Here is a 132,248-nt window from a genome sequence, read left to right as displayed (position 1 = left end):
CTTGATTGAATTAACCACCTAATTAAATCAATAAATTATTAGCCACCCCACTCCACAGTCCCTCCATCCGGCGATTCCATATAACTAGTATCTATCTTCCACAAAATTTCATTTCAAAATCATTACAATATATCACATTTAATTAGCGTTTTGGGCACACCAGATATTTAGACTCATGAAGCCAAAGAAAAAGATGTACAGCAATTTGGATTGGAGAACCTAGCACAACGGGTGGCCCTAGTATAAGACAAATCGAAAAGAAAGAAAGGATAAAGAAGTAGTGTTCATGGTGGATGATGAGTTCGAACTCGGTCACCACATCTTCTATGATTGTGTATGTGTTCAATTAAGTATGTATTGGCTGCTAGACCAAATATAAAATAAAAAATAGTTTATTGTAATAACTAATAATATAAAAACTAATGAATCATGAAAATCTCTTTAGCAATCTCAAAATTTTGTATCATGCAATTAGAGATAATTTAGAATTTTTTTGCAACAAACATTGAGATAATCTTTCAGCCTCTTCAATAAAAAAAAAACTTTCAAGTTTATCTGCTGATTCAACCTTAACATTCAGAGACCGTTTGTTATAGCTTTTTTTAGGAAAAAATCACTTTTTTTAAGAAAATAATCACTTTTAAGCTTATTGCATCCGTTTGTTATAAATTTTTAAAAAAATCAGAATCTAAAAAAAATCTAAAAACAGCTTCAAATGAGAAGCTGTTGAGGGCAGCTTCTCAAAAAATAGATTTTTTTTAGAGGAGAGAGAAAATATGGATTTAGAGGTTGAACTAATTTTGTAACAAAAAAAACCGCTTTTATATAGTTGTATCCAAACAAACTAAATAATTTAAAAAAAGTGATTTTTATTACGGTAAACAAACGCAAAATAGATTCTGACTTTTCATAAAATCTCTAAAAAATAATCTCTAAATTATTTTATGTCAAAATCACTTTTATTTTAATCCGTAACAAACGGACCCTCAATAAAAAAAATCTTTTAAGTTCATCTTCTTCTGATTGAACCTTAACATTTTCAAAATAAGATAAATTAATGATATTTTTTTTTTTTGGTACAATAAATTAATGATATATTAATATCAGTTAATGTGATGAGCTGGTACTTGGTCTGTCATGTTACCAACGGTTCTATGAGTTAGGCTATAATGAGAAGGCATTCTTCCTCTCAATGGACAGAAACACAATTATCATATTAATATACAATATACAATATGTTGTTATTCATTGATTTTTCTCTTTGGCTTGGGAACATCAATACATGTATTTACAGTCTCAACTGTATATGTTGGAATACCACTTGGAAGTAGGGGAGTTGGAGCTTGGTTTATTTGAATGGTTGTCATCAAGATGAAAAGTATTTCATGAATAGTATTTTAAAAAAGTATTTCATCAAGTTGGAGCTTGGTTTATATGTGCTAGTGTATTCACTGCAATGAAAAGTATTTTAAAAAAGATATATATTTAAATTAAAATAGATTTTAAGACTAATCCAATTTTTTTATTTTATAGTTTTTCATGAATAATAAATTCTTGTTTCCCTAAAAAAAAAGAATAATAAATGAAACATTTGTTATTACATATTAAAATAAAAACAAATATGTATAAAAAGTATAATCAAAATATCGATGCCAAGAATGTGAGCACCATGAAAAAAGGGTGTTTAGGGGGTGTTCGGATTCTATAATCCGAAAAAATCAAATAGCGCACTCTATTTTTTGAGATTTTCGGATTATAAAATTCGAATTGGTGAAAAACTCATTTTTTTCACCCTATAACAAAGGAAAACACCAGTTCGGATTTTAAAATTTGAATATCTCAAAGACATTTTTGGAAAAGAAAAGGCGCGTGAGAAATGGATAGAGTGGGAAAAGTAATAGTCTTTATTTGCTCCTCGTCTTATTTTTAATCAAACAAATTTTCAAGGATCTGGTTTTTTAGCAATTTTGGGACTAATGGAAATATTGGGCCTAATACAAAAGTCCATCAAACAAAAAAAAACATGAAAATTGCTTTTCTCACATCAAGTTTTGCTTAAAAAGAAACGGAAAATACCATTTTATTCCCACTTGTAGTGAACTACCGTATGGTAGCGAGTTATAGTTAACTACCGCTGAACCAACTGTAGTTGGCTAAGCTGCACTTAAGTGCAGTTCCTGTCAGAGCATCAATTGCGATTTTGCGTGTTTCGGTCGGAAAATAAAAATAATCGAGGCCTATTTAGAATGCCACAGAACTTTGCAGATCCTCTACATGTATTTTTATAGAGGTGTCTGCAAAGTTCTGTAGAATTCTGACTAACTCTCGATTTATTTTGATTTTTCGATCGAAACGCGCAAAATCGCAATTTTTTCCAAAGTGTGCGTCCGGAAAAGTGACCTAGAGGTTGAATTTTTTTCACGATTATTTGCACACATGTTTAGGACATAAAAACAACATCTAGCACAAAACATTGACCTAGAAATCAAATTTTGAGTTGTTTTTTTAGACACCTCTATAAAAATACATATAGAGAGGATCTGCAAAGTTACGTAGTCTTCTGACTAAGTCTTGATTTATTTTGATTTTTCGACCGAAAAGCACAAAATCATAATTTTTTCCATGTGTGCATCTAGAAAAGTGACATAGAGGTTGAATTTTTTCATTATTTTTCGCACGCATGTTTAGGACATAAAAACAACATCTCCAACAAAAAATTATAATTATTCAGCAAAGGACGGATTAAATATGACTTTTTAATGCGCCAAAAACTCAAGAAACCAAAACTTTAAAACATCGACCTAGAAATCGAATTTTGAGCTGTTTTTTTAGACACCTCTATGAAAATACACATAGAGAGGATCTGCAAATTTACGTAACATTCCGACTAAGCCTTAATTTATTTTGAATTTTCGACCGAAACACACAAGATTGCAATTGATGCTTTGGCTGGAACTGCAGCACGAGTAAAAATGATATTTTCCATGTTGTTTTAAAGGAAAACTTGATGTGAGAAAAATAATTTTCAAAAATCAATATTAAATGACAAAAACAAAAGAACATAAAAAGTAGAAAAACAATAAAGTACAAAGACAACAACATTTGTCTTTGGTTACACAATGGCAGTGATGATCTGTGGCCATTTCCAACATTCATCACTTTCCATCTTATCTTCTTCTTCTTCTTCTTCAAGGTTTCATCTTTCCACTTCTCGTTCTTCTGTTTCTTGCTCTATAATGGATACCCAGAAGAAGCAAGGTCGTAGCAAATTTTTGGAATTTCCATATGTTTCAGCACCCCACAAGAATCTCATGCTTGATCTTGTTTCAACAGTAGAAGATCGCTTTGAATCTCATCTTCTTCCTTGTTCACTTCCACCTGATGTTCAATACTATAAGAGCAAGAATGGTACTTCTCAAGTTTCATTGCATATTAGACCAAGCAACACTGATTCCCCTGTAATTTTCCTCCTACTTTTTTCTCTCAAAATTCCATATTTTCATGTTAGAGTATATATTTGGTTGAGAACTAGGTACTTAATTTATTGTTATGTTATTTTATTAGGTTAAGTACACTAAATATTTATCATAGATTATGTTAATGTTTTTAATAAATATTTATCCAAACTCACTTTAGACACTCTATCAACCATGTTTCTCCTCTAAGGTGATTAGTTAGTAAGATTAGAAAAATTAAGAGTTGTGATTTCGACCACTTAATTTGGTTATTTGCATAATACATTAGTTTGTTGTTAATAGTTGATATTAGTAACTTTACTCTCTAAAATTAGTTGCTTACTTTGGAGAATGAAGGACCACTTTAATCAAATTGGCAATGTAGATTTTTATTTTCATTTGAATAATTTTCATTTAATATTGTAGCCTAAGCCTTGATTCACTGGTTGGTAGATGTAATAGTTCCTTAATTGTGATTGTTTGGGTATTTTTTTGCATGTTGTTGAGATTATTTTAATTACTTATTAAGGAAATCATTAACTTATCTATCTAACTATCTACAAATAGGCACTGCAGATAGTTATTTTCTTCATAAATGATTTGTTATTTCAGTGAACTCCCTTATGTTGAAGAAACATAATGTTCATGAGGCCTGTTTGGATTAGCTTATTTGAGCTTGCATACTGGCATAAGCACTTATGAGACTGTTTGATAGAACTTCTGAAAACAACTTATGACTTGTATATAGCTTGTTTTCAGCTTATTTTTCCATTAGTTCTCTAGGATAGCTTTATGAAAACAGCTCATAGCTTATATAAAAATATTTTGATTCCATTGATTGTTTTGTTATATGATAAGTGCTTATGTTATAAGCGTTTAACCAAGTTGTTTATCCAACACATGGTCTAGTTATGGTTTTATTCTGAATTTGTTGTTCACTGTTCATTTTGTTGTTGTTGTATGTCTCAGATAGATTTTGTAATGGGAAGCTGGGTGCATGCTGAGCTACCAACAGGAGGATCATTAGATATAACATCTCTTTCAGCCTATCTTAACAGTTCAAATGATGCACCAAATTTCGTGTTCGAGCTGATCCGAAGCAGTCCAACAATGCTAATTCTTGTTCTTGATTTGCCACCTCGAAAAGACCTTGTTCTTTGGCCAGATTACCTTAAAACTTTCTACGAGGACACTAAACTCGATACACATAGGCAGGCTTTGGAAAAAATTCCAGAGGTTCAACCTTATGTCACTTCTTCGCTTTTCATCCGCAGTGTTGCATCTCCAACCGCTATATTTGTTCGCATTCAGACAGAAAATGATGAAGGAGAGCGAATAGACGAGATCATCAAGAACAATATTGACCCGATTTCAAAGCAAGTGTTGGGGATATGGTTGGATCATTGCGCCTGTTCCGAGAGAGAAGTAGGAGAGGAAGATAAAGCTTATCTGATAAAAAGAGATGGTGTCATTAGAAACAAGACTATTGAGGTTGATCTTGGTTCAAGCTTTCCAAGGTTGTTTGGTCCAGAAGCTGCAAAACAGATATTGGAAGCCATCAAGGAGTATTTTACTGTTTGAGATACAAGTTTATTTGGAATTGTAAATGATAGTTTGTACTTTGAAAGTGTTGTGTGCTTCTGTGACTTCTAAAGAGTTTGTAGTATGAATTAGATATCTGTGTAAGTATTTTACTAGCATTACTAAAGCTTATTAATTGAGTGAGTGATATTTTATTTAATTTCATATGTTTGTTCTGCGATAATTGTTTTGTACGTTTGTTGGTGGTGTTAGAATGGTTAAAATCTTTTTGATTTCCACTTCAAGCATGTATCCCTTACTGAAATGTTATAACAAGAAAGGCATCGTATATTAAAATTTGCGTCAGACCTCGCTTACTTTTGAAGATTATTGGACTGGCTCCGGCCAATCATCATTAAGTTTCTTAACAAGTACATCTATATCACGGTCACCATCATCCAAGCCAAAGGAAACACTATATCACGGTCGCCGTCGTCCAAGACAAAGGAATAAGTTGACTAAGAATTGGAAGAGTAGAAAATATTATCACCACCATAAGTAACCTCAACATCATCACTACATAGACCCAGCTCCTCCACCAAATGAATACCATACATCACCCCGTAGACCATAATCTCTTCATCATTAAATAACATCCAAAAACTGTGAGCCAACTTTTTTTTCCTTCAAAACATTAGTGTTTTGATCCCTTAACTATTTATTTGATTTCACATTGCTCCTTTAACTAGTTTTTGTTTCGTCTGAGTCCCTTAAATATATTTCCGTCAATCAATTTAGTTCATTCCATTATTTTCTCCAAATGTCTATGGTGCACCAAATTTGTAGATGGTCTACCAAAAACCTCATTAAATTTTTTGATGTAAACCATTTGATCTTTTTGTTAAAAATGAAATCATTGGATCTTGCATGTTACTATATCTTATACTGCATCATCACCAACATTTATTTTCCTCTTTTCTTCATCCCCATCTTCATAGACCTTTCATCATATTTATAAAATTAACCCAACAAATTTAAAAATCCAGAAGAATAAAAAAAACTCAAATTCATTCATTCTAATGTTCTTTATTCTTGTTTTCTTTGTCATTCTATAGAAAGAAAAAAAAATAAAAAAATAGGTGTACCATCTATTTTTTTACGAGTGGTTTATCAACCCGATGGATTGTATGGTTAGATAGGTGATTTGTAGGAGTTCCTAATTTTCTTGTTGTGGGTTGTGCTATTTTGCAATTTGTGGGTATAATACCACTTGTACTCTTGTCCATTATCATTATTCAATAAATTTTGCCATTTAAAAAGATTTTTTCTGTCAAATCTCATTAGATTGAATTTGTTTATGTTACTCTTAAATTTGGAGCATATCCACTCCTCATTTTTCAGTTTAATCAAATCCCAAACACAAAACACACTTGGGTAGAAAGAAAAGTATTCCGTGCGTAAATTCTAACTCATGTTGATAATGTCAAAATTGTTAGATTAGACATTTTTACTCAAGGTTGAATCAAAGGCACAAAGATATATGTAAGTTTCAACAATGTTACCAATTCGTATACAAACCAGTGGAAAAAAAGTCATCTCTTAAACTATGATTTTACATGTTTCGTCAAAATCTTTTTGATTCTAATTTCAGCTTAATTTAGAAATTGGTTTCTAAATCAGCCACGAGCCGATATTTTTGCCTAAATCTCACCTTCCATATTTTTTTTTTCTTACATGAGTTTAATGGTGGTGGGTTGACAATTCAAAATGATTTTGCACACACAACCAATAAAAACATTCTGAATTGTCATATAAATTAAAAATATTAATTAATGTGGCAATTCGAAATATTTTAATTGGTTGTATGTAACATTCTGAATTGCCATGTAAATTAAAAATATTAATTGATGTGGCAATTCTAAATATTTTGATTGGTTGTATGTGCAAAATTGTTTTGGACCGTCAACCGACCACCATTAAACTCTTTTTTATATATCTCTCCCTCCATATATTGCTATTATATTATTTTAACTAAAGGAGGTGTATTGGATTAAGATTTTAAGCGATTTTAAAAGACTTTCTTATTATGAAAAAGTCGTGGTATTCAATCAAGACTCTTTGTAACTTAAAAAAAATCTTGTGGTATTCAATCAAGACTCTTTGTCATTTATAAAAGTTTTAGGTATTCAATCAAGATTCTTCATCACTTAAAAAATATTGTGGTATTCAAAATCATTCAAACTTCAAATGATTGTTTAATAAATTGGATTTTGATGGATTTTGTGGGATTTTTTAGTGTAATTTTAGCATGAAAAAGTCTTTCATGAAAACATGAGATTTTTTAGGATCGTAAAAACAACTAAATCCCTGCGTAAAAAACAAAAACACTAAATCCCTTAAAAAAAATCAATTTCTTACGTTCTATTTTTTTTTTAATCTTTGAGCATAGAACTAGCTCAGAAGATGAGCTTAATTTTATCATTGGGCCTGCAGTACTTGCTTGTATATATTGTTGACACAGATGACCAGATGATGATTAACCTGCAAAATAATAAAATGTGAAGTAAAACCTGATGTGTGACTATGTCATTGGACTAAGGTATTATCTGCAAAATTGCGCAACTCCCCCAGAATACAACAATTTTCTCTCAACGGTAAACGTACCAAGGCTATCAATACACGAGAAATACAAAAACAGTAACTCAGGCACTTAGTATTATTTTTGTATAAAATGGAGGAATAAAATGAAGAAGAAAATAACTTCTCAAGTTTATATAAAATAAATCTCTCAAAAAAAAAAGTTTATATAAAATAAAAATGAGTTCATTTATGAAAGAATGTTTTCTCATAACTCTCTGGATGCAAAAACGTGACTCCTCTCTTATAGGCTCCACCTATCACTTATTTTCTTCACAATATAATTAGTTAAATAAATAATTTCTCATAACTCTCTGGATGCAAAAACGTGACTCCTCTCTTATAGGCTCCACCTATCACTTATTTTCTTCACAATATAATTAGTTAAATAAATAATAACACTAACACTAGCAATTGAGAAGTTTAAGGAAACTTACCCATTCCCTCAAAAAAAAAAAAAGGTACCCATGATGAGCAAAAGAATAAGGAAAACTGAATTACTCAATGTAGATACCAAGTCAAACTTAGCACACTTAAAACACATTTAACATAGTTAAGTCTAATAAATATCACCTATCAAATATGTAGAGTAATTCAAAGAAGGTTCCACAAATCATGGTAGAGTGACAATCAAAATAAAATACTACAAATAACTTTTGAAATATTTAAAATATAGTACAACGTACATATTTTCATTACATGCTATGTCTGAAAACCAATTAACAAATTTCAAAAGTTATTACATGCTATGCTATAACCTAAACCTTGCTTAAACAGCGTTTACGATTCTAAGCATGGAGAACACCAAAACTTTGCTGTTTCTGAGTCTCTTGTTGGCCATGGTTGTTTTGATGTCGACTAATGGGGAAGCAAGAGACTTGGCTGAGACTTCCTCAAACTTTACAAGAGGTTAGTTAATTTGCGCCTTGCTTTCAATTATCATGTATTACAATTATTTAATGATCTATTTCTTCGAATTAAACATATATACATCTTACTGTAATAAAGTTTAAATTGATAGTTCATAGGTAGGAGATTTTGGCCGTGTTTACAAAGAAAAAAAAATAGCGAACAAGGAATAAGTTATTAGGGTTTAAAGATTTAGGGTTGATTTAAACATATGCTGTTTACCTCATGGAAGTAGAGGAGATTTCCGCTCTGTTTACTAATATGTCAAAATTAGTAGATAGTGAATAGATTAACTAATAATAGATTAGTTTCTAGTTTCCTCTTAACAAATTTATGGACTACAATAAAATTTGAAAATGAGACCGGACTTTTAAACATTGTGATGACAAAGTTGAGTCTTTCTCATCAAAAGACCTTCGAAAGAACTCGACTTGTTGCAAAGAACCGAGTTGCATTCACATGATTGATTAACTTTTTTATTTTTATTTATAATTGATTAAACTTTTTATGGAGTTAATTAGAAGCATAATGAATGGATGAAATTTATACTATGAAGCCTTCGTTAAATGGAACAAAAATTAAATTTAGGGCCTAAAAGAAATGGGAATTTTTTTTTTTTTATGGTTGATCAATAAATCCGTCTAATTGCTTAACCGATCAAGTCGTAACTTTCGTTAGCCTTTTTTATGTGTAAACTTCGCTCAAGCCATAACTATCAATAGTTTTTTTTTTTAATATATAAATTTGAGCAATTTTGAGGGACCTATTGAACAACAAACTTTTTTCTCGTCGAAAAGTAATCGAAACCCTAAAAGAAGCCACTTTGTTAATGGCCCATGCCGTTTTTTTGTGTGCATAAATCGAGTTTTCTCCGTGTGCAACTGCAGATATTAATCTCTTGAGCTTTATATGACCCAAATGGACGATAACTCTCTTCAAGAGTTTTAACGTTGATACATGACCAACACTGAATTTAAACCCAGGACATTGGTACATGTGTCATCTCATCTTTGATTTCTTGATTAAATTTTGAAATTAAAGTTACTTTGTTTATTCTCTTGATGTAGGGAGGGCACTAGCATATCTTCCTAGAAGAACACTGATTATTGACAAGTGTGACAAGTCTAGTATTCAAATAAATCAAGCTCCAACAACACCACTTCCAAATGGCATTCCCCAATACATAGTTGAGATCGTTAATACATGCCTTAGTGGTTGCAACATCTCTAACATTCATGTTGACTGTGGCAAGTTTAGTTCTGCACGTCTTATAAATCCTACAATATTCAAGCGTCTTATAAATCCTACAATATTCAAGCGTCTCAACTATAGTAATTGTTTGGTTAATAGTGGCAAACCATTTCCTAATGGGAAGGTTATTTCCTTTTCATATGCCAATACTTACCCTTATCCACTATCAGTTTCTTCTGTTGTATGTCATTGATCCTCTCCACATTTTAATTTTTTTTTTGGTACAACTCCACATTTTAATTTAATACTTTGAATTTAGACTAATGGCGTGATTGGATTCACCAATAGTTTCTACTTTTATTTAACTTTTGGAATCAACTTGTTAATTTTTTCTTCGCTTAATACTTGTCGGAAGAGTTATTCACTTGTAAAATATTTTGAGAGAATTTTGTTGGCCCTACTTAACTTGTGAGATTAACCTTTACAGATATACATATATGCATTAATTTATCATTCTCTAAAAAATCACCTATTTAAATTTTTTGAAAGATTTCTTCATTTTCCCTCATATTTTCCACCCCTCAAAGCCTTTCCTTTAATCACTTGAGTTTCATCGCATAGTTACGCTTTGATACATGTTTGATAATTTTTAATCATATCTGATAAAATCACACCATAATATCACGTTTTTTTCTTTCATGTTCTTACCATACATCGACATATTATTTGATAGTGTCTATTTGTAACGTAAGATATATTCTTTTTTATTACATAACGTAAGATATTTTGATTGGAAGGATTCATGTATATCCAAATTTTAAAACCGTGGTGGTCACAATTTTTAAGTTACCATTTTTTTATCTTCATTATGAACAATCACAAACAATTGATGTTGCAGATTCTTTTTTAACAGGAATTGAAGTCGCAGATTACAATTTGAAAGTTGTATTTGTATGTATTAATTCCATACACGATTATTTATTTTATTCCATACATGGAAGTAAGGAAACAAAAACAAATTAAGATATCCTTCATAAAAAATAGATAGTTAAAATATGAAAATCAAAAGGCTTATATTTTATTAATCAACAATATTTGATATTTATTATTTTAATAATGAAAAACAGTTACATTATACTCAATGATCCCATCACCAGTTGTAGCATTAAGAAAATGAGCCCTAATCTGAGCAAAACCAGTGGCCATCCTAAACTTACCTCTTCCTCCGACCACCGTGAGTTCCCTCGTTGGTTCCCTCACCGGATTCCTCGAAAGAACACTAAAGGAGCTTCCATTTAATTCACCAGAGGTGAAAGCATAATCAACATACATAGTAAGTGTCACATCTTCACTTTGGCTTGATGCCACATAAAGACCTTGTGCATTTCCAACCACATTTGATGTTTCTTCAGGACCTTCCCTAAGAGGATTGTCAATTGCAAAAACAGTACCAAACAATGAAGGTTTCTTAGGACTTGTTTGGTTAGAACGTGCCACAACAATTGCACTTGGGTTATTGCCTGTGTGAATGTCAAAGTAGTAGAAATGAAGGTGTGTTACCTTATTTGGTAGTTCATGTGGAACAATATTCTCAGAATGAAAGTATTCACAATGGATCAATTTGATACTAAAGCAGACAAATAGGATCAAAAATGGGGTGAATTTGTTTTTCATACTTCTTCTTCTTTTTGATAATATTTGGTTTGATGCTTTTTTATTTGTGTGGTGATAGTGCAAGTGTATATGAGAATATATACTAGTATTAGCAATTTTTTAATAAAAAAACATTAATATGACTATTAATAAGCAGAAGTGTAAATTAATACTCCATATATATAACTATAAAAGGAAATCTTACTTTTTAGCATGATACATTAGAATTTGTTTGGTATTCAAACTACTGAAATGTATTTTTGGTCTCTTCTTAAAAAAATATCCTAATTACAACAAAGACAATAAATGTTCAGTCAAATCTTTTTCAAAAAAAAAAATTCAGTCAAATCGAATCTAGATTTTTTTCGAATGATTTGTCTTTCGGTGGAGCTCGTTATTGAAAGATGAAGTTAATTGACTTAGAGACGTCTTAGTCAATATTTGTGAATATAGAGGATCCGGATACAAAACCCTAGGAAGAAAATTAAGGAAAATGGGACTATGCCACTGAAAACGACAAATGATGGGAACCCAACCTTTGTGATTGGAGATCCCATGAAGAAGGTTCATATGGGAAAAACAAGTCACTTGTTAGTTATGTTAGCACTGAAATTACTTTGTCCCTTTCCTATAGTGTTATGATTATGAGAAGTGCTAATTAAGTTTAAATTTGAGGGATAAGCTTTAAATGCTTTTAATGATTACCATAAGCCCTTATGGGTGGTGTATGGTTGTAGCATGCACTAGATGGAATCACCTATATGAGTGTCAAGTGGGGCCGCTTGCATGGGACCGTGGCGGGTCTCTAGAGCACTCATGAAAACCAGACACGCGCACGGCCTAAATGCGCAACACAGCGATAACACGAGAATTGTGGGGGTGTGATGTGAGTGGTAGACCTCTAACATACATCAAGTGTCTTTGGTTCATATAGCTTGCTACACCAATTTCACTGTGTGTTAAGTATGTCATTCTAGCACTGGTTCATATAGCTTGCTACACCAGTTTGATGCATCACACTCAAAGGTGACTCAGGCATTATATTTTCTTAATTTAAAACTTTTGAAATATATGGGGGATTGTTGTATTTTTTGGATATTTCAAAAGTACTTGTGTTATTGAAATAATAAAGTATCTTTTCTTTGGCCTTTTTAATTGGAAAATTTAATTTAATTTTGGTAAAATGTTTTATTTTAATGCCTTAATGAAAAGTTGCTAAATGAAATTTGACTTGGTATACAGGTTGCTAACTCATTTTTCATATGCCCATGATTCTAGTTTTTACTTATATACTTATTTGAACGTGTTCCTTTTTATGAGCATCTTTATTCCTTATAATTCTGCCACATTAATATTAGTATTAATATAAAATATACATTGCATAATTTTGGGAAACGGTTATGCGACAAGCTTATATTATAGCAGTTTTAGTTTTGAGATATTTACCTTGAAAACCTTCTACAAAGCTAGTAACAACTCATATTCGCAAGAAAATCTTACTTTCTTTCAATGTTTACGAAGTGCCTGAGTTACCTAGTGTCTGTTTAATTCTCGTGTCCTGATAGCCTCGGTATGATTATCGCCGAGAAGAACCTGTTGTATTCTGGGGGAGTTGCGCAATCTCGCGGATAATTCCTTAGTCCAGTGACATAGTCACGCCTCAGGTTTTACTTCACATATTATTGTTTTGCAGGTTAATCATTTTCCGGTCATCCGCAACAACAAACTCAACCACTGTTGATTAATAAATAATAGTATTGGAATGAAATCTATGACGAGTCCGTTGATAAAAATAAAATAAAAACATATTGCCCGAAATGCCAAAAAATTTGTCCTTGTAAGCTGTAACCCATATTCTTAGATGTCATTTTTAAACAATTGTTTTTATTCATTTTTAGTTGCCATTTTTACAGTTTAATGCTATATTTTATCAATTCTACCCTTATCTCTCATTAATTATATTAGAAATTTTCTATTAACTGATGGATGAAGATTAAAAAAATTTGAAAAGTATCGGTGCCCTTATCGCTCATAAAATAGCAAGCCATATTAATTAAATCTTAGGTGTTACTATGTTTCCTCTATTTTAAATTAAGTGGTCCTTTAACCAAATAAAAAATATTTGAGAAACCAAAACTATATTTAAGAAACCAAAAAGAAAACTTAGATTTTTTGTTTCTGTGCTGGAAGATCTTATTGAAGATGACATTCTGTGATACGTGATGTGGATGGACATCTTCAAGAGGTTCATGTCTTGGGTGTGTGTAACATTTGGTTACCCAATCGTGCAAGGTTCCTTCCTCTTTATTATTTTAGGATAAGTTTCTTCCTTATGTGAGTAATAATTTAGAATCAAATGTATCCATTTGTTGATGGTTATGACTAATGACCAGTTAAGATGCTGGAGTCTTTTACCACTTAGAAACAACCATATGTTGGTATCAAAGTGGTTGTTTGATTATGTTGCTACATTTTCTGTTTTGAAATAATATACTGTAAGAATGTTCAAGCTATATTTTTTAAGTAAATTAAAACACTATTTGTCAATATTAATTGAAAAACATCTTTAAAGATTAAAAAAATTGTTTGAAACTTTTACTGACATGTTTTAAAGGGATGTATGATGACAACAATGGTAAAAAAGGACTTAGACAACGATTATGAAGGATGGCATGTGGGAATATGATGGTGAAAGTTTTCTGGGTGACAATATGGGAGAGGATTATTTCGACGATCATCTGTTGAAACCATCCACTAGGCTTACGCTGTAAGAGGAGAAGTTGCAAACTTGCAGTTACCAGTCCACGATGCACACAGTGCCAGCGTTGCAGGAGCTGAACTGCTGGTGTCATTGCAAGGGAGACGACCACTGCAGTCGCCCTTAGTGCAGGTGAAGCGGTTGCCGACGGCACATGGGCAGCCTTGTGAGAGTGCGGAGTTTGAAGCTGCCGCTGGAGCACATAGGAATGGTGGTGGGTGGCAATATGACACTAGAGATTCTTTTAGAAACACTGCAAGGGACTCTTTGAATATGCTGTGTGTGCACCTCAAATCTTGGATTAATTAGCAAGTTTGAGGAACACCAAAGCTTTACAATAAATTGAAAAAGGTTACAAATCACATTCTGCCTGAACAAACTTATAAATACTTCATATCCTGAGGCTAAGGTTTCTTATATGTACAGATTAAGCTAATAGGCAGATTATAAATGCCATAGCCAATAATAATATTCCACAATTAGTAAAGCACACAAATTCACATTAACGATTGAGCTCCCATTCGTTCCCTGCAAGTCCAATAATGATTGGTCAAAATAACAGCAGAAGCATCAAAAAACATGAAGCTGATAAAAATGTAAATATGTTAAGCTTAAGAAAACTGACCTAAATAATAATAACACAGACAAAGTTGATTCCTCCTATGTCAATTGTTTGTAGCAGTTATATGCGATAGTGACCGATACAGCAGCACAGACAACAGCAAGAGCAGCATAAGTATCTTCTTGCTCCCAGCCATCAAGCCATGCTGTCATAGATTGAAACCTGCATGAAGCTCCTTTCCCGCTGTTGATTCGAGAAACCGCCGCCTTGCTGATCTTATTATTATCAGCTGAAAGCTTTGCCTCGGTCTCGATGACATCGGAGCTAATTCTCATATCCACTGACGCCTGACTCTGACAAAAGGAAGAGTTTCCATTTTCTTGGCAGCAGCTCACTCCATTTGGTTGGCAGCAGCTCGTGAAATTGTCTAGAGATCCATTCAGTACAGGGTTTTCTTCTAGATCCCCTATGCAACTCAGCAGAAGCCTTTGTTCTTGCTTTTGTATTTGTTCATCTTCTGATAATCCCATCTGACCCCTGATGGAAATATTCAAAGAAGTAAACAATGAATACAAGTTAGAGTATGATCCAGGGACATATGATCGACAATATCTTAAATCATCACCCAAATACATATTAAGCAATATATTGGTTATCAGTGTCTTCCGATGCCGCGAGTTGTATCTTAATTCGATATGAAACTCTAGTGTATATCTATTTTGAATATGAATCTTATCTTAAATCTGATTCATAATGATTAATCCCAATCACAATCCCAATTCATTATGATATATCTCAATTCACTCTGATGAATCCTGATACACTCTAATGAATCACTACCTAAACTTGGTGTAGCCAACCACATTTTTTGACAACTTTGTATTGACACCTACTTTTCTTTTGACATTTGATTCATAACTTGAATTATTTTTGGCTTAGTAGATGATATGTCAGCTTATAATTGTGCTTATGTTACTAGTCTTTACTTAAAAGTATTGTAATTTTATTGGTGACATGTCTTATGATTCATAATAAGATTCAACTCACAATTCAGAAAATAGGAATCCCGAATTACAATTTGAGTCTTGATTTGATGACCATGAGTGATACCATGGTAGTTGAGTAGTAGCAGCTTAAATTAATCCCTTGAAGAGGATAACATGTAATAGAAAAAATAAATAGCCAACAACTATAAAGCACGGACAGGGACACCGAACACGACATGTCGACACCAATAATAATTTAAGAAAATGACATAAATCAATGTAATCCTATGTGTCGGTGTCAGACACCGACGCGTGTCCAACACCGGGACACCCTACTCCGAAGATTGTCTGTGCTTCATTGCCAACAAAAAAACTTGCGGGTAAGTAATGCATATGGAGCAAACTAGTCATATCATACCATCAGCTAAAGACAAAGGGTACGGCCATGACAGTTGTTGCCTGAACACAATTTCAATTTGAAAATATGGAAACCAAAGTTGACTTATGGATATTTTATTCCAATTCAGATTAAAAAAAAACATATATCAAACAAGTAGCAGTAAAAAGGGCAAATAGGTCTATAAGCCAAGAGACCCTTTTTGAAATGCAAATATTTTCTAAAACTTAAGGATTGTCCCTTATTAAATGAATTATGAACCCTCGAGGATTGAGAGAATCTTGACTGTCTTAAACTTAAAATTAATTTCTGAGAAAACATCAAACCTTGCTAGTTAACTCTTCTCAAGTATTAACCTTTCATTTTCTTCAGAACTTCTACTTTTTTGACTTGAAAATGACAATAAGCCGTATTAATATAACTAAAACTAGCTTGTGATCCCACAAATAAGCAAAATGCCAGCAGCAGAGAGCGGCCAGGTGTGTCATTTAGAGGATGAAAAGCCTGATAACATAAAGAATTATGAAAAATAATCACCTCCATAATGAGTCTATAATCTCCCCTTTCATGATATGTTGTTGAAGCAATAAAGGTACATCCTCCGGAGCAACATATCCATACCTGGTTATATCAGTTGAATAGAATATAGGTCAGACAAATAATCAATATGGTAAACAACGGTATTTCAACATTTAAACTAATAAACAGAAAGTTATTGAGAAATAAGAATTTTGATAACCGAGCAGGTTTTATCCTTACCAGTGTCCAGTGACTTCTCCATTCATGCTTGATCCAAATATAATGACATTTCCTGCATACTTATGTCCCCCAATGTGCGAGCACGGGCTAACAAATACTTTACCTTGTAGACCATGATACTCTATTTCTTCCCTGAATCTATTAACCAAAACAGGTCCACAAACCCCACATCTGCGATCACGTGATCCATGTGAACACACAAAAACATACGAACCTTTCAAACTTTCAGGTGTTCCAGGTAGCCACTCTCCATTCTTCACAAGAACTTCTTCAACAAAAGTTTCGACATCAAAATGTGTCAATCTCCTGCCATATTAACATTTTGCAGTCAACAAAAGAAAAACCTTCACAAATGAATCAAATATTGCAAAACAAAGCTCACACTAACCTGTATCTGATCATGTCAGGAAATATTAACACATCCCCATTAGATGTTTCAGTCCCATCATGACCCTCACATATCGTTAACCGGGTCTAGCAAAGAAACAAACAAGTCACAAATTTCATAACCAAAATCAATTGCCACATTTTCGCAATACAATCAATTAGCACTAAACAGATGATACAGCTAACTTAAAAAGTTATAACCTCGCTATCAAAAAAACCTTGACACCAACAATTTAAGTGGATCATTCATGATTCATCACCCCACAATATTTAACCCAAAAGCTTAAATTTTTACAAGTTCATAACTGACAAATCACCATAACCACATAACCTTGTAAAAAATCAATTAGCACATTTTCACAACACATTCAATTAGGCACTTTACAGATCATATAGTACTTAACTTTAAAGTTTTTTTAATTTTTTTAGAGAAACTTTAAAGTTCAAACCTCACAAATTTCAAGTGGATTATTCATTCATAAATCATAATTCATTACCCTACAAAACAAACAACCCAAAAGCTTAATTTTTTACAAGTTTATAACCAATAAATAATCTAAAAATCACAAAATCAATTAGCTCATTTTCACAACACATTCAATTAAGCACTAAACAGATCATACAATTAACTTAAAAAGTCAAAACTTCAATAATTCCAAGTGTATCATTCATTCATAATTCATGACCCTGCAAAACAAACAACCAAAAAGCTTGAATTTTTACAACTTAAGAACCAATCAATCACGATAAACTCACAAAATCAATTAACACATTTTCACAACTCTTTCAATTAAGCACTTAACAAACCATATAGTTCTTAACTCAAAAGTTAAAACCTCATTAATTTCAAGTGGATTATTCATTCATAATTCATCACCAAAAAAAAATATAAACCAAAAGCTTAGTTTTTTTACAAGTTTATAACCAATCAATCACCATAAACTCACAAAGAAAATCACAAAATCAATTAGCACATTTTCACAACACATCCAACTAGCATTAATTTCACATCATACAGTTAACTTGTTAAAACCTCACTAATATCATTCATTTATAATTCATCACCCCACAAAGCAAACAACCCAAAAGCTTAATTTTTTTTTTTTTGAACAATCCAAAAGCTTAAATTTTTACAACTTAAAAACCAATCAATCACCATAAACATCCAAAAAATCACAAAACAATTAGCACATTTCACAATACATTCAATTAAACACTAAACAGATCATGCAATTACCTTCATTCATTCATCACCCCAGAAAACCAACAACCCAAAAGCTTAAATTTTTACAACTTAAAAACCAATCAACCACCAAAAAATCACAAAATCAACACAGATTAACAACAAATCAAAAGCACAAATAAATGTTTCAAAAATCAAAGAACTTTTACTACCTCCTTCTTCATATGATTCTTCCTAGCTTTAACAGCAGCATAAAGCAACCTAGGCAAGCGATCAAACTCAGCAGCTTCAATCCTAGGAGGCCAAAACCTGGGATTCTTATAACAAAGAAACACGTGTCGTTCGTACAACTCAACAGTACCAACAAGAGAACTTTGTCGAAAATCAGGTCTTGAGAATCCAAACTCAACATCAGCAACATCACCAGATGAAAGAACACCATCGTTCTGGAAACTTCCAGAAGCGCTTCTTGGGTCGGTGAGGTAACTATCGAGTGTGTCAGAGACGGTGATTGGTGAGGAATGAGAGGAAGATGATGGGATTGTGAATGTTAAGGGTTCTTCTCTTTCTCTGTTGTTGTTACCCATCATTGTTTGTTTGAGAGAGTGAAAATGGAGAACAAGAATGAAAGTGAGTGTGTTCAGTGTGTGTGTGTGTTTTTTTTTCTGTTACTGTTTCGAGGGGTTTGATGATGTTGTTGGAAGAAGAGAGACTGTGTTCCTGTGTTATAGAGACTATGATATGACTGCTTTGTGGTATTGTGAGAGTTGTAAGAACTCATCAATGATTTGATAAGTCTAAAGTTAATTTGGAGTTCGATGGAAAAAAATCTTCGGATAATTTTTAATTTTGATAATTTTAGTGTATTTACTTAAAATAAATTATTTTGATAAGAAAATGAATAGTTTGGATATAGATAGAGACAAAACCATCAAATTTAAAGTTACTCAAGTTGAACCCTCTATCATGAGCTATATTCCACCCATGATTGAACTTAGGTTCTCTAGAATAATCTACTTTTTGTGGAACTAGATCGCCGACCCGTGCGCCGCACGGGTCTTATGCGCTTTAATATGTTGATACTCGCTAAAATGTAATATTTTGGAATGGAACTTAAATAATTAAACTACGTAAAGAACAATTATCAAAGTCACAAAATGTATCGTTTGGTCAAATATCATATCACCAACCAAGAATGTTACAACAAAATACATAATAGGAGGTATTACACATTTCGAAATACTTCTTCATACACGACGTTAGACGGGGGTACACGGGAAACTTTAGTGACCGGAGGGTGTATTAATTAAATCAAATACATAATAAATACAAAATAAATCTCAAATCCCAGTAAACGCAATTACAATGAATATATTTCTTCATTAAGGAATTTTATATAATAATCACATATGAGAAAATCAAATACATAATAATCAAATACTTATGACCTGGAAAAGAATTTTATATGGCTTTAAGTCTTTGGAAAACGTTTGGGACAATATTTATTTATTCCGTAGATTAACATGATACAAACACATTCCAACTACCAAAAAAATATTCAAACATGCCCACTGTACCATTAATCACATATGGGAATGTGAACAGCCGCAATCATTTATTTTCCTAGTGTTTACCACTAAACAGAAGATAAAAATTATTGCTTAAGTTTTTTTTTTTTTAAGAATTAAGAAAAAAAAGAAGAGTGACTCTACAGGTTAATTATTGCTTAAGTTTTTTTTTTTTTAAGTGCATTATGCCTATAAACTAAAGTTTAAATTAGGACGTCTTTTCAGCAACAACACAATGTCATTGGTTTTACACATACAAAGATATAAACAACTTCTAATATTAAGGTTTAATAACTTTGCTGAAAATTGTATCAGTTTTTGTTTGTCCACAATCATTACCAAACGTATCCATGAATAATAATATTTAGAAACTTATCCATGTTCTATATGCACTTGTTTCTTTATACATTCCACTAAACAATTATGTGAACAAACCATTAAACAATTAACTTAGATAAGTAGCATTGATCTGCTCACATGTTGGGGTATTGCTCTCAAGATATTGTTAATTAGCATTCTGTGGGTAAACAAAAGTTCAAGCATACAAAAGGCATTGATCATGATTAGTTTAATTATACACGTATCAATGTATTACCCACAATTAAACATTACATGTAATACGATGATTACTTCTTTTATCTTGAAAAAACGCAAAGGAAAATATAATAAGCCGGTATTGCTTTACTCTTGAGTCTCAAATGTCATTAGAGGTATAACACATAGGTAATATAATAGCACAAACCAATTCATTTCTGGATTTTATTGATGAAAAAGATTTTTATCAATGGCCAAATTATATATGCTGGGATTACGTAATATGCAGGCAAGATTATATAAAACAACAAAGAAAACAGCGAGGCTGGATTAAAGCAAAACAAACACTTCATTTCATTGAATTTTAGCGATAACTGATAGATGCCATAACTCATAAACGATTGACAGAAAATGGGTTGTTAAAAACGAAACAATTTTAAAACATCAAAGGACCTGAGACATCAACAGAAGGAAACAACAATCAGAGGTGGGGGAATATGTTGTTATAAAACGAAAAAAGATGGGAGATTGAAAATGTTAAGATCAAGCAATGAAACGACAGCAACATCTCAATGTTACGTCCAGCCGTGGGAGATTGAAAATAGCGTTGAGATTAAGAGGCAGAAAGGAAGTTGAATATAGGATGCATTCTACATATTCCATGCATATCTATATATAGAGGCGTCTGGAAGAGATAAGTGTGAAGAGTTTAAAGTTGCCTATTTTCCATGTGGCCATTAAATGGATTGTATTGACTGCATTTAGGATACCAAGCATACAGAATTTTAGCGATATCTGTTGAATTTTGCATGGAGTATGCCAACGGTTGATAGTATTAGCCAAAGGAATACATTGAAAATGATAAAACATTCAGACCATAATTAATCAATTTCGAAATTCAAATTGTGAATAGAATAAGAGGGAAAAAGATTAGGGTTGCCTAATTAACATTTAATGCATGAGTATTAGAGGGAAAAATTAGGTTAAGTGATTAGCTAGACCTAATAAGCTTTAAGAGTAAGTGATTTATTAACCATTTGAATTCAATTGTTTGGTTAGTCTTATATTCAATCTAAATCAATTAATAGCATGTTTGTTGAAGCGGTAGATTCATCAGCGGTGGAAAACCACGTTGGAGGAGAAGCTTGCTTTTGCAGATTCTTTTAATCACGGTGAAAAATGCATCGGGACGCGCAAACGATGCTCCAGCCGTGAATCCAAACATAAGCTAAGTGTATATTTGGTTTGGCTAAAATTGATTTTAAAGATGTGTAATTGATTTTTGACATGTTATGATTATTTTTTGATATAATTGATTTTCCTCAAGAATGAACTAAATTTGAAGCTCTTGATTGTATAAGACCAAAAACCGTTCGATAGCATAAGAATTTGTCCTCTATTGTTCTACGTTGTATTGTGATGTTCTATCCTGTATTGTTTTGCTAAGTGCTTACTTTTTAGCAGATCAAACACGCATATAGTGTTTGAAATTTTTTAGACTTTTTAATATAAGTTTGTTAAAAGAAAAAACATAGGTGCTCGTATAGTAATGTATGCTTCGGGTATAAGAATGTACTATCTAAATTCTAAAAGCCTTATGTTCGATTGTTTGAGTTGAGATACTAACCATTCATATGTACTAGAATTGCTTTTGGCACTGTAGAGAATTGATTTTGGACTAGAATTGCTTCTCAGAAGCCAAACCAAACAGGCCCTAAGCTCCCTTCTCGATTGAGCCGGATATCAAGTTTAAAAGATTTGTTAAAAAAAAATATCAAACCGATTGATTGATCAAATCAACAAATTCTTTATCAATTGTATTTTTTTTAATCCTTTTCTTTTTTCTTCAGTCTACCAAAATCACTTTCTTCCAAAAATAAAATGCAACATTCCCGGTATTGGGTCGGTTATGGGTCAAATGACACGTGTCATTCAGATATTACCTAATTGCGCCGACCAAAGGAGCCTTTTTCATAATTTTCCTACTGCTATGTTTTATCGTGATTAATTTAAGAAATAAATTTGTATTATTTGACTTTTTTTAACAATATTATTTTACTGTTTGTCCACAAAAAATAATATTATTTGACTGAAATTGTTTTAAATGTTGGATTGAGTTTCTTTTTTATTCTTTCAAACACTACTTTTAATTTATTGTTTTAGTGGAACTTGTAAATATCAGGAAGCGGATTCAGTGACTTTGGCACTTGGTAACTTTGTGACTTTGACCAATAAAATTTTGACACATGACAAAATCTTTTAAAACCAGCTTTTACAAAAAACGACTTAGAAGGTTAAGAATATATAAAATAAATCCAAAAGGAAAAATGATTTTACTACCATTTATTTTAGATCCAAATTATCAAGATATTATTCAGGTGAAAGCACAAATTAAATGGTGCGAAGAAACAGCTCGATATTATCTAAAAGAAGATTTTGATTATTTTCTCTTTAAAGAAAATATAGAATTAGCTGATTCGTTAAGAAAAAATCTTCAAAAACTAGCCAAATAAATCATGGATGGTCTTATTAATCCATTTGGAAAAATAATACCTCAACCATTTATATTAGAACCTAATTATAATAATATAATTAGAATGAGAAACCAAATTAATTGGTTAAGAGAAACGGCATATTGGTTCCTAATATTTGAAGATAATTACACTACATACTGGGAGTATGAAAATTTTGCAAATCTTTTAAGCCTTAAAATACAAAAGTTTATACATGGCTAGTAAAGGTGTAAGTGAAAATATACAAGATATTTTTGAAAATCTAACAGTACTTCAGAAACAGTTAGATAAAATAGTAGAAGTTCTACTAGAAAAAGAGTTTGAAGAAAAACTCAATGAAAAATTATCTAACTTAGAAGAAAACCAAAAATTGTTAGATGAGAAACTTTGTGTTAAAATAGATGATTTGATCGATCTATTAAAACTCTTACCCATAAGAGATAAATGTCTAACCCTAGAAGAATTACAAACTTTTGTCAAAAAAGAAGGGGGAGATATGGTAGAAATTTCAGAAAATATTGAAAAATCAGGAAAAGAAATTAACTTTTTCGCGCCGTTACCCTAATATGGACGAAACAGAAGAAGAGATAGCTAACCAGCTAAATGAATTACAAACATTAATGGCTTCCCTAGACATTAATAGAAAAAACCAAATAACCGAAGAATCTGATGATGAAAACAAGTTTGTTTACGACTTTGGATCAGAAAGTTCTTTCAGTATGGAAGAAGAACCACAAGTAGGGCTTGTGAAAACCAATGAGCAACCAGAGTCATCAGAAATGGGACGTAAAAGAGGACGTCAAGAGGATAGTGAAAGATTTATTGATCAACAAATCATTCAAAATAAAATGGATGAAAGAAAATTCAAACAAATACCATCTAAATATATACCTACAATAAATCGTCACAAAGAAGATAATGTTTTAAACATTGATTGTAGTGAAGATACTAAAAAGGAACTAAGAAGTTGGTACCATGATCACATGGTAACAATCCAATTAGACCCTACACTTGGGAAACTAAGTCCAAAGAGTATTTTCAACTACTTAAAAACTAAAACCATAGGTAATGCTTGGAGTTTTATGTCTGAACAATCAGACTCAGAACTTCCATCAACAACCGAAGAAGTAATAAATCATGTTTATTCAATTCTAAAAAAAGAATTCGTAGGCTTTGATGCACCAGAAGCAGAAGCAGACCTAATGAATACAAACATCCATAGGATCTTTAATCTAAGAATTTGTGATATGTGTTATGTTGAACCATTTATATGTGAATTTAGCAAATACTATTATGCAATATCTCCACAAAAGAGATTACAATATAATCTTTTAGGATTATTCTACAATAAACTTCCATCATCTGTTGGAACAATAATGGAAAAAATAATCCAAGAACACTTAGAGGTAGTCGTAGGACTAGACGATACTCTAGGAACAAGAATAACTGCTTTAAGAAAATGGATATCCGAAAAATGCATGGAAAAAACTGCTAAAAGAGAAGCAAAAATAAATGTTTGCTGTGATAGAATTCAAAACAAAGTAGGAAACTATGGTTGTAGTAAACCTAGAAGAAAGAAAAAGAAAAAAGTTTTTAGAAAAATTGATCGTTCTGAATATAGAAGGAAAAAGAAATTTCCAAAAAAATTCAATAAACAAAAATATTTTAGGAGAAATAAAAAATATCCTAAAAAGAATTCATGTCCTAAAGGAAAGAAAACATGCACATGTTGGTTGTGTAATGAAGAAGGACATTATGCAAATGAATGTCCTAAAAAGAAAGATTCTAAAAAAGAAACCTTGAAATTAATTTGGGAAGTAGGTTTTGAACCAATAGAATCAGATATAGATTCTGACGAAAGTAGTATTTTTGAATATACTACCGAAGAAGAAATTGAAGAATGAGTAGAAAAATTTTAAAAAATGGAAATCCTAATGCAACATTTATCCAGGTAACACTGAATAAAAAGAAAATTATGGGTTACATTGATACGGGTGCTACTTTATATTTTGGTAGAAAATCCATAATTAAGGAAGGATGGATTAGACTACAAAAACCAAAAGAAATTATCTTTGCTGATAAGAAAAAACACCAAATATGGTTTGTTCTAAAACATGTTTTTATTAAAATTGAACATAGATACTTCTATGTAAAATCAATTTATGAACATGACTCTGGAATAGATTTGATAATAGGAAATAACTTTTTAAAGTTATATAATCCTTTTATTCAAAAAACTGACACTATAACATTAAATTGGTTTGATGTCAATAATCCAAAAGAAAGTGAATTTGTTACAACAAACATTATAACAAAAAATGAAATTTTAAAGGCAATTTCAGAAAATCTTAACATACTTAGATGTATGTGGGATAAAAGAAAGTTTTACTTAACAACTGAACAAAATCTAGAACATCATCTAGATCAAGTTTGTTCTGAAAATCCATTAGATACTATAATAAATAAAATACAAGATTTAATTGTTATAAAACTTAAGGATCCTAAAAAGGAAGTTAAAGCACTATACAAAATCCCTTATTCATGAGAAGATAAGGAAGAATTTAAAAAAGAAATAACAGAACTATTAGAGAAAGGATTAATAAGTCCTTCAATTAGTCCACATTCAGCGCCAGCTTTTTATGTCAGAAAACATAATGAGATAAAAAGAGGAAAAGCTCGAATGGTGATTAATTATAAAAAACTTAATGAGGCAACTATAAGTGACTCATATAAGTTACCAAGAAAAGATTACGTTTTTGAAAAAATAAGAGGATGTAATTGGTTTTCATCTTTAGATGCAAAATCTGGATATTGGCAGTTAAGGTTATCAGAAGAAACTAAACCTTTAACAGCTTTCAGTTGCCCAGAAGGACATTTTGAATGGAATGTTTTACCATTTGGTTTAAAACAAGCACCGTCAATATATCAAAGATTTATGGACAATACTCTTAAAGGTCTTGATCATATTTGTTTTGTATATATCGATGACATATTAATATTTACTAAAGGAAGTAAAGAACAACATATCAAAGATGTTACTACTGTTTTAAACAGAATAAAAGATAGAGGAATTGTTCTATCTAGAAAAAAGTCAATACTTTTGAAACAAGAAATCGAATTCCTTGGTCTTATCATAAGAGAAGGAGGAAAACTCGATTTATCACCGCATGTTCAAGAAAAAATTTTACTTTTTCCCGATCAATTAGCGGATAGAAAACAAATCCAAAGATTTTTGGGATGTTTAAATTATATTGCTAATGAAGGATTTCTCCAAGATTTAGCAAATGATAGAAAAGTTTTACAGAAGAAGATATCTGAAAAAGTGTCATGGTCATGGACACAAAAAGATACTGAGGCTGTAAAATCTTTAAAAGAAAAATTAAAAGTTTTACCACAACTATACAACCCAACAGAAAATGATTTTTTGGTTGTAAATGTTGATGCAAATCAGTTTACATGGGCCGGAGTCATGAGAGCTCTACCTAATGGTAAACAAAAATTGGGATTAAACCTCAATGGATATGTTGAGGATGAAACCCCACAACAATCCTATACCATTGTGGGCGCAACCCCACAGTTAAAATCAGATATCCCTAATGGGCGATCAGATAAAACATCAGTTTCAACTGATTCAAAACTTGATTATTCAAGCAATAACATCCGAATTAAGGATAAAGATCTTGTCTTATGCAAGTATGTTTCAGGTTCTTTTAAAGATGCTGAAACAAGATATCATATCAATGAGAAAGAAACTCTTTCTTGTTTAAATGTTTTAGAAAAATGGAGAATGGATTTAATTCCATCAAGATTTTTATTACGAACAGATTCAACTTATGCTAGCGGATTTTGGCGCTACAATTTAAAAGTTGATCATAAACAAGGAAGACTTGTTAGATGGCAAATGCGTATCCAACAATTCTATCCTTACATTCAACTAATAAAATCAGAAAACAATTGTTTTGCAGATACTCTGACAAGAGAATGGAGCAAGCTCTAAAGGTTCTCTACAATAGCTTAAAGCAAAAAGATGAACAGATTGAAATTCATAGCCAAAAGCTAAAACAACTCTCTTCAGAGAGGGGGGAGATGGTTAAAATGATCGAAAGTCTAACCAAGATCATAAATGTTGAAGCTCCAACAGCAACAACAACAATAACAGAAGAACCAACAAAAAAGACTTTGAATGAACAACAAAGTTTTTCATCAACATCTTCAGCAGGCTCTATGCCAGAAGAAGATACAAAAAAGTCATGGGCTGACAAGGTCGAACAAGAAGATGAGGAGTCAAAAAATGGTTCAGACCAGCCAAGCGATGTTGTCGACCTACAACCAGCAAAGAAGGTGTATGTCATCTTTGATGGTCCAATGAAAGGCATCTACAACAACTGGGCAATTGCAAGCCTCCACATTAATGGCAAAAATGTCAGACACAAAGCTTATCCAACAATGGAAGAAGCAAAAGAAGCTTACAAGGCCTCCTACAAGGAAATGGCTATAGCAAAAGATATTGGCCAACCATCAAAAATGGAATCTAAAAAGAAGATTTCAGTAGGATCAATTATAAACCTCCAAAAAGAAAAAAATAAGATAATGACCATTGATGATTTCATGGGAAAGTGGAGATGGCTAGCCAACTTCAAGGAAGAACTAGCAATTGAATGTTTTTATCCAGTTAATACCAAACATGGGGTAAAAGCCAATACAGTTCCAGGAATATCCAAGGAATTACTTAAAGAATTCTATGACTATGGAATGCTCAAGACTGTATATCTTGAGGAAAAAGAAGGTTATAGATTTCAAGAACTTGCTGATCTTCCAAAAGAGATCGGTGATACAGCAAAAAGATTTAATGACTTCCTTGCCAAAGGAAGAGAAATATTTCTCCAATTCGAACAAACATATCCATGGTTCGAAGAAGAAAATAATCAGATGGCTGTAAGACCAAGAACAGCTATAAAGATAGGTATTTCAAACAAAACCTATCTAGAACCAAATGCAACAAGTGTTGGATGGACACTAATCTCATTTGTTCAACAAATGAAACGTTTTTACGATTATCTAATCAAATATGGGTCATCCATCACCAATTATAAAGTCTTATATGTCTCAGATTATTGTTTCATGGTCTGTGACTCAAAGAAAAAGGTCTCTACGGAGCACCTCAAACAAACACTTCAATTCGAAGAATTATTCTCAGGATTCGAAAATGGTCTCCATAGAATTCCAGACGAAGTACAACAGGAATGTTGTCAATACTTCTCAACCTACAAAGGGCATATCTGTAAATGGTGTGCAAAAGACAAAGTGTCGGCAGAAGAAACCAAAATACCGACAACTTCAGCAGCAAGAGATAAAGCTACAGAAAAAGCCTAGATACGTGTCATGTAGAAGTCATGATGTAATAGTGGAACCTTATCATCTGAGTCAGATGGGGACCACTTAGAGATAAGAATCTTATCACTTTAGGTGATAATGCGTTTTCTTTTTCTTTGCGTGTTTCAATTGTTTTTCTTTTTTGCTGTCATGGATAAGGACAGGTGAACCACTTGTAAGTCCTTTCCTTCTATAAATAAGAGCCTCGATGCTCACTTGTAAATTACAACAAAAATCAATGAAGTAAGTACCTTTAGTTTGAGAAACATATTGTGGGAAGGGACTTCGTAGGATTTGAAGTTGTCATAACCAAATCGAAAGATTTTAGTTTCAATATCAATAATCGAAAGATTATTTCAAATTCCAAAGGATCGAAAGATCAGAACCATCAAAAATCCAAGACAAAGTCAGGTATGATTTTAAATATTTTATAATTTTACATTTCATAATGGAATATAGTATGATAAGAGAAAATTCATCTGGTTTTGTAGCAGATGTATTGATAGATCATATAGAAAAGGTAGATTTTACCTTAAAACCTGAAGAAAATTTCAAACAAAAAAGTATTTTTTCCTTGATAAAAGAAAAATTATCCAGAGAAAACATACTAAAATATGGAATGATGGTAGGAGAGGTTGCTATACCAATGGAATCAACAAACGGATCTGTTGTAATATCCTTAATTGATAGTGAACAAATTAATAGTAGATTAAAACATCTATCGTTAGAAAAAAGACAGAAGATAGGATATATTCATATATCAACTATCCAAATAATCATAAAAAGTACTTTTATGAAAGGAATAGATGCAGAACTAGAACTTCTTATTGAAGACGCTAGGATGAATGAAAAACATTCACTAATAACCCAAGGTGAGGGAAATTTAAAGTGTGGAAAAATAAAATTTGACATAAATCTACAGATAGGTTTAAGTCTAAATGATATAGATCTAGACAGATCCTTAGTAATTCATTATAAACTTAAAGACCAAACCCTTATGAGACCAGGAAACCATCCTTTTAGCATAAGTTATAAAATGAATTATGCATTAAGTAATTGTCATTATAGTATAGAATTCAGTGGAAAAGAAAAAATACAAATAGATGAACTATTTGCCCCACTAATAAAATTAGAATCACCAATTCTAAAACCATTAAAGAGGTCAAAATCTATTATGACTATAGAAAGAACACCTCTTCTAGAACAAGAAGAAAGCACAAGTGAACCAAAGTTTCTACCCGCAAGAAATTCATTAGATAGTTATGAAAAAAGAAAGCTTAATAAAGCTTTATCAGAAATAAAAACTGAACTTTCAGGTATTAATAAAAAATTATAATGCCAGGAATAACAATAAAAAATGAACTAAAATTATTCAGAATAAAACTAGACAACCTAGTTAACAAAATAGAAGAAAATTTCTTTAGAATAGAAATGAAAAACACAATTTGGGGAATCCATGATCTAATGATCTTACAAATCTCATACATAGATGAAATGATAAAAGAATTAGAAGAAACAGAAAATATTTCTGTTACACAAAAAGAAAGAGCCACAACCCTGTTATGGCCATCCCAAAAATTAACTGAATTTGAACAATCTTTAGAAAAAATTATATAATGCCTGGTTTAGGCCTTATAACAGAAATAAAACTCTTTAAAGAAAGATTAGAGAACATAGTCTCTGATATAGAATTCTATCATAGAAGAATTGTCTTAAGACAAATTCTTTTCCATTCCAAAGAATTAGTACAATACCATATAGAATATATCGAAGACTTTCTAAGAGAAATAGAAGATTTAGAAAATCTTACAAATACACAAAGAGAAAGAGCTAAAACACTCTTAAAACCATTTCAAGGTTTAATTAAAATCGAACAAATGTTAAATCAAGTTCGAGAAAATTCCGCTGGCGACCCTGCGCACAACCTGGTATCAGAGCCAGTAATACAATCGTAAGGGATAAAAATAAAACTGAAAATAAAGATAAAAATATTATTTTTCAGGAAAAGACAAAAAAACTTTTAAAATCGCTTTTTCAAATAACCGGTTTAAAAAGATAAAAGCAAAATGAAACAATCTAGTGCGTTAAAAAATCTTCAACGGACAAGATTTGTTGAAAGTCACATGACTTTTCCCGCCCAAAAGTCATGGAATCCTGGTCCTAAATATCATTTATTTTCTTATTAAATAATGCAAGACAACTAGATCCTAATATATGTTACATGCTAGCCAACTTCTTTAAAAAAAATACTAGCCAACTAAAATTCCTTGGATTCCATTTGTTCAATCACCCAAACCTTTGAGTGTTACTTTTCCCACCCTATGTCTTTCCTAGCGCGCCCTATTTTTTTCCCAAAATACCCTTCGTCCGGATTATCTATTTCGAACCAGTTTCGGAATACATATTCCGGATTTATTCATGTAGTTTGACACCATTCACCCTGATGGTTGATGATACCAGTTATAAAAATAGTGGTCCAGATTATATAATCTGAAACGTTAGAGATATTCCGGATTATATAATCCGAAACATGTAAATCACCCCGTTGAAAGTCAACAAAAGGGGGGGGGGGGTGAACGACAGTTCCGGATTATATAATCCGGAAAGCGTTAAATATGTCCGGGGTTTATAATCCGGAGTGCATCAGTTCAGAGGCAGAAGCCATCTGTTTTGGCTGAGCCTCTGTTTTAGAGCAAATTCAGTCAATGTTTTTGGCCTTTGACCATACGCAAACCAGAAAATCAAATTATAACATCAAAATTAACAACATAATATAATTTTTAAACTTTAATAAAATATCAAAATTATCCAAATGGTACATAACATAATTATCCAAAATATTCAAACAATAAAATTACATAAAATTATCAGTCCCTAATAACTACACCTCTGCTACCACCGCTGCCACCACCTCTGCCACCACCTCTGCCACCACCCCTGCCACCCTCAGTAGCTTTCTGACGTCGGTAAACTTTGGCATCATGCACCTCTCTCAAGGCATCCTCCAAATGCTACCATTCCTCACTCCCTTTCGGCACCAGACCGCTTCTCATCACAGCATAGATGTGGTCTCTGATGCGGCTCATCCTACCGCTAAGCTGTAAGTACGCAAGGTCTCCATCATCTTGAGCAGCTCGGGCATCAAAGACCTCATGCTCTGGTGGCTGTGGCACCGGTACCGGCATGTATGTAAGAATCATGCGTGGATGAGACATCTGGTAAAACCAGTCGATGTATCCATCTGCTACCTCCACACCATGAACTGCAACCTGTCCCAACTCCTGAGGTGTCAGCGCATAATCAAGTGCACGCTGAAAGCGGTTTGTGATCTCCGCCAAGTTAACATCAATAGGTGCACTCTGAACAGGATGTCTCGGTATGGTCTGAACCCACCCAAACTGGCGAAGCACCCTCTCCGGCAGGTATCTCACCATGCGCTCTCCGCATCTCAACCATCCAGAGTAAAGGCTGACCCGCTCAAATGGACGTGTCTGACGGTGCTCTCCATATGGGGCCATGACAACCCTCGTCGAATCCAGCGCATCTAGATAGCTCCTGTACTGGTCCATTGTGCCTAAACCATGCAGTGGCACAAAAAGCATCGCGCGTGGATATAAATTCTCCACATATCCCTCCCAGACATCCTTGCTGCCCATACCTATGAAGTGATGAAACACCCAAGCCTGCACCAAAGACAACCACATATAAATATACAACCCATATACACTTAAATTAAAAAAATAAAACATAGTTCTTAATTTATACCTGCATCAAACTCAGGTATCCTGCCACCTGACTGGTGTTCCAACGTGCAGCATTGTTGAGCTCCTTATACAACTGAGTTAGTGCCGCAGCTCCCCACGAAAAACCAACACAAATATCAAGGTCTCTGAAGTACTTCAAGTAGACAACATGGACATTCCACTGGCTTTTGTCACTGAAGATCGTGATGCCCACCAAGTACAGCAAATATATGCGGACAACCTGGTCCCGCAACCTCTCCACCTCCTCAGTCACACCATACTCCTCCACCAAATCCCTCTGCTCATTCAACCGCTCCTTGAATATCCTCTCCAAGTAGTTAAATCTGCAATGTGCACCTTTGGTCTTCTCGATCTCTTTGAGTGCATCACCCATATCAGACCCCAAGTACTCCACCATCCATTCCACTGCCTCGTCCCGTGTTATGGACCCGTGGCATAGGAGCATGCCGTCAATGGGGATATGCAGCAAAGCGGCCACATCATCAAGTGTGACCGTCATCTCCCCAAACGGAAGGTGGAAGCTGGAAGTCTCCTCGTGCCACCTCTCCACGAAAGCACATATCAGCCCATGATCAATAATCGTGTAGCTCGTATCCTGGAGCCAACCAAGGCCTGTGCGACACAATCTGCTCTCCCACCACCGTGCAGCCATGATAGGTCTGGTATCATCATCATGCATCGCCTCTATCTTCTTTCCGTTGTTGATGCATTTTAATTTTCCACGCCACTGCATATATTTAAAATTAATAAAGTGAGTTTAAACAGTACATAAACAAGTAGTTCCAAATATATATCATATATAAAGTGAGTTTAACAGTGCATACCACGCCATCAGCCGCCTTCCTGGCCACGTGCACATGATACCTCCACAGCAGGTCAGTCTGGTGTGGGCCACCGGGATAGTCCTGTAGTGGCTCAGGGTCCACCACCTTCTCCTTCTTCTTTCGCCTTTGCTGTGGCTCGGCATCTTCCATCTCCTGGTCCATACCCTGTAGCTCCTCCTCAAGCTCATGCTCCTTCATATGCTGCAATTCCACATCAGCATCAGCCTGCTCCTACTTCTGCTCCATATACTGTTGATGCTCGACATCAGGCTCGACATCAGCATGGCGTCCTCTACCACCCCGACGCCTCGGACGAAGACCACCTTCCTCCTGCATCCGTCGAGAACGCTCTCTCCTATGGGAAGCATGCCCTGCCTCTCTTACACGTCGGGTATCTGATGTTGAACCTTCTGTAACATTCAAATTAGGGTAATCAACAATAACAATCAAACAGCACAAAACAGAAACAAAACAACGTTCTGGGTTACTCCGGATTTGGTAATCCGGAGGAGCAACAACATAGTCCGGAAAACGAAATCCGGCTTTCATTCGAACGAAATTCAAAAAAAAATACGAACTAATTGAACTTGCTTGTGTAGAGAAATCGAACTTACCTTCCATGATGCTTGACAAGGGTTGAAATGTGGTGCTTTTGAGCAAAAAAACTCCAAATTTGGTCAAGATTTTTGGTGTCCGGATTTTGGGGTAATGTAGAGAGAGAGAGAAGTGAAACTGTAAAACTGTAAAAATGGGGGGTGAAGTTCCTTTTATACCTCGCAACTGTCCGGATTATATAATCCGGAGGTTTTACCTATATTTCGGATTACATAATCCGGAGGGTATGTTTGTAATTTGCGTAGGGCGCGCGAGGAGGCCATAGGGTGGGAAAAGTAATACTCCAAACCTTTTTGGGGAGAATATATCATCAAAAGCTGTATGAATGCTCCTAGAGCGCTCTTAAGACCCGAAATAGTAAGTTTTTATAAAATATTGTGTATTTAATATATTGAAAATTAAAATGTTTGACTTAATTAAGAATGTTTAAAGAGTGATTTAAAGACATTTGTCAGTAAGACCATGTTTTTTTTACCATCTCATAAATTAAATTAAATTGTATAAATAGTTTCAAAAAATATTTTACATTTTTTTATTACTCAAAGTAATATTTTACATAAAATTCACTAACTGATTATGTCAACCAAATCAACTAATTAAAAAACCAATTTTGACGCCAAAAAAATTATTATCAAAAGTATATATCAAAAGCATAGCTCAGTTGGCAATGACATGCATTGTTATATACAAGGGTCGGGGTTGGAACTCCGAACACCCCACTTATTCACCTTAAAAAATGTGAATTCTAACCATTAGACTACCGACAAAAAGAAATATATTATATTTTTTTCACTTTGAATTCTAATGCCACAGTTGAAAAATGTCCAATGCTACATCCAACAAAATATTCCAAATCTAACATTAAACCCCATTCCCCAAATATTCTAATAAAAAATGAGCCTTAAAATATTTTAGTCCCATTTTTTAAATTTCAGAAATCATCATCCTCAACATTGTAAAAAAAAAAAAAAAAGACTAAAATCATTGAGAGATCAAAATCATAAATTATTGAGAATCAAAATCATTAAATTAAAATCATTTACGTAACTCAAACTATCTTTATACTAAATTAAAATTAGAGTAAATTACACTCCACTCCCCTCAAAGATGATTGAATTCAGAGCTGTCCCTAGGAAGGTGTAAACAGCTCTATAGAGCATTGTAACTATAGAGCATTGTAATTTTTTTATAGGAGTAGCATTGTAAAATTAACAATACAGAACGCGTGATCTAGTGGTAAAAAACTTGTATTTGTTATGCTTGGTGGTGGCTGCAATTCAACTCCCAGGGATGACTGTTTTCATTTTTTTTAATTGTATTTTTTCCATTATGATAAGGTCTCTTTTAGGACTAATATTAATGGATTTGATGTCATCAATACTTTTTCTTCTCCTTCTAATTACATATTTACAAATAAAATACAAAATTAAATTTTCTTTTCTTATTTTTTTTAGCACTTGTAATTTTTGGCATATACTTGTTGTATAAAATCGCAAAGTTCTAACAACAAATATTATAATTATTCTCTGAAAAAATAAAATAACATATTATAGTTTGTTTCTTATAAAAATATTGTATTTTTTTAGGCGCCTATATTTACCAATAGAGCAGGGCATCCAATTTCACTGGAACGACCCTGATTGAATTACACTCTCTCATCTCATATGTAAAAATATACACCCCCCCTCCCCTCTTATTCAAAACATATTAGAAATTATTTCACTCTCCTTCTTTAAGAGAAGCTTGAATTAAATTCCCCTCCTCTCTTATGTTAAAATCTACACTTCCCTCCCTCAATATTTTTTTTTATTTCTAATAATATAGCCCAAAAATAATAATCTAACACACTTTGGGAAAAAAATAGTATTGTGGGTCTATTTTAATATAATCAAAATTTGAATACATATTTTTTCGCTGTTTTTTATTCACAATTTCATTAAGATATAGTTTTAAACCCTATTATAAAATATGAAACAACCCAAAATAAAATTAAAATATGTAAAAAAATTACTAAATTACTAAAGACAATAAAATATGGTAATTTAAAAAATAATTTTATACTCTAAATTATAAAATTAATAGAAAAAATGAATTTATTTTTCTCAAATGGTGGTTCAAAATTAGTATATATCATAAAAATATTTATTTATGTTAAAATAAATCAAAGTGTAGTGCATATTTAATTATTAAGGGAGGAGGTTGTAATTCAAGCATCTTAAAGGGGAAGGGAGGGGAGTGTAACATAAGAGGGGAGCGGAGTGTAATTCAAGCTTCTCTTAGGGAAGGAGAGCGTAATTTACTCTTAAAACTATCATAAACCTGAATCTTGTTTAATAGAAAATTATTTTTACATTAAATTATCAGATTATTTTTTTGACAAAATCTTTACATTAAATTATCAAATTATCTTTCTCTTGATTTTTTTAAGGCTTAATTACACTTTTGGCCCCCTAAGTATCCAAAAGTTGCGATTCAGGCCCCCTAAAAAAAATAACTCTTTTCAGGCCCCTTAAGTTCACTTTTGGTTGCAATTTTGGCCCCCTAGCCCAATTTTGACCCAGTCAACGCTGACGTGGACGCATATTTGAATTTTTTAATATTTTTTTTTAATTTTGTAATTAAAAAATAAATAAAAATTCTGGAAAAATGAAAAATTAATAAAAAAATTGATTTTTTTTTTAAAAATTCTAAAAAATTGAAAAATTAATAAAAAATTGGAAAAAAAATATTAAAAAATTCTGAAAAATTGAAAACAATTCTGGAAAATTGAAAAATTAATAAAGAAATTGAAAAAAAATATTAAAAAATTCTGGAAAATTGAAAAATTAATAAAAATGAAAAATAATTGAAAAAATACGGAAAAATTTAAAAATTTAGGAAAAATTAATAAAAATAAAAAATGATTAAAAAATTGAAAATTCATTAGTATTAAAAAAATTTAAAAATTGAAAAAAATTTAAAAAATTTGAAAATTTCGAAAATATCTGGAAAATTTGAAAACGGAATTCTGGAAAATTGAAAAAATTGAAAATACGGAAAATATTTTAAAATTTTCGAAATTTTCATTCGTATTTTTTCTGGGAATTTTTGTGTATTTATAAACCGGAATACACATAATTTTTTGTAAACCGGAATACACATAATGAAAATTTCCCGAAAAAAATACTAATGAAAATTTTTCCGGAAAAATACTAATGAATATTTAGAAGTTTCGAAAAATACACTGAAAAAACCTAAGCTCGACATATATACTAATGAAAATTTCGAAATTTCGAGAAATACTAATGAAAATTTCAAAAATTTCATTTTTTTAAAAATGATTAATCTTTTTAATTTTTTCGAAAATTTCGAATTTTTTTTAAATATTTTCCAGAATTTTTATTTTTCATTAAAATTTCGAAAATTTCATTTTTCCAGAATTTTAATTTTTTTTAGAAAATTTCGAAATTTTATTTTGTCATAATTTTTTCCAGATTTTTTTCAGAATTTTTTAGATTATTTTATTTTTTTAATCATTTTTTATTAATTTTTCAATTATCCAGAATTTTTTATTTTTTTAAATTTTTTTTATTTATTTTTCAATTTTCCAGAATTTTATAATATTTTTTTTCAATTTTTTAATTAATTTTCAGATTTTTTTTTCAATTTTTTTTGTAATTAAAAAAAGCATTTTTATTTCTGTAATAAAAAAACATTTTTTTAATTACAAAAATATTTTTTTTTATTTTTTATTAATTAAAAAAATAAAATAAAAAAATTTACACACGTGGCGCTGACGTGTCTGTTGACTGGGTCAAAATTGGGCTAGGGGGCCAAAATTGCAACCAAAAGTGAACTTAAGGGGCCTGAAAAGAGTTATTTTTTTTAGGGGGCCTGAATCGCAACTTTTGGATACTTAGGGGGCCAAAAGTGTAATTAAGCCTTTTTTTAATGTGAAATATATTTTTAATTTGATAATTTATATCCTATCAGAAATTTAGGAGTAAAGCATCAAGAAATCAGAAGAATGATAGATTAGATAGAATAAGATAAAAAGGGTACAATTTTCCAAATGCTTTGTGTTGTAAAAAGTTTATCAAACTACAAAACATGAAACCTCAAAATTCAGCAACAATAATCTACTGCAACATTCAATATGAATTTGTGACCAAACTACTGAATACTGATATTTCAAAATTCATTTCCCTCATACTATATGATGAAGACAAATCTGATAGCATAGGCCTCAACTCTCACATAAATCAACATGCTACTCTCACATTCAAGAGCTGCACAAAATTAGAACAAATTTCACAAAGGAGTCTCACCTGGAAGGTAAGAAGGAAGTCCTCTCTCAACCTGCAGGCTTTTTTTCCTAGGAAAAAGGCTACTAATACTAGGCATTAGAATTTTCTTCCCTTTATCCAACTTCCTCGCCTCCATGTTTTGTGGAAGTGAAAGTGAATGCTGCTTTTGAAACTTGTAAATCCGAGGAGATAAACGTGATGAAGACGATGATGATGGCGGCATTGGTGTTTCAGCCAATACTCGAGCCACAGTTTCTGCTGCTTTCTTATGATCTCTTTCGCGCCACCTTCTAAGTTCACTCTCCACGGCATTCTTTGCTTTTTCAGCCATCTCGGCCTTTTTCAAGGCCTCGTGTGTTGCTTTCTTTATATCCTCAATTTCCATCAGAGTTGCCTCTAACTTTATGAGAGCCTCATTTTCACTGAGCTTTGCAGCTTCAACATGTGCTGTCGCAGCAGCCACTTTTGCACTCGCTAGTTTATCACATTCCTCAGCTCTGCGGTTTAAGGACTCAAATTCCTCCCTCGAGATAGTAATTCTAGCACCGGATTCAGTCGTTGAAGCATGAGCAGTACTATTCCTTTCAGATAAGTCTCTGATCTGATCAAGAATACGCACCTCTGCTGCTTTTGCCGCTTCTGCTTCTTCTAATGCTAGTTTAAGCTTCATTTCTGCATCTTTTAATGCATGTTTGGTGACTTCAGCTTCCACCTTCAATTCGATTGCATTGATCTTCATATCTTCTGCTTCTCGCTCTGCATTTTCAGTTTCATCGGACAACTGGTTCAATGTCAAGATCATTTGCTCAGATGCACCTCTAACTTTTAATTCTTCTGCCAAGTAAACATCAAGCTCTGACTCACATCTCTGAAGCTCGGCACGCATATTCTTAACAATAGATTCAGTTTCGCATTCTGCATCCTTCAATTCTGAGTGCTCTTTTTTTACATACTCCAAATCCATCCGAAGTGCTTCCACCAAGCTTCTAAGAGAGCTTTCTTCTTCTGATACTTTCTGCAGCGATTCCTTAGCACCATCAAGCTCCAAAGTGACACTTTTCACTTGTTCAAAGTCCGACATCTTTTTATTTTCCATTTCCTTCTGAATAGCCGATATTTCACTCATTGTCTCGGTAAGCTTCACTTCAAGATTTTCAATGAGTTCCGGATTAAAATATTTCTTTAAAGCAAGCAATTTCTTTTCTGATTCTTCGAGGGTAGCTTTATATGATTGCCTCATAACATTTTTCTCAACTAATATCTCTTGTTTCTGTTGATCAGCTTCGACAGATGCAACCTTCATTTTCTGAATTGTATCTTGTACAAATAAAATTTCTTTTGAAAGCTCACACGCTCGTTCTGCATTTGTGTTCATTGCATCTTTAGCTTCTGCCGCTTGGTTGAAAGCTGAAACTCTTGCTTCCAAAGATTCCTTACACTCCTGACGAATTTTCCTCAGTTCTTGCTTTGCAACGTCAAGTTCTGCAATAATAGATTTATACCTCTGAACAGCAGCTTTGAACTCTTCTTTCGAAGCACCATTGATTACATTAAGATTGCCATGCTGTTCTTCTTTAAGCTGTTTCGCAGCTTGGCTCTTTGAAGCTTCTGTTGCATGAATTGTGAATTCTCTTGATTCATTGATAACTTTAAGCTTTTGTTTCAGATCAATAACAGTTGTTTTGGACTTTTCGAGCTCCATTAGAACTTGCGCCTTGGTAGTTTCGGCATTTTTCAGCTGCTCCTTTAGTTTGTTCAGCTCTTCCTGTGCTAAGTGAAGTTGTGCCTCCTTTGCCCAAACGCGCTAATAAAATAATAATAAAGCTTGTAAGTCATAAGATGCAGTATTAAACACGCAAAGTAAACTTACATTACAGTCAATGCTGTTAAATAGCAGTTATTTATAGCGACATAATACACTATCTAGTATAAAATGTTGCCAAATAACGGCGATATAGAGGAATTTGAATGAGGAACCGCTCTTTTCCACGATTGACAACACTCACTACCGCTAACATTGGAAAGGAGGAACATGAAAATAACAACCAGATAACTTAGTTAAGTGATGACCACAACTTATCTAATTAGAACACCCTCAACAAATTTCTCCAAAAATTAATTATCCAATTTGAAAATTTGTGATAGTTTTACATAGCACTATATGTTTTGAAAACATGTGGAAGCCCCTAAAAAACAACTTAAATTTCAATCTAAACAATAGAAACAGTGTTACCTAGTGAGGTAAATGAGGGGAAATAATTGATACAACTTATAAATGTGAACAAGTACTTTTCATTAGCTACCGATCAAAATACAGACACCGGATATTGTTGATCGAATTGTCGAAATTCAATGAACTAATTCGTATATAGAAGATTTTGAACTAATAGCAATATATGTATGCCGTTAAATTTTCTTCAAATTTCACGAAACTCCATTAATTACATCTAGACCAATTCTAAGAAAGAATATTACACTAAGGTCACTACACTACTCCACTATCATATGATCATAATTATTGACATACACATACAAATAAATACAAAACCAGAATTACCTCAACAGAATAAGGTTTTGATTTTGCCTTCTTAATGGTAAGATTCCCAGCAGACAAAGAAGCTTCACCAAATAGAGAAACAGCATCTTTAACAGATTGAATAGGTGAATTAGTATCAATCTCTCCAACCACTGGTTTTGTTGATTTACGAGACTCAGTAACACTTTGCTTGATTCTAGCTACCATTATGCCTTTTTTTCAAAATCAAATAAATTGCCTTTGAACTTTGAAAACCTGGTAAATTACAATTTACAAGATGTTACATTATCATCATCAAACACATTAAAATTTCAAAATCAAAACTATCCCACATTTCAAAATCTAAAAAAAAAAAAGGCTTAATTAATGATTTGGTCCCTTAAGTTATTTGTTGGTTACATTTTGGTCCCATAAGTTATTAACGTTACAATTTGGTCCCTTAAGTTATTTGTTGGTTACATCTTGGTCCCATAAGTTATTAACGTTACAATTTGGTCCCTTAACTTATTTTTGGTTTCGTTTTGGTACCTTAACTCTTCCTCCGTCAACCACTCTGGTCCTTTATGTTATTAGAGTTAAGGTACAAAAAACGAAACCAAAAAATAAGTTAAGGGACCAAAACGAAACCAAAAATTAAGTTAAGGGACCAAATTGTAACGTTAATAACTTATGGGACCAAAATGTAACCAACAAATAACTTAAGGGACCAAATTGTAACGTTAATAACTTATGGGACCAAAATGTAACCAACAAATAACTTAAGGGACCAAAATAGTAATTAAGCCAAAAAAAAATTAACAAAGAAATATCATCATCATCAAATAAAACACAGTGTAATATCAAATTCAAAACTTTCACATATTTCATATATCTCATTTAAAATTCCATATCAAGAAAAAAACAATCATAATGAAGCTTACTTATACATTATTAACGATGAACAAAACCATAATCATAAACCCTAAAAGGATAATAACAAAACCTAGGTTTAAAAATCTAAACAATATTGTATCACTATCATTAGTGGCTTTGAAATATGAAAACCATTGGTAATTACCGTGATCCTCGAAAATTCAAATATTTCAAAACCTAAAAGTCTTGTCACAACAAAATACAAGAAAGTTTCAACTTTTGAATGAATTGGCAATAAAAATAATGAAAAAAAATACCAAAAAAATAAAGGACCTTTAAGGGCTTGGAAGTGGTAAAGATGAATGATGAAGATTTTTCAGGAGATTAGAGAATCAATGGCATTAAATTGTGGAATAAAATCACGGCGAAGAATCACGATATTACTTGAAGAGAAGGAAAGAGAAGATGAAAATCTGAAAAGATTGTTTGGAAGACAAATATTGCATCAGCAAGTAAAGTGACTCAGTTTCGGAGTGTAAACTAAAAAGGCTGTAATCATGCACGACAGTCAACCCTCTTCTATGATTTTACTCTCAATATTTATATCAATTTAATGTGTATCCATTTATTTATATTTGCCAAATTTGTATTCATTATTTTTTTTTTTGAAGGGTGGTGATTTGTATCCATTTATAAAAAATATTATGTGTACAAGTATATAATTTTCTAGTAACTATGTTATTGGTGCGGATCGTGGATGCAAATTTGTATATGTAATTAGGGATTTTCTATAGACTTTGAACTTGTTGGCGCGAAATTTTTTCCGTGGATATATAAATTTAGCCCTAAAAAAATTATATAATTTTCTAGTAACTATGTTATTGGTGCGGATCGCGGATACAAATTTGTATATGTAAGTAGGGGATTCTCTATAATCTTTGGACTTGTAGGCAGGAAATTATAGATGAGATAGCTGTGGATGATGGTTTTGGAATTGGAATGAGGATCGTGCCCTTATGCACCACCTACAATATGTATAAATTTATATTATAAGTGAAGTTTGTTTTTTATGTTAACTCCCGGGTTCTCGGATAGGGATTGTCTACCTTTAAAAATGGAAAGACACCTACATTTCTCTCTATCTCTCTCATCTTTCATTTTCTCTTTCATCGGTTCTCTCCATATTTCTCCAAACTATTTCAAATTCTCTCTTTCTTTTTTTTCCGCCTAAAGTCACCTAAAGGTAGAAAAGCAAAGGTAGATAATTCAAATCCTAGGTTCTCAGGGAAAGAGGTTCTGATAATCTGGAGTTCGATCATGAGATAAGTAAAGTCTGACTAAAAATTGTCTTGTCCAATAATAAAACTCAAGTTCTTCTAAACAATTCATCCTTTGGTGGAGTTCAACCGAACCCAATTGCTTGGTTTATAAGTGATGGTCGTTGTTGTCACAAAATTTACAATAAATTACATTATTATATTTCCTTTATTTTTTTTTGAAAGAATTATTATATTTCCTTTATTGGTGGTGTATATATAAAATAGAAGCAAATTTAATTGGTGGACTGGTGTATACAAACAAATTTAATTAAAAAATAAATAAATAAGAACTTATAAGAAAAAGAAATAAATAAGATTATATATATATATATATATATATATATATATATATATATATATATATATATCTATTCTATATATAAAAGTTGTCTCAAGCCAATTTTGAAGCCCTAATTTTTCATAAACCCTAGCAAATAAAATACCTGTTTTAACCCTGACCTAAACCTTAATTACGAAACAGCTATGGTAACAAAAGATGAGAAAAAAAAGCCACAAACAACACAATAGAAACCAAAAGAAACAACTTTTGCGTTCCATATTCTTCTCACATATCTATTCTATATATAAAAGTTGTCCCAAGCCAATTTTGAAGCCCTAATTTTTCCTAAACCCTAGCAAATAAAATACCTGTTTTAACCCTGACCTAAACCTTAATTACTAAACAGCTATGGTAACAAAATTCTATATATAAAAGTTGTCCCAAGCCAATTTTGAAGCCCTAATGGTAACAAAATTCTATATATAAAAGTTGTCCCAAGCCAATTTTGAAGCCCTAATTTTTCCTAAACCCTAGCAAATAAAATACCTGTTTTAACCCTGACCTAAACCTTAATTACGAAACAGCTATGGTAACAAAAGATGAGAAATAAAAGCCACAAACAACACAATAGAAACCAAAAGAAACAACTTTTGCGTTCCATATTCTTCTCACATATCCCAGCAATTTGAAAGCTTTCAGTCGTTCTACTTCTGACCCTCACCGTTCTCCACCTTTTACTTCTGACCCTCACCGTTCTCCACCTCCCACCCTCACTATCTTCACTTCCGGTCATTCTTCCATTGCCACTGTCCTCTCCTGCCGCCAGAACCACCGCGGATCTCCTCCGTATCACCACCATCACCAGTCTTCAACATTTGGCACTCCAACTTTCACCGTCGTATTTCTCCTCTCATCGCTCACTGTCGTCGACTCGACCGCCACCGTCTGTGGCATCATATCATTACAACAAACTCATAACAACAATCGCTACTTGCCGTAAGTGCTCTCTCTCCACGACCTTGCTGTTTAATCGTCTTTTTCTTTATTCAATTTCATTTGAGAGAGGTTGCATGATCGGATGGTGAGATGATGACACTCAGAAATGGAGTTTGCCGTAAAACCCATATCAATAGATCTCTTGATATGAAGGTTTATTTCAGTGGTAGCTTGCGATGTTTCATACACTTTCATTTTCAATTTTATTATACAATTCAAGGTAATCTTACGTATAAACAATTTATGGGGTTTGGTTTGTTTGTCAATTTTAGGATTTTCATATTGGGGTTTTCCTAAATCTAAGCAATTTTTCTTCTTTCCAGCGACATTGTAACTTTTCTATTCCTGTATTTGTCCCCCCTCATATAATTGATTTGATTTATATTTTCTGTTTTTTTTGTAGCCTATTTTGGGTTTTTATGCAAATGATGCAAGGTCTTTTGATGGTATCAATGATTATCCTTCAACAAGTCAAGGTATGTCCTTCGAACATCTTCGTAGATTGTTTCTTCTTCTCTTTTCCTTCTACAATGCATTTGTCATTTTTATGCTTATAAAATTATTTGGTCTCCGTTATTTGCATTTGTGATTTAGATTTTCCTATGTGGCCATTCATTTTGTATTCAACCATTCTACATAGAAATTTGGATTATCTTTTAACATGTTCTGTACATAGTTTATTGATCAGTGGACTAAGCTTGGAATGAATTCATGTTTTTTTTTTCTATTGGAATGAAGTTATTGGTTTGAATTCATAGTTTGTACATAGTTATAGTTTAAAGATCAGTCTGTGACACTCAAATTTTTTATTTTGTTGGTTTCTTATTCTTTTCTCTTTTCCATAGACAAGCATTCCATATTTTTCATTTCTTAAAGATATTGTCAAACAGGATTATTGTGTACGCTGTTTTCATTTTTATAGTTTATGTTGTATTTTTCTGGAGGTTATGTCTCTGTCTATATGTATGATGCATATCTTCAAGCAAAGTTTGTTTATCTTTGCGTGTATTACACATCATATTTCTCTTGGATTATGACTTCTTTTTATATTTTTTTTATTCTATAACCCTTCTTAACATGTCCTTAAAATTGTCTTCGCGTGTTTTAGATGTATTGGTTTAATTTTAAGTTTCAGATGATTTTTTTTCCATTCTAAACTAGGCTTATAACATATGAACTTTAGTTGCTCTAATAAGCATTTTTTTTCCGCCGAGGTTGTAGTTATGGTCTCTGACGAGATTAGGGTCACAACAAATATAATTGGATTTGGGATAGAAATTGACTTCACCGATTCTGTTTCTGTCTTTGACTTCATGAACGATTTGTTTCAACGAGACATGCGTTGTTCACTATCAAATCCCATTGAATGCCACTATTTGTTGTATTTTTCCTTTTCTTTTATTTGTTTTCACCGACATGTTGCAGGCTCATGCCAGCGCGATGTGGTTGAAGTTGCTACCATCATGCACTTATGTTGTTAAAGACACTGAAGAGAATGCAGCAATCAAGATAGGCTTGATTTTTCTTCACATACAACATTCAAGCAAGGAGGACGGGAAAGGTAATAGTTGTCATTTACCTTCTCTTTTTATTTTATTCTAATTCTATTTATATTGTTTTGGCATTTACCTTCTCTTTTGTTTTGAAACTGTAAGTCATGTTTCACTAATATATGAGTGGTAACAATTCTTATTTCCCCCCAAAAAAATCATTTTGGAGTTTCACCAATTTCGTTTTGTAGTTTTCTGCAGTTAGTCCAGTTTATCATTTGTTAAACTCATTAGTGAAGGTGGTAACTATATTAGAACCCATGCTTTATACTTTATGCTGCATATAATTTTCAATTTCTGAAGTTAGTTTGTAGAACACGCACATTAATTTACACAGAAAATTACAAGGTTCATATCAATCAATCAATACTCTAAAGCTAGGCCGGTGTACCAACTTACAGCGGTGCAACCTATAATTTGCATTTATAACGGTTGCATGAAGAAGCTAAGTAGGAATATGTGATTGTCACGCATAATACTATACATCGTTAATCAAATTGAAAAGACTATGAAAGTGCCATCTTAACATCGTTGCTGGTGGCAAGTACAGTTCGGTTAATCTTAGAAACCGTACCTTTAATTAGTCCAACAAATTTGGATGAAGTTAATATTCTTAGAAATCAAATTTTTTTCATGCCAAAATAAGTTACTCTTAGTTGTGTGAGTTGTTGAAAAGAAAAAAAAAAAAAAGGAAAAGTGAGAGATAGAAAAAAAATATGTATTGTTATCACATATAAGACAAATATATTTTGTGTTCAAATAACGCAATTGTTTTGTAAGTTGAGTTAGGCTAACTTGAATTTTAAGATAATATTGAAGTCTATCCATAATTCGTTAAACCCACTTTTCTTCTATTACCAGTTGGAGGATTTGGTTTTGATGAGTTTTCATAGAGATTGCATAGAAGCGTGTTTACACTGTGCACGTAGGACATGTAATTGGATAACAACACCGTAAGTTATAATCCCTTTGTTACGAGTTACCTTATGAGTTACTTCTTTTCTAATATAAATATCAACTCCACTGTTATATGCAGCCAAGAGGAAGATTGCCAACTCAATTTGTAAGCGAGTTCGGTTACCAAATTGGTAGAAGGGTTGTGTTGCATGATCCGAATGGGAATCGGATTGAGGTTTCAGTTAAAAAAGAGTACGAAGATATCTTTTTTAAATACGGACCACCTTGGCAGCACCCCATGATTGATGGATCTACCAAACATGTTTTATTCAAAGAGCTGATTTTTGTCTCTCATTTTTTATTGGCACGAACATTGCTAAGTACTGGTGGAATTATGCTGTGGACTTTTATATGTTGTTTACTTTTTATTTTTTTGGTTCAAGTAATCTGAAGATCAAGTAGTGATGGAACTGTGTGGCTGTTTGTTGTATGGGTCTGTGGTTTGGTTGTGTGCGTTTTCTACCTGGATCTGTGGTCTGACTGTGCCCATATTGCTGCTGCTGTCTTCTGTTTTTTGCTGGTGTAGGCTGTGCAGTTTTTTCAGTCTGGTTACAGGTTCTGTTATTGGCGTGACAACATTCTAGGGACTTTTACTTTGGTTCACATTCAGGTAGTGGAGGTCATAGTTAGGAGTGATTGGCCTTGGCATTTTGCTGTTAGAGGTCTTTCGTGCCAAAGGGGTAAAGGGGTAGAGGTTCCTTTTGTATACGGAGTTTTTTGGTGTTCCGCATATATACGGCACCTTTGTATTTATCTTTGTGGTCCAAGGTTTTGGTGTTTCTTTCACCTCCTTTTCGCTTAATAAATTTTGCCGATTCAAAAAAAAAAAGTAGTGATGGAACTATATGAAGTGTAATCTTCTGTTTTGTTTAACTCTTTTGGTTTGAGCAATTTGAAGATCTCAGTTTTGAAGATTAAGTTTTGGTTTTATGTATTTTTGAAGAATGTTGGTTCCAAATGAATTTGTGAATCATGCAATGTACTTTGGCTTATTATTATCAATGCAATTTTTATCAATGCAATTTTTGTTCCATTACTAATTTGTTTCTGTATGAAAAAAGTTTCTTATAAAAAAAGTTTCTTATTATTATCATTGGTCTTAATTCACCACCTATAGCAAAAAATGTAGTTGCTTAACAAAGCAGGTGTATTTTATTTGTCATTGGAAGTTGTAACCATGTGGTAGCCTATGGACAAAAAAAGATTTTGCAATCAACCTAAGCAGACCCATCCTATAGCTTATTTAAGTAAATACTATTTTTATGTCGACAGACGTTGAATTTTCTTTTCTTCAAAAGACTAAGCCATTAAATTTATATGTTATGTTACCTTAACAGGGTCGATGTCATGGAAATTGTTTAATATGTTACATTAAAAACGTTTGTGGCAATTTATTTTATGAATTGAATTATACTATTTTTTTCGATTCAAGTAAAGTATTTCCTTTCATATTTGCGCTATATTTGTTCTTTTGTATGACCCGTGCGTTAGCACGGGTCGATGGTCTAGTATATATATATGATGGATTACGTCCTCAGCAAACCCCAAACAAAATCCAACTGAAGAGAAACCCTGTTATCTTTTAAGAAATAGGGTTTGTTTACAAAAAAAAAAAAAAAAGGTTAAAAAACAGGGGTTGTTTTCTTTAAACCTACGTTGCCTTTGATTCAATACAAACTCGTCCTTATTGGAGATGGGGATATCACTGTCGACTGAATCATCAAATGTTCAGGTTGGCAATTATATATCCAGTGAGGTTAGCAATTATGTCTCCGATGATATTACTTTCTCTATTCTCTCCAAACTTCCTCTTAAATCTTTGAAAAGATTTGAATGCGCGTGCAAATCTTGGTCCCTCCTTTCTGATAACCCTTATTTCATGACTATGCACCGCAACTATCTCTTGACGAAGGATTGTTCTTATTATGATAATATGTCTCTCCTCCTACTCTTAACAAACAAAGGCAACTACGACGGACTTGAACATGTTTTGTACTCTATTTCCAGTAAGAGGTTTGGAAATCGAGTTAAATTAGATTGGCCAGATCCGTCATTACCATATCAATATTATGAATCAGGTTTTAATGTTTTTCTCCCCGTTAGTTTTAATGGCACTCTTTGTCTTGAATATGGCAATATGGAAGTTGTATTGTGGAACCCAACTACCAAGAAATTCAAGATGATTCCTCCTTCTAGGGATATTGATCCTAATTGGTATGTTTGGGCTAATAATCATCAAGTTGGTTATGACCATGTTAAAGATGACTATAAAATGCTTCGGTGGACTCATCGTTCTCCGAAAATTGACGAGGATGTGCCACCGCCGCATGTTTCTTTCTGGGAGATTTATAGCCTAAGCAGTAACTCTTGGAGAAAAATTGATGTTGATGGTAAGCATGGTGCTTATAATATATATGCTGATGAATACGTGTACATGGATGGAGTGTCTCATTGGTGGTGGTGGGATATAAAGGAGACAAATACATGGTGGTGGAATCATAGAACATATACATACAATATATGTTTGTCGTCATTTGACTTCAGTAGTGAATCTTTCATTACAACACCCATACCCTCTTACGTAAATGATTGCGCAAAGGATGATTTGGTCAAGAGACATTTGATGGTATTAAATGGATCTATTGCTTTTATGTTAAATCATACCAAGACATCTACATTTCACATTTCAATTTTGGGTGAACTCGGTGTAAAGGAATCATGGACTAAGCTCTTCATTGTTGGGCCTTTACATTGCCTCGAGTATCCGATTGGAGCAGGAAAGAAAGGCAATATATTGATTAGGAAAAAAGATAATGAACTAGCTTGGTTTGATTTAAGTACCGGAATGATTGATGAGATTGGTGTTACAGCAGAAATTGATTGCAAGATAGTATTCCACAGAGAAAGTTATCATCCAATTGGAGGAATATATAGTAATTTTTCTTCTCTTATTTACCCACGAGCTACATGATTATGGAAGTTTTAATTTTACCCTGTACCCTAAGTGGCTTATCAAATGCCTATATCATACTTATTTTCAATTGATTGATCTTTTGCTTTTACTCATCTTTGTTTAAATTTCATTACATTATACTTGAAATATCTACGCCATTATGCTTAATTTTGTGCTTTAGTTTTTTCTTTTATGTTTCAAATTTAGCTAATAAAATCAAAACATACTAGAACAAAAGGTAGAATTTGATATGTACAAAAAACTATGTGCAAGTATTAAAGTCAAATAACAATAGTCTATAAGTGGATCTTTTCTGTTTAGATGATGATTAATGGCAATGAGCACTATCTCAATTGAGATGTTTTGGTAAACAAGAGTTGGTTTATTTAATTTTCTGGAGTGACCAAATGACTTGTATTAGAAGAGTCTTGAAGCTCACGGTTTGTGGATTAAGATCATTTTTGGTTATGCTAAGTCACTAATTTAATTTTTGGTATATTTGCATTCAGTTGCATCATGCCTTGAGGGTTACATTCCTTTCTCTGTTGGCACTAGTGAATTTAAAATGTTGTATATATATATACATACACTGTGATTGGAAAAGGAAGGTTAAGAAGAGAATATTTAAAAAAGTTTATGAAGGTTAAGAAGAGAATATTGAAAAAAGTTGTATTCATTTTTTTTATTCTTAGAATTCCCTTTTTCTATTTGCTACCTTTAGCTTCTTCTTTATTGAGTTGACATCCTTACGATAAACATGTCAATGTTTGAATAGGAAGTTCTTTTTTTTTTTTTTTTGGAGAATAGGAAGTTCTATCGATCACCTAAGTGCATGTTTGGTATCACGGTGGGTTTTAATCACAGTGAGCCACAGTGTATTTGTCAAAATAACGGTGAGCCACGTGACTTTGGCAAACTTGCCTTGACACACTAAGCAAAATAAAAATCCGGTCTTTCCTTGTCTAGGGTTGAATTTTATACATTGAGTTTGGCCACTAATTTTTACTTTCAAATGTTTACTACTGATTTCTATATCAAGATGTTGGGTACTAAGGGTCAAAGTTGTAGAATCTGTTTGTGCCGTAACATTTCTAATTTTTCTCTATTATCCTATCATTACTTTGAGTTTGCTAAGCTTCATAATACTTCTTCTGGAAAATTGAAAAGTAACAATTTTGTTAGCTCATAATGGTGTAGTTGTCTTCACTCCAATCTGTTTTCACACAACCACATTGAGTGGCCCAATTATCAGCATTCCATACAGAACTGCATACACACATTGGTCTCATCCACTAGGAACCTACACATTTTTTAGTCTGTCACTAAATGATTTAAGTCATTGTGCCTACCTCAAAATTACTTGTCCTAGATGAAGTCTAATAATAATAATAATAATAATAACCTTATCAGGTCTCTTAAACCTTGGAACAACATGATATACAATCACCATGTGTGTGTGCTCGTGTGCGTGTGGATACAGTCGACTTTTAAGTCGGTACACTATGTTAAAGGAGGTGGAGCAGTCAAGAACATACAAATATTTATCCGGTTTAATTTGTAGATGGTTCGTGACAACATGTTCGAATGTGAGACTAGACTGTCAAATGATTTGATTCGTGAACTACCAGATGCAAATTGTTTTTTCCAGCCTAATCAGTTAGCATACAGTGTTTACAATATCAGTTTAGTTCGTTGGCAGAACGCTATCAGCAGGAGATGAGATGATCCATTCTCATGTATCTAACCGGGATCTAGAATACATTTGAAAACATTTTTTGTAAAATGAAGAGCATAGTTATGGAAATTGACCTCTCTTGTTTTTTTGGGTTATTTATGACATATTTGTATGATTATCATAAACTTTGTTATTGTTTTCTAGACTATATATCGTCAAAAATATGTTAAACAATATGTTACTACTAACTATTTTAACCATTGAGAGTTAGATCCGGTAAAAGGGATTGGTCTCCTACAACATGATGAACCAATGTTTAAATATTGATTAAGAGAGGTACACATGTTTAATGTCTAACTGTCTGACATTGTCTCAAATATGATTACCTCAAATAGAGAGAAACTATATAAAAAATGTATACTATATATTTCAAGTTTAAAACTAGCAACTTTAATTTATTTAAAATATAGTGAATAATATTATTTATTCTATTAAAATTGTCTAATACAAAAATTCATTAATTATATTTGTAAATAAAATAACAAAATACAGCAAAGAAAATTATTTACAATTACATAAAATAATATATACAAAATGAAAAGTTTATATACAAAATTCATTTTCCCTATTATATTTATATTTTCTTCATGAGTTCATATCAGAAAATATTTTTTTCATGCATTTTGCATTTAGAAATTAATTAATTTTTTCTTAATTCATGATCCTTTTTATTTTGGCCCACCACAAGTATAATTTCTGGCTCCGGCCATGCACACATGGCTTTGAACCTTGAACCCTTGCGATTAATTCATTGGTTTGAACCTCCGTCCTTAACTCCTTTAACCCTTGCAATTAGTTGCCTAAAATCGCAATCCACTCGAACAACCAAACATTGGCTCGTAAAAGGAATAATGTTGAAGTTCTATTAGCTAAACACAAACAATATATATGGCAACTGAATTTAGTATGCTAATTGCTAAGATCATTCAGTCAATAGCTTCACAAGGGATACAAACCAATGAATGAGTGAGTTTGAAGTGCTAATATTTAGCTGCAAAAAAAAAGTGATATATTTCTTTGTTTAATAATGTAACCATGATTAAATAAAACAGTTATTGTTACATTTCAAAACTGAGGGCTCAAAGCTAAACATGAATTTACAAGATAATATCATTACATGGCCTCCATACCCTGACAAGTTTGTCATAGAAAGAGCAAGTAGCAACTACTGGTTTACTGCTCCCTCCCATGTGATTTACTTCTCCTTTCTGCCAGTCTGCTCCATATGCAAGGGAATCGTGCTTCTTGTACGTTTCCAACACTTCAGCTTTGTCGCCTTTAATAGCAACAATTGCAAAACCATTATGCATGCAAGCAGCCAAAACAAGGCCTTGGATGAAGGGATGATGCTTCACCCTCCAAACTCCTCCACCTAAGCTAATTGAAGTCTCATTAACAGGTTTTGAGATTGATCTTAAATCCCACACCCTCAAGTATTCATCATAGCTTCCAGTTAATAAGGTATTTGGGTCATGAGGACTCTTTTCAATGCAAGTAACACCCATTTTGTGGACCTTAGAGTTCTTAAATACAAGATTGGAAGGACTGTCCCGCAAATCCCAACAACAAAACTTGCAATCGTCGGAGCCAGTATATACCAAATTTGGCTGATGGATATCAAATGAGGTTGTCCAAAGTTCAAAATCATGTGCCTTCCACTCTTCTTGTATTTCCAGATTGGATTCATGAAGAGAAACAATAGAAACACTGCCATCAGAAAGCCCTACTGTGATGGATGTGGATGAAGGATTCCAATCCAGATACAAGCACATAGAGTTACTGACTTTCTCACTTGTAATCTCTTTTAGATTAGCCCCTGCCATCAAATTCATAACAATTTAGTTTTAATAAAATGTAACTCAGCAAAGGAATGCAATATTTTTCCATGGCAAGGCACATCCGCACATGTCACTGCTTTTATCTACAAAGAAACATTAATACGTGGAAGGTAATGCTTAAAGATTAACTGTAATGTAGAAGGTTGTATTTTGTAATGGATATTTAAATAAACAACCAATCCTCCTGAGAAAAGTGCCCAAGTGCATATCCAGCTAGCTATAAGATATATATCCTTTGCATGTAGAGAAACCAAATCTTTGATACAATTAAAAATAATAGGCACCAACAAATTAGAAGGTAGTTATAAATTTCATAGGGGGAAAAAAACTCAATTATATAAGAGATGGTAAAGGTTAAAAAAAAAAGAAAAACTAGTTATATCCCTAGAAGAGCTATACTATATTTAATAAAAGAAATTTGTCTATGTCTGCAAGAATGCATACATGGCAGTTTTCCAAAATAAAAAACAAACTAGAAATGGTTCAGTATGTGTTTTGCGGGAATCACAGGTGAGTAGCCAATCAAACTCCTCTGTTATTCATTCTTGCCATCACTGTTCGTAATGTTCAGCATTTTCCTTCCAAGAAATCGGGGAAAAAAAAAAAGAACAAACATGATATAAAGATGTCATAACTCATATATCAGTGTCATGATGGGTTTCTAGGACTGTGTTAAAAATATGTAAAAGTGAGGTTTGGCATTTCCTACTCTCACAACGGAGCAGTTAACTACTATTGAATTTACGTCTTTTGGAGCTCTGTGGTGCTTTCCACTGCAAATTTATCAAGGGTAAGCAGTGTTGTCAATTACAGATCGCAGAAAATAGCGGTTTGTTCAAATTCCGCTTTATTATAATGCTATAGTGCCACAATAGCTGCTAATCAACAACACTTTGTACTAAATTGCGTATTGCAGAATAATATCGATTTGTTTAAATTCCGCTATGCTATAGCGCCGTTATTTGACAAAACCGAGGGTAAGTACCGTATAATTTATTTCTAGACTTCTACTATCACGCTTGTAGTTGTACTCACCAATGAAAATAGTGTTTTAGAAATGAAAGAATCAAGGGATAAAAATCCATACCTTGTATTCCATCAGAGCAACCATCCAGCATCTTAATTCTCAAGTATCCATCAGCATCTGCTTGACCTAAAAAAGGACTTATGTTCCCTGCAGGTGGATTCCACTTTATATCGAAAATCCCACTAGTCTCCTCACTATAAACTGTGTCAAGCTTGCCTGTGTCCGCTTCAATATTAAAGAGTGAAATGCTTCCAGATCTACTGGGTTGGTCACCTTCTTGTAGTGTGTAAGTGGATACAGCTAAAACATTGTGGTGCCCATTATGTGGACAAAACTCCACAGCATCTGCATTACCTTCTAAATAGCAATGTGCTACATCCATGCTGACTAAATAGTTGCCTGTTATGAATCCACAAGCAGGAATTAAGAACAACATGCAAGATAGAACAAACAGGAATGAGTTTCTTAATGGTGAACAAAACTTGAACATAAAAAACTAAAAAGAGACCACGGCTTTCATTGTTCACACATTAAAACTTTCAAACCCCTCCCGATTCTAGGTAGAATCTTGATTTTCACAACATTGCTTAGACCTAAATAATTGACACTTGGGCCTGCATATTTTGCACTTAGCCCCTTTGTTGGCACTTACGCATAAATAACTATGAACATGAATTTAAATGATGCCTTCTTGCCTCTAATAACTTGGCTAAGATACTACATCACATGGTTCATACATGGTATTCTCACGAATCTAAAATACTAACATCATAGTTAGGTTCTTATCTCATTCACAATTATCCAGAAACCATACATTCCAAAAAAACACCAAAATTTTTTAGTAAACCAAAGGTACACTACAAACGCAACTGCAGAGACTAATCCACTCGAGGTATCTGAGATCCAATTAAGGGGTTGATAACTGCAGAGACTAATCCACTCGAGGTATCTGAGATCCAATTAAGGGGTTGATCTATCACAAATTTAACACACAAACAGTTTATATACTAATGGCCCGTGATCAAAACATGAGAATAGCAAAAATATGTAGATGCACAGTTTTTTCTAAAATGAAATCCACACAGAACATTTTACAAACATCTTATATGCACAAAAAAGAGTGGAGAATGCGAGAATGCTCACCTTGAAGAAAGTAGGAAAAAGTGAATGTGGGAATGATTCAGTGTTGAGAGAGGAAATGATGGTGGGTAAGAGCTGTGAAGGAGAAGTGTAAGTGATGGATAGAGAAAGCTGAAGGTGCCGTAGTTAAAGAGAGGAGCGAAGGTGAAAGATTTTTGAAGGGTTTAATTATGTTTTAGTCACGCAAACACATCACTTGTGTTTTTAACTCCTGAAGTCTTGAATTGAAAAGTCTTGAATTGTAAATGTTATTTGAGCCAGAGACTTACTTATTTTGGATTGATATGTCATCCTCTCACCTTAAATTTATGTAATAAAGAAAAATTATGTCGAAACACTCATGCAAAACTTATATTGTCAATGTACATGCTTTGTTCTTTTTACATTGTTAACGTAAAAAGAACAAACCATGTACATGCTAAGTAATAATTACCAGCTTTTATCGTATTTTAATTATTTTATTTCAAAAAAACATTTGTTACAAGAAAAACTTTTATTTATTCTTATAAAAATAAATGTATAACGCATTCATTTTGCTTTTTCTTCCATTTTCTCTATAACCAATTTACTTTTATTTATTCTCACCAAATTAAATCCAAAATGCATTCATATTTATTTTACTTCTAAAAACCAAATCAAACCTACTCATTAAACCCTATCAATTCTATCCCTCCAAAGTCAATTTTAGTTAGGAGTATCAGTTAACAATTTAAGAGTATAAGTTAAATTTTATAATCATTTTTAACTAGATGAATAATAAAATGGACAACAAAAACTGTAAACCATCGTATTTTTATACGGTTGGGGTATAAGTAGGGGTGTGCAAAAAATGTGGTTAACTGAATTGTATCCATAAACTGAACCAAACTGGACCACAAAAAACTGCACCATTTAAATGGTTTATGAACTGAACCATAAATTCAAAAACAATTCAGTTCAAGTTTAAAACCGGTTCGGAACCAGTTTAATATATTTGAACCATATTTTTTTAGTACACTTTCTTTTCTTCAAATTTTTATATTAATTTTTAATTAAATAATTTAATATATAAAAATAATTTAAAGTTTTATTTGGACCTTTTTTTTTCAAAAACTGCTTATTCGAAACAACTTATTTATGCAAAACAGCTTATTAGGATCTCTTTTTATAAAAAAACCGCTTATTCGAAACAACTTATTTATGAAAAACAACTTATTAGGATCTCTTTCTCAAAAATAGCTTATTCAAAACAACTTATTTATGCAAAACAACTTATTAGGATTTCATTTTCCAAAATAACTTTTTAGAAACAACTTATTTATGCAAAACAACTTATTAGGATCTCTTTTTTCAAAACAACTTATTGAAAACACCTTATTTATGCAAAACAACTTATTAGGATCACTTTTTTCAAAATAACTTATTCAAAACAACTTATTTACACAAAACAACCTATTACGATCTCTTTTTTCAAAATAACTTATTCAAAACAACTTATTTACGAAAAACAGCTTATTATGATCACTTTTTTCAAAATAACTTATTCAAAACAACTTATTTACGCAAAACAGCTTAATAGGATCATATTTTTCAAAATAACTTATTCAAAACAGCTTATTTATGCAAAACAGCTTATTACGATCTCCTTTTTAAAACTAACTTATTCAAAACAGCTTATTTACACAAAATAACTTATTACGATCTCTTTTTTCAAAATAACTTATTCAAAACAACTTATTTACGTAAAACAGCTTATTATGATCACTTTTTTCAAAATAACTTATTCAAAACAACTTATTTACGCAAAACAGCTTATTAGGATCTCTTTTTTCAAAACAAATTTTTCAAAACAGCTTATTTATGTAAAACAGCTTATTAGTATCTCTTTTTTCAAAACAACTTATTCAAAACAACTTATTTATGCAAAACAGCTTATTAGGATCTCTTTTTTCAAAACAAATTATTCAAAACAGCTTATTTATGAAAAACAGCTTATTTATGCAAAACGACTTATTAGGATCTCTTTTTTCAAAACAACTTATTCAAAACAGCTTATTAGTATCTCTTTTTTCAAAATAACTTATTTTGAAAAAAGGGATCCTAATAAGCTGTTTTGCATAAATAAGCTGTTTTGAATAATTTGTTTTGAAAAAAGAGAACCCAATAAGCTGTTTTGCATAAATAAGTTGTTTTGAAAAATTTGTTTTGAAAAAGGAGATCCTAATAAGCTGTTTTACGTAAATAAGCCTTTTTGAATAAGTTATTTTGAAAAAAGAGATACTAATAAGCTGTTTTGCATAAATAAGCTGTTTTGAATAAGTTGTTTTGAAAAAAGAGATCCTAATAAGTCGTTTTGCATAAATAAGCTGTTTTGAAAAAAGAGATCCTAATAAGTCGTTTTGCATAAATAAGCTGTTTTGAAAAAAGAGATCCTAATAAGCAGTTTTACGTAAATAAGCCTTTTTGAATAAGTTATTTTGAAAAAATGGATAATAATAAGCTGCTTTGCATAAGTAAGTTGTTTTGAATAAGTTATTTTGAAAAAAGAGATACTAATAAGCTGTTTTGCATAAATAAGCTGTTTTGAATAAGTTATTTTGAAAAAAGAGATACTAATAAGCTGTTTTGCATAAATAAGCTGTTTTGAATAAGTTGTTTTGAAAAAAGAGATCCTAATAAGTCGTTTTGCATAAATAAGCTGTTTTGAAAAAAGAGATCCTAATAAGTCGTTTTTCATAAATAAGCTGTTTTGAAAAAAGAGATCCTAATAAGTCGTTTTGCATAAATAAGCTGTTTTGAAAAAAGAGATCCTAATAAGCTGTTTTGCATAAATAAGCTGTTTTGAATAAGTTGTTTTGAAAAAAGAGATCCTAATAAGTCGTTTTGCATAAATAAGCTGTTTTGAAAAAAGAGATCCTAATAAGTCGTTTTGCATAAATAAGCTGTTTTGAATAAGTTATTTTGAAAAAAGAGATACTAATAAGCTGTTTTGCATAAATAAGCTGTTTTGAATAATTTGTTTTGAAAAAAGAGATCCCAATAAGCTGTTTTGGATAAATAAGCTGTTTTGAAAAAAGAGATCCTAATAAGTCGTTTTGCATAAATAAGCTGTTTTGAATAAGTTATTTTGAAAAAAGGGATCCTAATAAGCTGTTTTGCATAAATAAGCTGTTTTGTATAATTTGTTTTGAAAAAAGAGATCCCAATAAGCTGATTTGCATAAATAAGTTGTTTTGAATAAGTTGTTTTGAAAAAAGAGATCCTAATAAGCAGTTTTGCATAAATAAGTTGTTTTGGATAAGTTGTTTTGAAAAAAGAGATACTAATAAGCTGTTTTACATAAATAAGCTGTTTTGAATAAGTTATATTGAAAAATATGATCCTAGTAAGCTGTTTTGCGTAAATAAGTTGTTTTGAATAAGTTATTTTGAAAAAAGAGATACTAATAAGCTGTTTTGCATAAATAAGCTGTTTTGAATAAGTTGTTTTGAAAAAAGAGATCCTAATAAGTCGTTTTGCATAAATAAGCTGTTTCTAAAAAGTTATTTTGGAAAATGAGATCCTAATAAGTTTGTTTTGCATAAATAAGTTGTTTTGAAAAAAGAGATCCTAATAAGTTGTTTTGCATAAATAAGTTGTTTTGAATAAGTTATTTTGAAAAAGGAATCCTTATAAGCTGTTTTACGTAAATAAGTTGTTTTGAAAAAGGTGATCCTAATAAACAATGACTAAAATCCGGTTTGAAAACCAGTTCAAGAATAATCTGGTTCAAAAACTGGTTTAAAACTGTAAACCGGTTCGAAACTGGTTTGAAATAAATAAACCGGTTCAAAACTGTAAACCGGTTCTGAACCGGTTTTAAACCGAACTGGAACTGGTTTGAAAAATAAACCAGTTTTTTTTAAAGTGGTTTGAAAAACTGAATTGTATCCATTAATGTGGTTCAGTTCCAATGCAGTTTAGAACCATGAACACCCCTAGGTATAAGTTATATTTTATAATCAGTTTTAACTGGTTAATTTGCGATGCATGCCAGCAAACAATTTCTTCCTGGAGAGCTACGGTCTAAGACCATCCACAATGGTAGGGTCTTAACTATTTAAGACCCGATACCTAATAGGTACCTCCATTGTGGAGAAATTTTTTGGGGGTCTTCTTGGACCCTGTGTCTCACTTAAAACCTCAATGTTTAAGTGGGTCCCACATTACTTTTGCTTAAAATAATCAATGTCATTGTACTACTGCTTTTCAATTGCAATTTACCTTGGTTTTTTAATGTTATTGGTGGGTCCTATTTAGACATTTTGTTAGAGGATCTCTATTGTAGTAGTTGAATACCTATTTGGTATTATTATTAAAAAAAATAATAAAAAAATGATGTGTCAATGTGGGACCCATTTAAGACTTCAAAGTTGAGGGTCTCCATTGTGGATGCTCTAAGGGACGATTGTCCATACATTGCTCTAAGGAGTAAGAACTAATTATATCTCAAGTTAAGTTAGAATCAATTCTACTTCAAAATATTCAAACACATCAATCAATTATACACCTCTAAAATCAATTTTACATCATCAAAAGTTGAACCAAACATAGATTGAGTTGAGTATATATATATATATACTCCCTCCGTTTCAAAATACATGTCCAATTTTTGCAATGTGCACTATTCACTTGACTTACTTTGACCATATTTTTTAACTAATGTATAAATACAAATATTAGCAAATAAGATGTTGTTTGATTTGTCTCGACAAATATTTTCAAAATATTAAATTTTTATAATTTTTATTTTAGACAATTAAAGATATTAACGGTCAAAATTGTGCATTGACATATATGAAGTGGTTGACTTAGACATGTATTTTAAAACGGAGGGAGTATATGACATTGACCATCGTTCTGTTCGTCGTGTTTGCTTATTCACAACATTCCATTGTTCCATAGTTCCATGAGGTTATCTTGTGTTCAATCTAATAATCATTTTTGTGTTTGCTTATTCACAACATTCCATTGTTCCATAGTTCCATGAGGTTATCTTGTGTTCAATCTAATAATCATTTTTAGCCGTACGTTCTCTAATACAGTACAATCTAATATGTTATTTGGGGTAACATTTGGGTGACATTGTGATGGTGACATTGGTGACATTGTCCAACCACAATGTCACAAGTAGCTTTTCTTCTTTCTTTTTCATAAGATGTTTTTGTTTTATGTACACTTGTGACATTGTAATTGGCTAATGTCACCAATGTCACCAACCACAATGTCACCTAAGTATTTTCCGTTATTTGGTCCACACTCTATCATATGGTGAACTTTCATTTATGATTTATGTGGCTTTCATTACCTGTTTGGTGGGATCCATTCCACATGATTTTTTTCCTCATAAGAGAGCGGTAAAGAAAAAATGTTGTTGCTGACCGTTCTCGTTCTTTGATCTTTCGTACGTGTTGTACTTGGCAGATTCTCTTGCCACGAATAGCTACAGCTTGTACTATTCAATAAGACTCGTATAGGAATATGAATTGTGGGTCAACACTCAACAATAAGGGGTTGGTGGCACCTGTCAAAAATGATACTCATCCCAAGAACCACCTTTAAAATCTTTGATTTCGTTGACACTGACTGACCCAAGCAAATGCAATTACGACTGGTACAAACAGATTTGGCCATCACAAATAAAGTGGTTTCAGCCTATTCAAAAACTTATTGAGATACATTCAAAGGTGAAAATTCGACAAAATTTGTCACCAATATCTAGAAGCAAATACTTGTGTTCATGCTTTATTGCAGAAGATAGGAGGTTACTGAGAACGTTCAGAAAAGCTATGACCATTGACCAAGTGGTCATCGAATTTGGAGGCTCTACAATCATGTTATAACCATATTAGCAACAATGGCATTGCTAAACCTTTTTTTGTCTACTTGGGGGAATTATGAGGATTCTGATAGGATTTGAGACTTACCAACTCAATCCAATGATTAAGCAGATTATGCTGTTCATTTGGTGGTAATGGCCAATTTCACAGTCTATTTGGCATTTTTCATCCATAATGATTAAGGTTGCATACCATCCTCAATAATGATCATTGTTGAGTTTGCATAAAAGAATAGACGATCATTGTTGGGTCGTCATTAATAATATCGAATAGTAATAAAATGGAAGTGAATTAAGGCACACATCAAATAAATAAATCAGCTCATAAAATAAGATATGTATTGTTGTAATAGATGACATACAATGGACCAAGCCTGTAGAGCAAGAAAGGACAAAAAAAGGAGCAACCTTTGCCAATAACAATAAACATTCATATATAGATACATGCAAAAAATAGTCTGTAATCTTTACTCTCCTCCACTGTTACTCACTTTTATACATGACAAAAACTGAATCCAAGTAGAACTCAGTATGCTCAACAGTTTATATCCTTGAGAAAACATTGGCAGCAAGTTACACATAAGCACGGCTTCCATTTAATCATATACATAGGACCACATTGTTATGATTCCGCTGGAGGATTATGTAGGCAGCAAAACCAACTTTTCTGAAAATCAAATAAGTTTTTCATGAGGAAAGGTATATACACAAGTCTGGAAAGAAAGATAACAAAATTCATTCGCTGCAAGTTCAACAAAAGAACCTACAGCTAGATCAACTAACTATACACAAAATACAAATGGATCATTAACCGCCAATAAAGATACAAAGTTGTAGTTATTGAATGAAAGACTGTATATGCATAATTGCATACATGTGTCATTAACTTCAAATGCAAAAGACTATGCGAATCCTGAAAAGATTAATAAGAGTATCAAGTATTCAAATGTGATTGCCATTAATGCCATACAGAAAAGAGGGGGTGGGAGTCAACTAAATCATTGTTTCTAATTTCAAAGGGTCCTAGATCCAGTGGCATTTTTAACAAAGGCCTACAATGACATCATATATATTCAGGTCACTCTATCCTCAAACTTTCGTCCAACTGTTTCACAATTCTTTTGAAAAATACATAATGAAACCAAAAAAGGTTACACCAAAACATACATGCACACATGCAGAAATATGTATTATATCACAATTAACATGTATTCAAAAACATGTATTCAAAAGACAGATATGTTCAATAAAGAGAAGAGGTCTTACACCATGAGTTTTGGCATGTTCTAATGGAGGCCTGGTTTGAGGGTTTGCCTTTGCAGGTGACTCAGGTTTGCCACCTGTCTTTTTCTCATCCCTAGCTTTGTTAAAAATCACTGTGTAACCTTCAGCTGAAGCTGGATCGTTGACATCCCATTCGCCAAACTTTGGTAGTGGCCTACCCTTGTCCTGTGGGATAATCAGATTAATCAATAAAAACTCATTACTATTACTATGAGCTTAATATTACAAACTTTGACATCATCAATTATAATAGCAAACAAAAATTACTTAATTTGTGGACTTCCCGACCAAATCCACAATCATGTATAGCAGCTAGAAACATTACACCAACTACAACTAAAAACTATTTTCTAAAACTGTTCGCAACAACATGTAACTGATATTACAATTTTATGATCAACCACTAGTCCTAACATTTATTCATGGACACTTAAGGTAAAACACTGAATTGACAGCAACAACTCAAAATAAAAAATATCCTATCCTAGAAACACTAAACCAATACTGGCAATACATCTAACTTATTTATTAAGCATCCACAAACAAAAGACCAAACCAGAAAACAACACCAAAGCTTAGGATTGAAGTACAAACATTTCCCCAAAAGAAAAAAGAAGCTTTGCAACCAATTATTGCATAATGAACCTCCACATACAAAGCATAAACTATTACATCTCCAGTCTTCCCAAAAGTGCACTGTGAGGTCATAACTCATAATAAAAATTTGAACACCCTATATACACAATCCAAAGTACAAAACAAACAGTGTTTTCCTAATAAAGAGCACTAGTAAAAATCTAAAAGCAATAACAGCGCCTTAAATGAGTAAATCTCCAATTCACCCCCTAAATTTGTAAGGGTCTGACAATTACTCCCCTGAAATTTGCGAAAAGCAAAAAAAAAAAAAAAACTATATTGAAGGATGTCAGACAACTTGGTCCTTCTACTAACTTGTAAGGACTAGTTTGACGGTAAGATATATAAATCAAGGACTAATTTGCTATCAAGTGATATATAATTCAGGGACTAATATGCTAGTAAGTAATATAATTCAAGGACTAATTTGACAGTAAATTTGATACATGTTATCCGAATGATCAAGGATTGAAGGATAAGTTGATGGACATAATTCAAAATTGGAGGAGTCCTTTTTGCCTATTCACAAAGAGGTATAAATGCCCAACCCCTACAATTTTATGAGGCAAATTGGCGATTCAATCGGCTTAACATTATCGAAAAATCATGGATAAGTATAATCAATGCAGCCGCAATTATTACAATAATAAACGTAGATATTGAGATGATAATTGTGGTTGCAGATAACAATTTAAAACCATTACACAAACAATCAACTAAACAAATTGCAATTGAAACAATAAAACCCAACAACACCATCAAAATTGAAAGAAAAAAACAAAAAAACAAAAAAAAAAAACTCGATCAAAGGCGTTTTGAACCTAAAATTCAAGCAACAGAATATGTATATAACAAAATTGAAAAAAAGAAGCTAAAATCATTGAAAAACGCAATTAAAAAAACTAACATGGAAAAGAAAAATGAAATAACGGTGAATTAGGGATTGTAGAGACATACCATCGAGATGAATATTGGATGGAATGATGAGGATGATGATTTTCCAGGAAAAGAAAATGGGTGGGAAAGGAAGAGAAAAATTATATATTTAGATGGAAAAATGTGCTGGTGTTATAAAAAAAGAAAAGAAAAAGGTTGAGGAATTATTTTTACTGAAAAGTTATAACGGCGTTAATATATACGTTACGTGCTAAAGGGGAACCCGGAGAATGCGTTAAGAATGAGATGTTAGAAAGAAACAGTAACGGTGTTGAATTGAATGAGAAGGAAAAGGAATAATCAAAGACTCGAAGGGTTTAACGCACGCTACACCGTGTTTATTGCTGTGTGTGTGCCCACCTTCTTTGTAATATGCGCATCTATCTATCACATTACAACATCCAACTCAACTCTTTTTTTCCTTTTCTTTATTCAAACCTACTATGCTTTAAGCCGTCGATAATTCAAAGTTCAATCGAAAGATAACTAAAGCTTGAACAATAATCATTGACTAGACCATTAAACTAATCTTTGTCTTTCTAGGTTACTTTTGAATTAGTATTTGACTCTATTAATATTTCAAACTATTTTATATCTTTGTTAAAAGTTTTTCAAATGGATCCCTAGTCATGTGACAAATACATAAAAGTTGAGAACTATTTGTGAAACTTTTGATAAAGACATGAATTAGTTTGAAATATTAATAGAGTCATTGACTAATTTGAAAGTGGCTTACAAAGACAGTAACTAATTTGATGATTTACTCAATAATTATATCATTCAAGAATCATACTTAGATTTTCCTCAACAATTCGTCTTTAGTCGAACTCTTTAACCACTTGAGTTTGGTATTCTAAACTTTTTTTCTAGTAAATTCTAGACATTGTGCAACAATGAATTGAATAAACGGTCCATATTTCAATTTAGTAGTTACACTATCCTCTCATCAATTTAGTCTCTCTATATTATTTAAATCAACTAAAAGGTCTATAAATTATTTTCTCATCTAACTATTTAGTCGTTAACAAAATTGGTTTTTTTTAATGATTGTTTAACGACTAAAGTGACGTATTTTTCGGAGTTTAAAAACTAAATTGATGAGAAAATTATAGTTTATAGATCAAATTAATTGTTAATTTGATAGCAAAATATTCACACTTTTCACAACTGGTATTTAAAGATTAGCTCGAGATACTGTTAGACATTAAATATTATTTTTTTTTGGATGTGAAGGATTAGACACTAAAATTGTTTCTCAATTTCATTATTCCAACATTAGTTGACTACGATGTCGAAAACCGCTTCATTTTACTAGACTAAACTCTCAATTGTTATGAGGATCAAACTCTTTTAAATAAACAACTCGATTTATACTTTAGAACTTGACTTAGTAACTTGAATGACTAGAGTCTCAATTACACCTTATTCGGTCGTAATTTCATCGTGTCACTTTATTAATAAAAAGAATTCTTGCACATTTTTTTTTAATCAGATTTTCGGGTATAACGAAATAAATTTAGAGATTAACTGAATATAGTGATAGTTTAGAGAGAGAGAGAAAAATTAGTCAATTTGTTCTTTAATTGAATAGAGTAAATGTCATATTTACAAAAATTTATTTTGTCATCCAAAAAGATTTAGCGGCAGTTTGTTTGCTCGTTTGTCGTGTGTACTTTTTGTTAAAATATATCATGTAATTTTGACATTGGTTATAATGAATGTTTTTACTGTGATGAACCGTACTTACCCGTTAAACCCCCAAAGGTACCATATCCAAACAGTTACAAAGGTTCAGACATGGCGAAAGTGTTGTACATGGGAGTACCTTTCTTCACACAACCCCACAAAACCACCATAACTTCTTCATCAGCATCTTCAAAACCATTCAAGCTTCCCCACAGAACTCACATCACCAATATATCTATTCTCTCATCCACCAACAATGGTAACAAACTAAACTAACTATATTTCAATTACAATGCTACTGTTTTTTATTTTTAATCATTCACGTTCACCAAAAAATTCAAACTTTCAGGTTCTGCCAATCGTTCTGTTAAACCCCAGAAGCTTAATTCAGATATTTCTCCTCACAGAGCTGGTATATCTATCCATTTATCTTCTGCTTCCACATCAATAAGACCCTGTTTGGATAAACAACTTATAGCATAAGCCTTTATCATGATAAGCGTTTATGTCTAACTTATTTCTATAGTAGTAAAAGATAAAATAAAGCTAAAATGTTTTTGTATAAACTATAAGCTGTTTTCATAAACTATATCTTGGAGAACTTATGAAAATAAGCTAAAAGCAGCTTATGAATAATGTCATGTTTTCATAAGATAAGCTTTTATTCTTTAAGTTATTTATATATCAAAAGATAAAATAAAGTTAATATGTTTACGTATAATATAAGCCTATAATCTGTTTTTCGTAAACTATATCTTGGAGAACTTATGAAAATAAGCTAAACGTGATTTATGAACAATGTCATGCTGTTTTCATAAGTTCTCCCAAACAGTATCACAAACTGATGTTAGTAGATAAGCTCAAACAAGTCAAACCAAAGCCTTTTTTTTTTTTTTTTTTTTTTGTGCTTGTGCTTAAGGGGTTTTCTCATTTTTTTTCTTCTATTCAATTGTTGATTGTTTTTGTAGTGTCCGCTGTGAGATTGATGAGGATTGAACTTGGTGGTGCTTTTGCGGACCTTCTCAATGAGAAAGGGAAAGGTTCTGGTGAAAATGAGATGGGTTATGTTCAAAGAACACTTGGATTTCGCACTCGAGAATTAAATAATCAAGACCTTAGATTGGTTATCCATTTCAACCCATTTTCAGTTTTACATGATACAGATTTCTGTTTTATATCAAATAACTTTAAAATTTTATGTTTTGGTCTATGGAGTTTCACAGTCAAAATAAAACTGAGAATCCGTTGTCCACTATGAAACACCAACACAGACACAAACACATGACACGGACACAACACATGACACGACACTAACACTAACACACCCATTTTGAAATTGCCACTTGTATTAGTGTCGGACACCAAACACTCCTTCAATCTGAAGTGTCGGTGCTATATAGGTTGTCCTTAATGATTGAGTGAGTCACCTATCTTTGTCCCAAATTGGGCAAAACCATGTTAAATTTACTGTTCTACTGAAACTTTGATGATTCCCCCGTTTCCCTTATTTTTTTCCTATTTGTCTATGCCTTGTGAAAGTTCAGATTGTTATCATTCTTAACTAGGGTGAAATTTTGAAGTGCTTTTACTTTTGAAACTACCTTTCATGTCATTTAGCATTCATGAGTAAATTTATTGATTATTTTATTGTTTCATACTGCAAATTAAATAGGTTACAGAGATTGTTGGAGGCACAATTCGTTGGAGGAGATACCTTGATCATTTAATCAGTTCATTGTGTCATGATAAAGATATATCCAGTATGGAACCTCTTCTCTTACAGGTAATTCTAGGTTTTATATTTCTTCTGAGCATGTTTGCATGAACTATCAACCAAATAATTACTATGTACATAGTACAAACTGATTGAGAAGCTAGAGATTTTGTGGCGAACTTGGTGAAATAGACATACCTTGTGTAATTATGAGTTCATTGTTCTGACTTCTGAGGCCTTAGACTTGATATTTGATTACTAATCTTAGTACTTTGTTTGTGTCAGATTCTACGAATTGGCTTCTATGAGATCGTCAAATTAGATATGCCACCTTATGCTGTTGTAGATGAGGTATTTCATTGACACAAATATGCTTTTGTTGTTTCCTTGCTGAATAGATTGGGTTGAACTTTCTTTGCCCAGATGATATTGCTTGCAATGGATTCTCATTTGTTGAATTTTCATTTCTTTTTTAATGCTCTCTAATGTCGACTATCATAAGGGATTATTTTCTATGATAATCTGTTGATTATCGGTTTGAATTCAACATATATTTTATGAAGAATTATTTTTTAAAAAGTAAAATCTGATGTCATTTTATGGTGATTGTAAGTTTGATTGGTTAATTTTGTGATTTTGGTTGTGTGTCTATGTGTGTGAAAGTGTGTTTGTGTAAGGTGGTAGAAATTACTCATTTTTTTTTGTAAATATTGGGTGATTGTTGAGTACATTGAAAGGTTTGAATATTACTATGATTTGGCAATAAATATTTTTCAAACTCCAATATTGTCTTCATTGTTTTGGCCATCTCCTATGTGAAATGCAGAATGTGCAGCTTGCCAAAGCAGCTCTCAGGCCGGGTGCTGGCAACATGGTCAATGGAGTCCTCCGAAAGCTAGTTGTGCTCAAGGTTTACTTTTCGCATATTACATACCCCTTAACTGCATGAGCGTGATATTGCAAAGAATTTCTCAAGTCCGTTGATGTCTTGCTTCCAGGAAAATAAAACTCTTCCTTTGCCCAAAGTGGAGGGTGATGATCGTTCTCAAGCACGTGCACTGGCAACTCTCTACTCACATCCAGTTGTGAGTGTGTATCTATTGCTACTATTTCTGCACCACTGTTAACTTTTAATATAAGATAGTTCAGATTCAGAACTAAAAATCAATGGCTAATAAGGAAAAACATTTAATGTACAAAATTCTGCACCCCAGTAGTTTATATAATACTTATGGTTTTTGGATATTCACCTTATGATGGATAACTTCGTGTCAAAAAAAAAGAAAATCTTAATTAAACCAAGAACGTAGTTAGTAACTGAAACTTTGCTATTCACCAGACTTGTTAGCATCAAATTAAGGAAGGCTAAATTTGGGAACACTTTGTCATCACTTCTTTTGTAGTGGATCGTAAGGAGGTGGACAAAGTATCTTGGCCAGGAAGAAGCCATTAAACTGATGATATGGAACAACAGTGAACCGAGTTATAGCTTAAGGCTAGTAAATGCTTCTTCCATTTTCTTGTGCCTCCCCCCAAAGTAGCATTTTAACACGAACAACAAAGAACTTAAGCTATGTTTTTTTCGTCTAATTGCAGAGCAAATCGGGCAAAGGGTTTTTCAAGAGATGACCTTGTGACAGAGCTTAATGCATTGAAGGTCCCACTTCCATGACTACATTATCTTCTGCTTAATAATTTGTTTTTTAATCTATTTATTGATTATTTTAACAGTGTTTAAAAATTCCTGCTTCTTGCAATTTCTTTCGAATGAATTCGTCTTTTTCTATACGGCTCTGAGCAGAAGTTTATGTAACGTGTGCAAATAACAGTTATATTTTACCTCTTGTTCCTTGTATTATCGGTCACTCACTGCTAGGTTTAATTCCCTTTTATTAAACATCAGGTCCCACACAAGCTTTCATTGCATTTGGATGACTTTGTTCGCATCAAGACTGGGTTGCAGGTAGGATATTGAGGCGATGAGTTGATGATATTTTATCTTTTTGTTGAAAAAAAGGCTATTTTATCTAGACTTTGCAAATTAGGACAATGAATTTCTATGGAGTTACTGATAAGAAGTAAAATCTGCGAGGACTGAATTGTGTAGCATAATAGGCTAGCTAGTGTGAAATTGTGTTTTAGCTTGTTATTGACCTGCTGTCTGGATATTTATTTTATTTGATTTTTTTCCTCTGGGAAGTGTCGAAGTCATGTTTATCTTGCTATTATTTCAGTTATAAGAATAGGCACGACTTTCTCTTTTGAATCATTAACTTTTGTAGTTTCACATTTCAGATTATCATTCATGCCGGCCTATTCAAAGAGGGTTTATGTTCAGTTCAGGATGAGAGTGCAGGTGAATCATCTTTTCTCATAGAAGGAATAACTGTAAGACTGAATCTTAGGGTTCGTTTACTTTGTTAAAACATTTTCTATTTTCATTTCCTAAAATTTGTGTTGTTTTTACTTGTTAACAAGAAGATAAGAGGCTCTTGAAGTGAACAATTGTTTTGCATTTCCGGAAACAATGAAAATGTCAAAAGAACTATTTTCATTATTAACTAAAATGCATCATCCCTAACTAGCATTTTATCTTCTATCCATCACAATAACTCACTTTAAAAATATATTTCTCCTTGTTAACAAATAAAACTAACAGTTTAGAAAATGAAAATGAAAAATGTTTGCACAAAGTAAGCAGGTCCTAAGTTTCTTTATCTTGTTTCTCCTGTTTTACCTGGAACATTAGCCAATGCTTTGCCAAGATGATCTGCGAGAACTAATGTGTTATGTTTTAATTTCATGTTCATGTATTAGTAGGAGTTTAGTTTCTTCACCATATTCTCTTGTGCATGATACAATATACGAGTCACCAACTAGAATCACTTAGGTAATTGGCCTGGCAACCCTTACAAAGAAGTCATATGGTCAAAGGCCTTGCATATTGTGTATGCTATGTTTTTCTCCTAATATATTAATTAAATAAAAACATTTTAACCTGTGCCTTTATTTCCCTTAAAACATAAGAGATTCTTATGTGAAGAGGATTTTCTCTTGTAAAATGCATCACACATTCTCCATTCCAGGTCTGATAGTTTCTATTGTGGATCCTCAACCTGGTGAGACTATTGTTGATTGTTGTGCTGCTCCGGGTGGAAAGACCCTCTACATGGCCGCTCATTTAAGTGGACAAGGTATTAATTGGTCGAATATATTTATTAAAATCATGTTGGGCCTTCTTTTGAATTGTCTTGTCAGACAATATTTTTTGCTCTGCAACCGTCTAACTCGCTGATATGTTGAATACTAGCTTCTTGTTTTATTACTTCATTAATGCATAGACAAATTGAATATTAAGAATAAAAGCTTTCGTTTTCAGGTATGGTATATGCAGTTGATGTGAATAGTGGTAGGTTGAGAATTCTTAAAGAGACAGCAAAGTTACACCAAGTAGATGGTGTCGTTACCACTGTCCATGCCGATCTTCGTACATTAACTGTATGTTATATCATTCCCTATTCTATGTAGTATTAAACTCTGCAATTATTTATTTCTTATAAGTTTCTTTATCCTTTTTTTAATTTGTTTGTTTCCCAGGACGGTGAACCACTCAAGAGTAACAAAGTTTTGTTGGACGCACCATGCTCAGGACTTGGTGTTCTTTCAAAGGTAGTTGTGTTAAATATTTTGTTTGCTCGCTGTCATCGTTTATACGTAAACATATTTATGTATCTTTTTCCTTGTTTTTTAATCTGTTCTTATTCCCTGTCTTTTGAAGAGAGCGGACTTACGTTGGAACAGGAAGTTGGAGGATATGGAACAATTGAAGAAATTACAGGATGAGCTTCTGGATGCAGCATCCACGTAAAGCCATAAACTCTCTAATTCTCTTCGATTTTTCCTCTCTGTTTGTGTGCATTGATTGTTTGTTATGAGGCGTATTAGCTACAATGAAGATTTTTTTTTTTTTTACGTTATCTCATCCACGTAAAACGTGTAATTTCTTATTTATTTTTTTGGGATATGAAAATGTTAGTAAGTTAGTGGTTATGTTAGTTTCTAGGGCTGAACCCTGGACTTTCTTCTTAAAACTCCATTGTTGCCCTTAAACTCGCCAACTGAACTACTCACGTGGGACACATGTAGTTTTTTATATGAACTACTACCATGGATGTTCTTAATTTTTTTTTAAAAAAAATTCACAAGTCCAGGAGATGAATGTAATTATTACTTAAAATTTGGTTTAGAAAATCAGTTCCTCCTACTATGCTTTGCTCAGAGTCAGTTTCGCTATGAATATCAGTTTTCAGCTTTTCATGATTTGCCAAGTGTGGATACATTAAAAGAAGTCAATATGAGCTTTACATGATGTTTGCTAATTATGAAACTGATCATGGCTTTTTGTATGCTTGGATGACAACTAGTTTCCAAAATAATTAAGTTTTTATAAAAAGTAGCTGAAACGGGGTATGTTGTTTCTCCCTCATGGAGTTTTTTTTCCTGTGCATTTGTAGATTGGTAAAACCCGGAGGAGTATTAGTTTACAGTACATGCTCCATAGATCCTGAAGAGAATGATGATAGGGTAGCTGCATTTCTAGAAAGACATCCGGTAAGTATTGTTTTACTACAGGAAAATTTTGAATAGCATTAGAAGTTACATGTAAGTTTAAATTTAAATATGGAAAATCAATTGCTCTGTGTCTACCATTTTCTGTGCTGTTCAATACTCCACTATCCAGTCTCATTTTTCAAGTGCTAATTTATCCTTTTCCGAGTTTCAGGATTTTCACGTTGATCCTGTAGACAGATATGTTCCACCTGATTTTGTGACGCCAAAAGGTTTCTATTCATCCAACCCGGTAAAACATTCACTGGACGGCTCCTTTGCAGCCCGTTTGGTACGCACATTGTAAAATGAATTTCAGTGAAACCCTTTGTCACTCTATCTCAAATTGGATAGCATTCGATGAAATTCAAAAGAGGCTGCGAGCAAGTTGCTTCTGCCATGATTTCTGTCTCTACACATCTTAATGCTTTGAAATCAAGCATTTGCCTTCAGTGGGATACCTCACTTCCAAGAGAAGGTTTATAGATATGATGAGATTGCAAACAAGTCCTCTTTCATCAGGCGCTTCCAGAGGATGATGAGTTAGTGATCCTCTAAGTAAATTCATATACTCTTGTGTTTATGGGCAAAATTACCATTCTGCGGCTTCAACAAATTCCTTGAAGTGTAATTTTCAGCAGCTGTTAACAAGGTCATCTGTTTATTGTTATGTGGCTAATTACAAATTTACAGCTTATGACCATTTATATTATTGGATGTCAATGATAGATATGTATAAGGGACATATTACTGGAGTAGTAGAGCTTGTTAATGACAATTAATATGAAGACACTAGGACCTTGTATTTGAGAGTTTAAAGCTAATTGTGGAAATTCAAGCTCAGTCTGTTATCATTGTCAATACAAGAAACTGCTTAGCATAAGTTTATTCTTAATGTAAGTTAAAAATGACTAAGGATTGTAACTAAATGAGTAATGCACCAACTTTTGTGCTGTTCATGTCCACAACATGTCCAAAAAGAATCAATTTGGAACATCAAAACTGCAAGGCAGGTCCATAGCTGTTGTTGTTTTTCTAGTTTTTTTGGCTCCAACTTGGCCCTATTTACAAAATGAACAATTTCGATATCGATATTCTTTTATAGATTCTACATAAAATGTCCATATGGTCAAACCACTAGGGCACAACAACATGGACAAATTCGATAAATTAATATGTAGTAAATTTAGAAAGATGTTTCTATAAATTTATCTAACCCCGTCAATAATATTATTTTCCCATAAGGACACGTTGAATATTAAATTAATATGTAGTAAATTTAGAAAGACGTTTCTATAAATTTATCTAACCCCGTCAATAATATTATTTTCCCATAAGGACACGTTGAATGTGTATTTAGGAGCAGTACAAAACGAACTTTATATGTTTTTTTTTGTGGTGGCTGGGGTTTGAACCCCGGACCTTGCATATTTTATGCATTGTCCATACCAACTGAGCTAAGCTCACGAGGACAAACGAACTTTATATGTAAATGACTGTTGTTGAATTTTAGTTATTTTTATTTAATTAGTCAATAGAATAAATATCTCTAAAAAATTATCAAATTTTGCTTTAATATACATTAATATACTGAATACTGTTTCATATATGATACTGTTTTAATATGTCTTGGTTCTGCTTTGCTGTTTTGGATTGGCAGCTTTGTTCCTGGCTTCTGTGGATGTCTTGTCTGGCTTAATATAGTATTGTGAAAAGGTTTTATTTTTGTGGCTGCTATCTTTGTGGTGTGTCTGTCTGGCTTTGGCTTCCGTGTGTTGTTTTGCTGTTACTTTGGATGTTTTAGCTTAGCTGGTAATACTGAATATACAATTTAATGTTAGACCTATTTAATATGTGCATCCAGTTAACGGTTATAAAAGAATCACTTGATTGAAATTTTGTTCTTCAACCTTGGTGATCTAAGTTTTATACTTTGACACACAGAAAAGTGCATTCATTTTCCTTCAAAATAAAAAACACAAAACTGTTCTGACTAAAATTGAGAATGACGACAGTGAGCAAAGGAGATGACAACGACGCCTTTCATATGTAACCTTCACGCACCACCGTTGCCAGCTCTTCCATTCGAGCTCATAGAAGAGATACTTTGTAGGTTACCTGTGAAGATCCTCCTTCAACTTCGATGCAAGTCCTGGAATTCCCTAGTTTCTAATCCCAATTTTGCCAAAAAGTACGTACCTTCGTCTGTCAACCACTAGTTGAATTCACACCTTAAGCTTCTCCAATCTCTCACGCAAAATGGTTCTCACTTCTCATCAACTCCACTTGGTTTTCACCAATGTAACCACTAATGCCGCACGATTTGAGTCTCCTCAAAATAACTATGATGATGAACAGTACCCTTGAAATAATTTACATTACATTGTTGGCTCTTGCAACGACATCCTTTGTCTTGCTGACAAATATATAAATTTTATTCTACTGTGAAACCCTTCCACTAGAAAATTCAAGAAATTGCCCCCTTATCAAAGGCCACAAACTTCCACTATGGTTCTGATGATGTATGGCTTTGGCTATGATCATGTTACTAATAATTACAAGGTGGTTGTTGTTTTACAATACTATGCAAGTCGGTTTGAAATGGTTGAAAAAACTGAAGTGAAGATTCATACTTTAGGTACCAATTTTTGGAAAAGCATTCAAGAATTTCCTTTTGGTGGCGTTCTTGTCCAGCGGTCAGGGGTATATGTGAGTGGCACGATAAATTGGTTAGCTTGCAAAGATCGGACTAGGCAAAATAGTCCATGTTTTATTTTTGAAGGAATAGTCCAAGTTTTATTGTTTCTCTTAATTTAGGGAATGAGTCTCATCAAGAGGTTTTGGAGCCTGATTATGGAGAGGTAGATTCTAGTAACTTTTTGACCTTTGGGTGTGTTAGGGGATTGCTTGTGCATGATTTCCAATCATGATGTTTGGGTTATGAAGGAATATGATTTCCTACTAGTAAATACAAGGCCGTTTATATTTTTGAGGATAACCAAATGTTGCTAAATTCTAATGGGGATTGGAAATCAAAATTGGTTCATAACAATTCAAGGAATGGTGCTTTTAAGTTTATTATACTAAATATATTAAGCAATAATCTAAATGATTTATGTCCTTAATTGGTAACCTAATTGTATCAATATCCCAGAAATATATGTTGAGAGTTTGATATGTCCTTAGTCTTTAACACTGAGATATAGATGTGGTGGTATGTCACATTGAAGATTCAATTGTAACATATATCATGTTACTTTCTGTTATGTTATTTCTTTTGTACTTGTTTTGATTAACTAATGATCGAAAAGTCTACCACTTGAGAAATTGTTGTCTTTTTCATTTATATTATTATTATTATTATTTTTTTGGGTACAATCATTTATATTATTTCTTTGTTGTGAATTTTTGTTATCTCGTCCTGCATTACATTTTATATAGTTATAGGATACCAAGAATTACATAGTCATAGGAGTGTCAAAACCCTATCGTTCTTGGGACCCGATAATTGGTATCCCACCGCAAACCAAATAGTAAATAAATTGTATTTATAATCTTAGAAAATCAAACCATCTAACCTAATTCAAGGATTTATTTTGTTAAATGTCGTTATTGAAAAAGGTAAACATGATTTTTTTCGATTTGTTACAATTTGAAAGTCACAAATATTTGTACTTATAATTTTAATCAAAATCAAAATTTCATATAAAATACGTTAATCATTTACATGATTTTATACGTTAATCATTTACATGATTTTTTCCTGTCTTTTTCACTTTCAATTATACCAATTTAAATTTTATTTGTTATATTGTTGGTGTCATTGAAAAAGATAAATTTAGTTTGTTATAATATGAAAGTGAAAAATATTTATTCAATACTTTTAATCAAAATCAAAATTTCATAAATACCAATATTAACAATTTATATGCGTGGTCTCCGTGAGCTTAGCTCAGTTGGTAGGGACAATGCATATTTTATGCAGTGACAAGATTCGAACCCCGGACACTCTACTTCTCCACATTTAATTGTATGAGCTCTAACTACTAGGCTACTTGACAAAAAAATACAATTTATGAGTTAGCGTGATAAAAAGATTATGTTCAAAAAGATAAATATGTACCAAATAAAGACTTTGAAACAAAACAGATCACCTTAATTGTCTATTTTCTTTTTATTTTAATCAAAGATAAAAATTTAATAACTCTATTCTGTTAAAAAATATAAAGATTACTCCTTGAAAGAAAATATAAAGATTACCCCATCTATGAAACAAAACAGATCAAAATAACTAATTAATTTCAAATTTGAAAAACTACAATAACTCACCTAACTAGACTATGGATGAGACTCGCCCAATTTTTGTAGGTAAACAGTTTTTTGTAACAAATTATTAAAAAAACAAACAAACAAAGAAACTGTAACAAAAAACAAACAAACAAAGAAACTGAAATATTATATAACAGTGGACTCAACTCAAACCTTCACTTGTTTCATTGTAGTTTTGTTTTTGCACATGCTCTTTCTCTTTGGTACGTAAACCATCCCTATATTCCTTTTTGCATGCACTTCACATCAATTTTGCTCTCAAATTCCCTTTCCCTTTGCATGATTTAATTGCTTTTTGTTTTTTCTTTATGATGTTAATTTACTTTTTTTTCACAAATCTTGATCAAACAATGGCATGAGTTTCAAGGCCAAAGAGTTACTATACCACAACATTATTAAATTCTGCATGCCCTACATATTAGATTTTAAACCACTTCTGTCTATTTGTAACCATCCATAACTTTCATAAAAAATTTGATTTCTGATCGCTTTTAGAGTTTATGAATTTTTTTGTAAATTTGTTTCGAAGTTCGTTTGGATTTAGTCTGTTTAACTCTTTACCTTGAAGGTAGCTTTTGTTTTAAGGAACATACGTAAATACACATTAAGAAAAGGTTTTGGTTGATTCAATATTCTCAAAAATAGGATTAGGATTTGATAAAACCATGAAAATAGAAAAGTATATAATGCAAAAACGTAAGAATTTTTTTTATGTGTGCTCTAAGAATATACATTATTATTTTAAACTTTTGATCCAAATATGGATGTGCATCTGTATTAAGTTTTTTTTTTGAAAGATCATTTATATTAATATTTTTTTTTTGAGGGAGTCATCTATATTAAGTTATGGAGTGAAGTTTTAGGAATACATACTAAATTAGCCAAGTTGTTTATTTTGTAAAAGAAAAAAAAACTTAGATGTTTCTTATTGTAATAAAATAAAAATACGTGACAGCATACTTCTAAACTTTTTTAAGTTTTTTTTATGTATTTTAGGTTTTCTAAACTCTTAACTTTCTTTGTCATTTGAAAGAACACAATGGCTGGAGGTTACATAGCAAATGGCTCTGGAAAAGAATATCCGGGAAAACTCACCTTTAGGGTGTTTATCACTTGCATGACTGCAGCATTTGGAGGCTTAATCTTTGGTTATGATCTTGGCATTTCAGGTGCAATATTCTCATTTTTCAATTAAGTGTTTGATAAAATATGCTTAAAAATTGTTCATATGACAGTAATTTTCTGATTATTGACATGATAAACAATTAATGTATAGGTGGAGTTACGGCAATGGATCCATTCTTGCAGAAGTTCTTTCCAGATGTTTACGCTAAGCAGCTAAACATTAAGCCTACAGATAATCAATACTGCAAATTCGACAGTCAGACACTAACGTTGTTTACATCCTCTTTGTATTTGGCCGCTCTTGTGGCTTCTCTTGAAGCATCCACCGTAACTAGAATCTTTGGAAGACGTCTTACCATGCTCTCTGGTGGTGTTCTTTTTCTTGCCGGAGCTGCTATGAATGGATTCGCTGAAAAAGTGTGGATGCTTTATGTTGGTCGCATGTTGCTTGGTTTTGGAATAGGATGTGCTAACCAGGTAAAAAAACATGTGGTTAATTCTTAATGAATAAACTCTTAGATTAATGTACATCAACCATGAGTGTGTTTTTATTCCAGTTGGATTAAAAAAAAACATGAAGAAAAATGGAAGCATATCATAATTCTTTCTGGTTGGGTGATTTTAATAGTTTTAATGGGTACTGATTGAAATAAAATATCTCACGATATTAAGTTGTGTGCATAAATTGTTAATTACTTATATTGTTATTTATATTTTATAGCTCAACTGATTTATTATTTAAGTAGTTCACTAATGTTGCATGTTTTTTATAACAGTCTGTGCCAATCTATGTGTCTGAGGTTGCTCCCTACAAGTATAGAGGAGCTCTTAACATGATGTTCCAATTGGCAATAACTATAGGCATTTTTGTGGCCAACATCGTCAATTATTTTTTTGCCAACATGAAGAATGGGGAAGGATGGCGTTACAGTTTGGGTTTTGCTGGAGTTCCCGCGATAATGATCATTATCGGTGCAATCTTTCTTCCCGACTCGCCAAGTTCATTGATTGAAAGAGGTCAAGATGACAAAGCTAAAGAGGAGTTGATTAAGATTCGAGGAACTTCGGATGTTGATGATGAGTTTAACGATTTACTTGCAGCAAGTCAAGCCTCTAAAGCCATCAAATACCCTTGGGCCTGTTTGTTGACGAGGCAGTATAGGCCTCAACTTACCATGGCCATAGCTATTCCATTCTTCCAGCAGTTCACTGGCATGAATGTCATCACATTTTATGCTCCTGTTTTGTTTAAAACTATAGGTTTTGGTGCTAATGCTTCCCTCATGTCTGCCATGATAACCGGTGGTTTTAATGCATTAGCAACGTTTGTTTCAATTGCCACCGTTGATAAGTTTGGGAGACGTACTCTGTTCTTAGAAGGAGGAGCTCAAATGTTTATCTCCCAGGTACATTGATCAAATAACTCCCTTTATTTAATTTTTGAAATATTTAATCAACATTAAATTAGATTTGACTATTTTGATATTTCCACTCTTGAGAAACATACTACTTTTTTGTTTATCATATTGAGAAGCACACACTAGCTTTGAACACTTTTTGCCAAATAGTCGAGAGTGACGACAATCACACACCTATAAGTGGAGAATCGTGGATTAGAATCTGCGCCCCAACACATCATATGTTTATGCAATTATGAACTGAATCGTACTTGGATGACACACTTATAAATTTATGCATAAATGATTCATCTATCAAAGTCAACATACTTTTAAAAAAAAATATTGGTTGTCAACTTTGAACTTTTATAAGGAAAATATCATATGAACTTTGAAATTCATAACACATAATGTACAATAATCATTTGCACTAGAGTTAGTGGTTAGGAAAAATAACACCTACCACAATAATATGTTGCTCATCTTTCTTTGCTAATACGTATTTGTTTTGACACAGATTATTGTAGCAGCGGCCATTGCATCTAAATTTGGAGTTGATGGAAATCCAGGTGAGCTTCCGAAGTGGTATGCATTGCTTGTTGTGATAGGCATATGTGTGTATGTGATGGGATTCGCATGGTCTTGGGGTCCTCTTGGATGGTTGGTGCCAAGTGAAATTTTTCCACTTGAGGTGCGATCAGCGGCCCAAAGTGTCAATGTTTCGGTTAACATGATTTTCACATTTGCCATTGCTCAAGTTTTCACTGCCATGTTGTGCCACATGAAGTTTGGACTCTTCATCTTCTTTGCATTTTTTGTGGTGGTGATGAGCTTGTTTATTTACAAGTTTTTGCCGGAGACCAAAGGTGTTCCTATTGAAGAAATGTCTGTGGTGTGGCAAAATCATTCTTATTGGAGGAAGTTTGTGAAACCAGCGGATAATAGTGGCGGTGGACAGGCCTAGTTTTAGCTTCACTATTAGTTTTTTTAAGTCATTTTTAATAGAATTCCAAATTATACTTTCTTTAGCAGCTCTATTTAATTAGAGCACCTTTTGATATTTTTCGTAGTTTCTCATATGGACTTATTGAAAGTAAAAATATTTATTAAAATTAATAATCGGATTGTTATGTCGTTTCTGTTTTCTCTTCTTGTATTTTCTAATTTTTAATTTGTATAATGCAACCTCTGAATTTAATTTATTTTATACTCCATCCGTAATGTTTTAGTATCGTTTATGAAGCGGTAAGTTAGTAAGTATACACTGAATTGTAACTTATTTTATAAGATTGTTTGAATTAAGATAACTCTATTTAATTTGTCCAACGAGGCAGTTTACTGGTGAGCATGGTATTTTGATTTCAAAGTACTCATTTTTGAATTTATCAGGCTTGCTTGCTTTTCTATGTTTGATACAAACCTATTAAATTTCAATGACATTTAAAGAGACAATACATGCCACTAAGGCAATGATGTTATTATGATTCAAATTCGCAATGGAAAATTGTATTCAAGGCCAAATCTCATAATCAATCGCTTCACAATGTTATTTAAAGATTTGATATCATTCACGCTAACTTTTCGACAATGCAAACCTTCTATGGCTGCTACTTTTCAATTGACTTTTGGTATGCTCATCAAACCAGTTTCTACATTCAAGTTTCTGCTGCTGTGTTCCAAAGTTCAGTGTCTACTTCTCATATTTAATCTGCTGGTCTAACTACCAAACGGCTAAAGTAATGAATGTTACTTAAAAAATTTGGGCAGAAATACTTGTAGATCCAGCAGATGAGTTAAGATGATACGTTATACTACTTCGATGCATTTATATAACGAACCTAGCAGATAAGTTAAGATCATCGTACCTACGAATACAAGAATCTTGTTTTATATTTCTCAGATCAATTTAATTCAACCTACTTTATCGTACTGCTGTCAATTTCAGATCGTAGAAAATAGTGCCTTGTTCAAATTCTGCTAAGCAACAATGCTATAGCGCCACTATTTCGCAATATTTTGTACTAAAGAGCATATATAAAGGGATTTTTTGTAAATCTATTATAGGTTTTCGTTCATATTCTGTGAATGTTAACAGAAATATGAGTTCTCTATTAAGATTAGATCACATACTATTTTGTCTACCCTAAGCTAGTTAGCATTTCCGTTGACTGTGCCATAACTTCTTTGACCTAAGCTGCTCTTTGGTCTAAACGCTCCTCCTATAAACTAAGGTCAAGACTCTGATAATATTTTTGCTTACTTTGCAATTGGTCCAGTGACCACCACATACTCAAATAAACGGACACGGGAGGAAATAGTGTGGTGACCAAAAATCAAACACAAGATGCTACATAAAATGTCATCACATTCAAACCATTAGATTTGAACAAATTCGATAAATTAATAAATTTTTGAAAGACCATTCTATAAATTTATATACTCCCATCAACATTGTTTTTCCATCAATATTTGTGTGCATTAATTATCGTGAGGCGTATTAGCTAATTTTTTTTTTCTTTTTGTATGATTTCCAGGTTATTTTTAATAAGGATAGGTGTGGACTGTTCTTTCCTAAACTTCTTGTGTAGTAAATAGTTTTTGAGAAATGATATTTAGACAACAATTTTTGGAACAAAAACATTTGAGAGAATAATAATACAATGTCATATGATAGAGAAAATTGTCAAAATAGTTGTACAAATATCATTTCTGATAGTTTTTGAATGCTTCTTGGCTTTATCGATACAAAGTTTTTTTCTCTTTCGTACAATGATATATATCATACAAATTTTTAGAAACAAATATATGGGAACCTACACTAATAGTATAGACCAAAATAATTTAACTAGCTTGTATCAAGAAATCGAAAATATCGTAAGCACTAATATAGACCTCCTTTAATTTTAATTTTTGATCCCTTATTTTTCGAATGCTCTTGTTGAATTAATCAAATTATTGTTACATGAAATTCTCTAAGTCCAACCTTAGAGTAAGTCCAACCATAGATTTAGCTAAAGCTGGCGCTAGGTGGATCTTTCATCCCTAAAATAGAGCCACCTTTCATAGATTCAGTTCATGTAGAATTGCTATAAATACGTAACTCAACAATTCTTCATAATCACAGTGATTCACATAACTTTTTTGCGTTTCGTAAAGCTTTGAGTCATGGCCAAAAATTATAACATAAATATGCTCTTCTTAGTTGTGTTTCTTCTTGTACAAAGCAAGGTAAATCGACATACTTTTGAAGAGATGCATATTTTTTACCTTGGTCCATAATTTTATTTTTGGATTTTTTTTGTAACTGCCGTTTTTGTGGTAACGCCTAGTTTTTTTAAAACCTTGAACTTGATGTTGCACACCTTTGAACAAATTATTTACATGATTTTCTATCATTGTACAAAATGAATCCATTAATTCTTTATATCCTTTTTAATGTTACATGAATGATTTTATTTCAGGCTCATATAATTGGAGCTACCAATGAAGCTCTAACTCCAGCTCCAGCTCCAGCTCCGGCACCGGCACCATCTCCAGCTCCAACTCCGGCTCCAGCTTCACAAATACCTTCAGATTCAACTCCAAAAACTCCGGTAACTCCGACAACTCCAGAAACACCAGAAACTCCAGCAACTCCCACAACTCCACCAGCTCCGGTGACCCCAACGCCTCCTGCAACTCCACCAGCTCCAGTGACTCCCGACCCAACGGTAAGGCTTATCACATTTTGTATTTTTTGTTTTAATTGGACTATTTTGCTTGAAGATAATTTTTTACGACATTTTTTCTCATGTTAATTTCATTTTTGTTTAATTGAGTTTCAGGATGGCACCACTGAAGGAAGTCTTAAACCAGAAGGTATATTGATTTAATGAAGGATATAGCTTCACTCATAAATTTTACAAAAGATATAACATTAAGAATAATTACATTGTTGATATAAAACTTATAAAAACAATTTTTTCTTTACTTTTTATTTATTGTTAAAATTTGATGTTATAACATTCATTCACCAAAATGATGTACTAACTAATATTGCATGGTTGAAATTGTAGAATGTGCTCCTCGATGTGAAGATAGATGCTCAAAAACACATCACAAAAAACCATGTTTGTTCTATTGCAAGTATTGTTGTGCCAAATGCTTGTGTGTACCTCCAGGAACTTATGGAAACAAGGAAGTTTGTCCGTGCTATAACGATTGGAAGACCAAAGAAGGAGGACCAAAATGTCCTTGAATTATGTTTTTTCATTTCTCATCATGTACTATACCACAACATTCATTGTGTCATTTAATTATGTTTCTTTTTTCTTTTTTGTTCTTCCTCAAGAAATAAAAGAAAATTATTTATACATGTTTGAGACAATTTTTCTTCTTCTTTCTAAATAGTTCAAAAAGGCAAAAGAAAGACTGCACTCCATGAGTTCACTAGAGTTGACATAAACTCAAAACTTAATAGTCTCTATTAATTCAAAGAGGAATCATAGTACTTTAGTCTTTGACATCACATCAAATATGTTTTTATCTTCAAGATGATCCATATGGTGAAGATCTATAATTTGATACAAATTATACACGTACCACAGTCACAAGTCTTGTGTTCAAAAAAGTTGAGAACTCAATAAAAAACAAAAAATCATCATTTGGGTATTAAACTATAGCAGCAATATGGGGTGTCGGACAAAATTGTTGCATCATATATATGAAGTATGAACCATATGCAAACAAGCAAGCAAACCGAAAGTGACAAAAAATAATACTATTGTAACAACATAGTGAACATTTTATATTTATTTCAGAGGATTTTTTTTCCTCGTAAATGAGGTAAGAACAAGAATATATATTAAAATGACCAAATGAGATAAGGACTAATTGTAAAAATTGAGTTAAGTAAGGACTTTGTAGAAAACTCAAGGAGTTTGCTTAATGGTTATGACTTAGGTTTGGGTGTTTGTTTTGGTCAAAACTTTGAGCCTTTTTTTTTTGAACCATCGAGTCAAACAATGTATATATCATTTACATTCTTGGACCCAAGACTATTTGGATTATTAACCTTTAATTATAGATGGAAAACATTGATTTTTATAGTGATTTATCCAAGAGGGAAACTAAAATATGCACTCTTGAAAGAAAAGAAAAAAAAAATACCATGTAACATGAGCGACACGGGAAAAATACACTAGTAGTAAAAATAATCTACAAGACACAAAATAGACGTAAAACAAAGAAGGGATAGACAAGCACTCAAGTTAACAATATTAATAATGAAGATAAATTTTTTATTTTTGGGCATACTAATCCTACATGACCATATGCCAATTACATAAATGACTTTTTTTTAAGGATTTACATAAATGACCTTTTATATGTCATATCATGGCATAGTTCATATATTCATAATAATGCCTCGGAGACAATTTTAATGTATGAATCTATTTTCTATAGTTATTGTTATTTCTTTAAGGTTTAACTTCAACCCCTTTTTGATAACAATGACTCCATTTTCCTTGCTGCATGTTCAAAAGGCTTCTCATCTTGATGCACATGGGTGTGATACAATATGATATTAGGATTTACATCAAAGTCGGTAGTAAAAGAATGATCCTTGCCTTCATCTAATGCTTTTGGAACTTGAATAAGATTTTTAATTGCTTCAGGCATAGGTTGCTCATTCATCTTAATCTTCCAATAATCTCCTAGATCTTTTCTTGCATAGCTCAGGTTAGCAACCTATTAATTTCAACAGAGATAAAGTTAACATCACAAACGTATTCAAATTTCAAAAAATAAATAATAGAGTTGGTGTATATTTAGTTTCACTTTTGGAGATGACGAAATTTATGTAGAATTGATTTTGATATATTTAAATGTGTTTGCGTATAATTGAATTTACCTCAAGAACCGATTATAACTCGAACACAAAATTTAAAGGTTTTGCTTCTACAATTGATTTTTAACATGTCAATTTACACTAAGTCATTTTTAGTCGAAACTAATTTTACAAAATCAACTAATTCAAAATCAATTTTTTTAGTGCATAATCAAACACATACATAACCACTTGAATGATAAAATGAATTGAACTTCTATAGAGCTGCTTCAGCAAGAAAAACTTACCAGGAGAAGAGAGAAGACAAGGAATAAGGCTTGAATGTACTTCATTTCTTTTGCTAAGATGTGGTATGGAATCTTTATAGTATCTTGATTATAATTTTTTTTGAAGGACAAAAGAGAGATGGTGTGTCTATATATATACACACATAATATAGTCTGGTGCATTAATACATGATGTCAAATTGAAGTTCCCCTCAAAATAAAAATACTTGATGTCAAAGTTGGTTCACGTGCACCATCAATTTAACCAATTCAAATAGAGTTCTCATTTATTGGATTATAGTACCAAGTGAAGTCATCTTTTGTAAATTGGAGATTATTCTTAAATTTATGCCCACCATCTGCATGTGGACAAAACAAAATGACACCGACAAAGTAAAATAAATTTTATTCTATTTCATTCTTCCAGAGTCCATCCTTTAAATATAATCAAAATCAAAACACCTCAATTTAAAATTATATGTTGAGTACTTTTAATGTAAAAATAACTTCATACATTGTGTTCTATATTTTTATTTTAATGCATTACCTAGGTACTGCCCATTCCTTGGAGCCGTGTACATCTTCAATTGCGGTTGTTATATGCATTTCTTATGTTTTACATACTTCATTGGAGGAGATCACATGGTTTCCATCATTTTATGTGTAAGAACCACCTTTCTCTAATTAAAAATCTTGTGAATTAAAAAACCAGTTTCTTTCTAAAAAAAAAAAAAGAGCAAATTGATGCATTTAATTGTGCATCCCATTCAAAGTAAAGAACCTATGTTGAGTTCTACTCTATACATTCCTTTTGTTTTTGAAGAGTAATAAAATCATGTGTGAAACTCTTTAGGACTGTCACACTCCAATAAAATTGTATACAAGGTCAATTAATCCATCCCTTATTTTCCTTTTCAAATGGACTCAATCTTAAGTCTAACCACACTAAGCAAGTGTGTTACACATTGTTTGGACATTCTTTGCAGACCCAACAAATTAAAAACATCAAAACCCAATTGCAAATATTTTTAATGAAAAGGGTCAAGGCTTATATTATTAACATCCTTATTTGAAATTAAAAATTACAACCACTTGTTTCAATTTTTCATTTTCTCATTTTTGGACCACCTAGAAGGATTGAACACCATGAGAGTTTGAGAGCAGAGGAAAATACTATGCTGATTGTTACTGGAATGAAACTTGAGAAAGGGATCATATGACCAAAAAAATAGTCAACTTTTGTATATACCAAAACTACAACATATATGTACCTGAAATTCAACCTAGCCTGACCTTATACCATGAAATTCAATAGATTTGCACTAAACTACTACTGTCAGTGAACTATGTACTGTCAATGAACTATGACTACTTTTCTGAGTGATTACTCAGACTACAGAACAGAAACTTTACAAGTAATAAAATCCACCCCCAAGGGGAAACAAAAAGGAATAAAAGAATGAAATGAACAAGTTCAAAAACTTTTCAGTGAATTTTAATCTCACACATAGACTGGCTAGTATTGAACTCTTCATAATCAAGATCATCATCAGAAACAATCTCATGAATACTCAATGGCAAATCAGATGAGAAAGTTAAGGTTGGCTTTACTTTTGGAACAGCAAATTGCATAGCTTCATTGTTGAGAATCTGCAAAACCCTTCTCATTGTAGGCCTCGCAGCACTATCAGGATTAGCACAACTCAACCCTAACATCAAAAGCTTCCTCATTTCCTCTTCCTCAAATTCACCATTCAACCTCTTATCAACAGCCTCAATTATCTTCCCTTCAGAATACAACCCCCAAACCCAATCCACCAAATTAATCATCTTTGGACCCTCTCTTTCAATAGGCCTTTTCCCACAAGCCACTTCAAGCACAACCACACCAAAGCTGAAAACATCAGTCTTATCAGTAGCTTTACCATATTGAAGATATTCAGGTGCAAGGTATCCCATTGTTCCAGCAGTCAAAGTTGAAACAGGACTCTTATCATGATCCATGAGTTTAGCCAATCCAAAATCCCCTAACCTAGCATTGAAATTCCCATCAAGCAAAACATTCCCAGTTTTAATATCTCTATGAACCACTCTTTGCTCACATTCTTGATGAAGATAAACCAATACAGAAGCCAAACCAACAACAATATTAAACCTAACAGACCAAGTCAACAATTTCCCTCTCTCAGGTTCTTTGTAAAGAATCTTGTCTAAGCTTCCATTAGGCATGAAATCATAAACAAGAAGCAACTCTCCTTTCTCAACACACCAACCCAACAACTGAACCAAATTCTTGTGCCTTAAACCAGCAATGATGTTCAATTCAGAAAGAAACTCAGTTTTTCCTTCATGTGAATGCCTCGATCTTTTCACTGCAGCAATGGTTCCAGACGATATAAAGAACGCTTTATACACAGTTCCAAACGAACCGTGACCAACAATCCTACTCGGATGAAACTCTCTTGTAGCAGATTTCAATTCTCTGTAATTAAACTCCCTAGGACAAGCAACAAACCCGGTTTGAAAATTCTTCGACGCCCCTTCTCTCACCCCCTTCCATTTCATAAAAGAATAATACCCCAACAAAGAAAAAACAACACAGAAAAAAACAGGACCTGCAACAGCAAAACCAAAACCAAACTTTTTCTTCGAAGAATTTGAAAAGGATGAACGCGACCCACGAACTTTTACCTCATTCCCGGCACTAACACCAACAGAATTATCTGAAACATTGTGACTACGCGACCTAGGCCTTGCAGGCTCAAACCCAACAGTGTAAAAACTCCATCTTTCAATTTGATGAAGCTCAGTACTTTTTTCAGCAGAAGCTGAAAAACCAACATAAACATCTTCGTTATCGCGAAAATACTCCGAAAGATCAACGGTAGCCGAAAGGATAGGATCATGTGGCTTCTTAGTAGAATAGCTCAAGAAAACAGAAAGCAAATTCTGATCAGTTTTGTAATCAATCCAAGAAGTGATAGTGTTACCACTCTTGAGATCAATTCCATTGAAAATAGGATCAACAATTTTAAGAGAGTTCAATGTATCTATATCAAAACCTATATGATTTTCATTCGGGTCATTGAAATGTGGGTTGAATCGCGTATCGAATTCAACAGCAATGAAATTTGTAGGAAGACCAAATGGGCTTGGTGATGATGTTGATGAGAGATTGTTGGGGGAAAGGAAGAAAGCAATGCCATCACCAAAGGAAGTGGGGTTTGAATTTGTAATAGAGAAAGAGAACGTTGTTGAGAAGGAAGACGTGGTGTTTGTTGAAATGTCAAAGAGAGAAATGGGGTGTTTGTAGATGATAGCACCGGTGGAGAAAGTGGTGGGTTGTGTTAAGGAAACGACGCCGTTGGTGGTTAGAGATGAATCACCGAGGAAGGTGAGGTTGGTGGCGGTGTTTGCAGTGGTGAAGTAAGGGAAGTCGAGATGGATGTTACCGGCACCGGAGGCAGTGAGGATGAAGGTGGAGAAGAGAGTGAAGAGGGTTAAGGGATGCATTTTGTGGTGGTTGCTTCAAGAAGAAGAAACAAGAAATGGGAATGGAAGAATGAACAAGAGTGTGTTGAAGCGGGAATAGTTAGTTAAAGTTTGTTTTGGTTTAAACGGTTTGATTCGGCTCAAACTCGGAACGAGTTGCTCAGCCTATTCGAACATATTTTTCGGTAGAACTTTTTATTAGTTTTTGATGAATAATATTTTTACTAAATTTTGAACAATACAAGAGGCCTATGAAACAATTTTAGTATTTTACAATACATTGGATTATTGTTAGTCCTACCCGGTACTTGCAAAAAACAATATTTTTTTGTCAACAATGAATTGATTCGAATGGTAAAAGACTAAAACATTTGAAACATTTGATCGGAATTTCGATTTCTGACTCACCTTGTGTATTTCACAAGTTTTTGATAAAAATTAGTCATTGATAAACAACGATAGAAACATTCTACAAATACGATAAAAAATACTTTTTTTGGACCAACCGTCAAAAAACAATTAAAACAATATTTGGACTAATTTTTATTCTTTTGTCAAGTTGATTGATTAGTGACTAGTCCACACACTATAAGTATAGAGTAGTAGAGATCTCAAGTTCAAACTTCAACATTTATATATCAATGTTCATGATATACCAACTGAACAACATTTATGAAACGAATCAAGTTTATTTGATTACAACTAAATCGACTAATTAGACGTCTAATCTTTCATCCTAAACTTAAAAAAAAAAAATCAATTTTACTTTTCATTTGTTTTTTGTCAAGACATGTAAGTGTTTTTATTCTATGTTTCAAAAAACAATGTTTTTATTCTAGATTTTTTTTTTACCTCATTCTCCAACTCGTACAAACACCTAAAAATTATATAAATATGACAATAAAATGTATATTTTATTGCGAGAACTAAATTGAATATTTTTTCCCTTTGGATTGCAAAACTGAATCTATTTCTGTCAAAAAAAAAAAAAAAACAAAGAAAATAAAATTTAGGGCAAATTGCAGTCACCTCCCCTGAGATTTCTTTAAACAACACATAGACCCCCTCTAGTTTAAAAATGGACATTAACCTCCCTTATTTGTTTCTCTAATTAACATATACCTCCCTTCTATGTTAACACTGTTAGTAGTCTGTTAACTTCTTGGTTGCAGCATAAGCTTTTGTCAGCTAAGATGTCTTTCGCCATGGCAACTCGTTGCACAGGAAATTGGCACCTCATCTCAGTGGCAAATTGAAAAGAAAAAAAAAACACACAATGGGGAAGAACAGTTTGATTATCCATAAATAAATTAATGCCACAAAACTCACAAATAATTCATAAACAATTCATCAGTTAACATACACTACAAACTAAATCTTGGGATTCATCAGGGTAGAGAAATAGAAAAAACAATCTAATGAATGAAATATATGATTCAACACAGATGATTATAGCAAAATTAATCTCCCTGGGAACGCAAAAACAAAACTACAATTTCTACAAACAAGAAAAAAAAACTTAAAAACAAACAAAACAAAGGAATTATAATGGAAAATGTAAAACAAAATTATGTGTGCACTGGAAATTGATTCACCAGATCCTAATCCTTTCTCCATTGAAACTCGCAAACTATTCACAACTCACCCTAATCTCTTGCCATTTCCAATCTCATGTTCAATTGAATCACGGAGAAACATAAAAGGATGATTGTGAAATTTATTCGGGGTTGACCACGGAGAAACATATCCTCTAGCGGTGGGATGTAGGTATCTTGGCGATGGAGCGGTAAAATAACTACAGTGTATAAAGATTACATTGTAGTGGAGTTTTTCTCTATGAAATAAATCAGAGTTGTTAAAGAAAGAAACAATCAAACATTTTAGACTAACAGAGTTAGTTTAGAGGGGAGGTGTGTGTTTTTTTTAAAACTAGAGGGGGTATATGTGTTGTTTAAAGAAAGCTCAGGGGAGGTGAGTGTAATTTGCCCTAAAATTTATAACAAAAATAAACAAACAAAACCTGAAGTGCCTGTGCCATAACTTTGGGGGTAGAATTGAGTTTAACATGGGGATGGAGGTGTAATTATTAATTGTAATCTGTAAATCTCTTCTCCTCCATCGAACTCCTTCTTAACGGGTACGTGACCCATACTCCGGCTTTCTGCTTACAGCATCAAATTGTTGTGCTTATAGCTTTTCGATTTATGGGTCTTTGTTAATTTTCATGTGTGTTCACTTTCTTATTGCTTATAGCTTCTGCTTATATATTCAACTTATAACTTCTGCTTATAGAATTTGGTTTTCTTATAGATTATAGCTTCTTTCTTTTGTTTTTGCTTATAACTTCTGCTTATACATCTTCCTTACTGCTTATGCTTATAGATTTTGTTTCTAATTGTTTATAGCTGCTGCTTATAGATTCTGCTTATAGTTTCTGCTAATAGATTTTGTTTTTTGCTTTTACATATGTATGTGTACCAGAAACCAGATTGTTCCCATTCATCGCTACAAATATTTAATCAACCCAAAACTCATTCATTCATCAACCCAAAGACAAGGAGCATTAGTTGATTGATCAATTGGAACTAAAGATAAGGAGCATCCGTCGTTGTCACTGCCGCCGTTGTCTCTTTTTGTCCTTCAAGAACGGTAAGAAATCTTTCCTATTTCTTAGAGTTTTATGAAATAGAGTTTTAAGGTTGTGTGTCTTTGTTTCTCTGTTCGTCTCTGAGTATTCAATTCAATAGTATACAATAGCTGAACTAAATAAACTAAGGGGTTTGGGATTCGTTTGATGTGAATAGCTGAACAAAATAAAACCAGGACAGCTAAGTATAAAGGAAACAACAATAGTGTCAGTAGTTGGAAAATATGATTAATCTGTTTTTTCTTATTCTTTCTTTTGGCATAATTTCTTATAGTTTGTCTTTCTACATATTGTAGCCTATTTGTCTACGTTGAAAAAGAAATCGTTAGTTTAGTTAGCAAATATTCAATTACGAATATATTTGACCTCTCAAAGCCTAATTTCATTGAGATTAAACATGTTTAACCTTTAAATTTAATATATAACATTTTAAAAAAGATAATTTTTCGTTGCCTAAAAAAATTCTTTGTTTTGGCCCCCTCATAAAAATTTCTCTAGCTTCGCTGCTGATTGTAGGTGCCCGTAACTGAAAACAGCCGTTCCTTGTTAATGTTTTCAATAATACACTTCTATATTTTTAAATGTTAGCTTCTCTATTCCTAGCAACTTATATTCAGTTCGGTGTGTTCTATAGATTGTAATGCTGTCGACCACAGCAATAATTAACCATCTATGGCTGTCATAGATTGTACTATTAGTAATGTATTACTTATAATTTTAAACACTTTTGAGAGTATGACTGATTTGTTCTTTAATATTTTTTAAATACCATTTACATTGTCAGTTTTACGACTAAGCTATGAATTTACCTTTTTTTCTCACTATACCACAGTTACGTGAAAAACTCTAGTAAAGTTGACACTTGTTAAGGACCAAAACTTTGAGACAACACTCAGGGTGTATTAGAAGAGAAAGTAGGTATTGCTGCTATATAGTTATTAATACAGACCAGAAGAATTTGGAGTCTCTTTGTCAAGTGTCAAATTTGTTTCAAACATTTACTATTATATCACAACAGTGGACCATAAAATTTGATCACAACAATGGACAATAACATTTACTGCTTCATTTTTTCTTCATTTATTCTTGTCAAAGGGTTTGTTATTAATGACGAGCTTTGTATATATGCTCATTGTTAGTTATTTCTAAAACAGAACACACTGTCTTCTCTCCTGGTTGTCATCTTCTCTCTTGCCTGAACGCCTCTTGGTTGTCTACGTTGAAAAAGAAATCGTTAGTTGAAAAAAAAAAAGCTTATTATTGTGATTACGATTTCAAGATTATGTGTTTGATTTTTATTGAATTGTCAAAAAAAAAAAAAAAAATGAGCGAGGAATAGTTGAGAATTAACCTATCTTCTCTAACCTTGAGAAATTGAGGTTTCTGTAACAAAAGCAACAGCAATTGGTGCCCATCAAAGAGGGGCAAAGTCGAGAAATCACAAATAGCATCCTAAGAATTGATTTTGGCCAAACGTGGAAGCTAGGAAGGAATAGTTGCTTCAGCTAGAATTGAGTTTAAGGTCTAGAATCAATTTTTGAACTCAAATCCAAACATATTCAAATTTAACAAAATCACGTTTGAACACTGCAAACGTGTGTTTGAGAGTACCACGAATTCTAGCTTCAGCGAAACGCGCGGTTTTGGGTGATTCCATCTCGGATTTTTTGACTGTGTTTTTTTTCTTTCTTTCTCAGAACCCTTCCTTCTCTCTCGGATTTGCAGCGGCGGTGAGTATCTATCAATCTCTTGTTTAACACTTTCACAGTGATCTAAATATTACTCTATCATTATTCAATTATAATCATCTTTCCTACTTTCATTCAGTTTACATTTTATGTCATACTGCTATACCTGACTGATTGTCACAAAATATATTATGTCCTGTACTTAGGTGCTTATAGCGTAAACACTTATCATATAAATGCTTATTTTATAACAAAAGAAAATGAAGTTAAATTGTTTTCGTATAAGTTATAGGCTGTTTTCATAAGCTTTCCTTGAGAACTTATGAAAATAAGATGAAAACAACTTATGGACATGTCATAAGCTGTTGCCATAAGCTCTTCCAAATAGTTTGACTTATAATACATTTTTTTTTTTTTTTTTTTTTGTGTTGAGATTGAGATTGAGATTGAGATCGAGATCTTATTGTTGCTTGTGTTTCTAATGATTTTAGGTTATGGATGTTCCTTTGCCGTTGGATAAATTAGATTTACAACTTATTAGTAATGAACCCTCCCCTGGAAACACAAACAAGTATGTTTCCTTTATTATTTTGTTTTGTTTAATTGTGTGAGGGACTTTTCTATTGAACTTATTATCAATTAAGTGATACTGTTATTCTGCAGTGGCAAGATTTATGTCATTCTGGTGGCAACTGGAAGCTTTAATCCTCCTACTTTTATGCATTTACGCATGTTCGGTGAGTTTCATTTCAAGCTTTGATTTATTCATTTGTTTTCGTTTCTTCAAGCTTGCTTTGGGTACAGTAGTCAAATCTAAATGATTTTAATCATTTCTATCAAAAAAATAAACTGCAGTTTGATTTTTTAAGTTCATTCTTCAATATATTGATTGTTGAATGATTTTAGATTTTTCTTTTTCTGCCTTTAAGTGTTGTGGAATTAAGAGGGGAAATTAGAAGTTCAAATTAATCATGTGAAAAAATATCAAGAGTGAAATTGTTTTTGGATAAAGTATAGATGCATGACCTGATAATCATTTACCATTTACAGTGGTTTTCGAGGTAGAAGTATGTGAAAATTCCAATACTCAAATTCTTGCTTAAACACATTTTACAACAACCAAGTCTTTTCCCACCAAGTAGAGCTGGAAAGTGGTTACTTAAACACATGTTGACCTTGAATAAACTACTCTATGCAAGCTTCATATACCAAATTCAATATTATACCATATAGATAAAAAACATTCAGTAATTATTATTGAAATAAGCTTGCCAATGATGTTCTAAAGAGTTGGTATATTGGACAGTTATTTTTGCATAGGATCTGTGGTAACTTCCTTTATTTATTACCAACTTCATTAAGTTATGGTCTTTGAGTTTGTACTGTGTAAAGAGGAGAAAGAGATATACGTGTAGAATATTCCTTCTAATTACCCTAAGTACCACTTAATGGAATGTCGTTGGCACGATTTTGCCTTCCAAGTGCTTCAATATTCAATTTCATTCATTTTCAGTTTTTTTCTTTCTTTCCAATAGAGCTTGCAAGAGATGCGTTGAATTCCAAAGGCTACTGTGTAATTGGAGGGTACATGTCACCTGTGAATGATGCATACAAGAAAAAGGTATGCAGCTTTCTAACTAAGAGGGTAATCCTTATTCTATCATCCTTATTCTATCATATTCATTCTTGTATCCGGAAAACTTGTAAGAACATCAAATAATTATGGGAAAATACATGCTTGGCATGTGTGGAACACTGAAGTTATATAGGAGTCAATGAGCAATCTATTGTGAGGATTAAAACATTCCTTAAACTTAAATTATATTTTTCTGCTTGGCATTTAGACAAGGAGACCAAATTCTAAGATGTCATTTGTTATGAACCAACTGTCAAAATAGTTAGGTTATTAGGTGAAAGTGCATGAATGGTTTATATCTAAAACATGTTCTCACACAAAAGCCATTTGGACTTGAAGCATGGACAAGCATTGACTCACCCAATTTTGTCCTGTAATCAAACTTTTATTTAGAATGGAGGCATTATCCATTGAACTCTAGACCACTTGGTAATAGAGACTCTGATACCATCGCCAAGAACCAACTATCCCAAAAAATAAGTTATTAAGTGGTAGCACACAATTGGTTTTATATCTAATAACACTATTCATGTAAATTTCACAGCTAGTGCCTATATCAAGCAATACTATAAATTTCACAGCTTCCGTTTTTTTCTAATCGACTTTCACTTATATGTTGATTCAGAATCTAATATCTGCTGACCATCGAATACAATTATGTCATTTGGCCTGCAAAAGTTCAGAATTTGTAATGGTTGATCCATGGGAGGTACACTACTCTTTCTATCTGCTAGATTGCACATTTTTTTTCTCCATTCTTTTCGCATGTAAAAAACTTCAATATTGAAACAATTGAGGTTTTTTAGAACGTTTGATATCACATGTATCACGATAACTATATCTGTCTGGCCTGATTTCTTACCTTTCATTTTTATGTGGTTATAAATTACTACAGGCAAATCAAAACACATACCAACGCACTTTGACTGTCCTATCCAGAGTCCACACTTCTATTTGTGAGACAGGGTTGATATCTAGAGGTATGCCTAACAGACAAGTCTTCAACGAAATCACATTTGTCTAATTTCCTTTTCAGAATGGTCCTCTTCCCCATTCTAATTTAAAAACCAGGGAAAGAAGAAACACCGGCTTTCTTAATCTCTTTTTAATATTGAAATACCCGTCACATTGATGACATTTGAAGGAGATGGGGTGTAGTACTTTCTTGTGATTAGTTGTTCCTTTATAAATGTTTTGTTTCTGAAATGACTAGCACTGAATCCATCCCTAAATAAATGTTTTATTTCTGAAATGACTAGCGCTGAATCCATCCTTAAATATAGGACCCCCCTGATATATTTCATTGTCCCTTTTTATAAGACATCTTTCAAATTTTTAACTGCATTATTTACTCCATCCGTTCCAAATTATGTCATTCTACCAAAATTCATTTGTCCAAATTATATGTCATTACAATATTAAGGAATCATTGATGTTTATTTTCCTATTATGCCCCTTACTATTTATTACTTTATCTCTTTCGAATTCTTTTAATTTATGTTTTCCATACAAATAATAAAGGATATTTTTTGTAAAATAACTCAATTACTCCTTTCTATACAACATTAGTTACATTTCTTAATCTATGTGAAATTGCTAAAGTGACATAATTTGGAACGGAGAGAGTATTTCTTTACTAACATACTCTTAATTATGTTGCATCTTTTTCTACAACATGTAATTTCAGGGAATATAATTGGTTGTATGTTGAACTTGGTTATTATTTTTCAATATATATTTAGGGAGGGGGTAGTATGTGTTTTAACTTCAGGGTGTAATTTTCCTCCCTCTGATTTTAGATGGTCCATTGGCCCTAGTATTATCTGTATAATTAGTTTTATGGGGGCACATAATTGGCTGGTGTATTTGGTTCTGTATGGTACTAAAGCGTTCATAAGTGGTCCGTATGTTTAGTGTCAGAAGATGTGACGCTAGTTTGAAAGATGCAGACATAGTTTCTTTCATTAGATTTAAATTTTGTGCTAAGCTTTGATTTCTTTCTACACATGTTTCTGATGATGATGTAAAAGCAATAAAATAACTTGCTTTTGTATTCATTAGTGTAGAATCTCTGAAGGTCATGCTTGTTTGTGGCTCTGATCTCCTCCATTCCTTTGGAATTCCTGGATTTTGGATTCCTGACCAGGTACTTATGCGTTGTGTAGAAATCTAATATTTTTTTATTAATAAAAAGGCAATAAAACTTTTATATTTAAATAAATAAACATATCGTTTATATTTAGATCTGAGGTTACTGTTTCTCTACACAAAAACTCTACCAGACGAATTGAACTGATTTTGTCATGATGTGTTAGAATCTGCATGGTTAATTTGTTAGGATGTTTTTCTTCTTCCAACATATATGAGGCATGGATTGAGTATAAATCTATTTTCTGTATGTTAAGTGATTTGCCCCTGGTTGTGGAAAAAATGGACTATAATTTTGTCATTGGTTGTGGAAAAAATGGACCATAATTTTGTCATTTTATATTTTTACTCTAGGTTAAGAGTATATGCAGAGATTATGGAGTAGTCTGCATACGCAGAGAAGGACAAAATGTTGAGAAGACTATATCTGATGATAATATTCTGAATGAGAATCAGGTACATCACCTTTCAAGAATTGCCATATCTTCTGACATGCGTTAAAACGAAACATGGACATTTTTTTTTGACGAGTGAAATGTGGAAGTTTTCAATTTTCAATTTCTTGTTTTTGACCACATTAAGGTCAAACTGTAGGCTGATGAGATCTTTTTGTCATGGCAACATGTGCAAATGCATGGGAATTTCAAATCGAAGGATTAAAATTGATGGTTAAAAAACTTGAAATTGATACGTTCTTCTCAGCCGTGATTGGTTATGAAATATGGTTTGCTTTGTCTATAGCATTTTTCCATGCTTTTATGCAAATTTAAATTTTGCACTACATTTTTTTTTTTTAGGCTAATATTGAAGTTGTAGATGAACTTGTACCAAATCAAATCAGCTCAACAAGAGTAAGGTAAAAATACTATGACCTTGTTTTGTTTACTTTATAAGAGATAAATCATGGTGATTTAACAGAAGGGAGACATTTTAAAATTGTATTGTCTGCTTTTATTACTAATTTCAGGGAATGCATTGCAAGAGGATTATCAATAAAATACCTTACCGCAGATGAAGTGATTGATTATACCAGAGAACATAAATTATACTTGAAATCAGATGATAAATAATTCCTACAAATTGGACATCATATGCTTTATTCGCCATGCAAGAGTCATTAGTTACATAGCTGCGTAGATTAGTGTTTAATAAACAGTTGATTTGGTGTTGTAAAACTAGCAGGTAAATAAATATTCCATAATTCACAAGCTAAATGCAAAATTTAAGAGAATTGTTGAAGTTGTAAGTTTTCGGTTGTTTAACCTAATAATTAGCAGCTGCTCAATTCTGTTTATTATTTAAATTCAATATTGTCGAATTTGAAAGTTAGTTGAGGATTTGGCTAATAGCTTTCAACAATGTTTCACTTTTTTTCAAGCGATAATGCCAATGAAGAAAACAATGCCCTCGGTAGTGGATTCCTCGGCTCTTTCAAATAATGTTAAGGGTAGTGTTAACTTGTGCCCTTACGGCACATGTTAAGAAACCCAAAAGAAGAAATATTATCTAAAATTTTGTGCATTCAATACATAAGTTAAAGATTATCCTTCAAAAAAAAAAGTTAAAGATTAAATACAAAGCACGTATTCCAATAAATTATTTCTATATTTAAATCATTAACTTGTGGCTTAAGGGCACAAGTTAACATTTTCCTAATGTTAAATATGGATTTTTGGGGATTTTGAGAATTATTACTCTAAGAAAAACATAAGTAAAGTGAACAACAGATAAAGAAAGGTATATAGTGTCCTTGTGAGCTTAACTCAGTTGGTTGGGACAATACATAAATATGTAAGATCCGGAGTTCAAACCCCAACCACTATAAAAATAAAAAAAAACAAAGGTATATAGTAAGCAAAATGACAAATTGATTGATTGATAGTGTGTCTAAAACAAAATCTTTTTTTTTTTTTGGTACAATAATCTCATTGCAATTTTATCATACTGTTTTTTAAGTCTCAAAAGTTTTCTTTTTTTCATTGTCAAGAATATGAGTTTTTTTTTTATAGAAAATTTTGGTTTCATGCATTTAACGCATCTTTGTACGCTTTTTTAATTGGAATTTCTAGTTGCTCGTGACATTAACATTTGGGGTTTTACTTGATCCGAACCGGACTTGCACCCTATATATCTTCGTATATTTGACAACATTATGAAGATCTTCAAATTTTCTATCTATTTGTGTTTAAATGAACATCTTTATCGTAAAGTTCAGCGGAAAGATATTTGACAACATAATGAAGATCTTCAAATTTTCTATCTATCTTTTTAAATGAACATTTTTAGCGTAAGGTTCGGCGAATATATATTTGACAGCATGATGAATATCTTCAAATTTTCTATCTATCTATCTTTTTAACATCTTTTGCGTAAAGTTTAGCAGAGAGATATTTGACAGCATGATGAATATCTATATTTTCTATCTATCTATCTTTTCTTTTCGTATGTCTTCAATGTGTTCCTTCGGTGTTGAAAAAAAAAATTGTGTGAAGAAGAGAATGAAACAAAGTAAAACATAGATATATTCTTGGAGAAGCGAGGTTCATAGATTGCCCATAGATATATTGATTTTAACAACGTAAATCACGTAATAAAATAAAATCGCGGATCAACTAAACCAATTTCTAGCTAAACTAATTTCAGAGCCATGATCTTAGTAGTTCCTGGGCCAGATCAAACTATTTTGAATTTCTTCAAGAGATCTGACTGTTTTCCCTCCGTTGTAGTGAACTGCAGCTAACTGTGTTCGGATCAATGACATAAATTTTCATGGTTTATTTTGTGGTTTACTATTTATGAAAACCGGCACACTTATTTATATAGGTTTCTGGGTGTCGTGGACCACAAAAATTGTTGGTGCAATGTTGACCAGACAAAAAAAATCATGTCCTAAATTATTTCGGAATGTATAATCCAAAATATCCCTCACCCTACAAAGTACGAAGTTTCTCTCATTTTCACTCATTATTGAAGCATTTTGGACTATATTATCTGAAACAAGTCAGAGTTTTGGACTGCAAGAGTAACTCACGGAACTCGTTTTTCAAAGGGTTTTACCAGCTTTAATGGCTGGTAAAACACTTTGTACACGTTTTTTGACTCATAATTAAGAGTAACCACACTCTATGAACCAGAATCTCCACAAATTTCCCCTATAAATACCCTTCAAACATTCACTATATCACACACCCATCATCTCACACATCTATGTACGTTTTTTTAATTGGACTTTCTAGTTGCTAATTACATTAACATTTGACAATTCTAAAATAAAAAATAAACAAAAGCGCAACAAGTGAGAGCAGTCCTACATTGAGGAAATGTATAAAAGAGTATCATTATCAAATGTTCACCAAAATTTATTTATATCACACGTCCACCAGTAAAAGCAATATCAGTAGCAAATGTTCACCAAATATGACAGTAGCACATAATGCTACATTACAAAACTCATTAGTGCTTCACCCACTGTCTATTACACGGTTACATATTGTTGCCTCTTTATACTACATTTCCCCACCAAATCCTATCCATATGTTCACCTCTAGATGTATCCCTTCCCACCACATTGGCACCTATCCTGGATAATTATGTAGCAGAACTCTCATGACAGCAAAATCCATTTTGGATTGTTTGAAAAAAAAATTATTGGTTGTGAGAACTCAGAATCAAAGATAGACCAATATGTGCACGTGATTACAGAAATTGCAAGAAATCCACATAGGCACAACTTTCTTAAAATTCACTGTTAGCATATGAAATTTTTCCATCCACACTATCCAATTTCGGTGGCTTTGGCTGCAGTTCCTTAGATCCTTTACATCACTAAAAATTATTGAAGGAGGCCAACCTGTACACTTACAAAGCAATATTTAACATCATGTTTGTGCCTAATCAACTCAAGCATCATGTTTACATATAAAGATAACAATATTTAACATTACGTAGATATTAACGAGGTGAGAGGTATCTATACAAACCCAAAACAATGGAAAACAAAACAACATTTCTATATATAGTAGTTTAAAATACAAATAGAACTGATGATGAAGAATCAACATACAAAACCATCTTACATGCCCTCTAAAAATGAAGTTTTGAAACCAAACTAGATCTCTTCAGTCCTCACTGACACCCTTCTCCAAGGGATTGTGGCTGCAACTATCACTGCTAGTCCCCTAGTCATAATGTGTGCTAAATTTGTGATAGGACTTGGAAATGAGTATCTATGGAATATATAGACCCTTCTAAATCTCCGGCTTGGATACAACACCATGTTCAACCTTACCTTTCAGAAACAACAATAACTTGCATAACTGTGGGAAATGAGGTATTCAATAGCAATGATACTCAGCAAATGTTGAACCTTCTTCCATCAATGAGAAAATGTGCATGGTTTTTGATAGAACCCCGGAATTCAAGATAAAGAAATTGTATTATTGAATGTAAATAGCTGAGCTTAAGAGCTCTACATAGGTGGTAAAATAGAAAAGAAAATGATAAACCAGAGTTCAGAGAACTCCTACCAGAGCTAAGCTCCTAGACCAGAGAGAACTTCTGTCCTAAACAACTCTTAACAAACTTTCTGAATGCCTCACTCTCTAGGTTTTCCTCTCTTTTATAACCCCATTCACATGACAATCAATGTCACATCATTAATAATTCTGAATGGATGATTTAATTCCCTTTTCCTCTCCCCATTCACATGACAATTAGTGTCACCTTATTAACTAACTTATACTTTCCATCCCTGAACCCACTTCGACCTTTCAGGTACCTATCAGTTTGAGTTAGCCCAAAAAAATTGCCAGTGATTTCTATGCCCAATCTAGGAAAGAATAAACATCTACTCATACCTAGTGACTACCTATCATAGTTCAATAATAGCATCTCATATGGATTTCGAGGGGGAGAAGCAGTCCCTCCTTGCTATCCACTAACAAGGAAAATTGTGTAAAAAAATAAATAACAAGCTCTTCTAACATATCATGATGAGATCATGAGACGTAGACTCCACAGTAGAGGAACATAATTATACAACATTCTAAATAAAACCTAAATCTATAGAACCATGTCCAGACCAAACTTCAAGAGGCAGGTAAAGATTACTTTTTTCTTTGGAAGAAACAGGTGAAAAGGCAATAAGCCTTTTTCCTTACACATGAAATGACACAGGGGTCGATTGATGCATTCAGCAGAAAATTCAAAGACATATGGCATCATAGAGCTACAGGAAGTGACTCTGTCTGCAATGCAACACGAGTGGGAAAAGGCAGAGTCACTCGTCCTCTAAAAGTATACTCGCGAGAATATGCATCAGGATGTCCACCTGCATCCCCAAGAATGATGCCCTAACTAGCTGTGCTGTAGTCTCCATTCATATATGTTGCAAGATTACCAACATGCCTTAAGTTCTTCAATTTTAAGCACAATGAATGCATTCTATACTACAATAAGATTATGACTTAACAGTACGTGTATCGAAACATAAATTTCATTTAAGCAAGATTTCAATTAGATTTAAACAACATACAATATTTCCAAGAATTAAATTTAACATCGAAATCAACAATTATGCCGGAAATAGAATTCTGTCTCAACTCTCAATACTGAAAAATTAGAATTATGCAGCAAAACACATTATGTGGGGTCAACTATATTTCAAGACCTTTCTAGCTCTAAATAACTCTTTCACGGCATATTTAAGTTGATTATGAAGCAGAAATGGGGCGTTCGATACTCACTATGCAGCAATTTAATTTAGCTAAACAAGCACACTAAGCCCTTTCTTCCCCATATGCTGGCATAATATCATTTGTTAAGGCAAGCATTCCATCGAAATTAGTCTATATAACAGTTTGGATCATTCAAAGTTTCACCCAAGATAAATAAATAAAGGGTTAATAGGCTTTTACCCCCTGTAATATAGATGACTTTTGGTTTTGCCCTCTAGGAAATTTTTTTTTTAGATTCCGTCCTTGTAAAATGAAGATTCTTCGGTTTTGCCCCCTGAGCCAGTTGAGTCAGCAGAATCTCCTACGTGGCACGCGACGTCAGCAGATTCTGCTGACGTGGCACGCTGACTGTATAATTATTTTTATTTTTTTATTGGGGTACACGTGGCATTTTTGATTTTTTTTAATTTTTTTTTTAAAATGCTGGAAAATTGAAAAATTAATAAAAAATTCTGGAAAAATGAAAAATTAATAAAAAAATTGAAAAAAAATATTAAAAAATTCTGAAAAATTGAAAAATTAATAAAAATGAAAAAAATTGAAAAAAACGGAAAAAATTTAAAAAATCTGGAAAAATTAATAAAAATCTGAAAAAATTTAAAAATTCTGGAAAAATTAATAAAAATAAAAAATGATTAAAACAAAAAATAATCTAATAAAATGAAAAATAATGAAAAAATTCTGGAAAAAATAAAATTTCGAAATTTTCTAAAAAAATTAAAATTATGGAAAAATGAAATTTTCGAAATTTTAATGAAATTCTGGAAATTTTCAAAAATAAAAATGAAATTCTGGAAAAATGAAATTTTAATTTTTCGAAATTTTCGAATTTTTGAAATTTTCATTAGTATTTCTCAAAAAATTTCCGAGAATTTTTGTGTATTTATAAACCGAGAATAAGGGAAAAAAATACACTGAAAAAACCTAAGCTCGACATATATACTAATCAAAATTTCGAAAAATACGAATGAAAATTTCAAAAATTTCATTTTTTTTTAAAAATGATTAATCTTTTTAAATTTTTTTGAAAATTTCGAATTTTTTTTTAAATATTTTCCAGAATTTTTTCATTATTTTTCATTTTATTAGATTATTTTATTTTTTTGAATCATTTTTTATTTTTATTAATTTTTCTAGAATTTTTCAATTTTTTCAGATTTTTTTATTTTTATTAATTTTTCAATTTTTTTAAATTTTTTTTAATTTTTTTTAAAAAAATCAAAAAATGCCACGTGTACCCCAATAAAAAAATAAAAATAAAAATAATTATACAGTCAGCGTGCCACGTCAGCAGAATCTGCTGACGCCGCGTGCCACGTAGGAGATTCTGCTGACTCAACTGGCTCAGGGGGCAAAACCGAAGAATCTTCATTTTACAAGGACGGAATCTAAAAAAAAAATTTCCTAGGAGGCAAAACCAAAAGTCACCTATATTACAGGGGGGTAAAAGCCTATTAACCCATAAATAAATAAATGTAATTCAAAGCAGAAAGGTATACTAACATCCAAATCTGCAGATAAGAGGGTGCACAACTTTCATAATTGATTGATGGAACTCTCAATAAGGTAATATAATATAATATAGAGAAATCAAAATGGAAGATATACGAGAAGTATATAGTTTTTGGTTAACATACTTAACAAAGGCAATAGAAAAAGTTTCTTTCCACCAGCAGAGGCAAGTACATAAAATGAAATGATGCTATCAAGTTGAAATATAAATACAATATAAAAAAGTTTATATAGCAAAACATTTTACCTAGTTTCAATCTTATAGTAGACCTCTTGTAATCATTTCACGAAGAAGTTTCTCCGCCTTATCATTTTCATCTTTATCAAACAGAGAACGGATGATTATTTCATAAGTTACAGCGTTTGGAATACAACTATTGTCTTTCATTTCTGACAACAAAGCCAATGCTTCATTAAACAAGCCCATGTTACAAAACCCATGGATCATAACGGTATATGTGTTGACGGTTATATTATAGCCTTTGACCAAAAGATCCTCAAAAATATTCCGTGCATCCTCTAGTCTTCCACCTTTACACAATCCATCAATAAGAAATGTGTACGTGTACACACTTGGTTGAATACACCGGTCTTTAAATTTCGTTAACAATGCAATTGCTTTGTCAACCTGATGGTTTTTGCATAAAGCATCCAATATAGAATTGTAAGTAATTATATCAGGTGGTTGACCTCTATCATGCATCTCATCGACTAGCTTTAAAGCATAAGAGATTTTCCCCGATTTACAGAAACCATCAATAAGGGAACCATAAGTTTCCACATCAGGAATAATTTCTTTGCATTGCATTTCTTCAAAGAGATTAATGGCTTCATCCACCTTTTTAATCTTACAAAACCCATTAATCATGATATTGTAGCTTTGAACGTTGGGAGTGACTCCCCTCTGAGCCATAGTGTTGAATATATGCTTGGCCTTGTTTACTTCTTTAACTAGGCAATATCCATCCAATAAAGAGTTACAAGTAACAGTGTTTGGTTTTACATCTTTTTTCATCATCATAGCAAACACAGTTTTACCTTCTTTCATCTTTCCTTCCTTACAAAATCCATCAACCACTATACTATAGGTATACACATTTGGATTGATGTTTTCCAATATCATTTTATTAAACAAGTCAATTGCATCTTTCATTTTACCAACTATGCAAAAGCCACTAATTAAAGCACTGTAAGCAACAACATCGGGAGAAATTCTCTTAGCAACCATTTCAGAATATAAATCAAAAGCATCGTTAAAAAGTTTATCTTTACACATACTATCAATAATAGCAGTGAACATGACCACATCAGGCTGAACCAATTTCTCATCAACACGTCTCAGCAATTGCAGAGCTGCTCTTGTTTCACCAACTTTACATAAGCCATTAATCAAGGTTCCATAGCTAATTTGGTTCAATTGAAATCCAAATCCAAGCGCTACCACCTTATCATGAAAGTGCAATGCTTGATGGATCTGACCTTTGAGACAAAGACCCTTGATGATTGTAGTGAAGGTTATGGTATTGGGATGATAACCCATTTTGAGAATCTTTGTGAAAACAGAAAAAGCAAAAGGGATAAGACCCAATTGAGAAAAACAATTGATGAGGATGTTGAAAGTGACCAAGTCTGACGCAATTCCGTTAAATTCCATTTGTGGATGAAGTGAAACAACAGTGGAGTAATTATTGAGTTTCACAAGGGAAGATAAAATTTTGTTGAATATTGGATGATGTGTGGGGTAGGATTCTTGTGATGAAGCAATCGATTGAATGAGGAAACAAGACTGTGTTTGTTGTCATCTTCATGAAATTGAGAGTATAGGCTTGTTGAGCTTGAAGAAGAAGATTAGGGTAATAAACGAATTAGAAAATTAGGGTTTGGAAGTTGAAAATTGGGGATAAAAACAGAGATAGAAGAAACACACCTCAAATTTGAAAACAACATTGTGAATTCTTAGTTTGATCCACGCGGTGATTATTTCATTCGATTTCAGATTTTTAATGTTTAGGTAAACTCAGATGTGCTCGTGAGCTTTATCTCAGTGGTATGGACAACATGGGAAATACTTCCATGACATAGTTTTGGTGCCATTGGTGCCATTGGGGAAATCCTGGCCATTGATGTGTGTGGATGTGCGTGGGGATGTGTGTGATGTGTGTGTATGTGGTGGAGATGCAAGCTATGGCACCAATGGCACCAAAGCTATGGCACCAAAGTGCTACTCGGACAACATATAGGTAGTGTTTGGATGGACTTAATTTTAACTTCTATTTTACTTTTAATGAGAAGTGGGGCCAAACACAATTTGAATAAAGTTCTTTACAAAATAAGTAACTTTTTTATAAAGAAGAAAAACCAATAAAAGTGACTTTAGAAATAAGATGTGAAAGGGAACTTTGAAACAACTTTTCGGCACTGATATCTGCTTCTACACCTTCGATTCCCGCACATGCTACTATTTCTTCTTTTTTTATTATTATTTTTAGCCAAATCCCGCAAAACCTTTTTGCCTTTTTCAGGAAACCGCCAAAATAACATAAACCTAGTCCTTTATTATAAAAGCTAGACTTGCTTGGCAATCATGTTTGCCCTAATTCACTCTTCTTTGCCCTAATCCCTAGCATTTTTCCCACCTAAACATGTACTAATCCTTTATTATAAAAGCTAGACTTGCTTGGCTATCATGTTTGCCCTAATCCTCCCTACTTTGCCCTAATTCCCTAGCTTTTTTCCCTCCTAAACATGTACTACTTGCTCGAGTAATCTCATCCGTTCAAGCACTTGATCACATCCGTTTATTCAAAACTTGAAAAAGTTCTCTCACTTCGTTAATGCAATTGAATACGTATTAAAGCCTAATCAAGTCGGTCAACATTCCCATACACTAATTGCTAATTAGAAATAACTAATTCCCCTACACTAATTGCTAATCAGAAATAATATAAACATCCCTTAGAAAGCGGCAATTGAAAATGTTTCACGCGTACATTTTTTACTGTTTCACGCATACACTAATTCCTATCACATTATTCTACTGACATTTCAATGTTTCACGCATGCATTTTTTACACTATAATGTGCTATCCGATATAGAGTGATAGGAAGATATGCGTTTCAAGGTGAAATTTCCCTCGAATTTTACCACTAAAGTATGCACTAATCACTCTACCAATTACTACCTATTAAAAGCAATTATGACCTACTTATTTCAAATATTAACACGTATCAAGGTTGATTCGATTTTGAATATGAATTATTACGTATTGTTAATGGCAATTAAGAACGTAGTTAATGGCTTGAAAACGTCGTTAATGACAATTAAAAACTTTTAAGTCGCATATTTTTGTATAGGAATTACTTTTAATTGCTTTTATGCATTATGCACCAATCACTCTACCAATTACTACCTATTAAAAGCAATTAACTACGTACTTATTTCAAAAATTAACACGTATCAAGGTTGATTCAATTTTGAATAGTAATTATTAAGTATTGTTAATGACAATTAAGAACGTAGTTAATTGCTTGAAAACGTCTTTAATGACAATTAAAAACTTGAAAGTCGAATATTTTCGTATAGGAATTACTTTTAATTGCTTTTATGCATTATGCACCAATCACTCTACCAATTACTACCTATTAAAAGCAATTAACTACGTACTTATTTCAAAAATTAACACGTATCAAGGTTGATTCGATTTTGAATAGTAATTATTACGTACTGTTAAAGGCAATTAAGAATGTAGTTGATGGCTTGAAAACGTCGTTAATGACAATTAAAAACTTTAAAGTCGAATATTTTCGTATAGGAATTACTTTTAATTGCTTTTATGCATTATGCACTAACCACTCTACCAATTACTACCTATTAAAAGCAATTATGACGTACTTATTTCAAAAAATAACACGTATCAAGGTTGATTCAATTTTGAATAGTAATTACGACGTAGTGTTAATGGCAATCAAGAACGTAGGAATAGTAATTATTACCAATAGAAAACTATGATTAATAATCACATTTGAAACTAACGAAGAGAATTGCCAATTACCTATTTAAATACCACTTAGTTGTGCTAATGCAGCCATTCTTGACTTTAAGCAAAATTAAGCAAATATAACTCTTTCTTGCACTTGCTAATATGTCAAACATTTTCACCCCCATTTCAGCTGTGACAGGTGGAAAGAAGGATTTGAAGTTGATTGTCTGTGTGGCCCATATATGGCTGATCCGTGATAAGGAAAATCCAGACGATATCATCTTCATGAACATGATATTGGTTAATGAGAAGGTATATTATATAAATCGATTGTATAAATAAATGATCCTTTTTTCATGTTGCCACTACGATAACATATACTATGGTTTATGTTAATGACATGTTATTTTTTGTTTAGCGAGGACGGATCCATGCCACTGTTCATAAGTTCCTGGTGCCAACGATTCAAGGAATGGTTGAAGAAGGAGGAACATATAAGCTAGAGAATGTCATGATAGGATTTAATGAGGGGAATTACAAACTCTTGCCACACAAGCACAAACTTAATATGGAATTGGTGTAAGGCTTGGATCAAGTTTCAAAGGAGTCAATTTTTGTTTGTTTTATTTGTAATGACTATTAACAAGAGTTACTTTAAGAGATGGGTTGAATACGTAAAAAAAAAAAGGTTGATGATAACCAATGATGAATGTGAAAATATAATGCCACTTCAAATGTCGTTTTTATAGTATTTCATAATGTATGATATCTAATGTAAAATGTACGGTTTTCAAACTATATATTAATGTCAAGATGATATGATTAATGTAATACATTTTTATCATGTGAATATTTCATATTTTTTTTATTATTATGATATAACTTATTCGTACATATTTTAGTCAGTGGGACCCGTGCGGAGCACGGGTCGATGGTCTAGTTATATATATATCCATTGCATTTCAATGTATCTGCACACCAATCCTTGCTGCCGCCGCTGACCTTGCAGGTACACCATCTTTATATTTTATTCTTTCAATTCTTAGAGCATCCACAATGGTAGTTCCCTAACAAGGACTCCTTAAATGGACCCCATGTGACACATCACTTATTTATAATTTTTTAATAAAAGTACCTATTAAGGACTCAATGACTCGAATGACAATACACTAATAAGGACTCCAATGAAAAGTATTTAAATATGTCTCACTATCTTTACATATTAAACAAAAATAATTTATCTATTACTCATTTTTACAAGTGGGACCAAGTAGTACACATTTTATTACTTCTTTATGCAAGTGGGACCAAGTAGTACACATTTTATTACTTTTTTAAACGTGGGACCCGTTAGTTACTCAGGAGAGAGAGGGTCCTTATATAGTTGTCCGTTCCTTAACGGGGACTCAATTTTTCTTCCTCCAATGGAGGGTCCTTAACGGGAAGTGGTCCTTGTTAAGTAAGGACCCCCATTGGAGATGCTCTTACAAATCTTATTTAATTTTTGTCCTTTTGTTACTTTCCTTTCCTTAGGCCTTTTATATGATATATGTACATGAAGTTTTTATACTTTTGTTGCTTTGTCATGTCATGATCAGATTCTGTCCTTTTGATTTTTAGTGATAATCTTGTTAAAAGCCTATATATATATATATATATATATATATCAGTATGCGTTTTGTTTGTTAATATTGTCATTCAATAATATGTGATATCATTTTCTTATTATTACTAGCTTTCTCTTTGTTTATTATATGGTTTGATTACATATGATCATATGGATCCTTATCTCGGTAGATCCATTCAGTTTGCTTTTGGTTAAGAATTTTGTATTGATATTTATGCAATATTTGAGCAACTTTACTTTATATTTATTTTCATTTGGTAATGTCATTGTTTACCATCTTTATATTCTAATATTGGATTATTTCCAAACTCTTTCAATTTAATTTATGATAATGTTTTATATAATAATTTATAAATTTTCATTTGGTCTAAAAAAATCAGGTCTTTACAAAATTTAATTTTTAATAAAAAAATGTCTTTTATTTTATTTATGATAATTTGTAGTAAAATCTCGAAGCTCTTTTAAAAATATTTTGCCAAACAGTTTTTAACTTAAGATATACTAATTAAGTTGAAAAAAACAACAAATATCAAACAACTTTAACTTTAACTTCAAAGTTTTAATTTTCAACTTTGTTCTAAAAGTGACTTTTAGACCTAAAAAAAGTAGGGCCAAGCGCACCCATAGTATATGCAAGATTCGGATTCAAACCTCGGCCACTACAAAAAAAACTCTAAGGATGTTTTTTTTATGGTGGCGGGTTTGAACACCTTGCATATTTAATTTTATGAATTGTTCATTTCAAATGAGCTAATTTCGAGCAGTAAATTGAGGATGTTAATTTGTTTATGTCATTCTAAAAGATAAGAATTTATATTATATTTATTACAATAATCTTTTTGAAAGATATTATATTTGTTTTTTTTAAGTCGATATTATATTTGTTATATTGTTGGTATAATTGAAAAAAATTATTATAATTTGTTACAATATAAAAGTGGTAAATATCTATTATCTATATTTTTTTAAGGGAACTATACCTATAATTTTAATTAAAATCAAATTATGTTTAATCAAAAAATTTCATAAAAACTATTGCTCTAAATTTATTTGTAACTTGGTGGTCCAGGCCCTCTCCTGCTGTTTTATATATTTGTTTGTTTTATCAAAAAAAAACATATTGCTATATGCATTAACGAAATTAGAAGAGAGGACAACAACAACGACAATAATAATATGGTGCCCTAGGGCGAGTGCAGATCAGCTCCAGTTTATAAAATCCATTTACTGTCCTGTTCCATGAACGGATTGAAGACACGTGTAAAAACCAGTTTCAATGGCTCAGATTTTATATTTGCAAATTAAGTTATTTTTAATTAAAAAAAAAAATAGAAAATGGTTTTTCTCTGTGTAAAAATAGAAAACGATCTCTCTTCTCTTCTCCGTCGAAACAAAACACGCTCAAACTTAGCAGCACACATTCACCACTACTCAGCCCTACTCCGACTCCGCCGCCGCACCAACACATTGGCATTGGCAGAATGATATTCTTGGCATTGGCAGAATTTTTATGCCAATAGCAGAAGTTTTAGAATGACAGCAACAATGAATTTTTATGAAACTTGTATCACATTGTGCCAATAACAGAATTTTTATGCCAATAACAGAAGTTTTAGAATGGCAGAATTTTTATGAAACTTGTATCACATTGTGTCAAGAGAATGTTTACAACAATGAATAACACAGTATCTCTCCAACCATCACTAACACATATACACCAATTTCAGGACTTTCAAATGCATAATTACTAAAATCTTCAGAGGCATACATGAGGCACTGGCACAAGCATATCTGAAGCCTGAAAGGATTTTTTTTGGGTGAAAATCAATACTAACAATCTTCAAACACCACCAAACAAACAATCTTTAATTTAATCACCACCAAACACACTCTCATCGATTTCAAAGGAGGAAATAGCAAAGATGACGGCGAGTCAGAGAGGGAAACCGGAAATCGCGGCGGAACACCGTTGAAAAGCAGAAGAGAGAGAAGAACGGCGGCGTACCGACAAAGAAGAGGAAGGAGAGGAGAGGAGTGACGGCGGAGAGGAGTGGAGGAGGAGGGCGGAAGCGTGGAATGTTTCTCGTTGTTTTATTTTTGTTTTTGTCAAAGGAAAAACTGATTTTGTTTTTAAATCTGATCCGTTGAAATCTGACCCTGCCACATGTCACACATCGGTTACATTAACAGGAAACTGGAGCAATTTAGCACTGGAGCAGATCTGCACTCGTTTAAAACATGGTATTGTTCTTATTTTGTGGTGTTTTTTGGTAGTTAGCCAACACAACATTCTCTCAAACTACGCTCACTGGATCGTATGTGTTTTCGTTATCTTGAGCTGAAAACGTAGAACAAGGGTCTTTCACACCAAATTATTAGTTTCATGTTCCTTTGACCATGTTTGACATCCCCATCAGACCTTTGTGAGATGCTTTAGACCTGAGAAAAATTCAACAAATTTCTATTTTATTGTCCCTATTTAGCCTGATCCCTCATTCCTCTATATGAGCATCTCAACACCCTTACCTTGGCTTACAAGTTAGATATTTTTAGATGTAAAGAAAAGAAGTATATTTAATAACATTTCTCTATAACTAATTTGGTGCAAGGAGCACTCAGCAGATAGTAGCTACCAAAACAAGAAAACAAATACAAATGGTAATTAACAGATTTGTTGTAAAAGTATCACGGGGTCGGGGGAGCATCGGCCAGAAAAAAACAACGGTAGGTCAATAACTAAGACGACCAAGATATCTGGATATATACTACACCTAGATGGGAGCAAGTAATCCAAAGTTCAACCAAAGTAATCAAAGTCAGACAAACAACCAACTATATATTATTAGAGGTAGCTAAATATAAAAATATACATACTCATTCAATAATTTTATTTTATTTTTGGGTAGCCATTGTACCCCTTGTATAAACAAGCATTTGCCCCTGCACAGAAGAAAATGCAATTTGCTAAGGGGAGACAACTTTTGCATGGTAAGAATCGTTTACATTTGTAATTTGTCTTCTCATTGCTTCAATTCTTCCAAGAACTCCCTTAACAGCTATATCAAAAGCATCTTCAATTGTCTCTAATCTAGAACCTGGATAACGATACACAATCCTCGGAATGAGTCTTATCACCTCTTCTCTCATTGCCAACACTTCACTTTTTGAAACATTGAACAATGTCTCGTTAATCATCACTTTTCCCTCTTTGACATCGATTTCAGGTATGAACACAGAGTAGCTAGAACCATTTTTAGGAAAATGCCACAAATATTGTTTGTATGCTGATAGTGGATGAAAGAAAACAGGAATACAACCTGCCAAAATTGAATCAAAAATAGATCTTCTAGTAAAAGAATCCCCCGGCGGTTGTAAACAAAAAACCGAATTCTGAAAATCATCCATAACTTGAATAGGATCACGACAGCTTTTTTTCTTACTAGAACCATGATAACATCCAACACGTTTGCAACTCTTAGAAGATTCGCAATGTTCGATTAACTCATTTCTAATAGAAGATGGTGAATCAGGCCTTGGAGCACCGACAAATGTAAACAAATAATCCCTTTTCTTATTTCTCATTTTCCTTTGCCACTTAAAAATTTCATCATCATTTGTAGGATGAAAATAAGTTGGATATGGAATTGGAAATTCATTGTCATATAAACCTTTACATGATTCTATTAACAAAAATGACATGTTACTTACTTCTGGCAAAAGCATCAGCTTTGTTCCCCAATTTTGATCTAAATCACCTTCTCTCCTAAAATCACAACCAATTCTTCCACCAACCATGAAATGATCTTTACCATGCATTCTTTTCCACTGAGATTGCTGTGCTAACCATTTCACAAATTCATTTGGTGATTTATCTCTCATGGAAATATTAAATTCCCAAAGATATTGACCTGCATCAAGACCAGCATAGAATGGTACATATATAGCCGAAGCCAAGGATGAATCATTGGTTAAACACTTGTAATGTTTCATTATATTGTGGAAAATTACTTCAAGTGAATATTGATTTGTTGCATACCAATTTTTCTTTGATAGCACTTCTTTCTTTGTTTTCTCAACAATATTAGGTCCTACACCTAAGTTTGATAAGAAAACACACATATTTTCCCACTTCTGTAGAGAGCGGCATCCTTTCAACAAATCCTCATTGAATCTAGCAGGAAGGTCATAAACATAGATATACTGGCCTAAACAAGGATCCACAATTTTTTGTGTCAAATTTTTAAATACTTCATCTTCTTGCTTTGCATTGTTCATGTTAGAAAGTAAGAATGCCATTCCACTATTATTGCTAGCCAAATAATAATTTAGAGAAAGTAGTGAGACACAAAAAATAGAGGATGTAATGAGAAACACAAACCAGAATTGAACCAAGTACTTCCTCAACATTGGCATGTCCATCTTCTCTTTTTGGCTGATATCAAATTGAATATGTTTAAGACTGTTTTTTTTTTCTTGGTGATTTGGAATAGGAAGAGAATGAGGGATTATTATATAAGAAAAAAAAATCTATGGTAAGGAAATAAAAAAGAATTGAGCCAATCACTTTTTTATTTTTTAAGACTATTTCAAATTAATACGGTCAAATTACCTACAATAAAAAAAATCAAAAACAAATAAATTAAAAAAACTAATAAATTAATACGGACACGTAAACCTTCCTTACGTATTAATAAATATGATCAAATTGATAGAATATGTGTTACTTAGTCATGTAATTTGTATTATTAAAAGAATATTAATAGGTATTCATTTGTATTAATTAGTCATTCATTTTGTAATCATTTCCTATTCATTAGTCATTAAGAGAATGATAGCAAATTGATGTATATAATGCACTCACATTATCAATGAAAGGTATTCAGCTATTTTCCTATACAAATTACCTACAATATAAAAACTAATAAAATTAAAAAACTAATAATTCTTTTTTTAAAAAAACTAATAAAGTAAGACGGGTACATAAACATTCCTTACACAACAATTAATTTTTTTTTTAAATAAAGTTGTTTTTGCTAATAAATTAAATTCAACCAAATTCTTATCGGATTCCTCTTTATTTATTTTTATTTTTTATTCAAATAATAAAATAATAATTAAAATAGATAAAATAATATTTTAGCAAATTTTAATTTGGAAAATATATATTCACGGAATTTTCCAAATTAATCCGGTCAAATTACATATAATAAAAAACTAATAAATTTTTTTTGGTGGTGGCACTAATAAAAGAATATTAATAGGTATTCATTTGTATTAATTAGTCATTCATTTTGTATTCATTTCCTATTCATTAGTCATTAAGAGAATGATAGCAAATTGATGTATATAATGCACTCACATTATCAATGAAAGGCATTCAGCTATTTTCCTATACAAATTACCTACAATATAAAAACTAATAAAATTAAAAAACTAATAATTCTTTTTTTAAAAAAACTAATAAAGTAAGACGGGTACATAAACATTCCTTACACAACAATTAATTTTTTTTTTAAATAAAGTTGTTTTTGCTAATAAATTAAATTCAACCAAATTCTTATCGGATTCCTCTTTATTTATTTTTATTTTTTATTCAAATAATAAAATAATAATTAAAATAGATAAAATAATATTTTAGCAAATTTTAATTTGGAAAATATATATTCACGGAATTTTCCAAATTAATACGGTCAAATTACATATAATAAAAAACTAATAAATTTAAAAACTAATAATTTTTTTTGGTGGTGGCACTAATAATTTTTTTTTGGTGGTGGCCGGTGTTTGGACCCCCGATCTTGCATATTTTATGCATTGTCCATACCATCTGAGCTATGCTCACGAGGACAAAAAAAAAACTAATAAATTAATAAGACACATAACCTTTCTTAGGTTTCAATTAATACGATCAAATTACCTACAATAAAAAAACTAATAAATTTTAAAAATATAATAAATTAAAGAAACTTATAACTTTTAAAAAAACCAATAAATTAATACTGACACATAAACCTTCCTTACATATCAATTATAAAAACTAATAAATTTAAATAAATTCTTTTTGTTTTTCTAATAAATTAAATTCATCCACTCAAAATGTGAAGTAACCATTTTTAAATAGTTTTTTCTAGCCATCTTAGATTTTAAAAAATGCTACCTTAAAAAAAATAGTATATGACAGAAATAAAAAGAAAACAAATTTAGGCCTAATACCTAATATATTATGACCTCTGCACTCTATTCTAAAGATTGAGTATGTATGGGTTTGATCTTAATTAATTTCTTTCTACTTGACTCACTGTAATGTTGTATTATCACCCACTATCATGTTTATTCTCAAGAGAACCAATATTATCATGTAAGTATTGTCACTGTTGTAATTGTCTTAGAAGTCTTTCAATTGTACCACTCCATACACTACTTACTACTAGTGAAAAATGTAGCAACAGTTTAACTAGCATATTGGCAGTTATTGCAGATAAAAAAATTACCAGATGAATTGCACTAGTCTTGTGTACCTGGATAGACCAAAATTATCTTTATCTTTATATAATATAAAAGCATACATCTATAAGCAATAGTACACATGGCATCTCAAATTTCACTCTAGCATTTATTACTTCTCAAACAAATATGTGGCAATGCATTTCACATATGATCAAACAAATTGCCTTAATTCCCAACAAAAAAACACAAATTTCCTTAATTACATTTATTTAGTTTCCATTTGTTTATTATCATGAGATTGCCGCAATCAAATAAGGATTAATGTGGTCAAGGAATCAGGATAGTTATTGATACCATATTTTTATTTCTATTTTTTGAACAATAAACTTTTATCTTATGAAAATTGAATAATGAAAAAATTTAATTAAATAAATGGTTTCTATAAATATCAAGAATTTCGTTTTTAATCGCAGTAAAAACATTTGTCAATTTTTTAGTCCTTATGAAAAATTTCATCATTATTTTTTGTCTCTACAAATTTTTCGTCACCGTTTTTTGTCTCTAAAAATTCTGAAAATAAAATTTTACAACTACTAAAAATTGCAATTTTTTTGTATGGACTTAAAACGAAATTCTAAATATTTACAAGGACCGTTTATAACCAAAAAAAATATTTTGACACTTATGAATTGGCAAGCATGAATCAAGGATTTTAATGGTTATTTTTAAAAATATCGTTCAATTAGCACTTATCATGCAATCAAATACACCAATTAAGTGTTTTTAAATATAAGGCACAATTCACATATGCATACCCATACCCAATTCTGTGTATATAAGGAACAGAATCCTGCTCTTTACCCAAACAGTTTTGCTCACTCCCAAAGTAAAATACAAATATACCCCTACGCATGTTAACATGCGTTACGTAAGTTAACTTACGCTAGTTGCAATGTTTACACAACTTAAGTCACGTGCGTGACTTAAGTTGCGCTGCATGATGTTATTAACCCAGGCAGAACCTCATTCTGCCTCATTTTCATCAAACAACACACACAAATCTAAATTTTCTCTCAAATTTCCCAACTCCAAAATTCCTTCAACTTCAAATCAAACAACACTATAACAACAAGAACAAGTAAGCTTTCACTTAAACTATGTTGTTATGATAAAAAATTTCACTTAATCTAGAATTTTTTTGGTTTATTGTTTTGTTAAAATTTTAAATTTTTTTGCAAGAAATTATAGAATGCCACATGCAAATGACTTAGTGTTTAATTCTTATGATGTTTAGATGTTTGCATGATTATGTTAGATTTTTTACACTTAGATTAGATTTTTTTAGATTTAGGGTTTGTTTAATTTTTGGTTATTTTGTTTTTTGCAATATATGATACAATGTTACATGCAATATTGCTTAATTATTTTGATCTTTGCATGTTTATGTTGTACTTATCATTTTTAGGGTTTACGTATAATTTGCACTCCAAGTGTTTGATGAAATGTTTGAATGAGTTTTTCATTGATTGTGTTTAATTTGTAATTGTGTAGATTTGAAGCAATGGCCGGGTGGATCGACGTTCATGCAAAATTCAACGGCGGAGAAACTCAGAGGTTGAAGGTTCGGTGCCTTGATGTAACGTTAAGAGGTCTCAAGGATCAACTGAATGAATTCTACCAAGGAGTCAACCCCAGACACACAAGGAGGGTGCAAAATATTCTGTATAAACGTCCAAAGCTCGACGAGGGGAGCGTATCATTCACTTGGGTGGAGTCAAAGAACGACGAAAACGTGACGAGCATGTTTTGGGAGCACACCAAGTTCCAGTGGATCGATATGCGGGTGACGCTGCTGAGTTCAACTGAAGATATCATCAACAGCTTGATTCCGCCAGAAGATCGTCATTAGTTAGGGTAAGGTGCATTCAAACTACAACATTTGTCTCACCTCTGAAATGGGGTAATTCAAACTTGCCAAACGGCAATGACTCAAGCATTTCGCTCAGCATTCATGTTTTCCCTTTGAAAAGATTAAATTTTTGTTTGGCTGGTTTAGATGAAGGTATTAAGTGTCAAGGAATGGACCTCATTTCAGTGGCATTGGAATACATTCATCTAAATCAAGCCTAACAAAAATTTATTCTTTTCAAAGGAAAGCATGAATGCTGAGCGAAATGCTTGAGTCCTGTTGTTTGGCAAGTTTGAATTTACCCCATTTCAGAGGTAAGACAATTGTTGTAGTTGGAATGCACATTCCAACTACAACAATTGTCTTCCTTTGGATGGGGTAATTCAAACTAGTTAAATGGCAGGACACCGACATTCGACCGGGAGTATTTTTGTTCCATTATAAATGTTAATTTCTTGTTGGCTTCGTTTAAATGATGGTATCGAAGTGTCAAGGTCTGGACCTCATTCCGTTGGCACTTAGATACTATCATTTAAAACCAAGACCAACAAGAATTTAACATTTGGAATGGAACAGTAATACTTCTGGATGAATGCCGGAGTCCTGCTTTTTAGCTAGTTTGAATTGACCCCATTCAGTGGTAAGATAATTGTTGTAGTTGGAAGGTACATTTCCGAATGTAATGTAATGATAGTTGACGTACATGTCTTTTACGTAATGTAATATAATGATACCACAATGTAATGTAACGTAGATGAAATTATATCTAAATAAAATTGTCTAAGAATTAATGTTGTGTACTTATCGAATTTATTTATTCAATACGCGATTTTTATTTGAATTAATGTTGTGTACTTATAATAATTTACTTATTCAATACGCAATATTTATTCGAATTCACGCTATCGCAATATTTATTTGAATTCACGCTATCGCAATATTTATTTGAATTCACGCTATCGCAATATTTATTCGACTTTTCTCCGACAGATATGCGCACTTAACTAGCGTTACTTAACTAGCGTGACTTAACTAGCGTGACTTAAGTCACGCACCTTATAAGGTATGCGCAAGTTAAGTCACGCACCTTATAAACTGTGCGCATGTTAAGTCACGCACTCTATAAGCTGTGCGCAAGTTAACTTGCGCAAGTTGGCCGGTGCTAAAAACTGAAGCACAAACGTTTCTTGGACTCAATGGTTTTGATTGTTTTTTACACTTTTTTTTGAGTCTTTCACACGTTTTTGGACCTTACACCACCTATAAATACCCTCTCAACCATCCTCTTTTCCTTACATTATCTCTCCCCCCTATTTCTCTTCTTTTTATTTTCTTCTTTAGTCTCTAGGCTTATTTAGTCTCTAAGTCCCCTTAGGTAAATGTCGGTGGCTTTTGGGGGGAAATAGTGGTCCATTAGGTTGGGGAAAAGGGCATCATCCCTTGAGGTAAATTCCGATTTGCTTCCTTTTACTCCCAAAATCATTTTACCGTGGGTAAAAAGAATCATCATGGGGGTATAAAAGGAACCAAATATAAATTTACCTCAAGGGATCTTGATGTCGTTTTCCCCAACAGGATGGATCACTATTTTCCACAAAAAGCTATTGGCATATACCGAAGAGGGTCAAAATAAATGTTAAGTATGTTAGTTAATTGGAATAAATATTTGTATTGCTTATTGTAATATTTGAATAATATTAATAAAATGAGAGTTCTATTTACTATTTGTATCTATTTTTGCATTTATTTTATTAATTTCGAATTTATTTTTTTTTGCATTTATTTTATAATTTCGAATAATAATGAATTAGTATAGAATAAAATCAATTTCTACCCAACTTACTCAAGTTAACTTGCGCTAGTGTTGTAGTTGGGTGTGACTTAAGTCACGTTCATGATACACTGACGCATGTTAAGTCACGTAACATGACTTAGCATGCGTACATAATGCACTAGCGCAAGTTAAGTTGCGTATGGGCATTTTCGACTTTTACTTTGGGAATGAGCGAAACTGTTTGGGTAAAGAGCAGAATTCTAAGGAACATTACCCTACAAACATTGTTGTCATGTTCATAAGTATTTCATATCCATATTCTTTTTTTTTTCTTTATCTCATATTCATTTTGCATCTCTTCAAACCATTCTTTTTCTCTTATATTTTTCGTTCAACTATTTTTAGAGTACTACATCTATATTTAATTTGGTTTTTTCAGGTGTTCCATTATTTCATACGAAGAAATACAAAAGATTGTTGCGAGATGGTTTCCGTCCGTCCGATAAAAGTTTATATTTATGACTCCTTTGTGATGTTGGTTATGCTTCACGTTGTATTTGATTCTTACACCCATATTTTCTTTTCTCTCTTATTTTCGTTCAATTTTTTTAGAGTATTGAATCAATTTAGTGTGGTTGTTTCAGATGTTTGATTGTTTCATACGAAGAAAGATTACTAAACATTGTTGCGAGATGGTTTTCCACCGTTCCAATAATGATCTTTACGAATTATGTTTATTTTGTTATTGTTGTAATTTTTGTTATGACCGATTCATGTAATATTTGATTCGTACGTCCATATTTCTTCTATATGTTTGTCATCGACACCAAGGCGTATATTGTAGTTTATTATTTCTTTTATATTAATCTATCAACCTTTTCAACACAATAAGTTTCATTAATTTGTGATGATCGATTCAGGTAATACTTGATTCTTACGCCTATATTTCTTCTATATGTTTTTCATTGACATCATAGGCGTGTACATGGATTTTGTGACCTTTGGCATATTATTTAAAGAGATCTAATATTGTAGTAGTTTACGATTTCTTATGTTAAATCTTTTAAATCAGTTACTCACTATTTTTTGACAACAACCAAATCAACTCAGTAACAAGATCATTAATACAAATAGGTAGGAAATTAAAATATTGGAAACTAAACAAAGAAATGACCGCCTTTGCAAAGGAATAAGCAATCATTCAAACTTTGTAGTTAAGTTTACTCACTTCTTTATTTTATTCATTTCACTGAAATATATATTTTCTTAACATAAAAAAAAAAAACTAACTAATAACTCACATCTTTCTTGGAAAATCAACTTGACTACTATTTACTAGAATCCTAATTAGTGTTTAATTTTTTTTTAGCGTTTAATGGTTTCAATTGTAATATAATGGATTTCACTATGAGTTTTTTTTTTTTTTTTTTTTTACAAATTCACTATGAGTTTTTATAAACAAGCACATACCCATTAGACACAATCACTAAAATAGTTTATTTAAGGTTGCTTGAAAACAGAAAATTATACACGTAAAAAGGCCAATAACAATGTATATTTAGACAGTTTACACACATTACTTGCTATGCTTTAAATGTGTGCCTCAATATTATGGTAATTAATATAAAAAATTGTGGCTTTAAATCTGTATGATTTTCTTTCTAATATCAAATCCACAAATTGATAAATATTAATGCATACTTTTTTTTCTTCATTTACTGCATGATTCAAGGGAATCATTGTTCTTGGAAAATTTTCCATCAAAGTTTAAATCAATTTATTTTTTTGACAAATAATTTAATACGTACATTTCATTTTGACAAAGTAATTCAATATTTAAATGTTCCAGTATTTTTTTACAATTTAGTTATGATTGTTTTATTTTTATTTTGAATAAGTTATGATTGTTTTATTGTAAATTTTAATATTATTAATACACATCTTTGAGCTATCATAAGGATCAATATAAAGTGAAGACCCAATTTACTCATTGATAAATGTCCTAAAATACACGTATAGTCCACGAGAAAAGCTCCTCGCCATAGTGCTAAGAAAAATATAATAATATCTTATATAAAAAAATCATAATTTTTTAACGTGTAATGAAATAAATATGAAATTTTTTAAACTCCAAGATAAAACTAATGAAAATTTGGACCTAAAAATGATATTTTGATATAGTTTATTGCTGATGAACTTTTTATAATAATATTTTTAAACAAGTATGTAAAAAATCATTAAAAATGTTAAAATAATTAAACAAATTTTAATTTAACAGGGACTAAAACTACATGCTGAAATTTTGTTATAGGGACCAAAACATGTCGTTTTTTTTATGAGGACTAAAAATCAAATTGACTATATTTATAGGGACCAAAACCTTATTTAAACATATTATTTTTTATAATTTCAGATAATGTTTATAAAAAAATAGATCTATTTTGATAAATATTAATTTTGAAGTCATCGATGAAATTGGTATCAGTATTAGTCAAAACAAGCATTTTCCTCGCATGAACGATCACAAATTTATTTAGATCAACAATTCATGATTTTGATAATATATCTGATATTGAACATCTAGATATTTCCGAGACTACTCAATGTACACTTCAACGAAATTAGTGTATTAATTAATGACCTGCACTATGTCATACCCCAATTTTTGACCTAAGGTCCCACTGACACATGTCCTCTGACCCGGAATATTCTCCGTCTTTTCAGTGAAAATTTTGGCAGAAAGGTACTTTAAAATACCTCATTTTTGTTCCGATTCGGCCCCTTTTCTCACTTTGTTTTTATTATTAGTTTTTTTTTTATTTCCATCTTTTATTTTATTTTATAATTTTTATTTTTATTTTCAATTTTTATTTTATCTTTTAATTAGTCATTTTTTCATATTTTATTTTAGTCACTTTTATTTTATTGTCCAAGTAGAAAAAAACCAAAGTGTCAACGAGTCCAAAATTAAGTGTCCAGGGGTCCAAAATATTTTTTCCTCCAAGTCATGCCATAATCAGTGCAGAGTCAAAACTTTCTTCCCATTTTTCATCAGGAACGCGTTTCATCATTAATACCTCTTCTCACTTTTTTTTATTTATTAGTCTTATTTTTTTAAACTTTTAGTTTTTATTTTTATCTTTCATTTTTATTCAGTCTTGATTTTTATATTTTTTTTTATTTTCCATTTTACCATTTTATTTTTATTTTTTCGTTTAATTACTTCTTTAGGTTTTTATTAACTTTCTTTAATGAGTCCAAAAATTGTCAAAAAATATAGTGTCAAAGTCCAATTTTTTTTTTTCATCCTTTCTCAAGTGTGCCACCAATCATGCCATTTTTACATGTCAACTCTCCCATTTGAAAATTCATCAATCTCATTCAAATCCCCATCAAAGTGCATTAAACCAATTTTCCATTTTTCATCAACCTTAGAACATATAAATAGAGCTCTCATCCTTCACAATTTCACACACCAAAAGTTCTCTTGAGTTGTCAAAGAACTTTTCTCTTTTCTCCCTCATTTAGCTTGTGTTGACGAGCTATTCTTTTCTTCTCCCTCTTTTTCTGTCCCTTCGGAAAAGTCCCTTCGGTAATTTTGTCCCTTCGGTTGTTTCTTTCTTTTATTTCTTTATTTTCTTGCATTTTATTTCTTTTTTAGTATTTTTGCATTTCATTTTATTTCTATTTAGCATTTTAATTTTTGTCATTTATATTCCAGAAATTAGAATGTATTTAGGTCCAATGTAAATATAAATGAGAAAAAGTGTGTGTGTGTGTGTGTGTGTGTGCGTCTTTTATTTTTTACCACTTTACATATATCAAAAAATACAAAAAATTAGATTAGGGATTTTGTGGTGATCCAACGTCACTACAAAAATCCATGCGCTTTTATTTTTATTGCTCCGTTAGTTTATTTTTCATTAATATACAAAAACAACAAAAACATTCAAATAATCAAAATCACAAAAATATTTTTTTATAATAAACCTTGATTTTCAATCAAGTGATCGTTCTTTGTATTTTCTTTCTTAATCAAATTTCAAATCAATTCTAATTCTACTTTGAGTCTATTCTCTTTCAATATAAAAATTACAAACAATTTCTCATTTGCCACTTGGCTTTTATTTTAAAACCTTTTCAAAAACTAATAAAAAATACACAACCAATCAAACGTCAATTTCAACCCCGAACTACGAGGTTTTGATCCCTCACGGGTACGTAGGCAGAGGACACTCGTCCTTCCAAATCAATAAAATGTAGATAAACTAGGTCTCCTTTCTTTTATCATTTCAAAATTCATTTTTAAAATAAGCAAGTTTATAGCACATCATTTAGATAAAACCAAGAGGTTCCCGTAGAGTACTACGAATATTTAGGGTGCTAATACCTTCCCTAAATATAACCAACCCCCGGACTCCCCAATTTAAATAAATTTTTTCAAAGTCGTGAAATAAAAAGTGAGTAAAAAGCTAATCAAATAGCCTTGTATATAAGTGATTTGATGTTTGTTTAGATTTTTTGTATAAAATATATGAAATCGTTTGTATTACAAAATATTGAGTCTTATGTAATATATATATTTTTATTTCAGTGGGTGCATCCACCAACATCGCAAAATAATTGTTGTACGAAATAGTTGAATGCGAGAATTTAAGATAATCATGTTAGTATGGTGGCATTGTACACTACAAAATATTATTCACGTAGTTTGTTGTGGATTACTACACTAAGTTGGAGACTCAGACTTTTGTGTGTTAGAAATAATCAGCAAATAGTATGGTGTGACATGATAAATGGTTTGTATGAGGTTGTGTTAAGCGTTGAGACTAATTCCAAAGATATTGATCGTAAATAGTACTATTGACTTTGTTTATCGGATGAATGAGATACATGTTTAACAACTGTCACAATACCATGGATATTTATAAGAGATAGTTATCCCGGTCTCCTCATCACTATTAGAGAGAAATACAAGATTTTATGAAAATTCATGGCGAGAAGGTGAGCAAAAGACCTGACATTATTTGTAAAGTCTTAAAACTGAACCTAGATCAATTGATGGATGAATTGACGAAGGGTAAACTTTTTGGAAAAATTGATGTAGGCAAGTTGTGTTAGTTGAATATTTATTTTATCTATATTATAGTACCATATTTGCATATTGAATTAATAATTTTTTTTATGCATTTAGGTATGTACGCAATTGAATTTAAGGAAAGAAGGCTTTCACATGCTCATATTTTGGTTTGGTTAAGTGGAGATAATAAATAGTGTATATACCGTGATATTGATAAAATAATATTAACAAAATTCCTGATTGAAGGTTGTATTCAAACGAAATTGTTTAACACATTTATGACGTTCAAGATATGTAAACATTGTGGAGAAATTAATCAGATATCACATTGCAAGAAAGATGGTAAATTTTCCAAATACTACCCAACTGACATTAATTGAGTGTCGTTTGAGAAAAACGATGCTACAATCGATAATTTTTTGTTTTAGAAATTGTGGTTGGGCGTAACACAACATCACAAAACCGGTATGTGAGGTGAGGATTACCCTCACTTATAAAACACATGTTCAGACCATCTTTTGTCTGATGTGGGACTCTTTTGTGCCATACAATCCACACATTTTAGTTTGTTATGTACGTCACGTAAACATTCAATGCTGCAAAAAATCAAACTCGATCAAGTATTTGCTTAGACATGACAATAAATTACGTCCCTAATATAGCAACAATCGGAGTGTCGAATAAAGTCAATACATTTGATAAAGATAGATTCGTTGATGAGATAAAACAAACTATGATTACAAAGATGTTTTGAGGTTGCTTTGTGAATTTTTGCTTCTAAAATTCATTTTAATAGTTTTTTGTATGCAAAAAAAAAATTAATTTATATAAATAAAAAAACTGAAATTCTAGCCCGTGCTTGACACGGGTCGACAAACTAGTTAATCATATTTGTTTCCCTGGAAGAAAAAAAAAGAACATATATCATCAAGAAATAGAAAATGTGATACAATAGTAAAACTCCCTGATATTATATACCTTATATATAATATATATCATTTTTAATCCACCATTGTATTTCGTCTTCATCATACAAGATCATGTGGAATGGAGAGAAGACAAATAGTTTTAATCCTTCAAGAGGAATTAGGCAAGGGGACCCATTGTCTCCTTATTTATTTGTGATCTGTATGGATAAACTTTCCCACATTATAGCTGACCAGGTAGAAGCGGAGTACTGGAAACCAATGCGTGCAGGCAGGTATGGTTCCCAAATTTCTCATCTTCTTTTTGCTGACGATCTTCTTCTTTTTGCAGAGGCTTCTATTGAGCAAGCTCACTGTGTTATGCATTGCCTTGATCTCTTCTGTCAAGCTTCAGGTCAAAAGATCAATAGTCAAAAAACTCAAATTTTTCTCTCTAAAAATGTGGATAATCAGCTTCGTGATGATATCTTACTTCATACTGGTTTCTCCCATGTCAATAGTTTTGGTAGATACCTTGGGGCTAATTTGACTACTGGTAGATCCACTAGAGGGCATTTTCAGCACATTGTCCAGAAAATCCAAAATAAGCTCAGTGGGTGGAAACAACAATGTTTGAGTCTTGCGGGGAGAATTACTCTCTCTAAGTCTGTTATTAGTTCTATTCCGTATTATCATATGCAATACGCTAAGTGTAACGCCCTCCTTTTTATTTAATTATTTTAATTAGTTTTAGAATATATTTATATGATTGGTATGATTTACATGATTTAAGTGATATTTTGTTATGTTATATGTTGGTATTTACTAGCATAATATAATTGTTATTTGGTGTAGAAATATATTTGTTATTTGTTAGAGATATATTTGTTATTGGTGTATTATTATTATTATTATTAAGTGGGGGAGAGATATATTTAATTTAGAAATAAATAAGATTATGAGGAAAAAGAGTAGTTTTGAGGTGTAAGAGAAATAAGGTGTTATAAATAGAGAAGTTAGGTTTTTAGAAAGAGTTTTACGTTAAACCGCTTTTTGGAAAAGAGGAGAACAAGAGAGAAGTCAAGAGAAGAGGAGAAGACCTTAGGAAAGAAGAACGCTGCTGCTGATTCAGGAATTAATCTAAGGTGATGGTGAGACTATCTTGCATTAATATTAAGTTGTTAAATCATTAGATTACATCTAACAAGTTGGGGAGAGTTTGTGAGAATTTGAGAATTAGGGTGTGTTTGTTTCAAGTTTACCAAATTCATTCCTAGGAATAATATTCCTTGGAACATAAAGATGGGAATTTTATTCCAAGGTATTTAGAAAAAAGATGTTTGTTTAACACTATAATATTCCTGGGAACCATAAAAATAGGAATTATAATAGGAAATTACTCATGAATTTATTCCCATCTCCATGGGAACTTTATTCCCACCCTTTTCGTTGGGAAAATTTTTCTATTCCCAGGAACGTTTTATACCCGGGAATAAAATTTAGTAAACTTGTAACAAACATAGGCATATGTATTCCTATCGTTTTATTCCTAGGAATCTACAAATATAACTTGAAACAAACGCACCCTTAGGGTTTTGAGAGAGATTTGATGATTAGATGATGAAAACTTGTTGAATTGATGTAGAAATTGTATACAGTCCTTAGATAACCCATATGATGATTATTGGATGTAGTTTTGAGGTTAGAACCATGGAATTGGATGAGATGTTGGTGAGTTTAAGAATTAGGGTTTAATAATTGTAATAGGTTGTTAATAGATTTGAGAACCCTTTGAATTTGCATACAGTAAGTTGATGAATAATTAGTGTTCTAATGATAGGGTAATCATAGGGTAATGATTAGGGTCAATTTTGGAGAGTATTGGATCGAATACGAAGTGGAAAAGATTTCCCCAAAGCGAAATCGCAGTTGAACTGCGATTTTGCTGTCAATGTGCAAAACGCATTTTTATTGTCTCAGTTTGACAAGTTTAAGTTCCAAACTGGGTTTAGGTGTAAACACTAAAGTTGTAGGTATGGATGTTAGCTTTCTAATTCCGTTGGTCTCACGTCAAAATGATATATAGAACTTGAGTTATGGTCAAATTACTGCACGTAGGTCACAGTGAATTTTTATGGACTTTCAGCACAACTTTTCCGAATTTAAAATGAAAACTGGTATTGATCGGTACAGAATTGGTCTTAGGCGTAAACATGAAAGTTTTAGATAATTTTGTTAGATTTCTAGTGGCTTTAGTTTGACGTGAAAATGATGTTTGGTCTTTGAGTTATGATGAAAATACTACAGGGAGGTCTTAGCGAAATTGTACGGGGACAGCATTCTCTATTTCATGTTTTTGCGTTTTGTTCATATGTTTCTATTTTGAATTGATCTTTGTTGTAAACATGAAAGTTGTTGATATTTGTGATATCTTTCCAGTAGCTTTGGTTTGACATGAAAATATGTTGTGGATAATTTATTATGTTTTTACAAAGATACATAGTGAATTATTGTTGATGTTTAAATACGATGTTATATGAAGTTGTTTATGATTGATGAATATGATTTTTTATGATAATTATGTTGATGTAACCCATTACTTAAATGATGTTGATGCATTCAAGTACTATTATATGTTGTATCTTGCTGCTGTTTTTTTGTTGTTGACTGTTAATGTCTTGAAGTTGCATGAGTCGGTCTAAGTTGTCATGATTTAAGAAGTTGTCCATTTTAATGGAATTGTATAAGATAATCACGTTGTTGTCTAAGTTGTAGGAGAGATTGAGTCCATTGCATACTCATTAAAGTTGGGGGCTTTAGGCCCGGCAGCCTTCGTGCTCATTAAAGTTGGGGGCTTTAAGCCCGGCAGCTTTATGCTCACATGTTGAAGAGCCTAATTACGCTCATTTATGTTGTTGAATGGTACCACATGCATTTGCATATCAAGAAGTTTTAAGATGATTTAAGATGTGAAGTTGTCGAGTTGTCAAGTTGTTAAGTTGTCAAGATGCTAAGATGATTTGAGATGTTAAGAGTCACATAGTCGAGTTGAGTCGCATTGTCGAGTTAAGTGAGGTTTGATTATGAAGTTTGATTGTGATTTGATGATTATGATTTAATGATGATGTTTGTTTATGAAGTTGATTATGAACTTGATTATGAAGTTGTTTTCGATAAATGCTATGTTTTGATAATGATACTTATGTGAATTATATGATGATGCTTACGATTATATTTGGTGTTAGATATTGATGCTTATGATCATGATTTAAGATAAGATGTTTTATGAATAATAATTGAGATTACTTGATGAAGTATATGACTAATGTAGGAAGGATAATGACACTAGTTAAGGAAGTTTAAGTTATTAGATATGATTAATGAATTATAAGATGTTTAAGTTGTTGAATGTACTTTATATGATTTATATGCTTAATATTATTGTTTGAGAAATCTCACCCCTCTGCTTGGAAATGTTGCTCTTCGTATGGGTAACTTGCAGGTAACCAGGATTAGTTGCGGTCGTGAGTGGACTCCTCACAAGTGTGTCTTAGGTGCTCTGATACGTAAGGGGATGCGATTATGTCTTTACTTTCTGTTCCTTACGTATTACTTTATGAATCTTTCAAGAATTGATGTTGAACTAAGTTTTATGAAATTTTATATTGAGGCCCTTGTGCCAAAGATTATTTAAGTTGTCAAACTATTCCGCTGCGAAGTTTTAAAGATTATGTTGTTATATTTTTGAAGGATAAATTATTATTCCATTTACGTTTTTTAAGAAACGTGACATTCCGTTTTATGATGAAAAACTCTGATTTTATTTAAGAAATTTTTTCGTTGGGAAAACGAGGTGTTACACTAAGCTTCCCAAAACTATTTGTGATGAGATTGAGAAAATTCAACGTGGTTTCCTATGGGGGGACACGGATCAGGGTCGTAAAGTACATTTGGTGAATTGGGATGTGTGTTGCCAGCCTAAATGTGATGGTGGATTGGGGTTTAAGAGACCACATCGTATGAATGAGGCTTTCTTGATGAAGATGATATGGAATCTCATAAAAAATCCGGATGAGCTATGGTGCAGAGTTCTTATCAGCAAGTATGGTAGAAATAATGATTTTATGGTTTCTTGCAACTCACAACCTTATGATTCCCCCCTATGGAAAGCTTTGGTTGGAGTTTGGAATGATTTTCAACGCCATATTTTTTGGAAAATAGGGGATGGAAGACTTACAAATTTTTGGCTTGATAAGTGGGTCCCTAACAAGAGCGAGCTCCTCCCATCAGCTTCCCAGAATTTCATTGATACTACCATTTCTGTGCGAGATGTTTTGAATGCCGAGGGAGAGTGGAACCTAACTTTTTTGCATGAAAATTTACCAACTAATATTGTGAACCAAGTGGTTGCTTTACCAACCCCAATTGATGCAGATGGGCCTGATGTTATGGGATGGGAAGGAACTAATACTCATCAGTTTTCCATTCAAAGTGCTTATAGATTGCAACATGGAGATATTCATGCCTTGGAAGGAGATTGGAATTCTTTGTGGGAATGGAAAGGACCTCATCGTATTCAAACTTTTATCTGGCTTGCAGCTCATGAGCGCATCCTTACCAATTTTTCGTAGAAGCAAGTGGGGAGTCGGCATATCTCCAATTTGTTCTAGATGTGGGACAGCAGATGAGACTACCATTCATGTGCTCCTGGATTGTGCCTATGCAACTCAGGTATGGCTCCGCCTAGTTCCATCCCATTTCATGACTGATTTCTTTACTTTTGATTGCAGGGACTGGATTTTCAACAACCTCGGCAAGCATGGCATATGTGCAACTACTAAGAACTGGAAGACAATTTTCATGACATCTTGTTGGTTCTTATGGACGTGGAGAAATAAAGCTATCTTTGAAAATGATTTTCACCTGCCAAACAACCCTGTCATGGTGATCCAAGACTTTACTAGACAGATAGACCTTTGTTCAACCCTTCCGTCTCATCGCAATCTTCAGCGGAAAGAGACGATCTACGTGGGTTGGGATAAACCCCCTGAAGGTTGGATAAAACTCAATAGTGATGGTGCTTGCAAAGGTGGTGGAGAAAATTCAGGGTGTGGTGACCTTTTTCGCAGCTCAGATGGAAGGTGGTTAAAAGGCTACATTAAAAAGGTTGGAGTGTGTGACGCGCTTCATGCTGAATTGTGGGGCATGTACCTTGGTTTGGATATGGCTTGGCGAGAACAGATTCCACAACTCATTGTGGAAAGCGACTCTAAAACTCTTATTGATATGGTTACTGGTAGTTGTAACTTTAGTGGAGCCATTCCCACGTTGGCACGGCGTATTCGTAACCTTTTGGCTTTAGATTGGCATGTTCAGTTTCGTCATACTTGGAGGGAGGGTAATCGTTGTGCAGATTGGTTGGCGACCTTTAGCCTTTCTTTAGACTCTTTTGTTGTTACTAGATTGGAGTCTCCACCTAGTGAGCTCCATAGGTTTCTTTTTGATGATCTTTCTGGGACTTGTTTTCCTAGCATGTTCAATTAGTTGTTTAGTTTCTTGCTGGGCCTTTGGCCCTCTTTTGTACCAAAAAAAAAAAATATATGTCATTTTTAGAATTTTTTTTATTTGTTATATATTCAAGAACTCATTTTATCTTTAAATAAGTTAAAAATATTTTGTGTACCTGGAGTATAGTTTAAGGTTTATCTGTTCTATTTATTAGGTGCTATCTATGTGCTATCTATATATTTTATTTGGTGTTATCTATGTGCTTCCCGTAAGTTTAACTCAGTTGATAGAGACATTGCATAATATATGTATGGATCGAGTTCAAATCCTAGACTTCTCACTCATCCACATTTAAAATGTGTGACCTCCAGCCACTAGATTACTTGATAAAAAAAATTCTATGCTGTATTTTATTTGTGTACCTGAACTGTTCTCAAAGTTTATTTGCTTTTAATTGGGTGCGTGCCATATACCATCCACAACAGAGCACCCGAAATTGGGTGCTTAAATGGGTCCCCTATGTCTACAATACTTATTTTACCGTGATTCTTAATTAGTAAGCACACATTTTCTTCAACCCAGCACCTCAAAAAATTATTAAATAGGTCCCACAAATAATTTTATATCATTACATTACAACAAAATTTATTTATTTTATTAAGATTTATTAAATGAGACCCGCGAAAAATGAAGAGAGAGAATGCTTCTATAGCCACCCGTGTATTATACTTCACAATGAGGTGCTTATTTAATGTGATGCTAAACCGGTGAAGCACCCATAAGTGACTTTCTTATTATTAGGAGCAACAACATTTCACATGCCTATAATCATGCAACTTACTCCCACGTTAAATGGATGATTGACCAAGTTAAATTTGAATCAGTATAATCATGAAACTTCTCTCTTTCTACGTCCCTTAATTATAATCATTTTGATTTAATTGCAATTAGTTCTTCCTTAATTTCATTGCTAAATTCGTGGACTTCTTCCTTTCTAAACCATACCTCCTTACTACTCTTATAAGTTGATGACTAACTAATGTCATTTTTAGTAAAAAAAATCTACTAAATTATATCTTCAAATATCATGAATTAATGTTATGTTTAGGGGTGGAAAAACGGGCTTGACCCGCCGACCCGGCCCGTTTGGCTCACTATTTTTGGCGGGCTGAGTCGAAGTTTTGAACTCGCTTTTTATAGTTGACTCGGCTCGTCTCGCCTCGTTGAAAAATGGAGCGGGCACGGTGCGGGGTGGGCCGGCCCGCTTAACTCGTTGGAAACAATTATGTTATGTCGACAACAGGAGGAGGAGGAGGAGCACCATATATTCATAACTTGGATGATGATTGACTTGGAGTCGATTTTTTTTTTGGTGTACAGGAGTTGATTGATTTAGTAGAAGAATTATATTGTTGCTACGATTATTTTGAGACT

The 132,248-nt window shown here is 32.2% G+C and overlaps 14 protein-coding genes, 2 long non-coding RNA genes and 1 pseudogene across 22 annotated transcripts; 8 read left to right on the top strand and 9 right to left on the bottom strand.

Moving 5' to 3' along the window:
* The first annotated feature begins 3,097 nt into the window (after positions 1 to 3,097).
* On the top strand, positions 3,098 to 5,196 carry ACD2 (accelerated cell death 2 (ACD2)). The gene is made up of 2 exons (XM_085710222.1): positions 3,098 to 3,458; positions 4,425 to 5,196. The coding sequence occupies exons 1-2, from the start codon at positions 3,120 to 3,122 to the stop codon at positions 5,034 to 5,036; spliced, it is 951 nt and encodes a 316-aa protein (XP_085566348.1). The 5' UTR covers positions 3,098 to 3,119; the 3' UTR covers positions 5,037 to 5,196.
* A 5,571-nt stretch (positions 5,197 to 10,767) lies between these two features.
* On the bottom strand, positions 10,768 to 11,570 carry LOC146925249 (dirigent protein 4 pseudogene; annotated as a pseudogene). The gene has a single exon (XR_015010453.1). The product of XR_015010453.1 is annotated as a dirigent protein 4 pseudogene (transcript).
* A 2,796-nt stretch (positions 11,571 to 14,366) lies between these two features.
* On the bottom strand, positions 14,367 to 19,160 carry LOC146925248 (Sucrase/ferredoxin-like family protein). Its single transcript, XM_085710218.1, has 6 exons — positions 18,611 to 19,160; positions 17,217 to 17,302; positions 16,829 to 17,134; positions 16,607 to 16,690; positions 14,750 to 15,223; positions 14,367 to 14,652 (listed from the first exon to the last, which is right to left on the bottom strand). Exons 1-5 carry the CDS (start codon positions 18,986 to 18,988, stop codon positions 14,785 to 14,787), a joined length of 1,293 nt encoding a protein of 430 aa, XP_085566344.1. The 5' UTR covers positions 18,989 to 19,160; the 3' UTR covers positions 14,367 to 14,652; positions 14,750 to 14,784.
* Positions 19,161 to 37,759: 18,599 nt separating this feature from the next.
* Positions 37,760 to 40,682, bottom strand: LOC146925247 (WEB family protein At5g55860-like). Its single transcript, XM_085711000.1, has 2 exons — positions 40,433 to 40,682; positions 37,760 to 39,679 (listed from the first exon to the last, which is right to left on the bottom strand). Exons 1-2 carry the CDS (start codon positions 40,616 to 40,618, stop codon positions 37,880 to 37,882), a joined length of 1,986 nt encoding a protein of 661 aa, XP_085567126.1. The 5' UTR covers positions 40,619 to 40,682; the 3' UTR covers positions 37,760 to 37,879.
* A 4,601-nt stretch (positions 40,683 to 45,283) lies between these two features.
* On the top strand, positions 45,284 to 47,343 carry LOC146925246 (uncharacterized). Its single transcript, XR_015010451.1, has 2 exons — positions 45,284 to 45,419; positions 46,445 to 47,343. It is a non-coding gene; the product is annotated as an uncharacterized LOC146925246 (long non-coding RNA).
* A 715-nt stretch (positions 47,344 to 48,058) lies between these two features.
* On the top strand, positions 48,059 to 49,346 carry LOC146925245 (putative F-box protein At3g17490). The gene has a single exon (XM_085711947.1). It carries the CDS (start codon positions 48,059 to 48,061, stop codon positions 49,334 to 49,336), a length of 1,278 nt encoding a protein of 425 aa, XP_085568073.1. The 3' UTR covers positions 49,337 to 49,346.
* A 2,674-nt stretch (positions 49,347 to 52,020) lies between these two features.
* LOC146925244 (Transducin/WD40 repeat-like superfamily protein) lies at positions 52,021 to 55,409 on the bottom strand. Its single transcript, XM_085710217.1, has 3 exons — positions 55,062 to 55,409; positions 53,979 to 54,317; positions 52,021 to 52,869 (listed from the first exon to the last, which is right to left on the bottom strand). Exons 2-3 carry the CDS (start codon positions 54,298 to 54,300, stop codon positions 52,151 to 52,153), a joined length of 1,041 nt encoding a protein of 346 aa, XP_085566343.1. The 5' UTR covers positions 54,301 to 54,317; positions 55,062 to 55,409; the 3' UTR covers positions 52,021 to 52,150.
* A 5,815-nt stretch (positions 55,410 to 61,224) lies between these two features.
* LOC146925243 (protein NOI4-like) lies at positions 61,225 to 63,932 on the bottom strand. Its single transcript, XM_085710216.1, has 3 exons — positions 63,793 to 63,932; positions 62,182 to 62,364; positions 61,225 to 61,582 (listed from the first exon to the last, which is right to left on the bottom strand). The coding sequence occupies exons 1-3, from the start codon at positions 63,793 to 63,795 to the stop codon at positions 61,538 to 61,540; spliced, it is 231 nt and encodes a 76-aa protein (XP_085566342.1). The 5' UTR covers positions 63,796 to 63,932; the 3' UTR covers positions 61,225 to 61,537.
* A 1,610-nt stretch (positions 63,933 to 65,542) lies between these two features.
* On the top strand, positions 65,543 to 72,625 carry LOC146925242 (NOL1/NOP2/sun family protein / antitermination NusB domain-containing protein). Its single transcript, XM_085710215.1, has 17 exons — positions 65,543 to 65,716; positions 65,807 to 65,869; positions 66,426 to 66,580; positions 67,130 to 67,240; positions 67,457 to 67,522; positions 67,998 to 68,081; positions 68,170 to 68,256; positions 68,575 to 68,666; positions 68,768 to 68,828; positions 69,075 to 69,134; positions 69,467 to 69,527; positions 70,258 to 70,365; positions 70,551 to 70,669; positions 70,769 to 70,840; positions 70,950 to 71,035; positions 71,686 to 71,782; positions 71,955 to 72,625. Exons 1-17 carry the CDS (start codon positions 65,569 to 65,571, stop codon positions 72,084 to 72,086), a joined length of 1,602 nt encoding a protein of 533 aa, XP_085566341.1. The 5' UTR covers positions 65,543 to 65,568; the 3' UTR covers positions 72,087 to 72,625.
* A 3,644-nt stretch (positions 72,626 to 76,269) lies between these two features.
* Positions 76,270 to 79,832, top strand: LOC146925241 (sugar carrier protein C-like). Its single transcript, XM_085710211.1, has 5 exons — positions 76,270 to 76,311; positions 77,142 to 77,277; positions 77,385 to 77,710; positions 78,010 to 78,639; positions 79,148 to 79,832. The coding sequence occupies exons 2-5, from the start codon at positions 77,148 to 77,150 to the stop codon at positions 79,592 to 79,594; spliced, it is 1,533 nt and encodes a 510-aa protein (XP_085566337.1). The 5' UTR covers positions 76,270 to 76,311; positions 77,142 to 77,147; the 3' UTR covers positions 79,595 to 79,832.
* Positions 79,833 to 81,757: 1,925 nt separating this feature from the next.
* On the top strand, positions 81,758 to 82,996 carry LOC146925240 (uncharacterized). The gene is made up of 4 exons (XM_085710212.1): positions 81,758 to 81,858; positions 82,092 to 82,340; positions 82,455 to 82,488; positions 82,686 to 82,996. Exons 1-4 carry the CDS (start codon positions 81,796 to 81,798, stop codon positions 82,865 to 82,867), a joined length of 528 nt encoding a protein of 175 aa, XP_085566338.1. The 5' UTR covers positions 81,758 to 81,795; the 3' UTR covers positions 82,868 to 82,996.
* Positions 82,997 to 83,874: 878 nt separating this feature from the next.
* Positions 83,875 to 84,894, bottom strand: LOC146925239 (organ-specific protein S2-like). The gene is made up of 2 exons (XM_085710213.1): positions 84,748 to 84,894; positions 83,875 to 84,360 (listed from the first exon to the last, which is right to left on the bottom strand). Exons 1-2 carry the CDS (start codon positions 84,790 to 84,792, stop codon positions 84,103 to 84,105), a joined length of 303 nt encoding a protein of 100 aa, XP_085566339.1. The 5' UTR covers positions 84,793 to 84,894; the 3' UTR covers positions 83,875 to 84,102.
* Positions 84,895 to 85,926: 1,032 nt separating this feature from the next.
* Positions 85,927 to 89,219, bottom strand: LOC146925238 (Concanavalin A-like lectin protein kinase family protein). Its single transcript, XM_085710203.1, has one exon. The coding sequence runs from the start codon at positions 88,237 to 88,239 to the stop codon at positions 86,212 to 86,214; it is 2,028 nt and encodes a 675-aa protein (XP_085566329.1). The 5' UTR covers positions 88,240 to 89,219; the 3' UTR covers positions 85,927 to 86,211.
* Positions 89,220 to 90,245: 1,026 nt separating this feature from the next.
* Positions 90,246 to 97,640, top strand: NMNAT (nicotinate/nicotinamide mononucleotide adenyltransferase). Of its 6 annotated transcripts, none has more exons than XM_085710207.1 (13): positions 90,246 to 90,355; positions 90,700 to 90,867; positions 92,245 to 92,387; positions 92,563 to 92,595; positions 93,045 to 93,124; positions 93,217 to 93,290; positions 94,089 to 94,174; positions 94,815 to 94,898; positions 95,085 to 95,169; positions 96,256 to 96,335; positions 96,692 to 96,793; positions 97,135 to 97,193; positions 97,305 to 97,640. In XM_085710207.1, exons 5-13 carry the CDS (start codon positions 93,048 to 93,050, stop codon positions 97,405 to 97,407), a joined length of 750 nt encoding a protein of 249 aa, XP_085566333.1. In that variant the 5' UTR covers positions 90,246 to 90,355; positions 90,700 to 90,867; positions 92,245 to 92,387; positions 92,563 to 92,595; positions 93,045 to 93,047; the 3' UTR covers positions 97,408 to 97,640. The 6 variants fall into 6 exon arrangements, with proteins under 6 accessions (XP_085566333.1, XP_085566331.1, XP_085566330.1 ...); XM_085710205.1 differs by having other exon boundaries at positions 92,020 to 92,387; XM_085710204.1 differs by lacking the exon at positions 92,245 to 92,387.
* Positions 97,641 to 99,675: 2,035 nt separating this feature from the next.
* On the bottom strand, positions 99,676 to 105,612 carry LOC146925236 (uncharacterized). The gene is made up of 2 exons (XM_085710214.1): positions 103,832 to 105,612; positions 99,676 to 100,187 (listed from the first exon to the last, which is right to left on the bottom strand). The coding sequence occupies exon 1, from the start codon at positions 105,236 to 105,238 to the stop codon at positions 103,844 to 103,846; it is 1,395 nt and encodes a 464-aa protein (XP_085566340.1). The 5' UTR covers positions 105,239 to 105,612; the 3' UTR covers positions 99,676 to 100,187; positions 103,832 to 103,843.
* A 2,043-nt stretch (positions 105,613 to 107,655) lies between these two features.
* Positions 107,656 to 108,222, top strand: LOC146925235 (uncharacterized). Its single transcript, XR_015010452.1, has 2 exons — positions 107,656 to 107,876; positions 107,983 to 108,222. It is a non-coding gene; the product is annotated as an uncharacterized LOC146925235 (long non-coding RNA).
* A 3,776-nt stretch (positions 108,223 to 111,998) lies between these two features.
* On the bottom strand, positions 111,999 to 113,764 carry LOC146925234 (xyloglucan galactosyltransferase MUR3-like). The gene has a single exon (XM_085710999.1). The coding sequence runs from the start codon at positions 113,608 to 113,610 to the stop codon at positions 112,156 to 112,158; it is 1,455 nt and encodes a 484-aa protein (XP_085567125.1). The 5' UTR covers positions 113,611 to 113,764; the 3' UTR covers positions 111,999 to 112,155.
* Between the last annotated feature and the right edge of the window lie 18,484 nt (positions 113,765 to 132,248).

Source organism: Medicago sativa, chromosome 5 (genome assembly GCF_051527215.1).
Source record: "Medicago sativa cultivar Bolivia chromosome 5, Bolivia_mono, whole genome shotgun sequence".
Classification (NCBI taxonomy): domain Eukaryota; kingdom Viridiplantae; phylum Streptophyta; class Magnoliopsida; order Fabales; family Fabaceae; genus Medicago; species Medicago sativa.
This window is presented reverse-complemented; position numbering and strand designations above follow the sequence as displayed.

Excerpts from the sequence above, each read along its gene's own strand:
- LOC146925248 (XM_085710218.1), bottom strand. The coding sequence starts at position 18,988 with ATGATGGGTAACAACAACAGAGAAAGAGAAGAACCCTTAACATTCACA. Across the intron at positions 17,135-17,216 it reads CCTGACATGATCAGATACAG|GAGATTGACACATTTTGATG; the intron begins GTTAGTGTGAGC and ends TTAATATGGCAG. Across the intron at positions 15,224-16,606 it reads ATTATAGACTCATTATGGAG|GGGTCAGATGGGATTATCAG; the intron begins GTGATTATTTTT and ends TATTTCCATCAG.
- LOC146925236 (XM_085710214.1), bottom strand. The coding sequence starts at position 105,238 with ATGGAATTTAACGGAATTGCGTCAGACTTGGTCACTTTCAACATCCTC.
- LOC146925241 (XM_085710211.1), top strand. The coding sequence starts at position 77,148 with ATGGCTGGAGGTTACATAGCAAATGGCTCTGGAAAAGAATATCCGGGA. Across the intron at positions 77,278-77,384 it reads TTATGATCTTGGCATTTCAG|GTGGAGTTACGGCAATGGAT; the intron begins GTGCAATATTCT and ends ATTAATGTATAG. Across the intron at positions 78,640-79,147 it reads CTCAAATGTTTATCTCCCAG|ATTATTGTAGCAGCGGCCAT; the intron begins GTACATTGATCA and ends GTTTTGACACAG.
- LOC146925244 (XM_085710217.1), bottom strand. The coding sequence starts at position 54,300 with ATGGATGTAGCACATTGCTATTTAGAAGGTAATGCAGATGCTGTGGAG. Across the intron at positions 52,870-53,978 it reads TTGCTCTGATGGAATACAAG|GGGCTAATCTAAAAGAGATT; the intron begins GTATGGATTTTT and ends ATTTGATGGCAG.
- LOC146925242 (XM_085710215.1), top strand. The coding sequence starts at position 65,569 with ATGGCGAAAGTGTTGTACATGGGAGTACCTTTCTTCACACAACCCCAC. Across the intron at positions 67,523-67,997 it reads CTTATGCTGTTGTAGATGAG|AATGTGCAGCTTGCCAAAGC; the intron begins GTATTTCATTGA and ends TGTGAAATGCAG. Across the intron at positions 69,528-70,257 it reads AGTTCAGGATGAGAGTGCAG|GTCTGATAGTTTCTATTGTG; the intron begins GTGAATCATCTT and ends TCTCCATTCCAG.
- LOC146925239 (XM_085710213.1), bottom strand. The coding sequence starts at position 84,792 with ATGAAGTACATTCAAGCCTTATTCCTTGTCTTCTCTCTTCTCCTG. Across the intron at positions 84,361-84,747 it reads TTGTCTTCTCTCTTCTCCTG|GTTGCTAACCTGAGCTATGC; the intron begins GTAAGTTTTTCT and ends TGAAATTAATAG.
- LOC146925247 (XM_085711000.1), bottom strand. The coding sequence starts at position 40,618 with ATGGTAGCTAGAATCAAGCAAAGTGTTACTGAGTCTCGTAAATCAACA. Across the intron at positions 39,680-40,432 it reads CAAAACCTTATTCTGTTGAG|CGCGTTTGGGCAAAGGAGGC; the intron begins GTAATTCTGGTT and ends TTATTTTATTAG.
- ACD2 (XM_085710222.1), top strand. The coding sequence starts at position 3,120 with ATGGCAGTGATGATCTGTGGCCATTTCCAACATTCATCACTTTCCATC. Across the intron at positions 3,459-4,424 it reads CAAGCAACACTGATTCCCCT|ATAGATTTTGTAATGGGAAG; the intron begins GTAATTTTCCTC and ends TGTATGTCTCAG.
- LOC146925238 (XM_085710203.1), bottom strand. The coding sequence starts at position 88,239 with ATGCATCCCTTAACCCTCTTCACTCTCTTCTCCACCTTCATCCTCACT.
- LOC146925234 (XM_085710999.1), bottom strand. The coding sequence starts at position 113,610 with ATGGACATGCCAATGTTGAGGAAGTACTTGGTTCAATTCTGGTTTGTG.
- LOC146925240 (XM_085710212.1), top strand. The coding sequence starts at position 81,796 with ATGGCCAAAAATTATAACATAAATATGCTCTTCTTAGTTGTGTTTCTT. Across the intron at positions 81,859-82,091 it reads TTCTTCTTGTACAAAGCAAG|GCTCATATAATTGGAGCTAC; the intron begins GTAAATCGACAT and ends ATTTTATTTCAG. Across the intron at positions 82,341-82,454 it reads CAGTGACTCCCGACCCAACG|GATGGCACCACTGAAGGAAG; the intron begins GTAAGGCTTATC and ends ATTGAGTTTCAG.
- NMNAT (XM_085710210.1), top strand. The coding sequence starts at position 93,048 with ATGGATGTTCCTTTGCCGTTGGATAAATTAGATTTACAACTTATTAGT. Across the intron at positions 93,291-94,088 it reads TATGCATTTACGCATGTTCG|AGCTTGCAAGAGATGCGTTG; the intron begins GTGAGTTTCATT and ends TCTTTCCAATAG. Across the intron at positions 94,175-94,814 it reads ATGATGCATACAAGAAAAAG|AATCTAATATCTGCTGACCA; the intron begins GTATGCAGCTTT and ends ATGTTGATTCAG.
- LOC146925245 (XM_085711947.1), top strand. The coding sequence starts at position 48,059 with ATGGGGATATCACTGTCGACTGAATCATCAAATGTTCAGGTTGGCAAT.
- LOC146925243 (XM_085710216.1), bottom strand. Across the intron at positions 61,583-62,181 it reads AACATGCCAAAACTCATGGT|AAAAGTTGGTTTTGCTGCCT; the intron begins GTAAGACCTCTT and ends TTTGATTTTCAG.